At 39.3% G+C, this 144,179-nt stretch overlaps 1 protein-coding gene, 1 non-coding gene and 1 pseudogene across 2 annotated transcripts; 1 reads left to right on the top strand and 2 right to left on the bottom strand.

Moving 5' to 3' along the window:
* Window positions 1-17,974: 17,974 nt before the first annotated feature.
* Window positions 17,975-19,875, bottom strand: LOC132525382 (PHD finger protein 20-like; annotated as a pseudogene).
* Window positions 19,876-34,381: 14,506 nt separating this feature from the next.
* Window positions 34,382-34,454, bottom strand: TRNAW-CCA (transfer RNA tryptophan (anticodon CCA)). Its single transcript has one exon. It is a non-coding gene; the product is annotated as a tRNA-Trp (tRNA).
* A 10,349-nt stretch (window positions 34,455-44,803) lies between these two features.
* On the top strand, window positions 44,804-94,061 carry SLC35F2 (solute carrier family 35 member F2). The gene is made up of 8 exons (XM_060160323.1): window positions 44,804-45,087; window positions 73,877-74,052; window positions 76,234-76,361; window positions 86,466-86,625; window positions 87,490-87,646; window positions 88,193-88,245; window positions 89,288-89,442; window positions 93,067-94,061. The coding sequence occupies exons 1-8, from the start codon at window positions 44,804-44,806 to the stop codon at window positions 93,250-93,252; spliced, it is 1,299 nt and encodes a 432-aa protein (XP_060016306.1). The 3' UTR covers window positions 93,253-94,061.
* The last annotated feature ends 50,118 nt before the right edge of the window (window positions 94,062-144,179 follow it).

Here is a 144,179-nt window from a genome sequence, read left to right as displayed (position 1 = left end):
CCATTCTGAGGGTTGTCTTTTGGTCTTGTTTATGGTTTCCTTTGCTGTGCAAAAGCTTTGAAGTTTCATTAGGTCCCATTTGTTTATTTTTATTTCCATTACTCTAGGAGGTGGATCAGAAAGGATCTTCCTGTGATTTATGTCACAGAGTGTTCTGCCTGTGTTTTCCTCTAAGAGTTTGATAGTTTCTAGCCTTACATTTAGGTCTTTAATCCATTTTGAGCTTATTTTTTTTGTATGGTGTTAAGGAGTGATCTAATCTCATACATTTACATGTATCTGTCCAGTTTTCCCAGCACCACTTATTGAAGAGGCTGTCCTTTCTCCACTGTACATCCCTGCCACCTTTATCAAAGATAAGGTGTCCATATGTGCGTGGGTTTATCTCTGGGCTTTCTATCCTGTTCCATTGATCTATCTTTCTGTTATTGTGCCAGTACTATACTGTCTTGATTACTGTAGCTTTGTAGAATAGTCTGAAGTCAGGGAGTCTGATTCCTCCAGCTTTGTTTTTCGTTCTCAAGATTGCTTTGGCTATTCAGGGTCTTTTGTGTTTCCATACAAATTGCGAAATTTTTTTATTCTAGTTCTGTGAAAAATGCCAGTGATAGTTTGATAGGGATTGCTTTGAATCTATAGATTGCTTTGGGTAGTAGAGTCATTTTCACAATGTTGATTCTTCTAATCCAAGAACATGGTATATCTCTCCATCTATTTGTATTATCTTTAATTTCTTTCATCAGTGTCTTATAATTTTCTGCATACAGGTCTTTTGTCTCCTTAGGTAGGTTTATTCCTAGATATTTTATTCTATTTGTTGTGATGGTAAATGGGAGTGTTTTCTTGATTTCACTTTCAGATTTTTCATCATTAGTATATAGGAAAGCCAGAGATTTCCGTGCATTAATTTTGTATCCTGCTACTTTACCAAATTCATTGATTAGCTCTAGTAGTTTTCTGGTAGCATCTTTAGGATTCTCTATGTATAGTATCCTGTCATCTGCAAACAGTGACAGCTTTACTTCTTTTCTGATTTGGATTCCTTTTACTTCCTTTTCTTCTGTGATTGCTGTGGCTAAAACTTTCAAAACTATGTTGAATAAGAGTGGTGAGAGTGGGCAACCTTGTCTTGCTCCTGATCTTAGTGGAAATGCTTTCAGTTTTTCACCATTGAGGATGATGTTGGCTGTGGGCTTGTCATATATGGCCTTTATTATGTTGAGGAAAGTTCCCTCTATGCCTACTTTCTGCAGGGTTTTTATCATAAATGGTGTTGAATTTTGTCAAAAGCTTTCTCTGCATCTATTGAGAGGATCATATGGTTTTTCTCCTTCAATTTGTTAATATGGTTTATCACATTGACAGATTTCCGTATATTGAAGAATCCTTGCATTCCTGGAATAAACCCCACTTGATCATGGTGTATGATCCTTTTAATGTGCTGTTGGATTCTGTTTGCTAGTATTTTGTTGAGGATTTTTGCATCTATGTTCATCAGTGATATTGGCCTGTAGTTTTCTTTCTTTGTGACATCCTTGTCTGGTTTTGGTATCAAGGTGATAGTGGCCTCATAGAAGGAGTTTGGTAGTGTTCCTCCCTCTGCTATATTTTGGAAGAGTTTGAGAAGGATAGGTGTTAGCTATTCTCTAAATATTTGATAGAATTCGCCTGTGAAGCCATCTGGTCCTGGGCTTTTGTTTTTTGGAAGATTTTTAATCACAGTTTCAATTTCAGTGCTTGTGATTGGTCTGTTCATATTTTCTATTTCTTCCTGATTCAGTCTTGGTAGGTTGTGCATTTCTAAGAATTTGTCCATTTCTTCCAGATTGTCCATTTTATTGGCATAGAGTTGCTTGTAGTAATCTCTCATGATCCTTTTTATTTCTGCAGTGTCAGTTGTTACCTCTCCTTTTTCATTTCTAATTCTATTGATTTGAGTCTTCTCCCTTTTTTTCTTGATGAGTCTGGCTAGTGGTTTATCTATTTTGTTTATCTTCTCAAAGAACCAGCTTTTAGTTTTATTGATCTTTGCTATTGTTTCCTTCATTTCTTTTTCATTTATTTCTGATCTGATTTTTATGATTTCTTTCCTTCTGCTAGCTTTGGATTTTTTTTGTTCTTCTTTCTCCAATTGCTTGAGGTGCAAGGTTAGGTTGTTTATTCGAGATGTTTCCTGCTCCTTAAGGTGGGTTTGTATTGCTATATACTTCCCCCTTAGAATGGCTTTTGCTGCATTCCATAGGTTTTGGGTCGTTGTGTTTCCATTGTCATTTGTTTCTATGTATTTTTTAATTTCCTCTTTGATTTCTTCAGTGATCACTTCATTATTAAGTAGTGTATTGTTTAGCCTCCATGTGTTTGTATTTTTTACGGATCTTTTCCTGTAATTGATATGTAGTCTCATAGCGTTGTGGTCAGAAAAGATACTTGATACAATTTCGATTTTCTTAAATTTACCAAGGCTTGATTTTTGACCCAAGTTATGATCTATTCTGGAGAATGTTCCATGAGCACTTGAGAAAAATGTGTATTCTGTTGTTTTTGGATAGAGTGTCCTATAAATATCAATTAAGTCCATCTTGTTTAATGTATCATTTAAAGCTTGTGTTTCCTTATTTATTTTCATTTTGGATGATCTGTCCATGGGTGAAAGCGGGGTGTTAAGGTCCCCTACTATGAATGTGTTACTGTCGATTTCCCCTTTTATGGCTGTTAGTATTTGCCTTATGTATTGATGTGCTCCTATGTTGGGTGCATAAATATTTACAATTGTTATATCTTCTTCTTGGATCGATCCCTTGATCATTATGTAGTGTCCTTCTTTGACTCTTTTAATAGTCCTTATTTTAAAGTCTATTTTGTCTGATATGAGAATCGCTACTCCAGCTTTCTTTTGCTTTCCATTTGCATGGAATATCCTTTTCCACCCCCTTACTTTCAGTCTGTATGTGTCTCTAGGTCTGAAGTGGGTCTCTTGTAGACACCATATATAAGGGTCTTGTTTTTGTATCCATTCAGCCAGCCTGTGTCTTTTGGTGGGAGCATTTAGTCCATTTACATTTAAGGTAATTATCGATATATATGTTCCTATTCCCATTTTCTAAATTGTTTTGGGTTCGTTATTATAGGTCTTTTCCTTCTCTTGTGTTTCTTGTCTAGAGAAGTTCCTTTAGCAGTTGTTGTAAAGCTGGTTTGGTGGTGCTGAACTCTCTCAGCTTTTGCTTGTCTGTAAAGGTTTTAATTTCTCCATCAAATCTGAATGAGATCCTTGCTGGGTAGAGTAGTCTTGGTTGCAGGTTTTTCTCCTTCATCACTTTCAGTATGTCCTACCACTCCCTTCTGGCTTGTAGGGTTTCTGCTGAGAGATCAGCTGTTAACCTTATGGGGATTCCCTTGTGTGTTATTTGTTGTTTTTCCCTTGCTGCTTTTAATATGCTTTCTTTGTATTTAATTTTTGACAGTTTGATTAATATGTGTCTTGGCATATTTCTCCTTGGATTTATCCTGTATGGGACTCTCTGTGCATCTTGGACTTGATTAACTATTTCCTTTCCCATATCAGGGAAGTTTTCAACTATAATCTCTTCAAATATTTTCTCAGTCCCTTCTTTTTCTCTTCTTCTTCTGGAACCCCTATAATTCGAATGTTGGTGTTTTTAATGTTGTCCCAGAGGTCTCTGAGACTGTCCTCAGTTCTTTTCATTCTTTTTTCTTTATTCTGCTCTGCAGTAGTTATTTCCACTATTTTATCTTCCAGGTCACTTATCTGTTCTTCTGCCTCAGTTATTCTGTTATTGATCCCATCTAGAGTACTTTTAATTTCATTTATTGTGTTGTTCATCATTGCTTGTTTCATCTTTATTTCTTCTAGGTCCTTGTTAACTGTTTCTTGCATTTTGTCCATGCTATTTCCAAGATTTTTGATCATCCTTACTATCATTATTCTGAATTCTTTTACAGGTAGACTGGCTATTTCCTCTTCATTTGTTAGGTCTGGTGCATTTTTATCTTGCTCCTTTATCTGCTGTGTGTTTTTCTGTCTTCTCATTTTGCTTATCTTACTGTGTTTGGGGTCTCCTTTTTGCAGGCTGCAGGTTCGTAGTTCTCACTGTTTTTGATGTCTGTCTCCAGTGGGTAAAGTTGGTTCAGTGAGTTGTGTAGGCTTCCTGGTGGAGGGGACTAGTGCCTGTGTTGTGGTGGATGAGGCTGGATCTTGTCTCTCTAGTGGGCAGGTTCACGTCTGGTGGTGTGTTTGGGGATGTCTGTGGCCTTATTAAGATTTTAGGCAGCCTCTCTGCTAATGGGTGGGGTTGTGTTCCTGTATTGCTAGTTGTTTGGCATAGGTTGTCCAGGACTGTAGCTTGCTGGTCGTTGAGAGAAGCTGGGTGCTGGTGTTAAGATGGAGGTCTCTGGGAGATTTTTGCCATTTGATATTATGTGGAGCTGGGAGGTCTCTTGTTGACCAGTGTCCTGAAGTTGGCTCTCCTACCTCAGAGGCAGAGTCCTGACTGCTGGCTGGAGCACCAAGAGGCTTTCATCCATACGGCTCAGAATAAAAGGGAGAAACAGTAGAGAGAATTAGTAGAAGTATGAAGAAAGAAAGAAAGAAAGAAAGAAAGAAAGAAAGAAAGAAAGAAAGAAAGAAAGAAAGAAAGAAAGAAAGAAGCAAAGAAGGAAAGAAGGCAAGAAGGAAAGAAAGGAGGGAGGGAGGGAGGAAGGAAGGAAGGAAGGAGGGAAGGAAGGAAAAAAAAGACAGAAAGAAGATACAGTAAAATAAAATAAAGTATAATAAAGTGATTGAATTGAAAAATAATTTTTTAGAAAAATAAAAAGGGACGGATAGAACCTTAGGACAAATGTTGGAAGCAAAGCTATACAGACAAAATCTTACACAGAAACATACACATACACCCTCACAAAAAGAGGTAAAGGGGAAAAAATCATAAATCTTGCTCTCTGAGACCACCTCCTCAATTTGGGATGATTCATTGTCTAAAGGAAGGAAGGAAGGAAAGAAAGAAAGAAAGAAAGAAGGAAAGAAAGAAAGAAAGAAAGAAAGAAAGAAAAAGAAAGAAAGAAAGAAGGAAGGAAGGAAGGAAGGAAAGAAAGAAAGAAAGAAAGAAAGAAAGAGAAAGAAAGAAAGAAAGAAAGAAAGAAAGAAAGAAAGAAAGAAAGAAAGAAAGAACGATGTTTTATTCTTATAAGGACATCAGTGTCCAGTTTCTAGCTTTGCTGGTAGCAAGAGACAAGGCATGGAACACCTGGCACGCATGGAGTGAGCTCAGAATCACCATTTGTGGCAGCAGTGACTTCCTGATCTGTGAATTGGAGCTTCTACATTGTGTTTTAGACACAGCCTCTGATTCTCCACCTTCCTGCCTGTTGCAGAGGCTGAAACTCCTCGGGTGGGCTAGTTTTGTGATTCTGTTCTATCTAGAAATCATCTCTGGAGAGTAGACTAGAGTCAGCTTCTCCAGGCATTCCAAAGGGTTTTTTGTAAGCACCTAATTCCCTGGTTTATATTGTTTTATGTTTAAAATAGTTCCTCGTTGCTGTTTTCTGCAACTGGACCCTGACTGAAAAAATTAGAATGAGACATATCTCTGTGCTGTGTCACCTCAGGATTTATTACCAGATGAAGCTTCTGGATCAGTAGAGCTGAGGGTCTGGACCTGAAGTACTCTTGCCCCACCACAGTGATGTCATTCTGTGGCTCCCTTTATGATTTGTGTTCTCTACTAAAACAAAAGCTCTTTTCAAGAATGTTTAGGTCTAGAGGCATATAAAAGATATCTTTCAGAAACCTCATTTTACTTTATGCATTTTTTTCTGTTAATTTCTTATTTATTTAATTTTAAATTAGGTATAAATTTAAGTGCATATAAAAGTGTAGTCCAATGGATTTTTACATATATATATATATCATAACCACTACCCAGATCAAGATACAAAACATTTTTAGTACCCCAGAAGTTTCCTTCAAGTTCTCTCCTAGTTTATATCCCCCCATAGCATATTAGTTTTCTAGAGCTGCCATAACAGATTACCACAAATTAGGTGGCTTAAAAAATAGAAATTTATTCTTTCTCTGTTCTAGAGGCTCTTAAGGAGAATCTGTTCTATGTCTCTCTCCTAGCTTCTGCTGGTTTCCAGCAATCCTTGAAGGTCTTTGTCCTACAGCTGTATCACTCCAATCTCTGCCTTCCTCATCACATGGCATTCTTTCTCTTTGTCTCTATGTCTCTGTGTCCAAATTTCCCACTTCTTATAAGGACATCATTCACTGAATTAGGGTCCACCCTAATCCAGTATGATCTCATCCTACTTGATTACATCTTTAAAGACCCCATTTCCAAATAAGGTCACATTCACAGGTGCTGGAGTTAAGACTTCAACATATCTTTTTAGGGGACACAATTCAACCCATAACACCAAAAGTAACCACTATTAAGATTCCAATCCTAAAAGGTTCGTTTCAGTTTTTTGAACTTCTTGAAATTAATATAAATGGAAGCATACAGTAATTCTGGCTTTTTTTCACTTAATATACATCTGTAAGATTCATCCCATGTTATTTCATGTATCAGTACTTTGGTTTTTTTAATTGATGCACTATAGTATTCCATTGTAGAAATTTATCTCCTCTATTATTGATGGACATTTATGTGTTTTCCAGTTTGGGGTGATGAAATAAAATTTGTATTTTATGACAAGAGAATAAAAAAGTTAAACAATATTTTTTCTCTGCCTTTTGGGGCCTTCTCCCTCCTCTTTGCTGTGTATTGTGCATTGCATTAACTAGACTTTCTTAGGAGATAACCTTCCTTCTTTTTCTTCAGTAGTTAAAAAAATCTTTTTAAATACTTTTTGGAGGTATAGTTGATGTACAATATTATATAAGTTTTGATGCACAACATAGTGATTCACATTTTTAAAATTTATACTCCATTTATAGTTATTATAAAGTATAGGCTATATTCACTGTGCTGTACAATATATCCTTATACCTTATTTGTTTTATACATAGGAGTTTGTACCTCTTAATCCCCTACCCCTATCTTGCTCCTCCCCCACTTCCTTCTTCCTGCTGGTAACCACTGTTTTTTTTTTTAAAGTCTTTATTGAATTTGTTACAATATTGCTTCTGTTTTATGTTTTGTTTTTTTGACCACGAGGCATGTGGGATCTTAGCTCTCTGACCAGAGATTGAACACTCACCCCCTGCATTGGAAGGGGAAGTCTTAATCACTGGACCACCAGGGAAGTCCCTTTTTAAAAACTATTCACTAGTTTATTGTATTCTTTAGATTCCACATATAAGTGGTATCATGCAGTGATATTTGTGGTATAAGTCTTTCTCTATCTGACTTATTTCACTTAGTATGATACCCTTCAAGTCCATCCATGTTGTTACAAATGGCAAAATTTTGTTCTTTTTAATGGCTGAGTAGTATTCCATTGTATATATATACCACATCTTTTTTATCCATTCATCTGTTGATGGACACTTAGGTTGCTTCCATACCTTGGCAATTGTAAATAATGCTGCAATGAACATTGGGATGCATATATCTTTTTGATTTGTTTTTATTTTTTGGATAGATACCCTGTAGTGGAATTGGTGGGTCATATGATAGTTTGATTTTAAGTTTTTTGAGAAACCTCCATATTGTTTTCCCTAGTGGCTGCACCAATTTACTTTCCCACCAACACTGTACTAGGGTTCCATTTTCTTGCCAGCATTTCTTATTTGTGTTCTTTTCAATGATAGCCATTCTAACAGATGTGAGGTGATATCTGAGGTGGTTTTAATTTGCATTTCTCAGTTAATGAGGTTGAACATATTTTCATGTGCCTGCTGGCCATCTGTACATCTTCTTTGGAAAAAAGTCTATCAGGTCTTCTGCTCATTTTTAAATTGGGCTGTTTGGGTTTTTTTTTTGATGTTGAGTTGTATGAGCTGTTTATATATTTTGGATATTAACTCCTTATTGGTCACATCATTTGCAAATGTTTTCTCCCATTCAGTATGTTGTCCTTTTGTTTTGTCAGCGGTTTCCTTTGCTGTGCAAAAAGCTTTTAAGTTTAATTAGGTCCCTTTTGTTTATTTTTGCTTTTATTTCCTTTGTTTTAGGGAACAGATCCAAAAAAAATATTGCTACGATTTATGTCAAAGAGTGTCCTGCCTATGTTTTCCTCTAGTAGTTTTATAGTATCAGGTCTTACATTTAGGTCTTTAATCCATTTTGAGTTTATTTTTGTATATAGTGTTAGAGAATGTTCTAATTTCATACTTTTACATGTAGCTGTCCAATTTTCCCAGCACCATTTATTGAAGAGACAGTCTTTTCTCCATTGTATATTCTTACTTCCTTTGTCATAGATTAATTGACTATAAGTATTTGTGTTTATTTCTGGCTTTCTGTTCTGTTTGATTGATCTATGTGTCTGCTTTTGTGCCAATACCATACTGTTTTGATTACTGAATCTTTGTAGTCTGTATAGTCTAAAGTCAGGGAGTGTGATTCCTCCAGCTCTGTTCTTTCTCAAGATTGATACCCTTCCTTCTTAATCTTGTAAGGGGTCATGATGACCCAATACTTGAGATCTGGATCATGTAAACTGTCAATACATCATTTGTTGTATAACCTTTTTTCTCAAAAACTTATATAACTGTGCTTTGACCTCTGAGGAGAGACAGTCCTCAGAGCTTTCTGAAAGACTGTCTCTGGGGTTATAATTGTCAGGTTGACTTGAATAAAATTTTCCATTTGTTTCTTAGTTTGGCTGTTGATTAATTTTTGCCACCATTAGCATTGTGTAGCTGGCAGAATATCAGAGATACCCACCAGAGGATACCTGGAGTCTTCCCCAAACTAGCACTCAGTACCAGCACAGGCCCATTGAAACCCAATGGTTTCTTGGTACACATCAGGTGTTCTGATGAATTCTCCTGATATCTGGATCTCATTACTTTTAAGTGATGATCCAAAAAATTTTTATTAGAGCTGTTTTCACTTAAGACTTGGAGTCTTAAGGGGCACAGGTGCATTTCCTAAGCAGGGACTTAGGGGGATCTGGGCAGGAGGCCCAGGGAAATATAGGTGGCAGATTTTTTTGTGAAATTTGGTTTAAATTGAAAAAAATAACTAAGTTGACATGTGGTTTGAATAGAACTTTTGCTAGTGAAGTGAGAGACTGAATATTCAGCTCTGATGAACAAGGGACATTTGCTCCTTCTAGCTACAGGATGCCCTTAGGCAACTAAGGACCTAGTGGATTTTCTGATGATTATTCCTTGTGATGTGTAGCTGTCCTACAGAAGAACCCCACTACAACCATTAAGTAAATACTGATTTTCTTTTTCTTCTTCTTCTTTTTTCTTTTTTTCATATTTTTTGGCCGTGCTGTGTGGCAAGTGGGATCTTAATTCCCTGACCAGGGATCAAACCTGTGCCACCTGCAGTGGAAGTGTGGTGTCTTAACCACTGGACCGCCAGGGAAGTCCCAAATACTGCTTTTCTGAGGATGCCTGAGATAAGGACTGATCATCCAGTCCTCTGGGCACCCACAGCGGTTTCAGACTATGAGAGGGAGAAACTGAGACACATAAAAGAATCAAACTGACTTAAGGCTAACTCCTTGGGGAGCTAGAATCAGAAGCAGCACACTACCCTGATCTCAGAAAGTTGTTCAGATCATATTTCATATCTGAATTAGACTACAAATAATGGGAAATTGTGCCTCAAAGCCAAACAGTCTGGGCTTCCCTGGTGGCGCAGTGGTTGAGAATGTGCCTGATAGTGCAGGGGACACAGGTTCGAGCCCTGGTCTGGGAAGATCCCACATGCCGCGGAGCAACTAGGCCCGTGAGCCACAACTACTGAGCCTGCGCGTCTGGAGCCTGTGCTCCGCAACAAGAGAGGCCGAGATAGTGAAGAGGCCCGCTCACTGCGATGAAGAGTGGCCCCTTCTTGCCGCAACTAGAGAAAGCCCTCGCACAGAAACGAAGACCCAACACAGCCAAAAAAAAAAAATATATATATATATATATATATAAAAATAAATTAAAAAAAAAAAAGCCAAACAGTCCACTGATGGACAGACACCTATGGGGATACCAGCTGTTTATGTATGCTTGCAAGTGCCTACTTAATTGGGAATTAAAGGTAATCCTGCCTTGAAATAGTCAAGGTGGGGCTTTTTGTGGCATTCCCAAACTGATTTTTGTGTGCACAATTAAAGCAGAAGGTTAAGTTCTTACCATGTCAGTCAATCTCCTGGATCTCTGCCTGCATTGTCTACTGGAAACAAGAGTGGTAAGAGTTCTTTTTCTCTTTTCTAAAATTAGATTAACAGGAAAAAATATTTGTAAGGCTAGCTTCTTGAACTCTTTGACTTGGAAAGACATCTAAATTGTTAAAATTTAGAGAGCTCTCAAGTTAAACTATTGTACCTATTTTAATTTGTATGCAGAAGCCCCCAAAGGCTTCAAAATTCCAGAATAGCTTCATTGAAGGATTTATTGTAGCAGGCTAATGAAGGATTAATAATATAAAAGATACCTAAAACAAACAAAAAGCTTTAAGACTGACATAACTCCTGCTCCACTCTATCCTCCTTTACTTGAGTACTCATTCTAGTGATCCTCTCTGAGTTGCCCTTCCACTCTGAAGAGACTTTCAAACAGTTACCTTTAGAAATGAGACCACCTGAAGCTGTAAGCTAGCTTCTTCAGATCAAAGGCCATAGGTAAAGAATAGTTAAAGTATTTCTTAAACCCAGGGAGGATCCTCAAAAATTTTTGTAATTGGATTACCAAGATAGGAAGATACTGGTCTGACTTAACTCCTAACCACACCTGAAATTCAGAGCCTGATAGGATTTTTTTTTTTTGGCCTCCCCTAGGCTAAATGAGTGGGGAAAAAAAATTTCAGTGTAGGTGGATGGGTATGTTGGTCCTTTGATGTCACTGAGGTGGCCACCTGATTCTTTGAGGAATTAAAAACAGTTGCCTTGGTTCTACAAATCTAGTCTTTACAGGACAAGAGGGGTGGCTCCAGAAACAATCCAAAGCCCAACAATCCTTTTACCACTCCCCAAACCTCCCCTATTTATCTTAAGAGGCTTATAAGTATTGAAAAATAAATCTGGCCTTAAGAGAACAAAAGTTCTTCCTAGGAGGAACTTGCATTTCTCTCCCTATGCCTTTGAAATGCAAATGTTCTACCTGGTCTTCTCCAGGAACTCTCATCTAGGTCATCTTTTTAAAATGCAAATTTCAGGAAAGTAACTCTCATCAAAAGAAAAAATAAAAGGGAGAAAATGTGGGACTTCCTGGCATGTGCAGTTGTTAAGAATCCACCTGCCAATGCAGGGGACACAGGTTTGATCCCTGGTCTGGGAAGATCCCACCTTCTGCGGAGCAACTAAGCCCATGCACCACAACTACTGAGCCTATGCTCTAGAGCCTGCGGGCCACAACTACTGAGCCTGTGTGCTGCAACTACTGAAGCCCGCACCCCTAGAGCCTGTGCTCTGCAACAAGAGAAGCCACCGTAATGAGAAGCCCGAGCACTGCAACGAAGAGTGGCCCCCGCTTGCCACAACTAGAGAAAAGCCTGCGCGCAGCAACGAAGACCCAACGCAAAAAAAAAAGAAAAAAAAGGTGGGGGGAAGGTAATTTGGACTAGGACAAATCTTAAGTGTCTTCTCCATAAATATTAGTAAAAAATGGTTTAGCCATCTAAACAGGTGACTTTGATTTGTTCCATCTGCCAGAAACCCAATTTGAACTCAACCTACTTGTAACTAATGGATTTTGTATTATTGTACCTGATTCATGGCTGAAGTTTTGCAATGGGAACTATAGTGTCAGTGTGTGTGTGTGTGTGTGTGTGTGTGTGTGTGTGTGTGTGTGTGTGTAGTATTGTCAAAATTAATTTGTAAAAGAACTCTATTTAATTGATCTTAAAGGAAATTAAGCATTTATATAAATACTCAGAAATACAAAAGAAATTAACCCAAATGAATTTCAGGATCATATGATCTAGGATTAAGTTTTATTGAATGAAAACAACTTTAAGTTTGTTGGTTTAATTAATACAGACATGTCTTTAGAGTCATCAAAAGTATAATATTTGTATAATATTATACAGTATAATATATAATAATATAATAAATTATAATATTTTATTGTACCTAGTTTTACTAGAAGTGAAAGAAGATCTTATTATTCCTGGCACAAAATTTGTTATTAAGAAAAATAACTTGATATGATGAAACTTTTAAGTAAATTAAATGTAAATGAGATAAGACATTTTAGGTGAACACTTTGGGAATAATTATGTTTTAGGACTGTCTACTTAAAATAGTTTCTCCAGATTTTTGGTAAGTTGAAACTGCTAAATTAAGTTAAATGATGAGAATTCATTGGATATCCAGATCATTTCCAAATAGGATACTGGAACATTAATTGCTAAGCAAGACTAAGTTTACCTGCTTTTGCTTACTAGAGAAAAACTAAAGATGTTTGTGTTCATTGGACACGTCTTGTACCCCACTGAAGAAAGAAATTATGTTACAGAATATGTTCATAGGTTTGCCAGTCAAGAAATGCTGGTATGACAGTTTATAATTATTTGCTTCTCAGTTTTCACTAGAAAATTAAACTTAAAACCTCAGTTGTTTTTTTTTGTTGTTGTTTTTTGTTTTTTGCTGTATGTGGGCCTCTCACTGTTGTGGCCTCTCCCGTTGCGGAGCACTGGCTCTGGACGTGCAGGCTCAGCCATGGCTCACGGGCCTAGCCACTCTGTGGCATGTGGGATCTTCCCGGACCGGGGCACGAACCCGTGTCCCCTGCATCGGCAGGCGGACTCTCAACCACTGCGCCACCAGAGAAGCCCAAAACCTCAGTTTTAAGGTTAAGAATTCTAATTAAAACATGTAATTAAAACTATTAAAATTAATAAGTAAAACATCTTTGTATGCAAGGAAAAAGAAGGTATAAGGAACAGAAATGCATTTTTTCAAGGGAAAATAAAGTAATTTTGTCCTAAATCTGGTTATTTCTAAATGGGAAAGAAAATAAGGGCCAAATTTATATGGATATACAAAGTTGTTCTACAAAGTTCTAGGTTTATGAGAAAAAAAAAAGAAACTTTAAAAAGGAATCCTATGTGTGGTCAGGACTAAGATTAGAATAAATTTAATTGAGTAAATAAAATTTAATATTAAAGGGAAAGTGGTATAAAGCCTGAATTTGGTTTTCTCTCTGTTAAGAGGACAAAGTTTTCTTAGAGTATTAATCTGCTTTTGATAACAGATTGTAAAATTTCTTTAGCTTCTAAGTAATCTGTTTTAACTTTCTGTATTTGTTTTGAAATCTTTTATTGTCACTTTGGTTAAGTGAATATTGTTCCACAGTTATCTATCATCTTATTCAACCAAGTGTTCTGAAACTTTTTTGATATTTTTGACAAACTTCCCCAAAATCAAATTCTAACTGAAGTTCATTTGACCTCTAGCTAACTTCAAGGTTTTTCCAAAGACTCCTGGAACACCTCAAGAGAATTGGGTTTTTTCTTCTTATCAAAGAAAGATAAACCTTATTTGGTACATTAAATTACATGGTAAGCATTGTCAAGTGTGTGGTGATAAACCTTCTTAAGATATGGGTAAATTTCATTAATATAGATGTTCTAGAAATTATATAAAATTTCTAAAAGTTGAATAAGTCCTGGTAAAATGCTACTGATTCTAGTTATTATCTTAAAATATTGTATGCCACAGCAATTACCAAGTTTCTTTGTCAACTGCATTGTAATCAGAAAGTCTTTTGTCATTCACAGACAGTTACTGCTTTACTTTGATGCTTTTGCAAAAAATGTTTCATCTTTAAGAAGATTCATAGAAAGGACGTTTTGACAAGTACAGGTTTCTGATAACTTTCAGATCATACCACTGAACTGGGTAAGAAATTAAAGAATTCTAGTAGAAAATCTGATGGATTCATGAAGCTGTTAACAAAGGATAAAAATCAAGGACTAGTCACATAAAACTGAGTGAACTGATAAATATGGTTATAATTTTTTCGTTTTGTCTGAAATATGACATTTTAATATGTGTTTTCCAGATATAAGGAAACCATTCCCCTCAAGCTATTATGACTTACAGCAATTTGGTAAATTATATCTTTGTAAGTAGAACTGAAACATTTATCTTTTCTTTCTACCTGATTCCTTCAGAAATTGGAAACTCTTAGGTTTCTGGGAACAGCAGCCTTATCAGATGAATAAAAAATGCTACCTCCTAGCAGCTGCAGGAATCTTAAGATATTTTGGGGACCTCAAGCAGAGGAATCCACCAAAATCTATAGATTTCACAGGTGGAATCTGATGGCAAGCCCTTGGTGTGGCTTTCCTGGTCTTGAGAGACTTTTTTTTTTTAACACCTTTATTGGAGTATAATTGCTTTACAATGGTGTGTTAGTTTCTGCTTTACAACAAAATGAATCAGTTATATATATACATATGTTCCCATATGTCTTCCCTCTTGCATCTCTCTCCCTCCCACCCTCCCTATCCCACCCCTCCAGGCGGTCACAAAGCACCGAGCTGATCTCCCGTGCTATGCGGCTGCTTCCCACTAGCTATCTACCTTACGTTTTGTAGTGTATATATGTCCATGCCTCTCTCTCGCTTTGTCACAGCTTACCCTTCCCCCTCCCCATATCTTCAAGTCCATTCTCTAGTAGGTCTGTGTCTTTATTCCTGTTTTACCCCTAGGTTCTTCATGACATTTTTAAAAATTAAATTCCATATATGTGTTAGCATACAGTATTTGTCTCTCTCTTTCTTTAAAACTGCAATTTGAGATTCCTTATAAAAAGGTCCAGCACAGCCAATTTTTTTTATTATATTGAAGTATAGTTGATTTACAGTGTCATGTTTAATTTCTGCCATATAGCAAAGTGACTCAGTTATACACACACACACACACACACACACACGCACACACATATATTTATTTTCATATTCTTTTCCTTTTTGGTTTATCACAGGATATTGAATATAGTTCCCTGTGCTATACAGCAGGACCTTGTTGTTTATCCATCCTATATATAATAGTTTACAGCTGCTAATCCCAAACTCCCAATCCTTTCTCTCCTCTTCCCCTTGGCAACCACAGGTCTGTTCTCTATATCTGTGAATCTTCTTTTTGTTTGTTTTGTTTTGTACATATGTTCATTTGTGTCATATTTTAGATTCCACATATAAATGATATCATGCGTTATTTGTCTTTCTCTTTCTGACTTACTTCGCTTAGTATGATAATCTCTAGGTCCATCTATGTTGCTGCAAATGGCATTATTTCATTCTTTTTTATGGCTGAGTAATATTCCATTGTATGTATATATATATATATATATATATATATATATATATATACACCACATTTTCTTTATCCATTAATCTGTTGATGGACATTTAGGTTGTTTCCATGTCTTGGCTATTGTGAATAGTGCTGCTATGAACATAGGGGTGCATGTATCTTTTTTTTTCTTTCTTTTGTCAAGGTAATTTTTTTTTTTTTGCGGTACGCGGGCCTCTCACTGTTGTGGCCTCTCCCGTTGCAGAGCACAGGCTCCGGATGCGCAGGCTCAGCGGCCATGGCTCACGGGCCCAGCCGCTCTGCGGCATGTGGGATCTTCCTGGACCGGGGCACGAACCTGTGTCCCCTGCATCGGCAGGCGAACTCTCAACCACTGCGTCACCAGGGAAGCCCAAGGCAATTTTTTTAATAGGTGGATAGTTTTTCTCAAAAGAAAACTTAGGTAGTGTACATATTTCTAAATGGTAACATTAGTTAACAGTAATATTTGCAAATAACAGTTTCCAGTGCTCCAGCCTGGGGTTAATTCAACTTGACCCAGGAATTGGGGATGGAGCCCCTCAACATAGCTTTAAATTAGGGAAGCACACGGGGGTTATCAGAACTTGGAGTCACCCCCTGCTTCCCTAAGGACAAAGGTCACAATGAGTGAAATGGGATTATTTCCTTTACAAAAAGCATACAGTAAACTCAATAATGGCCACTTGGCAAAATTAGGGTAACTCAGTTTCTTCTTTCATCTTGAAAAAGACATGAGATTGACTCCCTTAAAGTTACAGCTTCCCCAGAAGTTATGCTCAAATGTGTTTTCAGGAAAGAAAAATCAGTAATCTAATAAGTCACCGTACCTCACAGTTGTGGCTACAGAAAATCATCCTGTTTCTTCCCCTTTCAGACAAGCTTCACACAGTTCTTATAATGTGGCCGTCTGATAAATTATGCTAAACATAGATGCCATGCATACTCCTTGAGCGTTTCTTCCCACACCAGAAACACCAATATTAGCAATGGGAAACAACCTCTTACAGAGGAATTGTGTCAGCTTTATTACAGATGTCATAGCCACATGTATTCCCTCTGATGGATGAGCTACAGCAGGTTAACTTGTCCTAAATTCATTTTATATCAAATGGTGAGTTAAATTACTAGACAAAGCATACCCTGAAACAGATCTTGGTACAGAGGGCTTTGTGACCGCAATGACCTGTACCTTAAAGCCTAACCATCCCAAAGGTCACCGGAGATACTCGCATTGCTTATTGAGATATTGGCTACTTCACGTTTACATAGTAAATATTTGCAGCATATAACATTACAGATTCATAAACCCATAATTAACTTGTGAGTGTTAATGGATAGATGTGCTTTGATTTTTGCCTTTAGTGATAGGAAAACTAAATGGTAAAACGGGGCACTCCTCAAAGCATGGAACATTTTCTTTAACTTTGCCTAGTAAGGAAAAACAAAACAATTACATGTGGAACCGTAATCTGGAAGAGTAACAAATATTGTCTCAAAAGGTACAAACTGTACCTGGACCTTAAGCAGCATAATCACCTTGATCTCACAAAATAATACGAACAGGAAATTTAAAGTGTTAAAGTATATTAAAACAATTCTGAAAATGCCAACTACTGAACATATACCCTTCGGGGAAGGAGAAAAGCGGCAGCAGATGTAGAATCTGGTTTGTTTACAACAATACAAAGTAAGGTAATTCCCCAAACCACATTCTTTGTAACAAATATTTACAGTGAGAGTTCAAATTTGGGGGAACCATTTGTTGGACATTAAATAGAACTGGTAAGCTGTCAAGAAGTGGGTAGAAAGTGCTGTCCTTTGGGTTCCAGACCCTGCCTGCTTCAGTTTGGAATTCCTCCTAGATTCTTATTACAGTGAGATTCTATTTCTTCCACGGGCTGTATGGATTCTGCTACAAAAGACACAACCCAGCCAATTCTGGGGTGAAAGCATACAAAACTTGTCCCCGGTACCATGAAGTCATGCAACAGAGGTGGTGAGAAAGTGAAGAGTTCTAAGAAGGCAGGGTGGCCAAGGCCTCTGCTCCTTCCCAACCTCCACAGAATGGTGAAGTCACGACTTTCCCACGAAGCTGGAAAAATGAAAATGATGCCTGCTGCCTAAATCCATGCCAGGCAGAAAACCAGAAGGCTTGGCATGTGCCCCAACCTGACAGAAAAGTCAATTAAATAAGCTGCAAGTTGAATTTACAACTGTTTCCGACTAAACATTTTTGGCTCTCATTCCATTTATCATCAGTGGCACGATTTCAAGTGAAGTTTGTGCAAAAAGACTCACTCTCCATTCAACAACGTGCACAGAAGAAGGGAATTCCAAGAGTCTATTTGCTATCTTCTTGGTAGGCTTCAAGATCAGAGTGCCCTCCCTTCCAGCAGCCAAAACGGCCTCTTTGTCCAAGTCCATCACACCCCTGCCCAGATCCCTGAAGTCAGTCAGTGTCACGTGCATTTGGCATGCTAGGTTTATTTATTTAAATACGTGAAGCTCCTCCTGCAGGTGCCCCAGGATTGTTCCCCCATTAGTGTGGGGGTGCCCAGTTTCATGTTGAGCAACAGAGTGCGATCTGTTGCACCTTGCCCAGGTCCATCAGCAGCTGCTTGATGCAATGCTTGAGCTGCGGAAGGCTGGCCAGAGGCTCCGGGGGCTCCAGCTCCCCAGTGTAGTCCAGCCAGCTCTCCAACACGTCCAGCTCCTTCTCAATGGAGTCCATCCTATGCGTAACTTCATCCTGAAGAGACTCCACATGCGTCAGCAGGTTAAACTGCCACTGGTGCTGGGAGCTCAGCAACCCCTCTCCGCCTCTGTCCAGCAGCTTCCGAGCGGGGTCTTCCTCAGGTAGGACCTTTCTGGAGACATATTCCCTCACCTTTGGGGAGCTGGGTTTGGGGTCACTGTCCCCTCTGCTCCTGTCTTGTTCTAGAGGCCAGCGCAGGCACGGAGAGTGGGAATCGTCACCATTCTCGTGGAGGGGGTTGACTGCATCGTCAAGGGCAGAGCACCGGGTCTCCACCACCAGCTTCTGTTCCACAGCAGGGTAGTAGGTGCGGGGCTTCTGCAAGGGCAGGGGCAGAGGCTTCTCCACCGCCTCGTTCAAAGTTCTATAGCTTGGGGCTTCCTCCCTGCTCTTGGCTTCAGTGACATGGATGTGTTTGGAATGAGATCTCCCCTCCGCCAGATGCTGTTTCCAAGGCTGACACCACAGCTGCAGATCAGGATGTTCCCGGCTTCTTCTTCTTCAGACTCCTTGGTACCGGATGATGTGTTTTGCAAAGCATCAGTAGTAACCGTATTAACCAAATCTGATACAACCAAGTCAGGATCTAGGATCTCGTGGGTCCCATTAGTGGACAGCCTGGAGGACCGTCTCCTTGATAGGTCTTTGTCAGTGTTTTCCGAGTAGTTTTTTTACTTTTCCTGGGATGAATTTTTGTCAAGCCGAGGACGTTTTAATGGGACTTCACTTCTTTTTGATATCTTCCGTCTTCTCAATTCCAATGTTATTGGTTGCAAAGTTTGAGAGTTTGAATCCACAGCAGTAGGAGCTATGGAAGGGAGTCTGCCTCGCTTTCTTTTTGGCTCTCTCAAGTTTTCTTGTGGACTCTTCACAATGTCATTTTCAGGTTTCTTATCCACTTGAGCATCTCCAGAATACTCTCTGTCATTTTCTGAAATGTTCTCCTTATCTTCCTTCTTGTTCTTGAGAAGGCTCCTCTGACACCTTCCCCTTTTCAGAACAGATTAACTTTCCTTCTTTATCAGGTTGTTTGGGTCTCTTTTCTGTCTTTAAGGCTTTGTCCTCTTTGTCTTTCTTCACATTGGCTGTGGCTTTTCTCTGCTCTTTAAACTTCTGTCTTTTATCAGGAGATGATGAAAGACTTTTTATGTTCTGTTTCTTTAGGCCTAGCATTACCCACAATATTCTGATCTTTCGAAAAAGCTTTGACATGAATATGTTTGACAGTCTGAACTACTCCATCATAAAATTTCACAGTGTAGGTACCTGTGCTGTACAGTATATCCTTGTAGTTTTTTCTTCTATGAGTTTGACTTGATTTTCCCCATATTAAGTGAGATCAGTCACCATTTTAATAAAAATTGTCCATCCTTGTTAACAGCAGTGATTTTGGCTGGGTAAAAACGACAATCAGACCAGCAAGCAAGGACCTGCTCATTTATTTGAAATTCAGATGATCTTTCCTCTTCATGTAAGCTTGCTTTCCTCAGCTGTATTTTCTCTAAAGGGCGTAAATAAGGACTTTCCCAGCAGAACCATTCATCAGAATGATGGTTCCAACGCTTGAAATGGATGAGTACTTTTCCTTCTTCATAATCAATATCTTCTATGTGAGCTGGATACCAGTTTTTTAATTGGTCCCAGGCTTCCAACTGGCCTCCCACTTCAAAGCTGATTCCTCGTCTGTTAGGTGGATGCTTTGTCATTTTCAGTCATCAATGGAGGCTGCCTTTATTCTACTCACAGCCCCGCTCCGGCTGCTCCGCTCCGGGTCCAACCGACTGAAGGACTCTGCGTGCTGCACACCACGTGACCCTGGGGACGCGGCCAGGCAATCCCCCGCCCCACCCCCCACATGCACCATCGACTGCACCGAGTGACGCAGCGCCTCAGTTGCCCCGCCCTCGGCCCCGCCCCACCCGCGCATGTATCTTTTTGAATTATAGTTTTGTCTGGGTATATGCCCAGGAGTGGAATTGCTGGATCATATGGCAACTTTATTTTTAGTTTCTTGAGGAACCTCTATACTAATTTCCATAGTGGCTGCACCAATTTACATTGCCACCAACAGTGTAAGAAGGTTTCCTTTTCTCCACACTCTTTCCTGCATTTCTTATTTGTAGACTTTTTAATGATGGCCATTCTGACTGGTGTGAGGTGGTACCTCATTGTTGCTTTGATTTACATTTCTCTAATAATTAGTGATGGTGAGTGTCTTTTCATGCAGTGCAGCCAATATAAAAGGGCCTGTAGGATCAACTTATGTAAATAATCAGACCAAGTTTATTGAAGTCAGGAATATTTTTCAAACAAATTAGTCTTTTTTTTTTTTTGCGATATGCGGGCCTCCCACCGCCGCGGCCTCTCCCATTGCGGAGCACAGGCTCCGGACGCACAGGCCCAGCGGCCATAGCCCACGGGCCCAGCCGCTCCACGGCACGCGGGATCTTCCCGGACCGGGGCACGAACCCGCGTCCCCCGCATCCCAACCACTGCGCCACCAGGGAAACCCCTAAAGATTTTAACAAATGTACTTTCATTTACTTATTTATTTATTTATGGCTGTGTTGGGTCTTCGTTGCTGCACGCGTGTTTTCCCTAGTTGCGGCGAGCGAGGGCTACTATTTGTAGTGCACGGGCTTCTCATAGTGGTGGCTTCTGTTGTTGCAGAGCATGGGCTCTAGGCATGGGGGCTTCAGTAGTTGTGGCGCATGGGCTCAGTAGTTGTGGCTCGTGGGCTCTAGAGATCATAGGCTCAGTAGTTGTGGTGCACGGGCTTAGTTGCTCTGCGGTTCATGGGATCTTCCCAGACCAGGGCTTGAACCTACGTCCTCTGCATTGGCAGGTGGATTCTTAACCACTGTGCCATCAGGGAAGTCCACAAATTAGTCTTAATTTGGCCATATTTGGTAGAAATTAGGGTATTTTAGAGATAAAAAAGTGAACGTTTCAGTGGACATTAAGTTCTACTGTTGCTGTCTTTGAGGTTTCTTGTATTTACTGCCTAAGACTCACTTCCCAGTTGGCTCCTTGTTACTACGTTACATTGTTGTAAAGTTTAATTGAATTATTAAAAGGATAGTCTAAGTTTGTTTCTAAAGCTTATCACAGCAATCTATCTTTGGATGAATATCAGATGCCTCGTGACCTGCAGATAGGAGATTATGCAAACTGGAAAACATATCAGATAAAGAACTCTGTACAGACATTGGAAGGAGCCATATCAGGTCTCCTTTCCTGAACTGCAGCTCCTTTTTCTGACACCCAACTTCCACTAACTAAGACCAACACTACCAGACCAGGACGTCTGAAATAGACAGCTGACACAAGATCCCAGATCAGGCCTGTACACTAATTACTTTGATAATTGCTCACACTTTTGCTTATGAACCAAATGTATTTCTTCCTTGGAAGAAATCATAGGTGAGTTTCAAAAATCAATCCAGTTGCTGGGTTTGTGGCCAATTGCCTACATCCAGCACCCTGTGTTCCCAGGTAGTCTCCCATACAGGTACTAATCAGGCACGATTCTGTTTGGCCTCCAAGATCAGATGAGATGGGCCACATACAGTACTCCTGGGTTACTGGTTACTTGTGGATTTCTCTTCTTCAAGGCTCTAATTGGATTGCCCCTACAGATTTTATTTTAGAAGAAAGAAACTCTAGTACTCTGTAAGATACTGCTGCCACCAGTATCACTAAGTGAGACCCTCTTACCTGGCCAGTTAATGGCACATGTTCTGAACCTGGCCATAAATACTCCTTTTCACTAGATGTTAAATATTGGATGGCTCTTAACAGGACCCAGGACTTATGGAACAAATTTTGGCCTTGGCTGTCCCCAGGTTGGTTAGGAAGATGAACAATTGGTTCCCCTTGGTCTCAAGGTCACCTAGGGGTAGGCCTCCAATCTGACTTTAATGCAAGTGCACTGGGTTTGATCAGTTTTCCAATGCTATGATCATTTGGCCATGATATATTTTTCCTTCACTTGGAAGAGAAGATATTATTACTCACATAGAAGCTTTAACAAAATGTACTCAGCCAGCTTTGAATGATAGTAATCAAGTTATCAGCTTGCTCAGTTTGGAAGTTTCCATGATGAAAAAGTGATCCTACAGAATCACATGGCCCTTGATATTCTATTTCCCAAGGGGAAACTTGTGCTATAATCCATGCTGAATGTTGGGTTTTATACCTGATATATCTTCTGATGTAACTCATCTTATGCCACATATGAAGAATCAATTTCCACTCTAAATGATCCTCTTCCCAGTTTAGGTGAAATACTAGAAAATTGGTTTGGTTTAGGAGGATCTTGGCTTAAACCTTTATTAGTGACATTGTTACTCTTATTGGCAATTTTGATTATTGTTTGTGTAACTTATAAAGTTATAGATTCTTGCCTTACACACTGTATATCACCTACTCCTACCAAGACACTATCTAAACAACTTGAAACTATTGATCACATCTGTAGTACTCTATACATCAGTGAACATGCACAATGCACATGCAAGGTAAAATTAGCATAAGTCCTATTGGACAACTTGGAATTGACTGCTAGTCCTTGCCAAACATCTTATTGGTACAATCCCCTGAAAGAAAAGAAAGCACTGGGCTATTAAGACCTGACAGTGAGGAACATGATGGACGCAGGGCAGGTAATCAACCATCGTGGCATCAAGGGACCAAATATTTGGTCTCTTACTGCTTTCTTTCAAAAGATTAATGATCAAAAGGGGGAAATTGATGAAATAAAATCCATATTTTATGGCAAGACAAGAAAATTTAAACATATTTTCTCTGGCCATTTGGGCCTCTGCCCTCCCCTTTAGTGTGTATTGTACATCTGCATTAACTAGACCTCCTTAGGAGATAATATGCCTTCTTAATCTTGTAAAAGGTCATGATGATCCACTATTTGATAACTCCTTAGGATATAACCTTCATTTTCAATCTTGTAAGAGGGTCATGATGACCCACTATTCACCTTGTATGTGCTGATCTGGATTGTGTAAACTGTCAGTATGTCATTTGACATATAACTGTTTGTCTCAAAAACATATGTAACTGTGCTTTGACCTCTAAGGGTAGAACAGTCCTCAGAGCTTTCTGAAAGACTGTCTCCTGGATTATAATCCTCTAGTTGGCTTGAATAAAATTTCCCATTTCTTTCTTAGAGTGACTATTGATTAATTTTTGTCAACACGGATTACTAGAATCTGTTTTTACCCACAGAACATTTTTGACTCCAAATATGTGGATTTTCCACATTAACAATCAATTCTCCCACTCTCCAGACACCATCTGGGTGTTCTGTAGCTCAATTCAACACTGACACTAACTATATGGAGTGAGCACAGACTTCACAGGTTAAGGGATCAGTCCCACAAGAAACTTTCCACTTCAGAGGCCAATTGCAAGTCTGGGCCTCGCATACTTCTGCATAGTCAGCTACAAAGTCAGGGGATTCCCATGACCCCTCCTTATGTGTGATAGTTTACCAGAAGGGCTCACAGGACTCAGGAAAATAGTTTATTTACTATTATCAATTTATTATAAAGTATATATTATATGTATTATAAAGGATATAATAAATAAAATTTATTAGAAAAGGATAAAGGATTATCAACAACAGCCAAGTGGAGGAGATGCATAGGACAAGATGTGGGAGGTGGGTGGGTGGGCACAGAGCTTCCATTCTCTGTCTGGGTGCACCACCCTCCCAGCACTCCTTGTTTTCCCCAAACTGGAAACTCTGTGAACCTCACTGTTTAGTGTTTTTATGAAGGTTCCATTATGTAGGCATGGTTGATTCATTCACTGGCCATTCATGATTAACTAAACTTCCAGCTTCTTTCTTCTCCCCAGAGGTCAGGGGTGGGGCTTAAAGTTCCAACTGTCTAGCCACATGGCTGGTTTCTCTGGCAATAAGACTGTATCTTCTGAGAGTCATCACATTAGCATAAACTCAGATATGGTTGAAAGGGGCTTATTATGAATGACAAAAATGTTCCTCTTACCCCTATCACTCAGGAAATTCCAAGCCTTTTAGGAACTCTGTGACAGGAACTGGGGATGAAGAACAAATATGTATTTCTTATTATATCACAATAACACAGAGGTATTATTAAGATGCTATGAACATTTTTGTATATGTCATTGATGGAAATATGTATTAATTTTCTCATGGGTATACACTTGTCAGTGGGATATTAGGGTCATGTGGTATGCATATGTTCAGCTTTAGCTGGTATACAGTTTTCTAAAGTGGTCATACTATTTATATTACCACCAGGAGTGTATGAGAGTTCTAGTAGTTATATAGCCTCATCAATATTTGGCATTGTCATTTTAAGAATTTAGAAGTTCTGTTGGGTGTATAGTGGTGAAACTGTGCAACTCAGCTTGGGACTTGAATGCACACACTTGGACTCGAACCCAGCCAAAACCCAGATTGGTACATGAACCCACGGTCTTTTTTTTTTTTTTTTTTTTTTTAACATCTTTATTGGGGTATAATTGCTTTACAATGGTGTGTTAGTTTCTGCTTTATAACAAAGTGAATCAGTTATACATAAATATATGTTCCCATATCTCTTCCCTCTTGCGTCTCCCTCCCTCCCACCCTCCCTATCCCACCCCTCCAGGCTGTCACAAAGCACCAAGCCAATATCTCTGTGCCATGCGGCTGCTTCCAACTAGCTATCTACCTTACTACGTTTGTTAGTGTGTATATGTCCATGACTCTCTCTCGCCCTGTCACAGCTCACCCTTCCCCCTCCCCATAACCTCAAGTCCGTTCTCTAGGAGGTCTGCGTCTTTATTCCTGCCTTACCCCACCCACGGTCTTTTAATTGAGATCACACACCTGGTCTCAGAACATAATGAAGCTCAGGTTCTTGATGTCTCATTGCAGAAAGAATTCAGTGAGAGACAGAGTGGTAAGTAAGAAGTGGATTTATTTAGAGAGAAACACTCTCCACAGACAGAATGTGGGCCATCTCAGAAGGCAAGAGGTTCCGAAATATGGGGTGGTTAATTTTTATTGGCTGGGTAATTTCATAGGCTAATGAGCATGAGGATTATTCCAAGTATTTTGGGGAAAGGGTGAGATTTCCAGGAACTGAGTCACAGCCCACTTTTTGATCTTTGATGGTCGGCTTTGGAACTGTCATGGCACTGGTGGGTGTGACACTTCTTAGCTTATGCTAATATATTACAATGAAGCATATAATTAAGCTCAAGGTCCACTGAAAGTCAAATCTTTGCCATCTTGGACCTAGTTGGTTCTAACCAGTTTTTGTCATGTCCTATGGCTATGTCATTCTTTTAAAGGTTGTGCCCTGCCCCCTTCCTTTCTGTGTCATTGGAATGTCATTGCATTTCCTTGATGACTAGTAATGGTGAGTATCTTATAGTTATTGGCCATTTGGATATCCTATTTTGTGAAGTGCCTGTAAAAATATTTTGCCCACTTTTTATTTGGTTTGTCTTTTTCTTCTTGATTTGTAGGAATTTTTTTTATGTATTGTGGATTTGAGTCTTTTGTCAGATATGTATTATAAATATCTTCTCCCAGTCTGTCGCTACTTTTTTTTCTTAAATTATTTTAATGATTCAAAACTTTTATATTATAGATTAAATAAATGCAGAATTACATTTCAGGCATGTTGTCAGTTAGATACTGTGAATGACCCTCCAAACTAAACAAATAAAACATAAAGAATACGACGTCATTTAAAATCCATTGCTAACTGATTTGTTAGGTAGCTAGTCAGACATGAATGGGTCTCCACCCCATCCTGGATGGGGTCATCTTTCCCTCCCCCACCTAATTATACAGGTAATTAGAGAATGCCCAGAGATCTTCCCTCTTCTAGTCAAGGACCACCACTAAGTTTCCAGTCTTATCAGGACCAAGCAAAATAAAACCACCCCCACAGGTTGGCACAGGTGCACCAAGACCTAAAACGTGACTCAAAGTAACCCGGGGTTCATTATGCTGTATTTGGAATAAATTGGCATTGCATTTTTTGCCTCCCCTTCTCCCCCATGGGTTTTTCTTGGGTGCTTATGGATATGTGCCTGCACACTAGGAGAAAACTTATATAACCTAAAGCTGTCAATCGACTTCTCAGTCAAATGACACAGGACACAGTGAGGGACCACCACTCTAAACAGCCCAACCCTACACCCATTGCGGGGCTGCTTCTGGTTTCCAGACAGCTCACTCTCATTTCTTTCTTGGGAGTGTACTTTTGCTTTGCTTAATAAAACTCTTGCTACTTAAAGCACTATTCACAATAGCCAAAATGTGGAAACAACCTAAATGTCCACCGACAGATGAATGGATAATGAAGATGTATATATATATACAATGGAATACTACTCAGTCATAAAAAAGAATGAAATAATGCCATTTGCAGCAACATGGATGTGCCTAGAGATTATCATACTAAGGGAAGTAAGTGAGAAAGAGAAAGACAAATACCATATGATATCACTTATATGTAGAATCTAAATTATGGCACAAATAAACCTATCTACAAAAGAGAAACAGACTCACAGACATAAAGAACAGACTTGTGGTTGCCAAGGGGGAGAGGGGTGGGGGAGGGAAATACTGGGAGTTTGGAATTAGCACATGAAAATTTATATAGGATAGATAAACAACAAGCTCCTACTGTATAGCACAGGGAACTATATTCAATATCCTGTGATAAACCATAATGGAAAAGAATATTAAAAAAAGAATGCTTATAGGTGTATAACTGAGTCACTTTGCTGTAAAGCAGAGATTGACACAACACTGTAAATCAACTATACTTCAATTAAATTTTTTAAAAATCCATTGCTGAGCTAGTAGGAAAGTAGCAACTCTGCAGAGAACTCCAAATGAAGTGAACTCAGATATCCTGTGAACTAATAATGTGCTAAAGCCAGTTTTTGCCCTGAAGGTTTCTGCTAACTCTTAAAGAATGTGAGCTTCTGCTTTGAAGACTTCTTTGTGCTACTTCTTTAAGTGTAAAAGTTAAAGTTCAGGGCATGCTTAAGGTGAGGGTCTCTGAAAGGAAAATCAAAATGGAGTCAGTATTGCTAAGAGTGTCTCTAAAATGGAACCAGGAAGCCATTAAGGAAGTGGACTTATGCACTGCTCATCTCAGTTTGGATGGAATCTGACATTTTGACCTGATGAAGTCATCCAGAGCACCTGCCAGAAACTCAAGATACTTATTGGACCCTTACACTAATATAACTTGTAATAGTTTACCTATTTATCAGACCCCTACTCTAAAACAGCTCCTGAGTTCTTAAGGACAAATATTTTCTAGCTTGCATCAGAGTCAATCACAGTTCTTGTCAGGCAACTTTTAACAACACTGTTGCTTTTTATCTTTTTTTTTTTTTTTTGACTATGCGGGTTTGTGGGATTTCCGTTTCCCGACCAGGGTTCGATCACATGCCCCCTGCAGTGGAAGCTCAGAGCCCTAACCACTGGACCACCAGGGAATTCCCATGGCTTTTTATCTTTTTAAGCTTCTCTTTCTCTTCCTTGGAGCAGTAATTCAGGGTTACCTGAATTTGTGTCTCTCAAATTGCAATTCTTCTTTATTTTAAAATATTTATTTATTTATTTGGTTGCTCTGGGTCTTAGTTGTGGCACATGGGCTCCTTAGCTGTGACATGTGAACTCTTAGTTGTGGCATGCATCTGGGCGGATCTAGTTCCCCGCCCAGAGATTGAACCTGGGACCCCTGCATTGGGAGCACAATGTCTTAACTACTGCACCACCTGGGAAGTCCTTCAAATTGCAATTCTTTTTTTTGTTTGTTTGGTTTTATTCTGGGGATTTTTTTTTTTTATTCAACAGAAAGTCACAAAAATTATAATCATCCTCATCAGTTCACTCAGTCCCATGTAATTCATTTTTTTTCATCTTGATCTTTTGTTAGCACTTTTATGAATTCATCAGTTTTCCATTAGAGTTCTGAAAATGGTTACTCATTCAGTTCAGCAGTATAGTCAGTTACCAGAAATCTGTACTTGTCAGAGTCTTTTCCATGCAAATTGCAATTCTTAAGACCCCAAATAACGCTTTTTTTTAAAGATTTTTTTGATGTGGACCATTTTTAAAGTCTTTATTGAATTTGTTACAATATTGTTTATGTTTTAGTTTTTTTGGCCACAAGGCATGTGGGATCTTAGCTCTCTGACCAGGGATCAAACCCACACCCCTTGCATTGGTAGGCAAAGTCTTCACCACTGGACTGCCAGGGAAGTCACTAAACTCTTCTTATTTTTGTTGACAGGACCCAGTCATAAACCTTCTGAGTAAAGCTGGAGGCTCAGAGATCTATATTTGAAGCGTAAATGTGAATAAAAAAATAAATCTCATTATGCAGAAGAGATCAGCAAAGAGAGTTGCCTGTTTGAAACTTGGTGGAGATGAAAAATAGCATTCAAAGATTCATAACACAAGCTAGCCAATATGAGTTTTGCAATTTGAATTCATGCTACCTGTGTGTGACTCAAAAAACCTCTAGTGTGGAATTTAATTTAAAATGGTCCTAGTCTGGTAGCTCCCCCAGGTAGAAGTAACTCATCTTCGAGGGAATTCAGCTCTAATCTAGATATCAAAATATTCACAGATAGGGACTTCCCTGGTGGTGCAGTGGATAAGACTCCGTGCTCCCAATGCAGGGAGCCTGGGTTTGATATCTGGTCAGGGAACTAGATCTCACATGCATGCCGCAACTAAGAGTTCACATGTCACAACTAAGGAGCCGGCTAGTCACAACTAAGGAGCCCACCTGCTGCAACTAAGAGCCAGTGCAACCAAATAAATAAATATTTTTAAAAATTCACAGATAATATTCTGAAGACTAGAACAGTTTAAAAGAAATCAGGCACCATTAATGAGAAATAATAGAAGCAATGAACAGCAGGCATTCACCTATAAAATTCCAGCTTTGGGGATTTTAAGGCAGAATGTAAAATAACTTTATTTAATGTGTTTTTAAAAAATGAGGGAAGCTTGAATATATGAGGAGGAAACAAATCGATTTGCATAATAACCTCTAGAAATAATTGATATGAAAATCTCAAAATTGGTTTAAACCACAATCACATGCAATTAAAAAGAGAATTAACATTCTTGAGGATAGATTTGAAGTAATTATCCAGAATAACTTCAGAGACAAGGATATGGAAAATATGAAAGAAATGAAGAGATTTGGAGGAGAGAATAAGAAAGTCTGATCTACATTTAGAAGGAGTTTCTGAAGAAGATAATAAATAGGGAAAGGGCAATATCCAAAGAGATAATGCAGAAAAAAATTAATTATTAAAAAGTATTTTCAGGTCCAGGAACCCCAACAAAGCCAAACAAATCCCAAGCAAAATAATCTACATCTAGATATATCATAATGAAATGCACAACCCCAGGGAAAAAGAAAAGGTAGTAAAAAGTAACAAGAAAAAAATCAGATCATCTACAAAGAAAAGGTAAATTAGATGGTTGGCTGGCTCTCAATTGCAACAGTGAAGACAGGAAAATATATTCAAAGTGGTGAGAGAAAATATTAGTCAATTTAAACTTCCATACCCATCAAAACTATCTTCAAAACAAAGAGGGTAAAATAAAGTTATTTTCAGACAAGCAATAATAGAGAGATTTTACCATCAAAGCCACCCTCTAAAGGAAGTTCTAAAGATATAACTCAAGTAGAAAGAAAATAAATTCTTTTTTTTTTTTTTTTTTTTGCGGTACGCGGGCCTGTCACTGTTGTGGCCTCTCCCGCTGCGGAGCACAGGCTCCGGACGCGCAGGCTCAGCGGCCATGGCCCATGGGCCCAGCCGCTCCGCGGCATGTGGAATCCTCCCAGACCAGGGCACGAGCCTGCATCCCCCGCATCAGCAGGCGGACTCTCAACCACTGTGCCACCAGGGAAGCCCAAGAAAATAAATTCTTGATGGAAGATCTGGCCACATAATTTTGGTGTCTCAGTGAAGGATTCTGAAAATGCAGAGCTCCTTGTTAAAAAATTAAGGATTTCAAGATGGTAACAGCAGAACATGAAATCAAGCATGGGGCCCTTCTGAGCAGTGGGCCCTATGTGACTGCACATGTCACAGACCCATAAATATGATGCTAATCAATAAGTCTGTGAAACAATAATAAATTTATCTATTTGTGAGGGAGAAAAAGCAAGCTAGAATTAAATTACTAGACAATATCATAAAAATTGGAGGAGTTATTAGAGTACTCTAATTTTCTTGTATTGTTTGGGAAGAGGATAAAAACTGATTAATTTTAAACTTTGTTAACTTTGCATGTTAGAATAGCTAGGACAACCATAAAAGAATAAGTGTAGAGTATATAACTTCCAAATAAGTAAAGGAGAAAAAACATAGCCAATCCAAAAGAAGGCAAGAAAGAGGAAAAAAAAGTGTCTCATGACACTTTGAGACAAGTTGAAACCAAATAATAATTTGGTCTGAATAAATCCAAATATTCTGGTAATCACTCTATATGTAAATAGACTAAATTCCAATGAAATGACAAAGATTGTCAGATTGAAAGACAAAACAAAATCCAGCTATATGTTATTTCAAGAGATGTATAAACGTCATTATTATGCAGACATATTGAAAAGCAAAAAATGGAAAAAAAATGCCAGGCCAATACTAACCAAAAGGAAGCTGGAGAGACTATATTAGTATCAGGAAAAACTGACTTTAATATAAAAAGTTATTACTATAGATAAAGAGTACCATGTCATAATGATAAAATATTTAACTCACTAGAGATATATAACAATTTAAAATTACTACGTACCTGGTAACAAAAATTAAAAACATCCAAAGTAAAGATTGGCAAATCTACAAGGAGAAACTGATAAAGCTCCCATTATAGAGGGATTGTTTAACGCACTGGTTCAAATTTTAGTATACATACATCAGAAACCATGGAAGCCTTGTTAGAACACAGATTGCTGGGCCCACCTCTAGAGTTCCTGATTCAGTAGGCTGAGGGTAAAGTTTGAGAATTTCCACTTCTAAAAAGTTATCAAGTGCTGCTGATGTTTCTGGTTTAGGAACCACATTTTGAAAGTCACTGGTTTAACAAATGTTTCAATAATTGATAGATCAAACAGACAAAAAATCAGTAGGAGATGCAATATTTGAAGAGCACCATTAATGTTTGATCTAATAGACATTAGAATATTAGAGAATACACATTATTTTAAACACACGTGAAATATTTATGAAAACTGACTATGTAGTAGGTCTTAAAGCTAGTCTTGGCAAATTTCAAAGTTTTGGTAACCTATAGGCTACATAATCATTAATTAAGCAATTAAATTAAGACTCAATTACAGAAAAATAACTTAAAAATAGCTTATTATGCTTGGAAATCAAGGAATGTTTTAACTCATAGAAGAAATAGAAGAAATCATAATGGAAGCTGGAAAACACTTAGAATTGAACGATAGCAAAAATATCATCAACTTGTGAGATTCAGCTCAAAATTAATGGGCTTAGCATACAACTTAAGAAGTCAGGGATATAGAAGAATAAACCCAAAAAATGTAGAAGGAAAAAACAATATAGATTGGAACAAAAGTTAATGAAATAGAAAATAAATATAAAACAGGGAGGCTTTAAAAACATTTCCCTGAGGAAGGAACCCCTGAGCTGAGTTTTGAAGTATAAGAAGGCACTAGCTAGCCTAAGCAGATATCGAGGGTTATTCTAGACAAAGGGAAAGCATGTGCAAAGGCATAGCCATGCAAAACGGCATGGCATGTTTCATGAACTTCAAGTAACCTGGTATGGCTAAAGGAATGGGTGCTGAGAATCAGTGCAGGAGAGTGAAGAAAGAAAAAGGTTGTGAGAGGGGAATTGAGATTAATACATTAAAATTTGTAGAAGATATGTATGAAGAGATTTAAAAAACTTTCTGGAGGGGGGTACCTGAATGCTCTATGGTTTAACCTCTTTGTTGAGCTCTAACATGATTATCAAGGCACTTATGGGGCTGTTCCTACTAGAAGGGCAAGACTCGCTTTGTGGGCAGGGGAACACTAAGTTAAATAAACAAGACAATTTTAGCTAATTTCTGAATTAGTTTGCTTGGTTTGCCATAACAAGGTACCACACTAGGTGGCTTAAATAACAGAAATTTATTTTTTCACAGTTCTGGAGGCTGGAAGTACAAATTCAAGGTGTCAGCAGGGTTGGTTTCTTCTGAAGCCTTCTCCTTGGCTTGCAGATGGCCATCTTCTCCCTGTATCCTCACATTGTCTTCCTTCTTAAAAGGTCACCAGTCATATTGGATTAGGGCCTACCCTAATTACTTTGTTTTATTATCTTTGAAAGATCTTATCTCCAAATATAGTCACATTCTGAGGTACTAAGCATTAGGACTTCCACCATATGAATTTTGGTGGGACACAATTCAGCCCCAAACACTCTCCACTCTGCCCACCCCCAAATTCATGTCCTCACATGCAAAATATATTTGCCCTATCCCACCAGCTTCAAAAGTCTTAACCCATTCCAGCATCAACTCTAAGTCCAAAAATCTCATCTAGATATTATCTTAATAATGTATGGGTGAGATTTGGGGTATGACTCATCCTGAGGCAAAATTCCTCTCTAGTTGTGAACCTGTAAAACTGAACAAGTGTAGAGAGGGTGGGAGGGAGACACAAGAGGGAGGAGATATGGGGATGTATGTATATGTATAGCTGATTCACTTTGTTTTACAGCAGAAGCTAACACACCATTGCAAAGCAATTATACTCCAATGTTAAAAAGATGTTAAAAAAAAAAACCAAACTGAACAAGTGGTGGGCAGGCATAGGACAGACATTCTCCATTCCAAAAGGAATAAACTGGAGAGAAAAAAGGCATCACAAGTAAGTCCCAGCAAATCAAAAACTAGCAGGGGAAAATTTCATTATACTTTAAGGCTTGAGAATAATCCTCTTTGGCTTGATGCTTTGTTCTTTAGGCCAGCCAGGGTGGCCCTGCCTTCCTGGTTTACCAGGGTGATGGCCCTGCCTTCTTGGTCCTGTTTGACTTTAACATATAAATTTGGAGGGAACACAATTCAGCCCATAAAAAATTTCTATGGTAAAAATATAATCAATCAATTTGATAGAGAGAGACTGGGAGACAATGGATTAATTTATGTCAGGGAAGTCTTGTCTGAATATGTGACATTGGACCTGAGACTATGCTGAGTATGCTCAGCATATGCTCAGCATATGCTCCAGTAATCTGGAGGCAGATTTTTCCAGGCAGAGGAAATAAGACAGGCTTGGAATTTGAGAAATAGAAAGAAGAGTACCATGTGCAAGTTGAAGAGACAGGCAGGAGTATTGTAAACCAGAGTGAGGAGCCTAAACTTTATTCTAAATATAACAGGCAGCATTGGAGGCTTGTAAGCAGGAGAGTGGCCTTATTTCATAGGCATTTTGGCATTAACTGTACAGAAGCAAGAATAGAATATGTAAGAAGATATGGGAGTCTACTGCAGTGGTCTAGACTAGAGATTTTAGTGGTTTGGCCTTCAGTGATGGACATAGAGAAAAGTTAGTGAATTTAAGATATATTTTGGAAATGGAAAAAGACTGGCTATTGGATTGAATGGGGAGGATAAGAGAAAAGGAGGATTCTTAGCTTGAGAACTGATTGAGGTTCTCTATACTGGGATGGGAGTGAATGGGAAAAGAGTAGGAAATGGGGAAACAAAGAGTTTTGTTTGGGCCACTTTTGAGATGCCTTTAAGATTTCCTCATGGAAATGTCAAGTAAGCAGTTAGATATATGAATCTGGAGCTCTGGGGACACCAGTATTGGAGTTAAAAATTTGGGAGTTGTCAGCCTACGGATGGTATTTAAAACCATGTAACTAAACAATAAGGTATAGTTATGGTTAATTACATACTTTAAATTTCTTCAGATGATTTTTTGGTTCCCTTATTTAAAAAAAATTTTTTTTTGTTCAACCCCACGTCTGTTTCCTTTTCACTGATGCTTAACTAATTATTTCAGAGGTTGGACTATCTCAGGAAAAAAGATTCAGACAATAGTAGTGGCAATAGTATATATTTAGTAGACCCTACAAACAAGATCTTTTACTTAAAAATTTTTTTTTTAATATTTTGGCCTTGCTGTGCGGCCTGTGGGATCTTAGTTCCCTGACCAGGGATCGAACCTAGGCCCCCTGCATTGGAAGCATGGAATCTTAACCACTGGACCACCAGGGAAGTCCCAAGATCTTTTAAAATAAGGGTTTTCTCCCAGCTTTACAGAGATATAATTAACAAAGAAGTTTGTATGAGTAAAGCATACAATGCGATGATTTGATATATGTATATATTCTGAAACGACTGCCACATTAAGGTTAGTTAACACATCCATCACCTCACATAGTTACCATTTTTTGTGTGTGGTGAGAACATTTAAGATCTACTCTCTTAGCAGATTTTAAGTTTACAATAAAGTATTGGTAACTTGTCACCTTGCTGTACATTATATCCCCAGAACTTATTCATCTTATAACTGAAAGTTTGTACTCTTTGACCAACATCTCCCCATTTCCCCCAGCACCTGGTAACAACCATTCTACTCTGTTTCTATGAGTTAGTTCAACTTTTTTAGATTCCACATAGTGGAATTATTTTAAGACCATGCAAAGTTTGTCTTTCTCTGTCTGACTTACTTCAGTTATCATAATGCCCTTGAATTTCATTCATGTTGTTGCAAATGGCAATATTTCTTTTTATGGCTGAATAATATTCCATTGTATTAAAATAAGGCTTTTAAAATATGGGCTTTGAGATGAACTTAAATACAGATTACACTTGGAAAGTTCCCATTTACTTTTCATAAAAATGACTTCAGGAATTAGGGGGATCAAGATGGCATAGTAGGAGGTCATGGAGCTCACCTCCCCCCTACAAACACAGCAAAAATACATCTACATGTGTAACAATTCTCATGGAAAACTAACTGGAAAAACTGACAGAACTCCTATACAACAAAAGCTGCAGGAAAGATTGCCACATAATTGGATAGGATGAAAAAAAGGCATCAGGTTGGACCTGAGCCCCTGGGAGGGATCTGTAAGGAAGAGAATGTCCACACAGGGGGACCCTCATTCTGGGAAGTGAGCAGGTCAACCCACAATCTGAGCATCCCAGTCCTAGGGTCTTGCCTGCAAGGCCTCTTGCCTGCTGGGAAATCTGCTGAGACAGACAGAAGGGCTGGAGAAGCCTGGTTTTTATTTGTGAGGAGTGCACACATGCTGGCTTGTTAACAATCAGGGCAGAAAGAACATTGCACTGGCAGCTGCTGCTTCGCTGCACTTATCAATTCCAAGGCACAACACTCTGGCCCTGCTCACTCCACACCACAGCCTGGCAAAAGATCTGGGCAAAGATTTTGTCTAGCTATGTGGAGACATACTAGGGCACCTGAGGTGTGATCCAGGTGAACCTTGGAGCCCATTGTCAGCGTGTGCACAAGGTGGGGAGGGGCTGCCCTGAACATCTTCAGTGTATGCACAGGGCAGTACCACAAGAGGGCACAGTGGCTAAGCTCTGCATCTTGGGCAGACAAGCCATGGCCAGGAGTACTCAATGGTTTGTTTTCCAGTGAGGGCACTTAGGCCCTGCCCACTCCATACCACAGCTTACACTAGATCTGGAGCAGACAAGTCCTGGGAGAAGTCTGCTGCAGAGGCAGCCCAGATCTCGGGGCAGCAGAGCCACCTTAATTCCTGCAGTCACAATGCCCTGACCCCCTGTGCCCTGTGTAGTCACAATGCTACTCCAAACCACAGCCTTGCACTAGATCTGGGATGAACACAAGAGAAAAAGAAATGCAACATTGGGCTGCTTCTGAGTGGAACCACAGATGCTACACAGGTGGCACATAGGTCCTCTGTGATCATATGGGCTTCACTTCCTTCAGCAATCACATCCTTTGTGGCAGGCCTTGCACTCAAGGGCAATGGAGCCTGATAGAACCTGAGCCTCAGGGCTTCTACTCCAAAAACTGGGGAGCAGAACTTGCCCTTGACAGGGCTGTGATAGCAACAGAGCAGAGAGGAAGCCCTGCCTCATTCCTGCACAAGGTTTAAATCCCCTAACACCAACCACACCCATTCTGCACGGCATCCATAACAAAACCAGCCCTCACACAAAAAATACTGGACACACACAGTCTACATAGGGATGGCCCCACATAAAAACACCCCTTCAAGACCAGAGTAGATAACTTGTTCTCTTAAATTCAGAGACAGAAAAAGTTAAGTAAAATGAAAAGGCAGAGGAACTACTCCCAATTAAAAGAATAAGAGAAATCTCCTGAAAAAACAATGAATGAAACAGACCTCACCAGTCTACTAGACCCTGAGTTCAAAAATGAGGTAATAAAAATTCTAAATGAATTTAAAAGATTTTCAATGGAAATGCAGATCACTTTAACAAGGAATTAGAAACCAAAAAAATGAACCAATCAAAAACAGACAATTCAATTGTCATGATAAAAACCAATAGAGAAGCAATAAGTAGCAGACTAGATGACACTGGAGAACTAACAAGTGATCTGGAAGACAGAATAATGGAAATCACCCAATCCAAACAGTACACAGAAAGACAAATTAAAAAAAAAAAAGAAGAAAGTAACATACAAGATCTATGGGATAATATAAAGCATTCCAACCTACGCATAATAGGGGTTTCAGAAGGAAAAGAGAGAGAGAAGGGGATTGAAAATGTATTTGAAGAAATTATAGCTGAAAACTTCCCAAACTTAAAGAAGAAGGAAACAGATATCTAGGTATAGGAAGCACAGAGGGCCCCAAAACAGATGTACCTAAACAGACTCACACTAAGACATATCATGATTAAAATGTCAAAAGTTAAAGATAAAGAGGATTATAAAGGCAGCAAGAGAAAAACAAAGAGTCAGTTAAAAGGGAATCCCCATAAGGCTATCAGCTGATTCCTCTGCAGGAACTTTATAGGCCAGGAGGGAGTGGCATTATATATTTAAAGTCCTGAAAGAGAAAAATCTGCAACCTACGGTACTCTACCCAGCAAGATTATCATTTAGAATAGAAGGAGAAAGAAATAATTTCTCAGAGAAGCAAAAACTAAAAGAATTCAGCAATACTTAACCTACCCCAAAAGAAATATTGAAGGGTCTTCTCTAAATAGAAAAGAAGCAAGAGTCTACGGGAAAGGGGAAATCACAATAGGAAAGGCAAACATATAAAAGGTTGAAAATCACTTAAATAAGCCAGAACATAGATTAAAAAACAACTTTAAAAATTGTAAAATGACTTTTAACTACAATTAATAGTAAAAACATAAGCATGAAGGTTTAAAATAGGACATCAAAGTCACAAAATGTGGGAGAAAGGAGGATAAAAATGTAGATCATTTAGACTGTGTTTTAACTTGAATGACTATCAGTTTAAAGAAAATAGATATAGTTATGGGTCAACATACTTGAACTCCATGGTAAGCACAAATAGAAAACATACAATACATTCACAAAAAACAAAAAGGAAAGAACTCAAGCATACTACAAAAGAAAATCATCAAACCACAAAAGGAAAAACAACAAGGAGAACAACAAAAGAGAACTACAAAGACAACTGGAAAACAAGGATTAAAATGGCAATAAGTACATACCTATCAATAATTACTTTAAATGTCAATGGACTAAATGCTCCAATCAAAAGACACAGAGTGGCAGATTAGATAATAAAACAAGAAACTATGATATGCTGACTACAAGAGACTCACTTCAGGGTGAAAGACACAAACTAAAAGTAAGGGGATGGAAAAAGATATTTCATGCAAATGGAAATGGCAAGAGAGTGAGGGTAGCAATAAACATATCAGACAAAATAGACTTTAAAACCAAGGCCATAAAAAAGACAAAGAAGAGCATTATCTAACGATAAAGAGATCAATACAAGAAGAGGATATTACACTCATTAACATATATGCACCCAATATAGGAGCACCTAACTATACAAAGCAAATACTAACAGACATACAGGAAGAAATTGACCATAATACAATAATAGTAAGAGACATTAACACCTTACTGACATCAATGGAGAGATCATAAGGCAACAGAGATCCTAAATGGCACAATTGACCAGTTGGACTTAATTTATATCTACAAGATCCTACATCCAAAAAAAACCAAAACCAAAAACAAAAACAAAACCAAAATACAGATTCTTTTCAAGTATGCATGGAACCTTCTCTAGGATAGAGCACATACTAGGTCACAAAACAAATCTCAACAAATTTAAAAGGATAGAAATTATTTCAAGCATTTTCTCTGAACATAACTGTATGAAACTAGAAATTAACACAGAAAGAAAACTGGGAATAGAATAAACACATGGATAGTGAACAACATGCTACTACAAATGGGTCAATGATGAAATCAAAGAAGAAATCAGAAAATACCTTGAGACAAATGAAAATGAAAACACAACCTTATAAAATTTATGGGAGGCAACAAAAGCAATTCTAAGAGAGAAGTTCATAGTGATACAGGCCTTCCTGAAGAAACAAGGAAAATCTCAAATAAACAACCTAACTTACCACCTAAAAGAATTAGAAAAAGAAAAAACAAAAGCCAAAAGCCCATAGTCATCAGAAAGAAGGAAATAATAAAGATCAGAGAGAAAATAAATAAAATAGAAATTAAAAAGCAATAGAAAATATCAGTAAAAACAAGAACTGGTTATTTGAAAAGGTAAATGAAATCAACAAACCTCTAGCTAAGCTCACCAAGAAGAAAAGAGAGATGACCCCCCAAAAAAATAAAAACAAAATAAGAAATGAAAGAGGAGAAATAATAACTGATGCCACAGAAATACAAAAAATAACGAGAGAATACTATGAACAGTTATATGCCAACAAATAGGACTACCTACAAGAAATAGACAAATTTCTAGAAACATACGGCCTGCCAAAATTGAGTCAAGAAGAAACAGATAGTTTGAACAGACTGATCACTAGCAGTGAAATAGAGTCTGTAATAAAAAACTCCCTGCAAACAAAAGCCCAGGACGGGACAGCTTCACTGGGGAATTGTACCAAACGTAAAAAGAAAAACTTATACTTATCCTTCTTCAACAATTCCAAAAAATTGAAGAGGAGGGAACGCTCCCAAATTCATTCTGTGAAACCACTATCACCTTGATACCAAAACCACACAAAGACACTACAAAAAAATATAAATTACAGGTCAATATCCTTGATGAATACAGAATCCTTAACAAAATAGTAGCAAATCAAATCCAACAATACTTAAAAAGATCATACACCATGATCAATTTGGATTCACTCCAGGGATGCAAGAATAGTTTGGCATAAGCAAATCAATCAATGTGATACACCACATTAGCAAAAGGAAAGACATAAACCACAAGATTATCTCAATAGATGCAAAAAAAAAAAAAAAGCATTGGACAAAATTCAGCATCCATTCATGATAAAAACTCTCACTAAAATGGGCATAGAGGGAACATATCTCAACATAATAAAAGCCATTTATGGCAAACGCACAGCCAACATAATCCTCAATGGTGAAAAGCTGAAAGCCTTCCTGCTAAATTCAGGAACAAGACAAGGATGCCCAACTAACTACCTCTATTCAACATAGTATTAGAAGTCCTAGCCACAGCAGCCAGACAAGAAAAACAAATAAATAGTATACAGATTGGAAGGGAAGAGGTATAAATGTCACTATTTGAAGATGACATGATACTTCATATAGAGAACCCTAAAGTCTCCACACAAAAACTGTTAGAACTAATAAATAAATTCAGCAAGATAGTGGGATACTAGATTAATATACAGAACTCTGCTGCAATTCTTTACAACTAATAACAAAATATCAGAAAGAGAAAGTAAAAGAAAACAATCCTTTTTAGAATTGTGTCCAAAAACAAAAACAAAACAAAACAAAACCAAGGAATAAACTTAACCAAGGAGATGAAAGACCTATACACTGAAAACTATAAAACATTGATCATGGAAATTGAAGATGATTCAGAGGAATGGAAAGATATCCCATGCTCTTGGATTGGAAGAATTTACATTGTTAAAATGGCTATACTACTCAAAGCAATCTGCATATTTAATGCAATCCCTATCAAAATACCCAGGACAATTTTCACAGAACTGGAACAAATAATCCTAAAATTTATATGGAATCACAAAAGGGCCAGAATTGCCAAAGCAATCCTGAGGAAAAACAACAAAGTTGGAGGCATAACAGGTTCAGACTTCAGACTATATTACAAAGCTCCAGTAATCAAAACAGCATGATGTTGGAACTTCTCTGGTGGCACAGTGGTTAAGAATCCACCTGCTAATGCAGGGGACATGGGTTCAAGCCCTGGTCCAGGAAGGTTCCACATGCCATAGAGCAACTGAGCCCACATGCCACAACTACTGGAGCCAGTGTGCCTAGAGCTGTGCTCTGCAACAAGAGAAGCCACTACAATGAGAAGTCTGCACACCTTAATGAAGAGTAGCCCCCGCTCACATCAACTAGAGAAAGCCCACGCACAGCAATGAAGACCCAACACAGCCAAAAAAATAAATATATAAATAAATTAATTAATTTTTTTAAAAAACAGCATGGTATTGGCACAAAAATAGACATATAGATCAATAGAACAGAATATAGAGCCCAGAAATAAACCCATGCATCTGTGGTCAATTAATCTATGACAAAGGAGGCAAGAATATACAATAGAGAAAAGATAGCCTCTCCAACAAGTGGTGTTGGGAAAGCTGGACAGCTACATATAAATCAATGAAATTAGAACTCTCCCTCACACCATATACAAAAATAAACTCAAAATGGTTTAAAGACTTAAATATAAGACATGACACCATAAAACTTCTGGAAGAGAACATAGGCAAAACTTTCTCTGACATAATTGTAGCAATATTTTCTTAGATCAGTCTCCTAAGGCAAAACAAATAAAAGCAAAAATAAATGGGACCTAATCAAACTTAAAAGCTTTTCATAGCAAAGGAAATCAACAAGACAAAACAACCTACAGAATGGGAGAAAATATTTGCAAATGATGCGAATGATAAGGGGTTAATATCCAAAAATATGCAAACAGCTCATACATAACTCAATATCAAAAAACCCCAAACAACCCAATTAAAAAATGAGCAGGAGACCTAAATAGAAAAATTTCCAAAGACATACAGATGGCCAACAGGGACATGAAAAGATGCTCATTGTCACTAATTATTAGAGAAATGCAAATCAAAACCACAATGAGGTATCACCTCACACTGGTTAGAATGTCTATCATCACTAAGTCTACAAATAATAAATGCTGGAGAAGATTTGGAGAAAAGGGAATACTCCTACACTGTTGGTGGGAGTGTAAATTGGTGCAGCCACTATGGAAAACAATATGGAGTGTCCTTAAAAAACTAAAAATAGAGCTACCATATGATCCAGCAATTCCACTCCTGGGTATATATCTGGAAAAAATGAAAAGTCTAACTCAAAAAGATACATGCACCCCAATGTTCATAGCAGCACTATTTACAATAGCCAAGACATGGAAACAACCCAAGTGCCCATCAACAGTTGATTACTTTAAGAAGATGTGGTACACACACACACACACACACACACACACACACACTGGAATATTACTCAGCTGTAAAAAAGAATGAAATATTGCCATGTGCAGCAACATGGATGGATGGACTGATATACTCAGTGAAGTAAGCCAAACAGAGAAATACAAATACTACAAGATAACAGTTATATGTGGAATCTAAAAAATAATACAAATGAATCTAGGGAATTCCCTGGCGGTCCAGTGGTTAGGACTCCATGCTCCCACTGCAGGGGGCACAGGTTTGATCCCTAGTTGGGGAACTAAGATCCTGCAAGCCTCGTGGTGCAGCCAAAAAAGAAAAAAAAAAAAAAAGAATCTGTATACAAAACAGAAACAGACTCATAGACATAGAAAACAAACTTATGGTTACCAAAGGGGAGACGGAGGGAGAGAAAGACAAATGAGGAGTACAGGATTAACAGATACAAACTACTATACATAAAATAGATAAGCATCAAGGATTTATTGTAGAGCACAGGGAACGATATTTGATATCTTGTTATAACCTGTATTGGAATATAATCTGAAAAAATATATAACCGAGTTGCTTTGCTGTACACCTGAAACTAACACAATATTGTAAATCCACTATATTTCAAATTTTTATAAATGACTTCAGTTTATCTTAAACGTTGGTTCCAGTTTAAGGGAGTCTTAAATATTGATATCTGCTTTAGAATTTTTCTTCTTTTTGATCCTTTTCAATAAAAATGTTGAAGTTCATTACTATTATGGTATTTTTAGTATTCAAATATGCCTCTCAGGGACTTCCCTGGTGGTCCAGTGGCTAAGGATCTGCCTTCCAACGCAGGGATGCCGGTTCGATCCCTGGTTGGGGAACTAAGATCCCACATGCCACAGGGCAACCAATCCCGCGCACTGTAGAGCCCCCGCACCACAAGTAGAGAGAAGCCCGCACACTGCAACAAAAAGCCCATGCGCCACAACAAAAGATCCCGCATGGAATCTCTCCTGGTGGCGCAGTGGTTAAGAGTTCGCCTGCCAATGCTTTTTGAGAAGCATTTTCTCTTTAGAAAATACATATAACTTTGCGCATAACTTTAGAATCCACATTAGTGGTCGACTACGTTTCCTGGCCCCATTTTCCTGTGGGGGTAATATGTTGAGCCAAACATGACTTACTGAAAAATATCTAAATTGAATACTTTTCAAATTGCAAAAGTAGTATATGCCCATAGTAAAAACACAAAACAAAGATGTATAAAACAATTCTCCCTTATTCCCCTCCTCAACTCCCCCCCATTCCCACCACCCTCACAACTTAAACCTGTATCAATATCCTGGTGTGGGGCTTCCCTGGTGGCGCAGCGGTTGAGAGTCCGCCTGCCGATGCAGGGGACACGGGTTTGTGCCCCGCTCCAGGAAGATCCTACATGCCGCGGAGCGGCTGGGCCCGTGAGCCATGGCCACTGAGCCTGCGCGTCCGGAGCCTGTGCTCCGCAACGGGAGAGGCCACAACAGTGAGAGGTCCGTGTACCGCAAAAAAAAAAAAAAAAAAAAAGCCTGGTGTGTATTCTTTCACACCCTTCTTTTGCTCATATAAACACAATTGAGCATAAAGATATGCATATAGATGTATATGTTTATATAAAGATATTAAGTTACTTGGTGTTTTTTACTAAAAAGGAATCATATTATACAATTATTCTGCAACTCTGCAACTTACTTTTTTCACTTGACAGTACCTCATGACCACTTACAAGTTAGTGTATATACTACATCTGTAATTGTTTCTTATGGTTGTTGCAACAAGTCACCACCAATTTAGTAGCTTAAAACAACACAAGTCTATTCTCCTACAGTTCTGGAAGCCAGAAGTCCGAAATCAGTTTTACTGGGCTACAGTTAAGGCTTAAGTCGGCAGGGCTACTTCCTTCTCAAGGCTCTAAACTTCTACTGGCTGACTTTATTCCTTGGCTTGTGGAGACCCCTCCATCTTCAAAGCTATCCCTCCAAGCTCTGCTTCCATTATCGTATCACCTTCTCTCTTCTTAAACAATTAAAAAAAAATCATTTCATTTAAATTTTGGAGTTTCTGTAGTTGCTAAACTTGGGGTTCCTAAAGTTACATTTCATTTTTCAAAATCTATTTTCTTTCTTAGAATCTTCTCACAGCCTGCTCCCCACTCCTGCCGCCCGGACCTTGCCCGGGAAGGAGGTGGTCAGGAAAAAAACGGTCTCAACACCTTTCCTTTTGTCTTCCTGATCTCCTTTCCGGAAGTAGCAGTCTACCAGACCCACCAACGTCCTTTTTGTCAGTGAGTCAGGAACTTTTGGACCCCAGTTCCTAGTCCCTCCTTGGCCCGCAGAAGCATCGGAAGGCGTGACCCAGGCCCAGGACACCCTAGCTGAGCGCCAGGGGTTGACACTCTTCTCTAGCACCTCAGAGACAATTCTGAATATTGAAAGACAAACCAAACACACCCGTAAGGAAGGAGACACACCACAAGGACCAAGAAGACATGTTTCCGGCATCCCTTTACGGATAGGAAACATAGGATTTTACCTATGTTTTGCGAAAACAAGAAACACAGAACTAAGGCGTCTTCAGTTCTATTAGATGGGAAATATCTTTTATAAGTTAGTCAGAGGGAGGGAGACTAGGTCAAGAGAGGGGTCAGCCAGACCTTCCCAGTTAGCAAAGGTCAGGCAGTAGCTAAATCACTGCTTCTTAAGTTAGTACACGCTGGCATAACCTCGATTCACCTCATTTGCTGATTTTAAATAAGGGACCATAAGAACTTGAAATGCATATTGGGTGTCAACCAACAGTGAAGCTCGACTGCCAAGGTGGGAAAAAAAAAGCGCCCTTTCTCCTCCTGCTTCTGGCCCCCCGAGGTGCCAGGTTGCAATCTGCAAATGTATTGTCTGGCCCTAGGGGCTTGACAGTTAATGATTTGCCGCAGAAGGAGCCCGCCGGCCGCGGTGCGAGAAGGACGCGAGCGAACCCGGCAGCGCGGACTCACTGGCCGAGCCGAGCCGCCACCGGCAGCACAGGCACCGCCTCCCGTCTTCCGGGACCCGGCACGTCTAGGGGTTCCGGGCGCCGGAGACCGCGGGGCTCCCATGGAGGCCACCTCGCCGGCGGGATCCGCCCGCCCGCAGCCGCACGCGCAGGGAGCAGCGGGCGAGTCCGCCAGCCTGCTGCTCTGGATCAAGGGCAAACTCTTCACCTGGTGAGTGGAGGCCGCGCACGGCGACCGGCTGGGCGGCCGGCGCTGCTGGGAGCTCCCGGGTTCGCAAGTGGCGGCGGCAAGCACTGGGGTGCTGGTTCAGGCGGCTGAACATGTGCTGCAGGAATGTAGCTGTTTACTGGCTTTATGAAGCTCTTGGCGTCCCTCCCTTGACTCCCTCTTAGAAATCGTGGGGATGTATTTCAGAGGATTTGAGGGGAAATTCACTGTCTTGGCATTGTTAGGTCAATCCCCAGTGGCCTCCCAGCGGGGAGGGGACGAAGTCCCCAGGGATGCTGTGAAGGAGGGGTGCCCAGTCTCGGGCTTGGTAGGTGGGTGAGCTCCTCTTCCTGCCGCCGGTGCCCACATTCCCTGCTGCGGAGCCCGGCAGAGTGGGCGGGTGATCCCTCACTAACAGTTGAGTTCACCCAAGTGAGAAGTCTGTGTTGAGTTTTGTGGTGCCGCCCCGAGGAAATCCAGAGCCTGCCTCTTTCCCGGGCTGAGCGAGGCGACGTAGCCACCTTCGGGTCTGAGGTCCAGGAAAGCCTGCTTCTCTTGTCACTGTGTTACGTGGAAAATAGAGAGAAATGTGCTCAAGGGATCGGCAGAGACTCTGGGACAGGGAAAGCATTTCTGTGGTTACTGGACGACTCGCATCCTGGAAATACAGATAACTCAGGATCTAAATAATGAAAGCGAACGTTCACTGAGCATTCACTATGTCACGTACTGTGCTTAGCGATTTATATGGATACTATCATTTAATCCATACCATTTTATGAGATGGCACTGTTGTTATCCCTGCTTTGCTGATGGAGAAACAAAGAAGGCTAAGCAATTTCCCCAAGGCCATGCGATGACCTGTAAGGGGTGGCGCCTGCCAGCCCCAGTCTAAACTGGGCTTAACTACTCCTGGACGCTGGCACCCTTTTTTTTTTTTTTTTTTTAAGGTTAACAAAGTGAATTTTCCTTTAAAGGTTGTGAAAACTGTCTTAAAAAGTCATACTATATTCAAAACTAGATCAATAATGGTGTATGTATTTTTTCATGTAAATAAGTTTTAAATAGCTGTGTGTGTTTAAAGGGCCAAAAATCACCTTGTATTATCCAGCTATATACAGTATGTCTGATAAATTTAGCCATAAGTTCTCAGCTGGGAGGCAGTGTAGTGTAATGTCTAAGGGTACAGATTCTGGACTCAAATCCTGTTTTTGTGCTACTTACCAGCTAGGTGACCTTGGGCAAGTCACTTAACTTCTCTGTGCCCCACTTTTCTTACTTGTAGAATGGGGATAATAACAGTACCTACATTGTTGGGTTATTGTGGAGATTAAGTGGCTGATTACGCAGGAGTGGCAGACAGCCTTGTTCATGGTACTATGCATGGGTTAGTTTACACCCACCATCAGCCCTCCATTCCTGGGTGATAGGAAGATGTGGTGTTGCTTCAGGAGATGAGAAGCAACCCTGATGAGGAGACAGACAATATGGTGGATTAGTTGAGCAAGACATAACAAGGATTAGCAATAATTGTTTTTTTCCTAATGCTCTAATATTTTCAAAATCTGGTATGTTTTACCAGGAACATGTGATAGCTTCCTAGATAGAAGATTTCTTCTGTCTCTGAACAGACTTTCTTTGTGCCTCCCTTATGGATTTTTACTTTCTTCCCTGTGTGATAGCTATTTATGTGTATCTTGCATTCCTGATGGACGAAGTCCTTAACAGCAGAAATCAAGTCTTTTAAATTTTTGTATTTCCCACAACCCCATAAATGAATGAATGAGGGATGACTAAGGTTCTTGAGGCTTCCTTTCCATTCTGCCATACTCTCTACAGTCTTCCCTTTATTGATCTTTATTCTGAGGGTCTTGGGCTGGAGCTTTTTTTTTTTTTTGGTTGGCTGAGCTCTTTTGTTCATTAAGATTTTCAGTCCTACCTCTGGCAACCATCCAAACATGAATTCTTATTTGCAGTTTCTCCTTGTCTAACCCAGCAATCAGAAAAATGCAGTTTACCTGATATCCAGGACTTCTTATATTCAGTATTTTAAACTCTCAGTATTAAAACTCATCCCCTAAATTTGAGTTTAGCTCCATGAATCCCTAACCGTTATGGGATGGAGAGAGGTTGGTAAGTAGATGTGTTATCACTATATGGATAGGATATAAAGGAATAGTTTGTGACCACACAACTGGTTTCTACTCGTTTTACCAAAAGGGGCAATAATACCTCTTTTGGCAACTGGGTACTAAATAACAGAGGAAAAGTTTAGGACCTTGAGCTGGTTCTGTTTTCATTATGAGAGGGATATAGTCTAGGTAACACCAACTCCTGATATGCCTGCCTCAGTAGTAGACAGATAACTTTTTCCCTATGATTAAGAATATCAGGTCACTCGTTCAATAAAAATTTATTGAGGACCCACTACATGCCAGGCATTCATGATAATGAGCACTCTATGTTTCCAAGTAGATTCTGCTTGTAATTTCAGCTTTTGTCACTTATTGCTATCAACTCAAATGACAAATACTACGATAGGAGGATATGGATTTCCAGGAATACCTGAGGATATTTATTTAATCGTATGGATACTATCTAGCAGATTATATCCTAATGTATACTCTAATTCAAATATGAAAAAATGCATGTTTATTATAATGACTATCAAATTTATATCTCTAGCAAAAATTGTTCATTATTATTTCACATATTTGTCCTTTTCCCATCAAATAGATGGTAAGCTTTTTGAGGGCATAGGTTTTATCCCATTCTTTTCGTAGTACAGTGCAGGACATGTATTCATTCATTCAGTCTTTCATTCGATAAACCTTGAGCATCTATGATGTTCTAGGTTCTAGACTAGTCTCTGTGCTATTAAGATGAATAGGATATAGTTCCTGTTCCCAGAGAACTCATGATCAAATTATGGTAAGAAGTTATGATAAAAACATCATAAAAAAAAGAAGTTATGATAAGTACTGTAGAGGTGAGCACAAAGTACAGATGGCACAAAGTAGGCCAGAGATCATGTCCACCAGCATGAGGGAGCTCGACAGAGAAGGTGATCGGGAATTTGACGCATGAATGAGTTTTCCAGGTGGACTAGGTGAGGAAGGACAGTCCAGGCTTAGAGATGCCAAAGAGTATTTTGCTCAAGGAACTGCAAATAGCTTGGTTTGAGGGGGGCACAGTCTTGAGGAGGAATGAACAATAGTATTTGGTCAGTCTACACGTGTACTCCTTGTTACTGTCTAGTAAAGGGCCTGGCCCTTTGGTTCTTCTTTTCTGTTTGGTTTCCTCATTTCAAAGGTTAAGGCACAGAAATTTGGAAGGAGTCATTTAGTGGTGTTTAACTGTACAGCCTTCATCTACTTACTCAACAAACATCTATTGAGCACTCACTGTGTGCACAACACAATCCTAAGCCGGTATGTAGCCCTCCTGAAAGGTACTGTAAATTGAAGAACTTTCTGTGGCCTTTGCAAGTGAGGGATTAGGGAGCTCTAGATCCTACCAGTCTCCAAAATATCTTCTCCCTTCCCCTTTAAATTTGCAAGATTAATTAATATCTGCCTCTTCTACTAGACTTCAGGAGGTAAGGAATCCAATCTAGTTTTGGTCACGATTGTATTCTCTGCCAAGTGTAGCGCTTACCTTGCAAATACATACACAATGAATACCAGATGTGACTATATGAATCCTTAATTCCAAATAGGAATTTTATAATAGATCACATCTCTTAAAAAATTTTTTTTTCTATTCAGCACTATATGTTTATGACCCAGTCATGTTTTGTTCCTCTACTCCATCGTTTTTCAATCTCAGCCTTATTGACATTTTGGGTCAAATAATTCTTTGCTCTGGGGGCTGGCCTGTACATTGTGGGATGTAGCAGTATCCCTGGCCTCTACCCTCTAGATGCTACTATAGCACTCTCTCCACCTCCTTACCTCTGAGTTGTGATAATCAAAAATCTTTCCAGACATTGTCAGATGTTTCTTGGGGGACAAAATGACCCTGGTTGAGAATCACTGATCTAGCCTGTTGTTTCTAACTATCTGTGGTTCCATGGTCCTTCAGTGATGGACACTCAGATAGTTTCCAACTCCCAGCCACAAACAACACTGATGAGCATTCTCATACATGTCCCCTTGTGTACTGGGGAAGAGTCAATGGCCAGGCCTGGCCAAGTCCCTCCAGGTGGCTTTAGGTAGAAGGGAGGGGATGAATCCCAGAATGGAGAATCCTTGGGCATTACAAAACCACTGTTGATTGCTTTTGTTTGGCACCCCTCCATCAGGCTGTTCTGTGACCATGGCTTTATCACCAGCTGCTCTGGAAGAAGGAGGAGGCAGTCTCTCTAGGTTGTAACCCATTAGCCCTAGGAGCTTGGAGGGAGGTGGGTGGAGGAATGGCTCCTGGCTAGAAAGCCTGAACCTTTTTAACTTCTCAACACTGCAGGAAGTTGTTAAAGGGATAGGCAGTAATGCAATGTAGGGGAGAGGTAAGGGTTGACATTAAAAGCCTTCCACTTGGCCTCTGGCTGTTCTGTGCCCCGGGTATAGTCCTGTCCCTCCCCCAGACCAGTTCTAGGAATAACCTTTGGGTTATTCCTGCTTATCTCTGCTCCTTTCTTCAGGTTGATTTGGAGGAATATGAGATGGCTGCCAGTGCTTATTTCCCATCTTGACAGCATTTCCAGAATATTTCTGGAGTCCACCTTCCCCTCCAATCCTTATTATCACTACTTCAGTTTAGGCCTTTATCATTACTTGGACTTTTGTCGTAGCTTCCATCCATGCCTCCACCTACCCTAAATCATCTTATTTCACAGGAACCACAGTAATGTCAAATAAAATTAAAGGGTACCAATAGCTGCCATCAAATGAGAATTTACCACCTATCAAGGTATCCTACTAACATTTCATCAGTCCTTATATAAAAAGTTTTTTTAGTCCCTTTATAGCATAGAAGTAACTTGCCTGAGGGCACATGGTTAGTGAGAGGCAGAGTTGAAATAGTTTCATTTGATTCCAAACCAGACTGTTTTACAGTACTGTCTCAGAAATCTCACTGCATCATGTTCAGGCTGAAACCTTTTGGCTTCCTCCCATCACCTGCATCAGTGGTTTGCAAATTGAGGGAGCTCTTGGGGTTCCCTGGAGACTCCTCTGGGTCCATTATGGGGGCAAGTTAGGAAACAGACGCTGGTGGCTCCTGGGCTGGCCTCTGGCCCCCACCAGTCTGTTGCTTTGCCTGGTTTATAGTTGGGCTTCTGTGCAAGATGTTTGAAGAAAGGGTTCTGCAGCTAAAACAAGACTGAGAGCCACTGGTTACTGGATGGAGCTCAAGCTGTGGCTGTTGCTACTGCTTCTGGCTGTTGTTCCCCTCCTCCCTCCTTCATTTTCTTCTTTACCTGAACACAATTATTATATTTTTAGTGGTTTTTATTATGGTAAAATATATACAACATAAAATTTACCATTTTAAGCATTTTAAGTGACATTAAGTATATTCACAATGTTGTGCAACCATCACCGCTCTCCATTTCCAGAATTTGTTTATTATTCCAAACAGAAACTCTGAACCTGTGTAAACACTAACTCTGCATCCCCCTCTCCCCTCAGCCCCTGGTAACCACCATTCTACTTTCTGTCTCTACAAATTTGACTATTCTAGATCTCTTATATAAGTGGAATCATGCAATATTTGTCCTTTTGTGAGAACTCAAGGTTCTTGACGCCCCCTATCACTGGCCCACTTCCCTCTCCAAGTTTATCTCCCAGAACATCCATCTCTCATGTGGCGGCCCAGCAATAATGGCATGCCTCTGAGTCCCTTGCTGTCTGCATCTTTACACCTGTACCTCCCTTCTTGAATGCCTTCCTATCTGACCTCATGGCTGCTTAAAGACTCTTTGTAGACAGAATCAAGTCAGGCAGTCTTCTTCCCTGGCTCCTTGCTGTACTCTGTTGGATGCCCTTCCTCTATGCCCTTCAGTTACCTGTTTCCTAACTCGTTACATTTACCATATTATGACAAAAAAGGTAATTTTCACTAGCCATAGCTGTGGAAGAAGCGAACTGGCTCTCAAGGTAACTGCTTGTGTATATAAGTTTTGGTAAGTTTGTTAAAAAGTTATAAAGCTTCCTTATATTATTATTTACTGAGGAACATCAGAGAAAATGAATCATTTCATGCAGGTGAATTTTACAGAAAACTTATGACCCACTCTTTTAAAGTATTAAAATTTACTTTTAAACCCAATTAAAATGACACTGTTTATGTAATGGATTACTCACTTCTGTTAATTAATTTATTCATAATTTTGGGCAGCAGTTCTTCAACATTTAATTGGTTTGTATCAAACAACTTTCTAGGGTAGGCCAACCCATTGAATTACTTAGTGGGTCCATTTGCAACTAATCCTGGAGATTTTACCAAGGGAAAAAAACCCATTATTTAGAAGTCTTCATGGTATATTTAAAACAGATATATGAGCCTACTTGCCTTTTAATAAACAAAGTGCATTCAACATATCACCTTTTCTTCATGATTCAGGATCATCATTATGATGATTTTCTTTTTTTTGCGGAACGCGGGCCTCTCACTGTTGTGGCCTCTCCCGTTGCGGAGCACAGGCTCCGGACACGCAGGCTCAGCGGCCATGGCTCACGGGCCTAGCCGCTCTGCAGCATGTGGGATCTTCCCAAACCGGGGCATGAACCTGTGTCCCCTGCATCAGCAGGCGGACTTGCAACCACTGCGCCACCAGGGAAGCCCCATTATGATGATTATGATGATTAAAATTATTATTCTGAGTGGTTGTAATATAATCAGAGGTTAATTTTTTGTCTTATTTTTTTCTGACTTCTTTCTGACAGTTTTCACACATGATTTTTTTCTGTATTACTGAGCATATCTCTGAAAGTCTGCATTCTTACTAAATTATGACTTCTAACCTGTTAACGCTGTAGAAACCAGGTAACCCAGTTTCTTAGAATTGCTCGTAGTGAAAGTATAAATAGGCCCTGTATAAAGATTTAAATGGTTTTTATTTTAATAAATTATAAAAACTTTAAGTCCACAAATTTTGGGACATTTTTTTGGATGGTTACAGGAGTCTATGTTAATTAAAGTCATCAGATAAGTAATATGTCACAAAAACTTGGTTATTTATGCTAATGATGCAGAGAAAGATTCCATGAGAAACCACCTTTGAGTCCCAAACTTCTTTCTAGTCATTTCTTGGAAACCAGAGTATTTAAGGAACGTTTTAACTCAGTTTTTTTCAGTCCAACAAATCCTACTGAGAGCTTGAGGCTAGTATTATTGAGAGCTTGAAGCTTAGAGCTTCCCGGAGCAGTACTGAACAAAAGAGTTTAGGAGAATATTTCTTAAGCTTTTCACTGTGGTATCAAGCCAGAGATAAAAAAAATAATAAAAGCTAATCTTTGTTGAGTCAAGTTTACTTAGTATACCTAGAGCAACTTCACTATTCCAGCACCTCTTGTGGATTAACTCATGTAATCCTTACAATAATACTCTGCAGTAAGTATTATACTATCATTGCCAGCCTACTGAACACATTTGGAAGCTGAGGCACTGAGAGGTTAAATCGTATTCCCTAACAGGATTAGTCACACAGTAGTAAGGAAAGCAACCAGGTTTCATCTCCTCCATCAAGTCAGTCTGGCCACAGAGCCTGTGCTACTAACCAGTGTGGTGACCCTGCCTCCTATGAGCTGGGCAATAAACAGAAAAAAAAGGACTTGGAAAATTTACCCCCTAGGGTTTTTGCTCTGGGTTATTTGTATCGCCTTGGGGTGCCAGAGAGTATATAAAGTCACACGATAAATATAATGCTCTTTCTGGGGCATCATTTAATTTATTTTTTAGATTTCAGTTGCACAGAAGTGGATTAATCATAATCCCTGGCTCATGACACCCTTTCGTTGTTGGCCCATGAATAAGTTAATTTTTTTGTGTGCAGTAAGTTCCTGTATACCTACAACCAGCCTTAAAGGTAATTTTAATCTACCTATTAGTCATCTCCTCCTTCATATCCCTTCTTCCCCAACCAAAGATAATCACCATCCTGAATCCTCCTTTCACCATTTCCTTGCTCTCATTTTGATATAGTTTGGTACCTCTATGTATTTCTATATATAATCTGTTGGGATTTTTTTACCCATTGCTAACTTTCATCCATATTGTTACCTTATGCTGCAACACACTCCCTTTTGCTTCATATAATGTTCTTTCCTGTGAGTATACCACACTTTATTTACTCATTCTTTTGATGGGCATTTGGGCTTTTTTCTGTTTTTTGCAATAGTGAACAGTGAGCATTCTTCTACATGGCTCCTATTGATCACTTGTAAGAGCTTCTTTTATACACACACATGCACATATACATACATCTAGGAGGGGAATTACTGGATTATAGGGTATGTGATTGTTCAACTTTATAAAATAATGCCAAACTTTTTCCAAAGTGGTTGTATCAATTTACACTCCCACTAGCTGAGTATGAGAGGTCCTGTGAAACAAATAACCTTTCTAACACTTGATATTATCAGACTTTAAAATTTTTGACAGTCAGATGAATGTAAAAGAGTATCTCTTAATTTGCATATCCCTGATCACTAATGAAGCTGGGTCTCTGTGTATGTTTATTGGCCTTATTTGTTTCCACTTTTGAGAAATACTCATATTACCTGTGAAATACCCATATTTTGCTATTACTTTTATATTAAATAGTGTCTCTATACACAATGCAATTTATATAGATTTTAAAGATACCACCAGAGAGTTGAAAACATTGGGGCTTGTATCAGGTTCCCCACTAATGCTCATTTACTTCTCCTCGCCTGATAGTGGGGGTTCAGTTGAAAAGGCTGAGAGTAGTTGAGAGTTGGGAGGTGTAAATTAGGAGCAAATGAGTCAGATTAAGGAGGGGAATGAGTTTTTCTGGTTTGAGGCCTGTGGAGTGTTGAAAGACTCACATGACTCACAGGAAATCTCCCTTACACCTCCATTTGCCTCCCAGGCCCAGTCCTCAGGAACTTTCTAATTCAGGTTTAGACTCCTGTTTTCTTTTGGTGCCTGGCTGGTGTTTAAATAGTGTATTAGTTTGATTGTTAGCAGAGAAATCCAGCTCACCACTGTTGTAGGTAAAATAGAGGGTTTATGACTTCACAGAGTTCAAGGAGGGTAAAAGTGCCAAACCACAGAGAGCAGAGAAGCAGCTGGAGGCAGGAACCCAAACCACAGTGGGATTCTCTGCCTGTCTCTTTATTTGTGCTTTGCTTTCACTGTTGATTTCATTCTTCTAACTGCAGACCAGATGATTATCTTCACTTGAGAATTACATTTTACAGTTTAAACCACACAAAACAGAAAAAAACCCCAAACCCTCAAGTTTTGAAGTCTGTATTTTTGTTTGATAATCCACAAGGGATGTACATTTAGATTTTCCAATGGTTAAAAAAAAAAAAAAACTTCTTCAAACTTCCTATTCAGCCTCAGCCTCAATGGGCAGGCAGTATTAGCAATTAAAAATTTTATGGGTCGTGGCTTCTTGGCTGCCCATTGAGAACAGGGTTAGTCTGTTTTCTTCCATGCATTTGCCAGACTGGGCTGGGTAGAGAGAGGGCTGTACATCTGTCACAGGGTCATAAACTCTAGTCATCTAGACTCTTGAAACAGCAGCACACTCATTACCCAATACTAATCCCATCCTTGAATCTACCCTTCCCCCATCCCTGAGCCCAAATTGTCAGCCCTCCTGGAGCTCCTGTTCCTAGCCTTTGGAGGGTGTTCACATTGGTGCCCCTCTTAGAATTCTCACACAGGAGACTGGGGAGAGGGAGAATCCTGGAGGTAGAGGCCATATCCTCTACATGTTGCCCACAGTTTAGTGCTGCCCCCTCCCCTCTTGTAGGCTGTAGGACTCAAGTTTCTCTGACCTGTGTCCAAAGAGAATAGGTGAGTTGAATATGTGTTTCAGACTTTCTTATTTCAGCCAATCAAAAATTGGAGGACAGAGGGAGGATATCATAAATAGATTTTATGTCATCTTATTTTCATTAGAACACCCCTTATTAAAATAATTAATTGTAGAACATATAATCAAATGAGTGTGTTAATGCCCATTGTTAGAGATGCAAGGTAATTTGTATCAGTTGGTCTCCCTGTATGGTATTATAATCCTCAATATTGTATATTTTATTTTTGTTCTTATCAGGGAGGCAGTGTGTAGCATGAGAAAATACAAACTGAACAGCTAAAACTCAGTTTCTCACCTATTCAATTGTACTTGTAATCCCTTTCTTACAAAAGTTTTTGTGAGATTTAAATGAAACAACATATATAAGCACTTAGTATGGCACCTGACACACAGTTATTTTTATTAAGCCACCTCACTTTTGTTAGGATAATAATAAAGGATTTTTGAGTTCATAATAAATGCAAGTAGTATCCCAACTGTCCTCAGTTTCAGTTACACATGGTCAACTGAGGTCTGAAAATATTAAATGGAAATTCCAATAATAGACAATTCATAAGTTCTAAATTTCGTGCTGCTCTGAGTAGCATGATGAAATCCTGTGCCGTCTGCTCCATCCCACCTGGGACTTGAATCATCCCTTTGTCCTGCATGTCCTGCCCATTTGTCACTTGTAGCATCTTGGTTATCAGATTGACTGTTCTTGTGTTCAAGTCACCATTACTTTACTTAAAAATGACCCCCAAATGAAAGAGTAGTGATATTGGCAATTTGGATATACCACAGAGAAGCCATAAAGTGTTTTCTTTAATTGAAAAGGTGAAAGTTCTCTACTTAATAAGGAAAAAAATTGTCAGCTGAGGTTGCTAAGATATATGGTAAGAACAAATCTTCTAGATGTGAAGTTGTGAAGAAGGAAAAAGAAATGTGTGCTAGTGTTGCTGCAGCACCTTAAACTGCAAAAGCTACAGCCGCAGTGTGTAATAAATGCTCAGTTAAGATGGAAAAGGCATTAAATTTGTACCATAAGATATTCTGAGAAGGATCACATTCACATAACTTTTATAACAGTATATTGTTGTGATTGCTCTATTCTATTAGTTACTGTTGTTAACTTCATTTATAAATTAAACTTTATCGTAGGTATGTAGGTATAGGAAAAAACATAGCATATATAGGGTTTAGTACTATCCACGTTTTTGGGCTTCCACTGGGGTTCTTGGAATGTATCCCTCATGGATAAAGGGGAGGGGGCTACTGTACTTCCAATATAACAATGATTATGAGCCACACTGCTTGGGTTGCTCTCCAGGTTCTACCACTTACTAGCTGTGTGATATTGGGCAAGTTGCTTAATGTCTTGTGCCTCAGTTTCTTTATCTATAAAGAGCTATAAAAGTAGTACCTACCTGGGACTTCCCTGGTGGTCCAGTGGTTAAGACTCCATGCTTCCACTGCAGGGGGCACGGGTTGGATCCCTGGTTGGGCAACTAAGATCCCACATGCTGCATGGCGTGGACAGAAAAAAAAAAAATAGTACCTACCTTTAGGATTATTGGGAGGATTAAATGCATTAGGATTATGAAATTGTGAAATTGTTAGAACAGTGCTTTGTACATAATGTGCACTCAACAAGTGTCAGATATTGTTATTACTACTGTAAACAATAACAGTGGTAACAGTAATAATAGTAATGGTAACAATAGTAACAACAACAATAATAACAGTACTAGATATTGTGTGGATATGTATATAAGGGGGAGGCACAAAAATATCCGTGACAGTTTCTGCATTTATAATCTAGTAAAACAAATACAACAGGCATATAAAACACTACAGACAGGATGTAGAAAATGGGAAGGAAGGTTACAATGCAAATGCCGTAGGAGTTGAGAGGACATGATTCTGGAACTGGGCACCCTTCTTACTATCTTTCTTCCCACAATTATTTGATTTTCTTAGCATAGAGGAATGGAAAGAATACAGGCTTTAGAATCTTGTTTGGATTTTAATCTAGTGTTACTATCTGTTTGTCATATCAACTTGGTTAAAAAACTTTGAACTTTTGCAAAATTTTGCCTACATTTTAGGTTTGTATGAAAATCCAGTAAGATAATATATGTAAAAGCTCAATACAGTGACTGACACTTGTCTCCCTTTTATTGTATAGACAGTGAGTATTAATGTTTCCCTTGTATTCTTGACTACCTAGGAATCATGCAGGACATAATATGTAAGGAAATCACTGGATTTCCAATTTTTACTTTTGTTGGTTTGAATAAATCTAGTTTAGTAGATTCTGTCTTGATGGCATGGTTTCATTTTTTTCCCAGCAAATGATGAAAGTGTTTTAATCCAGGATGGCTCCTGATCAACTTTGTCTGAAGTTACTTAATAGGCTTTTTACTTGATGTGATTATCTTGTTACTAAGGCCATTCATTGAGATTAATGTAAATAGTTAAATAATATTATGATTCAAGTATGATTTTAAGTGTCATATGCAACTAAGTTGACTTGGTGTATTAGTTTTCTAGTGCTGTCATAACAAATTACCACAAATTTAGTAACTGAAAACAACACAGATTTATTATCTTACAGTTCCTTAGGGCAGAAATCTGACACAGGTCTCACTGGGCTAAACGCAAGGTGTCAGCAGGGTTTTGTTCTTTTCTGGAGGCTCTAGGGAGAGTGGATTTCTTTTCCTTTTTCAGTTTCTAGAGGATACCTGCATTCCTTGGCCTTTGGCCCCTTCCCCATCTTCAAAGCCAGCCACTTTGCATCTCTCTGACTTTTCTTCTGTAGTCATACCTTCCTCAACCACAGATGGGAAAGATTCTTCCTTTTAAGGACTCATCTCAATGTACTTAACAATAATCACATCTGCAAAGTCCCTTTTGCCATGTAAAAGGAAAAAAACTTCTGACAACAAATGTCAGGGTGGGGGTGCGTGGTTTTCTCACATCAACCGATTCTTCAACTCTCCAGACACAAATTGGGTGTCCTACAATTTAGTTTGACACTATTTGGAGCTAGTGCAGATGACGCAGGTTAAAGACTCAGTCCCAAAAGATTGCCCCCATCCCCCAACCTCCCATTTCAGACACCACTCACAAGTCCCAGGTTGTCACCTTGTACTTCTGACCAACCAGCTATAAATCAGAGGTTCCCATAACCTCCTTCTCGGGTTTGATAATTTGCTAGAGTGGTTCACAGGACTCAAGAAAAGTTTACTTGTTAGATTACCAGTTTATTATAAAAAGATACAACTCAGGAACAGTAAGATAGAAGAAATGCATAGGGCAAGCTATGGAGGAGGGGGCATGGAGCTTCCATGCCCTCTCCAGGTACATCACCCTCCCAGCACCCCAGTGTGTTCACCGGCCTGGAAGATCTCTGAAAACCTTGGTTAGGGATTTTATGAATGCTTCGTTATGTAGGCACGAGTGATTAACTCATTGATCATTAGTGATTAACTCAGCCTCCAGCCCCTCTCCCCTCCCTGGGGGTGGAGCTGAAAGTTCCAGCCCTCTAATCACTGGCTGGTTCCCTTGGCAGCCAGTCCTCCATCCTTAGGGGCTTTCTTAAAGTCATATTATTAACATAAACTCTGGTGTGGTTGAAGAGGGCCTGTTATGAATAACAAAAGATGATTCTTTCACCTTTATCACTCTGCAGCTATTTCAGGAATTGGGGACAAACAAACAAACAAAAAAAGGTGCTTTTCACTCTTATCATTTAGAAAATTACAAGGGTTTTAAGATCTGGCCAGAAAACAAGACTAAAATATGTATTTCTTATATCATAATATCACACTATGTAAGGTGAACTATTCACAGGTTCCAGGGTACTAGGACATGGACAGTTTTGGGGAGACATCATTCTGCCTACTACATTTGGTGATAGAGTCTAAAATTAGTTCCAATAAAAAAAAACAGCTTTAGAGCACAAATACCACCTGGATGCTGGTAAAAATGTAAACAATAATTCATAAAATGTCAAGGAAACCTTTTTTAAACCTTTTCTCAGCTCATCTAACCCACACCTTCTGCACATGGTCAGTGTTTGAAATAACCAACCAAGAATTGGTACTCTTTTCAGGTTGTACCACAGGTTTGAAAGAGATTTGGTAGCTGCTAATTTCTTTGGATGAGCTGCATCTCTAGGCTCCAGGCATGCTGGAGAATTCACAATACCATTCTCTCCGCTGAGACCCTATAAGCGGATAGGGTAGGGGGTCCCTGGAGAAAGAGAACCAGGCATGGCTTTCTTGACATTAGAGAAAGACCTAAGCCATTTTGTGATCTAAGCCTGGACACAATGCCCTTGAACAGGTCTCAGTAATTAGTGATCTTAAGGGAACAAAAAAACAAATGAGTTCTTAGGCAAGAGAAGTAACAGTAGCAAAGAATAAATCAGTTATAAAGGCTCTCAGTTCTGTTTCAATGGTAAAGATAGCCTGAAGCACATTCTTGGGCTGTTTTACAGAATTGAGCCCCCCAACCCCACCCCCTGCCTAGTGCAGCTGGAACCTAAGGAATGATGATGTTGAGCTTTTCTGACCCACGAGATTTCGGTCAACTAAAGCTTGGACTCTGTCAACCTTTGTCCCAATTCTATGCTGAATTCTTCTCTGCTCAAGCCCCTTCATGAATATGCATATACCCTCAGCTTCAGACTTCCCCAATTTTGCTGTTGGGGAGACACTGCTTTGGGAAAGATACCTGTTGTTCTTACTTGCTGCAAGTAATAAATCCTTCCTTCTCCCACTCTTTGGCTTGGCAGTGTCTTTTAGCTCAAAACCCACTAAGAAGTGAACCCAGTTTTCGGGTAACAGAACAGCAGTTTCTATTCCCTTTCTGTTAACCTGAGCAACTTGACTTCATTCTTTGTGTCAGATGAAATATTACTTCATGAGGAAAGCCTTGCATGAAATCTCAAATTAGGTTAGGTCCCATCCCAATTGTTTCTTTACTGTTTTTCTTCACTGCTGTGTTGTGAATTTCATGAAGGCAGGCTCTCTATTATTTTTCTATATTCCCAGAGCCTGACATACTGTCAGGAAGTAAAAAAATATTTGCTGAATTGAAAAGGATACCATTAAGAAGATGGTAATAAAGGTCACCATGGGTTATTGCAATTGCCTGCCTTGTGGACTATTTCCACTAAGCAGTTTCTAGGTAGGAGTGGTGTACTACTGCAAAGGCTACCCCTCTTCTGAAAAAAGACACAGTTATTAACTTGATTTGATCATCCCTGAGATCATCTCCCTTGAACAAGCTGCAGCTTTCTACTCCACAGGTGCAGTTACCTTCAAATATCTCAAATGCTTTTCTCTCTCCACACTTCTCTATTTAAGTGAGGATGAGTGTGTGTGTGTGTTTCTGCTTAACTCTGATTTTCTAGAGGGCTTGATATTGGTAGCCTTCTCTTTTATTGGCTGTGGGATGATACTGTGATGATGAAAGTTGCCAGGTATTGCAGAAGGTTATATACTTCAGTAGTGTGCATAGTATTTATTAAATTGCTTGGTGTGTGTTAGGATATATTTGTATACAAAATTCCAAGTAAAATGTAAAATAATCATAATTCTATGATAACTGATTTAATTCTATGCAAACCCAGTCTGCAGTTATTATGGAATATTTTATCTATTATAAAAATATGGGGAAATATAATATTGAAGACATATTCAATGATCACATAAGAAGTCAGGCATTTATATAGAGAGATGGCACCAACCTGTATTTTTGCAGCCTCATCCATTGTCATCAAACATTTGGTTATAGGAAAAAAAGAAGAGATTAATCCTCTACTTTGAAGTTATTTTAACAGAATCATGTAGGAGGGAACATGGTGGGCTAGTAGAAGCACTCTACTTAGTGTTGGGGTTTTGTATTTTGTACCTAATTCTGCCACTTTTGAACAACGTCGGTTAAGTGACCCATTTCACCTCTCTCAGTCTTGGTTTCTTCGTCTGTAACTCCACAGCACTGTCAAATGGATCAAAAATCAAAGAGAGTAGAGAGAAGTTTTTGTAAATTGTGAGGCACTATAAAAAACATAAAGTTAGGTATTCTGATGGGGTCCATTTATGTGAATGTAATAAATAAATAATATTTGATGATGACGGATGCCCCATTGGCGAGTCCAGGGAGCTTTAAGTCAGCAGTTTGGAAACCTTGAATTGTCAGCTGAGAATCGCAGGTAATAAGGAGGTTGGGGGAGAAGCAAAGGTGAGCTGTGAATCAACATTAGCACAAGGATTCAAAATAGTCTTCTAATGTTATGTTCTCTTCTGGCCCCTTCACTTTACAGGTTTTCATAGAAAGAAAGGATTTTTTTTTTTTTTTTTTTTTTTTTTTGCGGTACGTGGGCCTCTCATTGTTGTAGCCTCTCCCGTTGCGGAGCACAGGCTCCCGGGCGCGCAGGCTCAGCGGCTCCGCGGCATGTGGGACGCTCGCGGACCGGGGCACGAACCCGTGTCCCCTGCATGGGCAGACGGACTCTCAACCACTGCACCACCAGGGAAGCCCCTCTCTCCTGGCATTTTTTACCTTTACAGCAATTCAGCCTGCCCGTATTGATTCACATACTGGATAAACAAAGATGAATAGGACATTGTTTCTGCCTTTTAGTAGCCTACAACCTACCTGGGGAGCTAAACACATACTAAGTAGTGTATAATGTGAGACATTTTATTAGATCAGCAATCTTTAGGGTTTTCCTCCATTATAAACCCCTTTTCATTACTTCTCTGCCAGGAATTAATGTATATTGAAACTCCTGTAAATTGCATTTGTTAAGTAATAATGAATTTATTTTTCCTTCTCTCTCTTTTAACTAATCAGACACTAAAACTTCTGATAAGCAAGAGAAAATGAGTGTTACCATGCTTAGTTGGTAACTGAAAGTAAGTAAATGTGATGTTTGGGTTTATCATGGGTAAATGTGGGGGTTCTGTTAGGCTTAAAAAATATGGAAACGTTTAAATAAAAATAGAGACTATTACCTGCTGTGATGTACTCATCACCCAATAATTATCAACTCATTTCATTTGCACTGCTCCACTTCACCCCTTCTGGATTATACTAAAGTAGATCTCAAGCATCATATAATATCATGCATAAATATTTCAGTATTGATCTCTGCAAGATAAGGGCTTAAGAAACGTAGTCATAGTACCATTATTCCCCCTAAAAATTAACAATAGTTCCTTACTATCATATATCTTGTCCATGTTCAGATTTCCCCAATTATAGCTTAATTTTAAAAATAGTGTTTTTAAACCAAGATGCACATAAGGCCCATGCATTTCAACGGGTTGTTATATCTACATCTTTTTCTTCTATACGTTTCCTCTTCCTCTTGGCTCTTTTTTGTTGTTGTTGTCTTTTTCTTTTCTTGGCTCTTTTTTTTCTTGCAGTTTATTTTTGAAGAAACAGTTCATTTGTCATGGAGAGTTTTCCACACTCTCAGTTTTGCTGATTGTATCTTTCTGGTGGATGTACAGTATTTCCTTCTCAGAATACTGTTTTTAAATGCAAAAAATAAAATATATAGGATTATAGTGGAAACACATTACATCTGTTTAGGTATTAAACTATTAAAACATATTATGATGTTAATATATGTGCTTCTTTTCTTTAAAAAAAAACACGTTAAATAACAAGATCTCACAATGGGTCTTTACCATGATTTTGGAGTAGTGATGATATTTTGAAATTTCAGCAACAGTTGTCATATGATATGAAAATATCTGTGAATTCTTTGGCAGCAAAGTCATAGGTACTGCTAATACTTCTACAGTTTGTTACCCACGTTCACAATAGAAGGGAACGTATTGTGATGTATTTTTTTCCCATCCAAGTTCATGTATTTCCCAGAATATTTTCATGGACCTGATCAGTGGACCCCTGTTAAAAACCCTGTGGTCCTACATTTTTGGCAAGACTATTTCATAAATATTGTGTATTATCTTCAGGAGATGCATAACGTTTGCTTGTCTTTATTGTTGTTGTTGTTATATTAGGAGCTATCAAGTTTTATTGCCTAGATTATTATTTTATTAGGGGTTGTAAAATGATATTCTATTTCTGTCATTCCATTTTTATTTATTATATAAGTATTTCTACAAACTCCCTGTCATTAACTCATTACCCTGAGGTATAATTTGTATAGGAAGGGAGGGATTGCCCTTTGAGTTAATTCTAACTTTTAATAAAGTTCAGAACCATAGGGTTTTTAATATAACCTCTTCAGTCTTACATCTTCATCTCCTTTTTCCTGTACCCAAAATCAATACATTAATATCATTTCTTGTTTGCTTTATTCCACAGTATGCACACAGTCTCAAAATAATATCAACACTACCTCTAAAAAGTTTAAGATATTTTACAGTTCTTATTGTTTCTATGGTATATTCTATTAGGAATGTACTGTCAAATTAGTGTGTTTTAAAGTCGCTTGAAATAATTCCTTTCTATTTGGTTTTGCCACCAACTTAAGACATCCTTAAGTTCATTTAAAATTTTGTTTTTAATTTTATATGTAGCTTTTAAAAAATTTAATTTTTGTTTTATAATTATGTAAAATACATGGCTCCTAAGACAAATCTATAAAACAAGGCATATTCAGACATAATGTACCTCTTACTTTCTCTCTTTCCTGACCTATAGGTAACTGTAAAAAGTTACCTGTTTTCATTTAAAAATACTAACAAATATAGGTAAATGTTTGCATTCCATACCCATTTTCCTCCTCATTTGGTTCTTTTTTTAGTATCTCCTGGCCGTCATTTTATAGAGTGTATAGAGATATTTACTTTGCTTTTTATAGCTGCACGGTATTCCTTTGTGTTTATTAAGCTAGTCCCCTGAGACAGGAAGGCGGCAGGGCACAACCTTTAAAAGAATGACAGCCATTGAGGACACGACGTAAACCGTTTAGAACGAACTGGGTCCAAGATGGTGGGTGATTGACTTCCACTAGACCTTGAACCTCAGTATATGTTCATTGCAATACATCAGCAAGCTAAATGACACACCCACAGGCGCCATGACAGTTACGAGGCCGACCATAAAAGGCAAAAAAGTGGGCAGTGGCCCAATTCATGGAAATCCCCACCTCTTCCCCAAAATAGTTGGAATAATCCTCCCACTCATTAGCCTATGAAATTATGCACCCCTATAAAAACTGACAACTGCATACCCTAGTGCCTGTCATCTTCTGAGGTGGTCCACACTCTGTCTATGGAGGGTGTATCTCCCTGAATAAACCTTCTGTCACTTTACTATGGCTCCATAGATGTCTTTTAGCTTTGATACTAAATCTCGCCTTTAGATGATAATGTACAACCTAGCAGCACGGATTTGAGACATAAAGTGAACAAAAATGTGTGATTTGCATTCAAACAATGCATTGTATCAGTCATTTGACACTTTTTTTTTTCTTCAAATAATTCAGTGGTTTGTCATCTTCATTGTGTATTAGATGCATCTAGGGGACTTTTAAAGTAGACTGATATTTGGATGCCACCTCCTAAGAATGTGATTCAACTCGTTTAGGCTGATGTCTTAGTTCTGGTGTTGTTTTAAAGCTCCCAATGATTTTTAAATGTACCCCCAGGTAAAGGACTATCAATGTAACCTGACATTCCAAATGAAGAAGAGCTGAATAAATGAATCAGTCCTGTCATTGTGTCTTGTGTATATTTTATGTAAAGCTAGTGTTTGAATTAGGCAAAAATCCTTCATTCCTGAATCTTCCTGGAAATTGTTCACCTTTCTGGTCTATGATCAAGTGTCTCATTCTTTGTGAACGTTTTCCAGGCAGTCTTGACTTTTCCTTACCCTGGCCACGCATACAACTCTGTTTTGACACTTTCCCATTTTATTGTGGTTCTGTGTTGTGAGGTCTGTTTCCTCGACTAGACAGAAAGCTCCTTAGCATGTTCAACAATGGCAAATATCCTTGAAGCACTTATTCTGTGCCAGGCACTGTGTTACTCATGGAGAATATAATGTCCCTGTCCTCCTGGAGCTTAGAGTCCTGGAGGAAGAAGAACCACAAGCAGCATGGTAGGTGCTAGGATAGAGGGATATGGTATTTTTTCAGGGCACACAGCAAGAGCCTGCTGACCTGTTCTGGAGAGAAGTGGGCCTGGGACCATGAAATACATGGGCCTTCTAAATTCCCTGTGCTTATTAGCACATATTAGGCACCCAAGAAACTTTAGTAAGTACATGACTGAAGAGTTTACTGACTGATTAAATGAATAAAAGAAGTTATAGTTTCATTGGAAAGCATGTGCATGAGTATGTGTTTTGAAATGGAAGGGATGTTAAAATACGTACTTTAGCTTTTCTGGAAGAAAGAAGGGGGGAAATAAAATGCCTTAAAGTCTTTTCTTCTTTTATTCCTTAAATTCATACAATATATCCAGATAGTAATGTGGTCAGAAGTGATGTTATTTAGTTTATTTTCTACGTGTTTTCCCACCCCTACCCCTGATGATCCATGACTTGTTTGCCCTGCTTTCTTGTGTCCCGGCTCCCACAGCATGAAGCTGCCTTGGAAAATATGTCTTGGAGTTGGATCATATCCTGCCATTGAAGTTCACTTCAGTGGAGGTTCCGTTTGAAAAACAGTGGCAGGATATGTCCTATGGTTAGATGCATGTTGCTTCTGTCAGCTTCCCTTAGAGAGTAACAGGTTTTATTAAGGTGTAGAGAGAGTCCCTTTGTTTAATTCAGAATTCATATGCATTAGGACCTTGTGAAATCCAAATGCTTAAATAGGAAGCCATAAGTAACAAAAATTGTTTTGAGGCCTATGGTATCTCTACGAGTCTGAGTGGTTTTCTCTTCTTTCGCCCTTGTTCAGCCTCCACCCCCTTCAGTTTCTCTTTCTTTCTGTCTTTCTAACTTGCTCTCATTCTTGCTCTCTTCCTCTTCCATTATAGATGAGGTCATTATGATTTGGAGCCAAGAGAAGTGCATTCCTGTAACTTTAAATCTCCATACTCAATTTATGACTTTTTTTTTTAGAAGATGGTTATACTTTATAGTTGGAGGACAGCTTGCTTAATTGTGCTATTTTTTAATGTAAATGTGAGCTTATTAGAGGAATTTTCTCAATTTGTGAACAGGGCTTACTGCTTCCACATTTCTTATTCTCACATATTTCACATTTATTATTGCTTTTGAGCCCATTATGTTCTGCAAAGAATGTTCTGAATTTGATAAAGTTATCAGCCCCTTGATTAGCTTTTTAGTGTTCTGTACTTTGGACATCCAATGCCCTCCTGACATACGGAGAAACAGTGTTAATACTGGTAGCAGGGAAATTAGGCTAGACCCTTTGTTTCCTGACTGCAAGGTGAGGTGCAGGGATCCTTTGAAGAAGGTGTTTCCTAATATAAGCTCTGTTATAAAATCTTGGAGAAGTGAAGGAGGGTAAAGAGATGAATGTAGGGAAAGGTGAGTGAGGACAAAGAGGTACAGGAGGTAAGAAGATATCAGCCGTGAGAGATGACCTCACTTACTATCCTAAGACCATGTTGTATAGCGGGCACAGCAGATGTTCAGTGGTCAGACAATTTGTGCACAGACTCTGCTCCTGAGATGATCTTAGGGAAGACACACCCCTCTTCTGGGCCACAGTTTCCTCAACTTAAAAAAGTGGGCATTAGCAACAAAATCTAGCAATTCTGAGACTTTGTTCCATGGAAGAGAGGAGGAGAAGTTTAAAGAAATGAGGTCATTAAACAATGAAATACCAGAAAATTGGAACCATTTCCTTGGCCAGGTACCCTTCCACACATGATTCCAGAGGGAAGTATGTGGTTGGGGACAATGACACAAAGTGAATGCACTTTTTCACTCTTTGGCTTTGGCCTATACTTCTGTAGGTTCCCAGTACACTATACAGGACCCAGTGGTGAATTTCTTATGCCTAGGATAGGGCAGCATAACATCCAGAATTGATGCAAACTATGCCTCCTTCAGGAAGAAATGAGCATAAGAGAAAGAGGTAGCAACCCACAGATCTAGTTTGCCTCATCAGCCTGTGACAGGTAGAACATCCCTAGAAAGAACACTGCTCTGGGGCTTCTCTGGTGGTGCAGTGGTTAAGAATCCACCTGCCAGTGCAGGGGACACGGGCTGGAGCCCTGGTTGGGGAAGATCCCACATGCCGCGGGGCAACTAAGCCCGTGCGCCACAACTACTGAGCCTGTGCTCTAGAGCCTGCAAACCACAACTACTGAAGCCTGCATGCCTAGAGTCCATGATCCACAACAAGAGAAGCCACGGCAATGAGAAGCTCGCGCACTGCAATGAAGACGCAACGCAGCCAAAAATAAATACATATATAAATAAATTTTTAAAACAAGAATACTACTCTGTGGGAGCAAGTCCTTAACCTCTTGCTCACCTGGGTGAAAATTTCCTTCAGTAGCCTAATAAAATGTCTTTGGGTCTGGCCATTTCCTGATATAATTTCTGCCTGTTGAAGGGTGAAGTTGCTTCATTTCCTTCCTTTTGAAAGTAACAGAGTAAACTGGAGTGATATAACCCTTTGAAGAGCATTTTAGCAAAACAAGTAAAGTTGAAGACATGCCCTAAAACCAATGATTCTACTCTTAAATATATCTCCAGAGCAAATGATTTCTTTAAACTTCATGACACAAATAGAAACTTCATGACACAAATAGAAACTCATGACACAAATAGAAACTCATGACACAAATAAAAACTCATTATAGGGCTTCCCTGGTGGCGCAGTGGTTGAGAGTCTGCCTGCCGATGCAGGGGACACGGGTTCGTGCCCCGGTCCGGGAAGATCCCACATGCCGCGGAGCGGCTAGGCCCGTGAGCCATGGCCGCGGAGCCTGCGCGTCCGGAGCCTGTGCTCCGCAACGGGAGAGGCCACAACAGTGAGAGGCCCGCGTACCACAAAAAAAAAAAAAAAAAAAAAAAAAAAAAAAAAAAAACTCATTATAGTTGTAGAGTACTCTGAGTTCACTGCTTCCAGCAGATGTCTAGATGGTACCCATCAGGCCATCCTGAGTGTGGAGGAGATTATATGTTAGCACATAGTTTGCTAAAACCCAGAAAAAGTCTTAGATATGTATGTCAGGAGACATACATATGAATGTTTGTAGAGGCATTGTTTATAAGTGCAAATAGAAACTTCATGACACAAATAGAAACTCATTATATTTGTAGAGTACTCTGAGTTCACTGCTTCCAGCAGATGTCTAGATGGTACCCATCAGGCCATCCTGAGTGTGGAGGAGATTATATGTTAGCACATAGTTTGCTAAAACCCAGAAAAAGTCTTAGATATATATGTCAGGGGACACACATATGAATGTTTGTAGAGGCATTGTTTATAAGTGCAAAAATAAATTGGAATACAACCTAATAATAAGGGAATGGATAAATAAAGTGTGATATAATCACATAGTGGAGTACTATACAGTAGTGGAAAGGAATGAACTAGAACTAACATCAATATAGAGGACTCTCTTGAACAATGTTTATCAAAAAAGCAAGTTGCAAAAGTATACATTTAGTATGATGCTGTTTATATAAAAAATTAAAACAGACAAAACAATTGTATACATTGCATAAGGATACTTCTGTAAATATGAAAATATATGGAAATGCATTGAATGTTAAATACCAAGTTCTAGAAAGTACTTATCTCAGGAGGGCTAAGAGATTGGGGAGAACACAAGGGGGATATGTTGATTTTGGCAATATTTGTGGAGAGAGAGAGTAGAGCAGGAAGAGCAGTTAGGAGAAATTTGCTGCAGTTCAAACTGTAGAGCGCTTCCTCCTTGAAATGCCACTTACTCTTGCTTCCAGAGTGTTTTTCCTTGTTTTCTCCCTGCGTCTCTCTGGCCATGCCCCTTCATCCCCATCTCTAATTCCTCTTCCTCCTCTGCCCCTTAAATGTTGCTGTTTCCCAGATTGATTTTTTAAAATAATTTTATATATTTATTTTAAAATTTATTGGCTGCATTGGGTCTTCGTTGCTGTATGTGGGCTTTCTCTAGTTGTGGTGAGCGGGGGCTACTCATCATTGCGGTGGGGCTTCTCACTGCAGTGGCTTCTCTTGTTGTGGAGCACGGGCTCTAGGCACATGGGCTCCAGTAGTTGTGGCACACGAGCTCAGTAGTTGCTCTGCAGCATGTGGATCTTCCCAGACCAGGACTTGAACCAGTGTCCCCTGCATTGGTAGGAGGATTCTTAACCACTGAGCCACCAGGGAAGTCCCCCAGGAAGTTTCTTTTTTACCCTCTTTTCTTTTCAATTTTTAGGTATATGTTTTAGTGACCTCATTTATATCCCAACTTCGATTACCACTTTTATGATCATGATTCCCAAATTTATTTCTCCAATCCAGTCCTTTTTCCCAGCTCCAAACTGTCTACTGGACATTTCTTCTTGACTGTCTCATAATTAAACAAAATCCAGCATGTCCAAAATGGAGTTAATCTCTTTTCCAAATGTGCCTTTTCCTTTTGTCTTTGGGATCTTGATTAATTACATTGTTATCTACACAGGTGTCTGATCCAGAAAACTGGGTATTATATTAGGTAGATCTGTCTCTGTCAATTTTCCTCTTTAATTGGCTTCCATGGCAGGAATTAAGGGTTAGGTTTTGGTGTTCTGTGTTATGACATAATGTGCTATGACATATTTAGGGACCCAGGAATGCTCAATTCCTACCTTGCTAATCTCTTTACTCTCTCCTATTCAGAAGATTTCAATGAGCTTACCACCAGCAAAATAAGATACCAACTTTAGAACCTATTTTAGATCTCTTCTTGATCTCGATTCTATTGACTTTTCCATCATCTGCTGCTCTTGTTTTTCTCTTACACTCTGGGTTATAGCTACACCAACCCACTTGAAATCCCTGAACGTGCCATATTGTTTTAGAACTCTGTGCCTTTGTACCTGCTATTCCTTCTGCTTGAGATACCTTTCCTTACTGTGCCTGTCTAGTGAACCCCTGAGGTTCTTGTTAAGTAGCCCATTTTTGTACTTGTCTGTCTGTGCCCTAATTACTAGTTTATATGCCTACTTATCCCCAGTGGTCTCTGAGCCTCTGAGGCACAGAGAGTGCCTATCCAGTTTTGTATCTTCATGGCCTGGCACATGGTAGATGCTCTATAAGTATATATTTAGGGTTGACTTACCCAGCAAATTTCCCCTTTTTCTTTTTGCCTGTGTTAGGATTGTTTGAGATTAGTTGCAAATTACTGAAGCAAATATTCCAAAGAAAAAATACATTGTAAACTCTTAGAACAGATATTCTCTGTCTTCTGCAATTTGGGTATTTTCTATTTTGCTTAGAGCAACTCTGGAAGGAAGTATTTATGTAGAGAACATTTAAATAAAAGTTGCAGTATTCTCAATCCTGGTCCCTGAACCTTCCAGGAACTATATGTCTTCATCATCTCTTTTAATTTCTTTTAAGTTTCTTTCAAGTTTTCACCCATATTGCCTTCTGCTCATCTCCCAAACTTGTTTAAGTTTCCCTGCTTCTTTAACAAGATAATAATTAAACAAACAAACAAACAAGCAAAAACCCTGTCCTCAACACTGCTGCTAATAAGCAGAATACTTCAAACTCTTTCCCCATCGCTGTTCTCCTTTTCATCATTAAAAAGAAAAAAAGAGCTATTTATGTTTGGTGCATTAATTTGCTCATATTCTACTCACTCAGCCCACTAGAATCTGACTTTAGTCATTACCACTAACAAAATGCTTTCCTTCCAAGCCATCTAGCAGCATCCAGCTTAACAGTCCAACTGTGTCTATTTAGCCATGATGACATCTTTTCTCTCTGCAGTTTTTGACACTGTAGTATTGATGAGCTCATCCTTCTTGAAATGTTTTTCTACTCTTAGTTTCTGTATCATGGCACTCATAATTTCTTGTCTTTCTCTGACTATTGAACTTCATTGGATAAGTGTGGAAGTGTCTTATATTTGAGGTAACCATATATTTGGGCATATGTGGTAATTTCTTTATCCATTTACATTCACTTGACAAATATTTATTTATTAAGTGACAACAAAGTGCCAGCACTGGATATGTAGTGGAGAGTAAAACAGATATGGTCTTTCTGAAGTCCAGAGTTTCAACCTTGTATTTGTTATCTGTTGCTACTGTGTAACAAATTACCTCAAATTTAGTGGCTTAAAACAATACACATCTGTTATCATAGTTTTTATGGATTAGGCATCTGGGCATGGCTTAGCTCTGCCCTCTGCTTCAGGGTCTCTCATAAGGCTGCAGTCATGGTGTCGGCCAGGGCTAGAGTCTCATCTGAAGTCATGACTGGGGAGGGAATCTGCTTCCAAGCTCATGTTGATTTTGGCAAGATTTATTTCCTTGGAGACTGTTGGACTCAGGGTCTCAGTTCCTTGCTGGTTGTTGACCAGAGGCCACCCTTAGTTCCTTTCCATGTGGGCCTGTCTATATATAGCAGCTTGTTTGATCCGAGCCAGCAAGGAAGAGAATCAATAGAGTTGGGTAGCAAGATGGAAGTTATAACCTCAGGTAGTGTATCCATGGAAGTGGTATCCTGGTGTTTTTTTTTTTAATTGAAGTATAGTTGATGTACAATATTATATAAGTTACAGGTGTACAATATAGTGATTCACAATTTTTAAAGATTATACTCTATTTATAGTTATTATAAAGTATTGGCTATATTCCCTGTGTTGTATAGTATGGTATCCCATTAATTTTCTTGTATTCTATTGGTTAGAATCAAGTAAAAGATCCAACCCATGTTAAAGTGGAAGAGATTACACAGAGTAAAACTACCCAGAAACAGAGATTCACTGGTGGCCATCTTAGAGTCTGCCTGTCACAAACCTCTTAATGTTTTTCTCTTAGACCTTCCAGCCACCTCAATTTCTATTGTTCTCAAATTAAGCTCAGTACTCTCCCCTTGCCCAAACCTGCTTCTCATCCTGTATTCTGTGTCTTGGTCAGCAGCCTTATATCTATCCAGTCATCTAGTCCAGAAACCCAGAGATCATTTTCAATACCTCCTCCAGAGATTTAATGGATCACTAGGCTCTGTGAGTCTTTCACATCATTCTCTACTTAACATTCACATTTATGTGGCTTTAGTTCAGTCATGGATCATTATATTAACCTTCTAACCTTCAGTAGTCCTTCTCATAGTAACCAGAGTTACCTTTTTTTTTTTTTTTTTGCGGTACACGGGCCTCTCACTTTTGTGGCCTCTCCCGTTGTGGAGCACAGGCTCCGGATGCGCAGGCTCAGCGGCCATGGCTCACGGGCCCAGCCGCTCCGCGGCATGTGGGATCCTACCGGACCGGGGCACGAACCCATGTCCCCTGCATCGGCAGGCGGACTCCCAACCACTGCGCCACCAGGGAAGCCCCAGAGCTACCTTTTTACAGTCTGGCCTCTACTTACTTTTCCAGGCTTCTTGCCCTCCACTCTTTGCAATTGACCTTATGCCTTAGGCATAGGCCACTCGATATTTCCTGAACCCACCATTGAATGTTTGTGCCTCTACATTTGGTCCTACAGTTACTTCTTCCTGGGTTCCCTTCTCCCTACTTCTTCCTCTAGATATCTCTTATATACATACTTCCAGACCTAACTGAAAAATCACTTCTTCCATAAAACTTTTCTCCCTGCCTGCTAACTCCCTCACTCAGAATTAACCAATAGTACCTGTGTGCTCTCTCAGCCCCTTAATCACACCACTGTTACTGTTGTAACAGTGTACACTGTTGTTGTGTAGTTTGCTTTCTGCAGTTTCGTAGTTGGCTGTTAAGGTACTTATCTTTTAAAATGCCAAAGGGTAGGGTCTAGATCTTATTCTTCTCTGGATCCAAAGTGCCAGCCTCTGGAACAGTGATTCACAATCTTGGCTGCATTTGGAATTACTTGGGGACCTTTGAACTCCACCGAGGTCTGGACCCACCCCCCGAGGCGACGATATGATTGGTCTCAGGTGCAGCCCGGGATATTAGCATTTTTAAAAGCTCCATGATTCTAACATGTAGGTAACATTGAAAGCCTCTGCTTCTAGTTGAAGGAACCAAGTCTCTGGGAGAATGAGAGGATGAGAAAATGTTAAACAATGAATAGGAAGACTTTAAAACTAGAGTTAAAGTTGAGCTTTAAAAAATCATACACACAGGGCTTCCCTGGTGGCGCAGTGGTTGAGAGTCCGCCTGCCGATGCAGGGGACACGGGTTCGTGCCCCGGTCCGGGAAGATCCCACATGCCGCGGAGTGGCTAGGCCCGTGAGCCATGGCCGCTGAGCCTGCGCGTCCGGAGCCTGTGCTTCGCAACGGGAGAGGCCACAACAGTGAGAGCCCCGCGTACTGAAAAAAAAAAAAAAAAAAAAATCATACACACATAATTCAAATAAAATATGACATAGCAAAGTAATCAAAATGATCTCTAAATAAATCATCAGTGAACTGGGGGAATATGTATTTTTGTAGTAATGAGGGGAAAATTAGAAATGTAAAAGAGAATAAAACTGTAGTCTCTCAAAATCCAACGCTTTAATTTTTGTGCATATGAAGTAAGCGATAAAATGAAATAAAGAACCACCTGGAATTATTAGCATTTTCCTTTTGGTTTAGCCCTAAAGTGTGTGTGTGTGTGTGTGTGTGTGTGTGTGTGTGTGTGTGTGTGTGTGTGTGTGTGAAAGATATAACTTACTTGCCAGTTCCTCTGATTTCCTCCTTTGTTTTCTAGGAATATTTTGAAAACAATTGCCCTGGGTCAGATGTTGTCCTTGTGTATATGTGGGACAGCCATCACCAGCCAGTATTTGGCAGAAAGATACAAAGTGAATACCCCCATGCTTCAGAGCTTTATCAACTATTGCTTGCTGTTTCTAATTTATACAGTGATGCTGGCATTTCAATCAGGTATGTCAAATGTTGGAATTACCTTTTCAACAAATTATCTTCATAAAAATTTTTGGCTCTTGACATTCAAAAAATAAAATATGGGGCAAAATCAAGAACAGGAAACTACTGCTGTTTTTATTAAAGTTATTAGAAAAGTATGACACCTTTGAATTCTATGAAATTGGTGACTAGAGATTTGTGTATAATTCTCTGAAATTGTTGATTAAAATAAGTAGCACCAAACTGTAACGTAGGAGTTGTCTAAAAAAAAAAAGTGTAGGGCTTCCCTGGTGGCGCAGTGGTTGAGAGTCCGCCTGCCGATGCAGGGGACACGGGTTCGTGCCCGGGTCCGGGAAGATCCCACATAACGCGGAGCGGCTGGGCCCGTGAGCCATGGCCGCTGAGCCTGCGCGTCCGGAGCCTGTGCTCCGCAACGGGAGAGGCCACAACAGTGAGAGGTCTGCGTACCGCAAAAAAAAAAAAAAAAAAAAAAAAAAAAAAAAAGTGTAAATGCCATTACAAATTAGGTCTTCTATTTTTCCCCCCATGGTTGATAAATTTAAAAGACAGTATTAGAAACACTTAAAAAGTCAAGAACCTCACTGTCCAAAATATGTATTTCCAGCTAAGTGGAGAATGCTAAATGGACCACCAATTGCATGTATTGATAGATCAAGTCTATGTTGTGAGAGAAACAAAACAAGGAATTGGCAAGGAATTAACATCTTATCACTGGCTGGTTAAGTTGTTTTAGAATCATTGTAGAATTATCATTTCTAGCTAACTATTTATAAATGGGAAAAACTAGGCTAACATTATTGCGCCAGGTATCATTTTAATTGCTTAACTCATTGAAGCCTCCTAACAAATCAAGTGAGTATTATTATTATCTCCACATTATAGATGAGTAATCTGAGGCATGTGGTACTTAGATAACTTGCTGTAAATCATGCAGGTGGAGGCAGATTTCAACCTAGGCAGCCTGCCCCAGAGCCCATGCACTCACCACCATGCTGTATTAGGGGCTTCTTGTCATGATAAGAGCCATCCTTCCCACAAAAGAAGAACATGGTACTATAAAATAAATTAAATAAGATTGAATTCAAGAGTGTAAAGACAATGGGTAACCCAGACTGATAGGTAGGGTGCAATACTCCCATTTTCATCACATTTAAGGCAAATAATAAAATCACCAGTGTGCTATTTGCTAATCGTCTTTTAATATGAACCTTAATACATAATGGTATTTCTATGTGTCAGGATAAATAACTTATTTTGAAAGAAATGGAAACCAGCTGTGGGAAGGGGTAAAGAGATATCTTAAGGGGAAATCTTCAAATTTGGCAAGAACTTTAGGAGTTGGAAATAGAACTGGTACATGGTTAATAGCCCCAGACTTTTCTCCTCTATGTAAGCATTGGCCTTTAGGAAGTCAGTGTGATTCATAAGTATATCAGTGTAGTCCTTCTAAGGGATGGTTATTAGGTGCGTTCCATGCCATCTTATCTTGGGGAAGACAAACTGTGTTTTCAGGATGTTCCTGCTGATTGGGATTTCATGATAATTATTTGGCTACGAGTCTCACTACCTTTATTTCCTTGCAGGTTATCTTACCCATAAAGCCTTCTTGTATATGTGCCAACTCTATATCTCCTTGTGATGCTAGATTCTACAAAGAAATGAATCACAGTTAACTTGAATAAATAGAATTTAGGGGATAAAAGGTGTTTCTTCAGTGGGGCCACTAAATCTTTTTTCCATACTTACCACTGGCTTAATTTTCTCTTGAAAGCACATCTTTTCCAAAAGAATGACCACATGCAGAGTTTTCTTTGAAGAAGCTCATGAACAGAGGTTAAATAACCAATGAATTCATAAGCAAACATTTCATTTCCTAGGGATCTGGATGTTATATTTCTGTTGCAGTAGGAAAGGGAATTTAACCACTTTTTTCTTATTTCCTTTCTCTTTGGTGTTTTCATTGAACACTTGGTCTATGATGACACCTTAGCTTGGGCCTCATACTAGAAAAAAATCTGACTGCTGAGCTGTTGCAGGAGTTTGGGTTATGAGTAATGGAAATTAGGAGGGTCCACATTCAAAATACATAGTAAACCCTTGCTTTGACTCTTTATCTCTAAATTAACATGCAAGGAATCATTTTAAGTACATGTACTAATCTAGATTTCTTTCAACCAGGTAGTGATAACCTTTTAAACATCTTGAAAAAGAAATGGTGGAAGTACATCCTGCTTGGACTAGCAGATGTAGAAGCTAATTACCTGATTGTCAGAGCATACCAGTACACAACTCTAACCAGTGTCCAGGTAAGGAGTCCTCTTACCAGTTTGGGTTTTATAGCTTTAAGAGAAGAATCTGAGCTCATATGTGCTCACCTAATTTTATTAAGAACCTGTTCATTTGAAGAAAACCTAAACACAGGTGGATGCTATCTGTTTTCCAGTGGAGCATATATGCTAATGAGTAAGGCTTCCTGGAATTACTGAAAATGTGTACAAGTTAATCAGTTCCCAAACTGCTAATGCTACAGCAGAATAGAACAGTTGCTATGAAAATAAACATAAATATTTAGTTGGCAATGGATGCTGTGATGTTGGCAAGAGTTCTGTTTTATGTGTTGCTTAAACATGGCATATAAAGTGGATATTACCATTGTGCTACAGAAAAGTTGGAGGTTTGCAAGTAAAGTGGATATTCAAGACAAAGGAACAATTAGAAGGAACCTATTAGACATCTTGGTTAGAGATGGTAGCCAAAAGTAAAACTTATATCTCTATTCCTTTTCTAGGTTTATTCTCACTGGATTGAAAGAAAAATGTTTCTACATAGCAGTACTTTTCAACCTGGTGGAGCTGAGGAAGATTGTTTAAGTTGTCTTAATGTTAGGGAGTTTACTGGTGGCCTAGTGGTTAGGATTATGGGCTTTCGCTGCTGTAGCCTGGTTCCATCCCTGGTTGAGGAACTGAGATCCCACAAGCCGTGTCATGCAGCCAAAAAAAAAGAAAAGAGTTGTCTTAATGTTGGCAAACTGTGTGATGTATCATAACACTGACTCCCCATTGCTAACAACAAAATATCTTATAAATGGAGATGAAAGTAAGATAGATTCCAATACCAGGTTTTTGCGGTACGCGGGCCTCTCATTGCTGTGGCCTCTCCCCCTGCGGAGCACAGGCTCCGGACATGCAGGCTCAGCGGCCATGGCTCACGGGTCCAGCCGCTCTGCAGCATGTGGGATCCTCCTGGACCGGGGCACGAACCCATGTCCCCTGCATCGGCAGGCGAACTCTCCACCACTGTGCCACCAGGGAAACTCCTGAATTTAAGACTTTTGATGCATCACTTTTTTTTTGTTTTGGCTGCACAGCATGACTTGCGGTACCTTAGTTCCCCGACCATGGAGAGATTGAACCTGCACCCTCAGCAGTGTAAGCACGGAGTCTTAACCACTGGACTACCAAGGAATTCCTGATGCATCACTTTTTTATATAAAACAGATATGGTCTTATCTTCAAATATTAGGAACATGGAAAAATTTAGCTGTCCAGTTTTCCCAGCACCACTTATTGAAGAGGCTGTCTTTTCTCCATTGTATATTCTTGCCTCCTTTATCAAAGATAAGGTGACCATATGTGCGTTGGTTAATCTCTAGGCTTTCTATCCTGTTCTATTTATCTATATTTCTGGTTTTGTGCCAGTACCATACTGTCTTGATTACTGTAGCTTTGTAGTATAGTCTGAAGTCCAGGAGCCTGATTCCTCCAGATCTGTTTTTCGTTCTCAAGATTGCTTTGGCTATTTCGGGTCTTTTGTATTTCCATACAAATTGTGAAATTTTTTGTCCTAGTTCTATGAAAAATGCCAGTGGTAGTTTGATAGGGATTGCATTGAATCTGTAGATTGCTTTGGGTAGTAGAGTCATTTTCACGATGTTGATTCTTCCAATCCAAGAACATGGTATATCTCTCCATCTATTTGTATCACCTTTAATTTCTTTCATCAGTGTCTTATAATTTTCTGCATACAGCTCTTTTGTCTCCTTAGGTAGGTTTATTCCTAGATATTTTATTCTTTTTTATGCAATGGTAAATGGGAGTGTTTTCTTAATTTCACTTTCAGATTTTTCATCATTAGTGTATAAGAATGCCAGAGATTCCTGTGCATTAATTTTGTATCCTGCTACTTTACCAAATTCATTGATTAGCTCTAGTAGTTTTCAGGTAGCATCTTTAGGATTCTCTGTGTATAGTATCCTGTCATCTGCAAACAGTGACAGCTTCACTTCTTCTTTTCCGATTTGGATTCCTTTTATTTCTTTTTCTTCTCTGATTGCTGTGGCTATAACTTCCAAAACTATGTTGAATAAGAGTGGTGAGAGTGGGCAACCTTGTCTTGTTCCTGATCTTAGTGGAAATGCTTTCAGTTTTTCACCATTGAGGACGATTTTGGCTGTGGGTTTGTCATATATGGCCTTTATTATGTTGAGGAAAGTTCCCTCTATGCCTACTTCCTGCAGCGTTTTTATCATAAATGGGTGTTGAATTTTGTCGAAAGCTTTCTCTGCATCTATTGAGATGATATAGTTTTTCTCCTTCAATTTGTTAATATGGTGTATCACGTTGATTGATTTGCGTATATTGAAGAATCCTTGCATTCCTGGAATAAACCCCACTTGAACATGGTGTATGATCCTTTTAATGTGCTGTTGGATTCTGTTTGCTAGTATTTTGTTGAGGATTTTTGCATCTATGTTCATCAGTGATATTGGCCTGTAGTTTTCTTTCTTTGTGACATCTTTGTCTGGTTTTGGTATCAGGGTGATGGTGGCCTCGTAGAATGAGTTTGAGAGTGTTCCTCCCTCTGCTATATTTTGGAAGAGTTTGAGAAGGATAGGTGTTAGCTCTTCTCTAAATGTTTGATAGAATTTGCCTGTGAAGCCATCTGGTCCTGGGCTTTTGTTTTTTGGAAGATTTTTAATCACAGTTTCAATTTCAGTGCTTGTGATTGGTCTGTTCATATTTTCTATTTCTTCCTGGTTCAGTCTCGGCAGGTTGTGCATTTCTATGAATTTGTCCATTTCTTCCAGGTTGTCCATTTTATTGGCATAGAGTTGCTTGTAGTAATCTCTCATGATCCTTTGTATTTCTGCGGTGTCATTTGTTACTTCTCCTTTTTCATTTCCAATTCTATTGATTTGAGTCTTCTCCCTTTTTTTCTTGATGAGTCTGGCTAATGGTTTATCAATTTTGTTTAACTTCTCAAAGAACCAGCTTTTAGTTTTATTGATCTTTGCTATTGTTTCCTTCATTTCTTTTTCATTTATTTCTGATCTGATCTTTATGATTTCTTTCCTTCTTCTAACTTTGGGGATTTTTTGTTCTTCTTTCTCTAATTCCTTTAGGTGCAAGGTTAGGTTGTTTATTTGAGATGTTTCCTGTTTCTTAAGGTAGGATTGTATTGCTATAAACTTCCCTCTTAGAACTGCTTTTGCTGCATCCCATAGGTTTTGGGTCGTTGTGTTTTCATTGTCATTTGTTTCTAGGTATTTTTCGATTTCTTCTTTGATTTCTTCAGTGATCACTTCGTTATTAAGTAGTGTATTGTTTAGCCTCCATGTATTTGTATTTTTTACAGATCTTTTCCTGTAATTGATATCTAGTCTCATAGTGTTGTGGTTGGAAAAGATACTTGATACGATTTCGATTTTCCTAAATTTACCAAGGCAAGATTTGTGACCCAAGATATAATCTATCCTGGAGAATGTTCCATGAGCACTTGAGAAAAAGGTGTATTCTGTTGTTTTTGGATGGAATGTCCTATAAATATTAATTAAGTCCATCTTGTTTAATGTATCATTTATAGCTTGTGTTTCCGTATTTATTTTCATTTTGGATGATCTGTCCATTGGTGAAAGTGGGGTGTTAAAGTCCCCTACTATGATTCTGTTACCGTCGATTTCCCCTTTTATGGCTGCTAGTATTTGCCTTATGTATTGAGGTGCTCCTATATTGGGTGCATAAATATTTACAATTGTTATATCTTCTTCTTGGATCGATCCCTTGATCATTATGTAGTGTTCTTCTTTGTCTCTTCTAATAGTCCCTATTTTAAAGTCTATTTTGTCTGATATGAGAATCGCTACTCCAGCTTTCTTTTGGTTTCCATTTGCATGGAATATCTTTTTCCATCCCCTCACTTTCAGTCTGTATGTGTCCCTAGGTCTGAAGTGGGTCTCTTGTAGACAGCATATATACGGTTCTTGTTTTTGTATCCATTCAGCCAGTCTGTGTCTTTTGGTGGGAGCATTTAATCCATTTACATTTAAGGTAATTACCAATATGTATGTTCCTATTCCCATTTTCTTAATTCTTGGGTTGATTATTGTAGGTCTTTGATTATTGTAGGTCTTTTTGTTCTCTTGTGTTTCTTGCCTATAGAAGTTCCTTTAGCAGTTGTTGTAAAGCTGGTTTGGTGGTGCTGAACTCTCTCAGCTTTTGCTTGTCTGTAAAGGTTTTAATTTCTCCATCAAATCTGAATGAGATCCTTGCTGGGTAGAGTAATCTTGGTTGTAGCTTTTTCTCCTTTATCACTTTAAATATGTCCTGCCACTCCCTTCCTGCTCACAGAGTTTCTGCTGAAATATCAGCTGTTAACCTTATGGGGATTCCCTTGTGTGTTATTTGTTGCTTTTCTCTTGCTGCTTTTAATATGTTTTCTTTGTATTTAATTTTTGATAGTTTGATTAATATGTGTCTTGGCATGTTCTTCCTTGGATTTATCCTGTATGGGACTCTCTGTGCTTCCTGGACTTGATTATTTCCTTTCCCATATTAGGGAAATTTTCAACTATAATCTCTTCAAATATTTTCTCAGTCCCTTTCTTTTACTCTTCTTCTTCTGGGACCCCTATAATTCGAATGTTGGTTCATTTAATGTTGTCCCAGAGGTCTCTGAGACTGTCTGCAGTTCTTTTCATTCTTTTTTCTTTATTCTGCTCTGCAGTAGTTATTTTCACTATTTTATCTTCCAGTTCACTTATCCGTTCTGCCTCAGTTATTCTGCTATTGATCCCTTCTAGAGTATTTTTAATTTCATTTATTGTGTTGTTCATCATTGCTTGTTTCCTCTTTAGTTCTTCTAGGCCCTTGTTAAATGTTTCTTGCATTTTCTCTAGTCTATTTCCAAGATTTTAGGATCATCTTTACTATCATTATTCTGAATTCTTTTTCAGGTGGACTGCCTATTTCCTCTTCATTTGTTAGGTCTGGTGGGTTTTTACCTTGCTCCTTCATCTGCTGTGTGTTTTTCTGTCTTTTCATTTTGCTTATCTTACTGTGTTTGGGGTCTCCTTTTTGCAGGCTGCTGGTTCGTAGTTCCCGTTGTTTTTGGTGTCTGTCCCCAGTGGCTAAGTTTGGTTCAGTGGGTTGTGTAGGTTTCCTGGTGGAGGGGACTGGTGCCTGTGTTCTGGTGGATGAGGTTGGATCTTGTCTTTCTGGTGGGCAGGTCCACGTCTGGTGGTGTATTTTGGGGTGTCTGTGGCCTTATTATGATTTTAGGCAGCCTCTCTGCTAATGGATGGGGCTGTGTTCCTGTCTTGCTAGTTGTTTGGCATAGGGTGTCCAGCACTGTAGCTTGCTGGTCATTGAGTGAAGCTGGGTGTTGGTGTTGAGATGGAGATCTCTGGGAGATTTTCGCTGTTTGATATTACGTGGAGCTGGGAGATCTCTTGTGGACCAGTGTCCTGAACTTGGCTCTCCCACCTCAGAGGCACAGCCCTGATGCCTGGCTGGAGCACCAAGAGCCTGTCCTCCACACAGCTCAGAATAAAAGGGAGAAAAAATAGAAAGAAAGAAAGAAAGAGGATAAAAGAAAGTAAGATAAAATAAAATAAAGTTACTAAAATAAAAAATTATTAAGAAAAAAAAATTTTAAGTAAAAAAAAAAAGAGAAAAGAAAAAAAACAAAAACGGACGGACAGAACCCTAGGACATATGGTGAAAGCAAAGCTATACAGACAAAATCTCACACAGAAGCATACACATACACACTCACCAAAAGAGGAAAAGGGGAAAAAATAATATATCTTGCTCCCAAAGTCCACCTCCTCAATTTGGGATGATTCGTTGTCTATTCAGGTATTCCACAGATGCACGGTTCATCAAGTTGATTGTGGAGCTTTAATCCGCTGCTTCTGAGGCTGCTGGGTGAAATTTCCCTTTCTCTTCTTTGTTTGCACAGCTCCCGGGGTTCAGCTTTGGATTTGGCCCCTCCTCTGCATGTAGGTCGCCTCAGGGCATCTGTTTTTTCACTTAGACAGGACGGGGTTAAAGGAGCCGCTGATTTGGGGGCTCTGGCTCACTCAGGCCGGGCAGAGGGAGGGGTACAGATGCGGGGCGAGCCTGCGGCAGCACAGGCCAGCATAACGTTGCACCCGTCTGAGGCGCGCCGTGTGTTCTCCCGGGGAAGTTGTCCCTGGATCACGGGACCCTGGCAGTGGCAGGCTACACAGTCTACCCAGAAGGGAGGTGTGGATAGTGACCTGTGCTCGCACACAGGCTTCTTGGTGGCGGCAGCAGCAGCCTTAGCTTCTTATGCCCGACTCTGGGGTCCGCGCTGATAGACGCGGCTCGCGCCCATCTCTGGAGCTCCTTTAAGCAGCCCTCTTAATCCCCTCTCCTTGCGCACCAGGAAACAAAGAGGGAAGAAAAAGTCTCTTGCCTCTCCGGCAGCTCCAGACTTTTTCCCGGACTCCCTCCTGGCTAGCTGTGGCGCAGTAGTCTCCTTCAGGCTGTGTTCACGCCGACAACCCCAGTCCTCTCCCTGCTATCCAACCGAAGCCCAAGCCTCAGCTCCCAGCCCCCGCCCGCCCCGGTGGGTGAGCAGACAAGCCTCTCGGGCTGGTGAGTGTTGGTCGGCACCGATCCTCTGTGCGGTAGTCTCTGCGCTTTGCCCTCTGCAGCCCTGTTGCTGCACTCTCCTCCGTGGCTCTGAAGCTTCCCCCTCCGCCACCCGCAGTCTCCACCCACGAAGGGGCTTCTAGTGCGTGGAAACCTTTCCTCCATCACAGCTCCCTCCCTCTGGTGCAGGTCCCGTCCCTATTCTTTTGTCTCTGTTTTTACTTTTTTCTTTTGCCCTACCCAGGTACGTGGGGAGTTTCTTGCCTTTTGGGAGGTCTGAGGTCTTCTGCCAGCCTTCAGTCAGTGTGCTATAGGAGCAGTTCCACGTGTAGATGTATTTCTGATGTATCTGTGGGGAGGAAGGTGATCTCTGCGTCTTACTCTTCCGCCATCTTCTCAAATTTCCAGAATGCCTTTTAATATTGTGCTAAGCATTTTCCTCAGCAAATCTCTTGGGTTTCGACTGGCATGGGTTAAAAAGCCAAGATAGGAAATATTTGTTAAGACAGACATAATAGGAGGCACGTGAAAAACCCAGAATTTCACAAAAATTAAAACCAGGAGTTACCTAGAAGATGCAGTTCATCACAAATAGTATTAAGTGTACTTTTAGCAATGAATAATGAGTATAAGTATATAGAAAATGGCATTTTTCTAGTCACATCTATCCTCATAATCTCACACACCGTTTAATTACTTGATTACAATTTGCAGAAACTTTGATCTCTGACTAATGACAATTAGAAGTTATGAATTGGTACAAGGTCTAAACACAGCTAAACAAAACACAGCTGGGTTATTGTGACTAAAGGTCATGCCTTAAACTAATCTCAAACAATTTCTTTCGTCTTAGCCTCTTAGAAAAACCTAAGCATTTGGTTGTCAAAAGTTATGCATTTATGGTCCTCGCAAGCCCTATTATAAAAAGCACATCTAACAACTAGAGGTGCTTGCAGCAGTAGAAAGTGCCTCTCATTGGAATTCTTCAAGCGGATTCTCTCCTTGAGTAAATCTCTGGCCTGGTTAATCTGAAAGGGTGGAAGTTATTTACTGATTGATTGATCACCATGCGTGACATGTGGGATCTTAGTTCCCTGACCAGGGATCGAACCTATGTCCCTTGCAGTGGAAGCTTGGAGTCCTAACAACTGGACCACCAGGGAATTCCCCTTGAAAAGGTGGAAGTTTAGATTGGATGGTCTTTGAAACTCCTTCTTAAGGATTCCTTCAAAGATTCTGTAATTGCAAATAGTAATGTAGTAGTTCTTGATGTGGCCATTGACATTGCTGGCCTAGGTTTCTACTCATGTCTCTTCTCACTTCACTGCCACATCTACACATTCCGTACCCACAGGCGGCTTCTCTCTCTTATGTTGCTCTATTCTTTCTAGAATGAATCCTTTTTAAAGCCCCTTCTCTAAGGCCTAATTCAATTTCACTTTCTCCTCTATACTCCACTGTATCTCTAATAAAGTCTAATTCATGTTTATATCCATGCCTTCTCCTCATTCCAGGTTCTTACTTAGTTCCTTGCTTACTGTGACTGTACAATAATTTTTAAAGATTAAATTAAATAGGGAGGCTCTTAGAGCTACAAGCATCAAACAGAAGACATCTGTCACCAAGAACACATTTTGAAAAGATCCAATGTAGATAAATGACTGAATGTGATAGATATCAGATTAGAAGTCATGGAATTTTAGAGTGGGAAGGTACCTGTGAGATCATTTAGTCTGACCTCTTGATTTCAGATTTTGACTCAAAGGGTGACTAGCTAGAGATCACACAGCTGGTCAATGGTAGGTCTGGGGCCTGAGGCCTTGGGAGCTCTTACCAAATGTAGGTGCCTCCCTTATATGGCTACTCATTGCCCACCAAAAATTGTTTAAAATAGAGCAGATTTAAGTTTGACTTTAAGACACAATTTGAGGATAGGGAGTCTCCTGTAATAGTTTTTAGAGTGACTTTTTCCACTTTTTTTGTTTAAGGAATGTAGTTTAGATTTTGTTACTTCATTATGGCTGGATTCTGTTGGTGTCTTCCAGGACAAGCTATTATCATTTGCATCGTTTAATGGTTTGTTGTTCAGGCAGGCTCAATAAAGCACTTAAGAGATTGGAGTTCTAAAAAAAAAAAAAAGAGAGAGAGAGAGATTGGAGCTCTGCAGCTGGAATAAATAACACAAGGCAAGGTGCCCATTCCTATACTTAACATTGCAGTGAAAGGCAATCAGTAAACAACTGTGGACAGGATCAAACGGGCTGTTGGAGATTTAGGGGCCTGCCTTCTCCAAGACTAAACAGATACAGAGCAAATCAGGGACACGTTTAAAAAAAGAACAGGATGAGCAATCAAAAAACATCATCAGGAACATTATTAGTAAAAGGAATATATTTTATCCTTGAATGCACTTTACCAAATTTGTGACTTTAAGAATCCAGTGAATGGAATCTCTTTTTCTTTTATCTTACAAAGATTTTGGATTTACTATAATTTTGGCACTCTTAATCCCCCTGCCTTTCAGACTGGCAATATCAAGGGTGTAGCAAGTATTTTCTGGATGCAGGACCAACAGGTGATGGAGGAGTATATGATGAAGATGAGCAAGAGTATTTGCTGTGAGCAAGCATCTGTCTTATATGGTGGGGTTGGACACTTTGTCAAGGAGATGGTGTCTGTTTGCTCTCTCATAATAACCTGTACTTTTCTGTAGCTCTTAGCCCAATTGCATTTATATATTGGTTGTGTGATTCTTCTGTGTCTGTCTAGCCTTCTGTATACTCCTCTTTGTGTCTCTCTTGTTCTCCTCTATATTTCAGCTCCTCTCACAGTGTCTCCCACATATCATATACTTAAATATTTGTTGACTGACTGAATGGGCACATGTCTACTGGACTTAAAGATAAACACAGGTGGGAGTGTAGAGGTAAACTGCATAGGCTGTTGGGCAGAATTCCTGGGTTCATCAGCTGGCTCCAACACTTTTATTTATTTATGGCTGTGTTGGGTCTTTGTTGCTACACGCGGGCTTTCTCTAGTTGCAGTGAGTGGGGGCTACTCTTCGTTGCGGTGCATGTGCTTCTCATTGCGGTTGCTTCTCTTGTTGCAGAGCACGGGCTCTAGGCACGCGGGCTCAGTAGTTGTGGTGGACAGGCTTAGTTGCTCCACGGCATTGGGATCTTCCCGGACCAGGGCTCAAACCCGTGTCCCCTGCATTGGCAGGCGGATTCTTAACCACTGTGCCACCAGGAAAGTCCTCCACCACTTTTAACTATGTGAATTTGGGCAACTCATTTAACCTTTCTGTGCCTTTGTTTTCCTCCTGTGTAAAACGGAGATTGCAGTTATAATCTCATAGAATTGTTGTGAGGATTAAATGAGTTAATCCAGGTAAGGCATTTAGTACAGGGCTGGCAATAATAAATGCTCAATAAACACTGACTCCTGTTATTACTTAATCATCTTGTAGCTAATGAGAGATGTTTTAAGCCATCTGTTTCTCCTTCCATGCAGCTTTTGGATTGCTTTGGGATTCCTGTGTTGATGGCTCTCTCGTGGTTTATTCTTTATGCAAGATACAGAGTGATCCACTTCATCGCTGTGGCTGTCTGTCTGTTGGGCGTAGGAACTATGGTTGGTGCAGACATAGTAGCAGGGAGGGAAGACAATTCAGGTGAGACTGTGTTACTTGTTTCTGGTTTAGTCACAGAAAAAGTTTTGCTTATGTCCTCACTTTTATTGTGCAAAAATAAAGTAAAAGGCAGAGAACATGTCCTGATTAACTATCTTTAAAATTTTACTTTTAGATTTGCTTGCTTCTGGTACTATAACCATTTCCACAAAGCAGTCTTTATGTTTCTACCTGCCCTGAGCCCTTGCTGTGTTTTGTCACACTAAATGGTTTGTTTTGTGTCATGAGAGAGAAGTTTCTTTATATATTTGCAATAATCTTTTTTTGGCCCATACATTTGGATTAGTTACTGGAAATCCTACTGTAGATTCTTGGGTTTTGTTTTCATCAAAAAGGAGACTTTGTGTTCACTGAATGACCTCTTTTTTCAGTTACTCTGTGGATGAGAACATTTTGATATTCTTTATGTCAAGGTTCAGATAGTTGATACTGTAAAATCTAAATAAGGTCTATGATTTCACTGAATATACAAGTGACTTCAGTGTCTCCTTTGATTGAGAAAATTACCTTGCTTACCTAGCTTCCTTCCCTATAGTTTTCAATGAATTCCCATCAATAATTTCCATTAATTTCTCATGTCATAGAATCATTTTCTGAGGCCTTACATTATGGTATACACCACCATCTTCCAATCTGTTAGTCTCCTGAGGATCCAAAATAAGAAAAATGAAAGCAGAATTGTGCCAGAAAGTGAGACGAGCAAGAGTCTTTAAACTTCTAAAAATCAGGGTTTCTTCTTCTGTAAAATCTTACTTAAATAAATATGAGCCAGATAATTTCCTGGAAGCAAGCTGGAGTTTTCCCTAGTGACAAATGTATTCCTTTTTGTGGCTTATCTCCTTATAGGTAGTGATGTACTGATTGGTGACATCTTGGTCCTTCTTGGGGCTTCCCTCTATGCTGTTTCTAATGTGTGTGAAGAATACATCGTGAAGAAGCTGAGCAGACAGGAGTTTTTAGGAATGGTGGGCTTGTTTGGAACAATTATCAGTGGCATACAGCTGTAAGATTCTAAACTTATCCTTAAAAACAATATAAGCAAATATGTCATAGATGATTACTTTCCAGCTACTAATATTCATTGTTTATTTGGCCCAAATTCAAATTTGAAATCAGTAACTTGCTAAATATCTATTAGAAGATTTTTGAAACATCAAGAATTATGCCTCATTTTCTTATACATGTGTGATGCTTGATTCCTGCTTATAATGTGGTAGACTTTATATTACCAGTGAAGACTCTTTTTCAATTATTCCTAGAAAATATTAACTTCCTGTTCAAAGGGAACACATAGTGTAATGTTTTCCTCCTGTAGTTGACTACTGTAGAGTGCTTCTAAGGGAGTCAAACATGTGTTTATGGACTCCTCTGGGTTTTATTCTTTGTCATTTTAATTAAAGATAGTTATTTTTATACGCTAAGAAAAATTCAAAAGTCAACATAATTAATCACCTTGGTGAAGTACTTAAAGCTTGAAGCAATTTAATTGCTTATAAAATAGTAAAAATTAGTATAAAGATCTCTCTGTGACCTCTTGTTTTAATCACAGATTGATTGTGGAATATAAGGATATTGCCAGCATTCACTGGGACTGGAAAATTGGTATGTACATACATAATAATCCTTGTTAGTCTTTCCCCTGACACACATCAAGAAATAAATACTTCATTTTAGTAATACTATTAAACATTTTTATATAAAATCACAGAGTAATTTAGTACACAGAGAACTATAGTGGTTTACATTGAGTTTTCTCTGAGAACTTGTAAACAAACCCCCCCATAAAAGTTAATCCTTAATCTTTACCTTCAGGAATAGCCTTTCTTTACTAGGAATTCTGAACAAGACTGACCTTTGGTCACACTAACTTTCAACTAGATCTGTATCTCGAGTCCTCAGACTTCTTGTAAAGGTTGTCTGCTTGATGTAATTTGTGAAGTATTAACCTGAATAATCTGATGGTGTGTAATCACCACCACGTTCCATTGCTACTCTCATCTGATAGGAAAGATTTGAACCTTATTTAATGATGCGTGGAAAGAAATTAAGTACTACATGAAGTGTCATTGAAATTCATTTACCATGCTTGGATGATTTCATTCAAGTAAATAACTTAGATTGCCTGTGTGTGTGTGTGTGTGTGTGTGTTGAGTGAGGTTGGAGAAGTGGTTGTGAAGCAGAGATAACTGCTATAAGTAGTTGCTGACCCACATGACTAGCTCTTATGAGATGAACAAAAGATAATGGGCCTAACGACTATCTTTGATACCCTAAAAATACTTTATTTTGATTCAACCACACAAATCATGTCCAACCATGATGTCTTTTATCATTGGCATCTCTCTGCCCTGGGCAGGTAGATAACATGGGGTGATAAGAACTGTTGACTTACACCATAAGCAAGATTCTATGGCCTCGATCATTTAACACTCTGTTGAATTTTTTAAGTTCTTCATCATATCTTGTTGTTATTTTTTCTGAGAGCTTTGTATGTCTCATTTGCAATACTTGCTGTTAACAAGGGGCTTTGTGGATAGTATGTTAAAGGATCAGGGAATTTTATATATCAGTCAAGCTTTAAAAGCACAGCACCTTTAACTTTTGGTTTCTTCCTATAACATTAGATATTCCATTTTTTTCACAGCCCTGCTGTTTGTAGCATTTGCCCTATGTATGTTTTGCCTGTACAGCTTCATGCCACTGGTGATTAAAGTCACTAGTGCCACTTCTGTCAACCTGGGCATCCTGACAGCTGACCTCTACAGTCTTTTCTTTGGACTCTTTCTGTTTGGCTATAAGGTGAGCAAATAGATCTTGTTCAAATCAGAACACTTTTTTGGTTTAAAAGAAGTAATGGGTTTCTTTAAGATTTTAGATCCCAAAATGAAACCTTCTCACCTTCTTGGCAAGAATTTCTTCGGACACTCTCACTCCAGGCAAATAGCATGTTAGTGTTATTATAAGAGTCTTGCTTTGAGAACTACTGCCTTAGAAATCCATCTTTCCGGGCCTTCCCTGGTGGCGCAGTGGTTAAGAATCCGCCTGCCAATGCGGGGGACACGGGTTTGAGCCCTGGTCCAGGAAGATCTCATATGCCGCGGAGCAACTAAGCCCATGTGCCACAACTACTGAGCCCGTGAGCCACAACTACTGAAGCCCGTGCACCTAGAGCCCGTGCTCCGCAACAAGAGAAGCCACTGCAATGAGAAGCCTGCGCGCCACAATGAAGAGTAACCCCCGCTTGCTGCACCTAGAGAAAGCCTGCGTGCAGCAACGAAAACCCAAAACAGCCAAAAATAAATAAATAAATAAATAAATTTATTTATTTATTTATTTATTTTTCTTTTTGCGGTACGTACGCGGGCCTCTCACCGCTGTGGCCTCTCCCGCTGCGGAGCACAGGCTCCGGACGCGCAGGCCCAGCGGCCATGGCCCACGGGCCCAGCCACTCCGCAGCATGTGGGATCCTCCCAGACCGGGGCACGAACCCGTGTCCCCTGCATCGGCAGGCGGACTCCCAACCACTGCGCCACCAGGGAAGCCCAATAAATTTATTTTTTAAAAAAAGAAAGAAATCCATCTTTCCATAGTATAAAGCTTGTTGACTTGGCTGCTATTACAGTCATTTGAACAAATAGTTAGAATGTCGGCTGTTGCTTGATAATTTTGGTTTTAGCTGGGGATAGCGACTATATTTCTTTATCCGTGTAAAATTTTGTATCTGGGTGGAAATTGCTTGGCACTGATTTACACTGTTCCCAGGAATTGGCCAGGAACTCACAATGCCTAGTTCAGTGTGTTCTCAGAAATTTCTGCTTAAGAAGCATAAACCATTTTTGCTTTTACATGTCACAGGAACCAGCTGTTATCTTCACAAACTTGCTGGTTAAGGTATTCCTGAACTAAGACTGAAGAAGTATTTATAGCTTTTTGGTGGCATCATTAAAAAGTAACAAATGTCAAAGTGAATCAGGGAAGTGATCCTGACAGCCCTAGATTTTTTTTTTTATGATAGCAATCATTAAGGGGTACAAAGTGGGCCTTAAAAGTGAGTTAAAAAAAAAAAAGTGAGTTAGCTGTTCTGTGGTGCTGTTCTTGCATTTCACATGGCCACCACTAGGGGACCATGGTGTTTTTATTCTGCAGTTCAAGGCCAGTTGATGGCTACCCATACCCAGAGAAAGCTTGAGAGCTCTGCAGTATAACATGTGGCCCCGCTTACCTGTGCTTTTTTTTTTTTAACTAAACATATTGAGGTAGCTTTAGTAGTTTAACTTTTACTTTTCCCTCATTAGTAAAATAATGTCCAAGGAGGAAGTAAGGTTAAAGAAATAAAAGCTTCAAAGTGAAAGTACACTTGTCGCTACCTATTATAAGCTCCCTTAATGTACATATTTGCTTTTTAACTGTATTAACTTTAATGAGAAAAAGCCTTCTTGTGTTGTCATTTTTTTGGCCACATGACTTACACTATTATTCTCAAAAGTGGAACATGCGAACTATAAGTTCCTTGCAGTTCTTTTGCTTTATGTTTCTTTGTCCCTGCATGTCTAGCAGCTCACTCATAACTCATATCAGATTTTATTCTTTTTGGTCAAAGGCTGTTTCAAGACTTGTAGAGCAAAGAGGAGGTCTGCTGTTATCTTCAGAGTAAATTACAGAGGTGGGAAATCATTCAGAGCATAAAGACGATATCTAGGATCTTAGAAGAAATTTTTAAAGACAGCATCATAAGTTCAATATGTCACTAATTAAAAAAAATTATAGTATCTAAAATAACTTCGGCTCTGATATTTTAAAACACAGTTGAAAAAGACATTAAACAATTTCTGTATTCATTGGTGTCAGACTCTGCCTCCTCTGGATTGATCTTGAGTAAATACTCACTGAACAGTTTAGCCACAAGAAATTTCCTGTATAGATCCAGACACAAAGGGTAAAATTTTAAAAACAGCCTCTGATTCAGGAGACTTATTATCTCACTCCCTCAGAGTCTCTCTCTTCTAATAAAGGTGCCTCCATTTAATCATGTGCCTTCTTAAGAGGAACAAGATACTTTTTTCTTATAAACATTTAAAACCACCAAACCAAACAGGACATGTTTTGAATAAGTTACTTAGGTTTTCCCACAGGTAACAGTGAACATTCTATTGGAGAGCATGATTGACCTTCATGATACTGACTTTAAAAGTTTAGGGTACTCTAAATAGCTTTAACTCCCTTTAATCTTTTCTGAATCATTTTCCCCCCCAAAAAACATTTATTCAATACCAGCTATGTGCTGGGTGCTGTGCTGAGATTGGATCCAAGAATGAAACCTGTGGAGGAAATTAGTTTGGCTGCTGCTCCGGTTGACATTATCACTGGCTTTGCATCATCACTGAATCCAGTGGAGGCCTTCCAGCTTTGGGGAGGGCTGTAGGTATTCCATTCCTTAAAAAGTTCTAACGGTTTAAGGTTAAGAACTAATTGAGCATCTATGAAACATTAACATGTTGAAGCCAATGGTGACCCGTAGAAGCCCACACCTGGAGATGACTATAATCTACTTAATACTCATTTCAAAACCCATTTCATTTTTTCCTTCTACCTTTGGGAGTATGTCTTTTTTAAAAAAAATTAATTTATTTTATTCATTTATTTTTGGCTGCATTGGATCTTCGTTGCTGCGTGCAGGCTGTTCTCTAGTTGCAGCCAGTGGGGGCTACTCTTCATTGCGGTGTGTGGGCTTCTCATTGCAGTGGCTTCTCTTGTTGCGAAGCACAGGCTCTAGGAGCGTGGGCTTCAGTAGTTGTAGTATGCGAGCTCAGTAGTTGTGGCTCACGGGCTCTACAGTGCAGGCTCAGTAGTTGTGGCACACGGGTGTAGTTGCTCTGTGGCATGTGGGATCCTCCTGGACCAGGGCTCGAACCCATGTCCCCTGCCTTGGCAGGCGGATTCCCAACCACTGCACCACCAGGGAAGCCTGGGAGTGTGTCTTACTTTTTCTTCTCTCTCATCTTCTTTCTCTTCTCCTTCTCCAAACCATTCTGTTTTCTTATTGTTTCACACCAGTGTTGTAAGCTGTGCCTAGGGTCTGAATCTGGGTCTCTCATGGTACCATGCTAAATTTTTAGTCTCTCCACTAAGTAAGTGGGACTAGTTGTGAGGTGGGATGCAGCTGGGTTATCACAGAGAAAGGCAAAAGTCCATTTCCTAAAGATCCAAGAATCCAGTTGGCTGACGTGGTGGGTGATATGGGCAGAGCTCACACATTCACCAGTACACACACACAGAACGGTTTTGGTCATTAGCATCTCCTTGGGCAACTTTCAGAAAAAAAAATTATGAGAAGGTAACCCTCAAAGCTCTGTTGACAAAAGGCAGCAGCAAAGATGTGTATGTGAGGGAGCACTGTCCACATAGCCTATTATTTCCTCCTAGTTTTCAGGACTCTACATCCTGTCTTTCACCGTCATCATGGTGGGGTTCATTCTGTACTGCTCCACTCCAACACGCACTGCAGAGCCATTTGAAAGCAGCATGCCACCAGTTACCAGCATTGGAATCGACAACCTGGGACTGAAGCTTGAGGAGAACCTCCAGGAGGCCCACTCTGCAGTCTTGTAGCTGGAGAAGAAGGCACACACGTACACCTGGGGTTTCCTGGGAAGCTGGAAGCTGTCACCTGGATAAAGCAGAGCCTACTGCCTTGGGATACTTGGAAAATTATCAGACTCAGAGTGAATACTCTGTAGCGTTGGGTTGGATCCAGTGTTTAGATTTTACAAAGGAATACAAAATAATGTATCAAAAGTAGAAATTCCAAAATAGGGCAGAAGCCAAGGCCAGAATTGTGTTTCTGTGTGTTTGAGGGCCAATACCTATTAGTGTCAGGGAGACAAGGAGTGGGGCCCACACTGGGGTCTTAGAGGTACAAGTAGGAAAGCAGGATTGGATAGATACCTGGGTGTGAGCCAGCCTCAGGACACAGCCTGAAAGCAGGCTGTCCAGGCTGGGCTAGGTAGTCAGGAGGAGGGGCAGCCCAGGTTGGTTTTGGAGTAGGTTTCCTCATTTGGAGGCATCTGAGTTTTGTCCTGCTGAGGCAGTTATTGTCCTTGTACAAGCCTCGTGGCCTTTAGGCCACTAGATGAGGTCTGGTGACTGATTGCACATGTTGGGAACATGGGTGGGCAGTACTTGAGAAATCCTGAGATACAACTGTGAGTACCATAGAAGCCGTAGAGTACAGTAAACCTAGGAACCTTCTCCCAATTGTTATTATGCTACTTCTTAGCAAATAATGTGCCATGAGATTTTTATGATACTTCTTCAATACAGAGTGTTAATATGTAGCATCATTATGATATCAACTACTAGTATGCCACTTTACAAAAACTCTGTATGTAAACTTTTTTAGTAAAAATATAATAAAGAAATCGAGGGTAAGTGTTCATATTATTAAAAGATTTTGATTTCATGGAAATATATTTACTGTGTGGTTTTTTTGATTACCTAATTCCCCTTGTGGATTTTAAATGACTTAATATATTCAAGCTTTCCTCATATCCAACTTTTCAGAATCATGTCTTCTTAAGGTGAAGCAAACCTATCTATTTGGGGCTCTGCCAGAATGGAGGGGAAATCAGAGTAAGCTCCCAGATCATTTTCTGGAATAAACATTTAAAAATGTTTAATGGGTTTTTAAAAAAACCTTTTTGAGTGAAATAACCTTTCATTTCCTGCAGCCAATTAAAACTGATATTTGGTTTTCACTCCTTACCATTAACAACTGTCAGTGAGTGGAAAAAGATTATGTTAAAATGTTTGGCCTTTTGGGGAAGACTTCCAGTTTGATTAATACACTGATTATTTCTTAAAATATCTTGCTTAATAATAAACCGGTATATATAGGGATAGTGGTGAAGTAGAGAATCTCAGGTGACAATATCCCACATGTCTGTCGAGGCTAAGCTCAAATGTCATCTCTACTATGAAGCCTTTTTTAGGCCATCTGGGCTGGGTCCCCCACCTCCTCTAGGTTCCCAGGGCCCTTGCTTGTTCACATCTTCCTCGTAGCACTTATTGAATTGAGGTGTTGCTGTTTACCTGCCTCTCCTCACCACGGGTTGAGCTCTTCCAGGTCAACAGCCTTTTATCATCTTTCTAGTCCTTTGGTCATCTTACTTCTTGAGTGATTATTAAATGAACTTTGTCTTTGGTCTCAGTTCGGAACATTTAAGGGGAGATTGATCTAAAGTAAGGCCTTTTATGCAGATACATGTCTGTAGGGAGTAAGTTATCCTACCCTACTCTCTTTCTACCCATCACCCTTAATCCTGGTGTTTCCCCTTGCTTGCTCCCTTTGGAAAGGGGCAGAGGAGTTCCAATCTGGGCATCCCAAATTAAAACTCAGAATAGTGTTCCAAAGAAGCAATTCTATGAATGACATTCAGCAACTGAGTAATAGTACTGCAAGGCTGTGCAAGGTTTAAGGAAGTTGTGAAGACTGTCAGTTTAACCAGCCTGCATAATACCACTTTCATGGAAGATGTGTCTTCAAAAATCTGGCTTACACACGAGCTTCTTATTTATTTATTTATTTATGGCTGCATTGGGTCTTCGTTGCTGCGCGCGGGCTTTCCTCTAGTTGCAGCGAGCAGGGGCCACTCTTCTTTGCGGTGCGCAGGCTTCTCACTGCGGTGGCTTCTCTTGTTGAGGAGCGTGGGCTCTAGGTGCGTGGGCTTCAGTAGTTGTGATGCACGGGCTCAGTAGTTGTGGCTCGCGGGCTCTAGAGCGCAGCCTCAGTAGTTATGGCGCACAGGCTTAGTTGCTCCGTGGAATGTGGGTTCCCAGACCAGGGCTTGAACCCGTGCCCCCTGCATTGGCAGATGGATCCTTAACAAGTGACCACCAGGGAAGCCCGACACACAAGCTTTTGAAACACAACACGTTCTTAAGTTGAAAACCTCCTATAAATTCTTTCTCAGCCTATTAGAGCAATATCGATTTTTCTATATTTTTTGTAGATATTCGTGCCATTAAAAAAAATATCCTGCTGAATAATATAATAGAGTTGCTAGGTCATTCCCTAGTGTTGTATAGGGGTAATAACTTGTGCAATTGGACTGTGGTAACACTGTAAGAAGAGAGGGCTTTGCTGGCGCCATTTTCGTTATTTGCGTTTTGAATCTAGGTTCTCTTTTGTGGATGAGTAGTTAACATTTCTCACCTTTCTGATACCAATGTCTCACAGAGAATTGGTATGTAAGATCAGTATTGCCAGCAGGTGGCGCTTTAACAATTATAAAAAAGACCTGTGACATAATCTTTCATTTTGTAGTGCCTCCATAACGTTCTGTTAAATCAAAGTGTTTTGTTTTAAAAGAGGGTATTATGATGACTGTCCTCAGCAGCGATTGCCTTTGATTAACAGTTGAAGAATGCAGGTGTCAGAAAAGTTGAAATATCCTTTGCAGGTCACATAGTTTGGTGGCTAAAGTGAATACAGGATCCAGGATTCCCTTCAGTTTAGTTGGCAGCCTGAAGTTCCCACTGCTTCATGAAACTGAGTTCTGAGGGGGCCGTAGTCCCTGTGGAATGTACCTCCAGTGAGTGGAACTGGGAAGATTTTCCATAAAAACTAGCTTGATGGTGCAGTTTTCTCTGCGGCTCTGGAGCCTGCCCTTTTAAGAAGCTGTAGACATGCATCTCTGTGAGGTGTTCTGTATGCCTAGTCACGATTCTCTTTTCTGTCGTTATTATGGTAATGTACCATTTTCATCCACATTTAATCACTTAGTATCTGGATATATCCTCAGCCCTCAAAAGATACCAATAAATCAGGGAAATTCAGCAAATAGCCACTTAGCTTATTAAAAGGCAAGAGATTTATGAGGAAATTAGGTAATGCTGAACATGCAGTTCTTCAATAGTATTTTTATAAAGAGTGTTTTGAGAAGTCTGTCTATGTATATGTGGAATATCGAGAGGAGTAAAGCCTCTTTAGGATAGCAAAATTTTACCTGTAGGATTTAATGTCCCAAAGTTTCTTCCCCCAATGCTTTCTTCATACACTTTGTTCCTGGTTTAAATATTGCCCTCTTTAGCAATCTTAAAGTGCAGACACTTCTGGAGAAGAAAATTGGAAAGGGGAGAGAAATGATATGAATAAAAAACATGGGCCATTTGAACAATTATTGGCTCCAACTTACCATAACAAGCATTCAGATGGTGCCATATAATCATCACTCAATGAGCTATTCTTCACAGCCTGCCCAGTGGGGAGGCCAGACTCTATATACCAGGTGAGATGTAGAGGACTTGCAGTGCTAGTAGCCGGAGCTTGGAGTCCCACTTTCCTTGACCTCAGATGTTGCCTTCTTTCTGCTTGGTGACAGTGCTTTTCCACTTTTCCCTGAGTGTTTCACATTCTTTCAGATTCATATTCTGACTTTGGTCTTGTGGTCCCATGTGGGACCTTATCCACCTTGGTCTTCATAAAAAGTCCAGTGCAGGTACCTTTACATGATGGGACACACACAGACACACACACCACCATCACCACCATCACCAACTCCTATGTAGACCACTCCCCCCGACATCTTATTTTTCCAGAAATTGCAGTTGTTGATAAGATTGGTTGCAGCAGTTTCAGGGAATCTGCCCTCACCCCTGACACACATCCAGAGGCATTTCTATAGAACTTCAGTTTCCTGGTCCAGCTGTTGGATTAAGTGTACAGGCATACCCCATTTTATTGTACTTTGCTTTATTGTGTTTTGCTGATATCACGGTTTTTTACAAATTGAAGGTTTGCGGCAACCCTGTATTGAGCAAGTATATTAGCACCATTTTTTCCAACAGCAATTGCTTACTTCATGTTTCTGTGTCACATTTTGGTAATTCTCACAATATTTCAAATTTTTTGTTATTATATATTTGTCATGGTGATCTGTGATCAGTGATCTTTGGTATTACTGTTGTAATTGTTTCAGGCGCCATGAACTGTGCCCATATAAGATAGTGAATTTAATTGATAAATGTTGTGAGTATTCTGACTATTCCACCAACCAGCCATTCTTCTGTCTCTCTCCCTCAGCCTCACTATTACCTGAGACACAATAATATTGAAATTTGGTCTATTAATAACCCTACAGTGGCCTCTAAGTGTTCAAGTGAAAGGAAGAGTCACATGTCTCTCACTTTAAATCAAAAGCTAGAAATGATTAAGCTTAGTGAGGAAGGCATGTTGAAAGCTGAAAAAACTAGGCTTCTTGAGCCAAACAGCCAAGTCGTGACTGCAGAGGAAAAGTTCTTGAAGGAAATTATGTGCTACTCCAGTGAACACATGAATGATAAAAAAGCGTAACAGCCTTATTGCTGATATGCCGAAGATTTTGATGGCCTGGATAGAAGATCAAACCAGTCACAACATTCCCCTAAACCAAAGACCAATCCAGAGCAAGGCCCTAACTCTCTTCAATTCTGTGAAGGCTGATACAGGTTAGGAAGCTGCAGCAGAAAAGCTTGCAGTTGACAGAGGTTGGTTCACGAGGTTTAAGACAAGAAGCCAGCTCCATAACATGAAAGTGCAAGGTGACTCAGTAAATGCTGATGTAGAAGCTGCAGCAAGTTATCCAAAAGATTAGCTAAGATAATTCATGAATGTGGCTCCTCTAAACAACAAATTTTCAATGTAGATGAAAGAGCCTTCTGCTGGAAGAAGATGCCATCTAGGACTTTCAATAGCTAGAGAAGAGAAATCATTGCCTGGCTTCAAAGCTTCAAAGGACAGGCTGACTCTCTTATTAGGGGTCTTTTTGAAACAAGTTCTACTGTGGGTAAAATGCTATCAAACAGCATTGCATGCTACAGAGAAATCATTCATGAAAGTAAGAGTAAAGTGATGCAGCAAACTTCATTGTTGCCTTATATTAAGAAATTGCCATGGCCGCCCCAAACTTTAGCAACCACCACCCTGATCAGTTGGCAACCATTAACATTGAGGCAAGACCCTCCACCAGCAAACAGATTATGACTTGCTGAAGCCTCTGATGATGCTTAGCACTTTTTAGCAATAAAGTATTTTAAAATTAAGCTATATACATTGTTTTCTTAGACACGATACTATTGCACACTTAACTGACTACAAGTAACTTTTATATGCACTGGGAAACCAGAAAAAATTGTGTGACTCGCTTTATTGTGATATTTGCTCTATTGCAGAGGACTGGAATCAAATCCGTAATATCTCCAAGATATGCCTGTATATAGTGACTACTTGGATACAGTTGGTATACAAAATTTATTTGGTCTCCCATCAATTTAGAGCATTCAATAGGAGGGGGATGGTCAAGTCTTAATATCTGATCTGATAACTAAAGTGTGAGACATGCCAGAGCAGGGGGATTTGGCTTAGTTGAGAGCTAAATTTGGCAGGTAAGCACAGTCCTGAGAACTCTTTGGTCATGATGTAGAAACATGGTTCAAGTCCACATCTCCTTGTGGAGAGCAGTGCAGAAGGAATCTAGGCTAGGCCAAAGGACACTGTCTGGGAGATCTATTTGCAGAGAGCAGGGAACTCTCAAATTGCCTGGAGTTCAGTGACCACATGCTAATCCTTTAGAGGAAGGCTGGCTAGATTATGGGAGGACACTCACATAGATCTCCCAAACAGGGAGGCAGGGGGCAGGGAGAAGAAACTGGGGAAAGTGTGAGTCCTAGGTCCCTGGTACTAGGATGAGTTCAAGAAAAGTAACTGGGGGCATCAAAGACAGACAACTCAATTTGGCCCTCAAATAGGCCTGTGGCCTTAGAATGTTCTTTAACCTTCTAACATGTACATTTCTCCAGTTGACTATCCTACCATTAAGCTCAGTAAATTGAACTGAAGCACATCATGGTTTCTATCCCCTTCACTTCATCATCTGCCTCACCTTTTAACATAGCAGGTGGAGAAATGTCCCTTTTAGAAGGTTAAAGAACATTCTAAGGCCACAGGCCTATTTGGGGACCAATTTATAACAATTAAAAACAATACCTTTCCATTTGGTTATCCTCTTAATTTTCTTCCCTCGTTACTAATTTTGCTGTTTCAACAGTGATAGATAATGCAGTTGGGAATAATTCATGTGTTTTCAACTGAGTGGGACAAGAGAGGAAGGGCTACGAGCGCTCCGAGAAGGGAGAGAACCCTGTGGACTCCATCTACTAGGAGGAGGAGATGGACTTGAGCTGAAGCTTGGACAAAGTGTTAAGTACAAAAAGAAGAAGTAGAAGAAGGACTTGCCCCTAATATAATTAAATAATTATTATTTAGGTGCATGGAGAATTATGAGCTTTAAGCATTGACACTCAAGAACAACCATTTGACAGTACTTGATTTGGTAGCATTCAAGCCTGCCAGAGAGTGTTTTTAGACCTTAGGAATTTGAAAATAAGTTCTGAGCTTCAGTGTTTGGCTGCTTCCCAGACACAGGCCTGCTACCCAGGGAACTATTAGAAATGCCAGCCAGAATAATGTGCTGCTATATTAAACCCTGAGAGAGATGGAGTTCTTCATCTACAGCTTAAAAAAAACATTAACCAAAAAGCAACCAAACCAAAAAACTCCTGGGTGAATTGGAGTTCACAAATAGATTGGCAAACCTGACCAGAGAGCTCTTCTGGAGGAAACCATCAGCCTTGGGATCACAAAGCAGCTGGCATAGTGATTGTGAGCACAGCTGGGTACAATCCTGGCTCTTCCTATTGCTGAGTGAGCCTCAGGCAAGTGATTTCATTTGTGTGTCTCTGTTTTCTCATCTGAAAATGTGAAGATTAGGTGAGAGAATGCACGTCAAGTGTTGAGCACATGAGGTACTGCCCCTCTGGCAATGTTTGGGGCCCACTGTCCTCTGAGGGGGCCAGTTCTGCCTACCTGGGCTTGCAGTCACTCTCTTCATACACTTCCGCTATTTCAAGTTTCATAATCTCGCTACCTTCTTTGTTATCTTAAGACACCCAGCTGTTTCTGCAGTTGACAGTGAAGGAGGAAGATCTAAAAATAAAGGAAGTGCAAAGTAACTTGTCATTATTAATGTCACAAATATAAACTGCTCCATAAAATGGGGGCACAGTTACGTCTCATTTATTTTACTAATGAATTATTCTAGAACTCATAATCCTATTAGTAAGAAGTTCTTTTTTTAGGGGCTCTCCCCATTCCCTGAATTACCTGAAAACACAGGGGCTTCAGCAATTCCAAATGGTTGAGGGGTGCTTTCATTCAACTTTTGTACCAGGTAGGCTGGAGTGCTTATCCTGCATTTCTGTTCCAGATTGTCCTGATGGTAGATCCTTTGCAATGTGGCACTTCATGCACTCCATCAACCAACTTTTCTTTTGTCAAATTGTTTATCATTGATAATTTACTCTAAACGCCATGATTTTAGCAATTGACCCTCAGTTTGTTTTTTGATTTTGGAGGAGTCGAAAGCCCTCCAAGTCCATATTCAATGATCTCCAGACCGACATGCGAATGGAAAATATCGCCAGGTATAGGGAGTATTCTTCTATTACTATATCTCCTACCAATACAGCAAATGATTCACCTATCAAATGTATAGCACAAGCAACTGCATTCCTCCATTCAGAATGTCCTACTGTATTTCTGTTACTTCCCTACCTTCAAGAAGGCTAAGGACCAGTTCAAGAAGTTTTCTTGTAAGTATCTGACCTCAGGTACAACTGTTCAAGTGACATATGTACCAGGTCTCCCCCATTACTTACATACTTCCCTACTGTGCTAACTAAAATGTGGGGTGCTACTACCTGGGGCCTTTTGAGATAACAGAGATTGTCAGTCCGGTGGCCTTCCATTAACAAGAATGCTTACTACAGCTTTAATCATAATAGCAAAATGTTGGAAACAATTGATCCATCAAAAGGAGAAAGGATTTATAAATTTTGGTATATTTGCAAATGTACTACCACTCAGAAATAAAAAAGTACACACTGATGATAAATGTAATAACATGAATACAAAATATTATATGAGTGAAAGAAGTCAGTAACAAAAGAGTACATAATGTATGATTCCATTTATATGAAGTTCAAAAGCTAATTTATGGGAATAGAAATTGGAATGGTGGCTGCCTCAAGGCAGCACAAGGGTTTTTGGAAGGGGCATGAAGGAACTTTCTAGGATAATGGAAATATTCTACATCTTGCCAGGGAGTATTGATTACCTGGTTATCTAATAGTCTTTTTTTTTTTAACATCTTTACTGGAGTATAATTGCTTTACAATGGTGTGTTAGTTTCTGCTTTATAACAAAGTGAATCAGCTATACATATACATACATCCCCATATCCCCTCCCTCTTGCGTATCCCTCCCACCATCCCTATCCCAACCCTGTAGGTGGTCACAAAGCACTGAGCTGATCTCCCTGTGCTATGTGGCTGCTTCCCCCTAGCTATATATTTTACATTTAGTAGTATATATAAGTCCATGCCACTCTCTCACTTCGTCCCAGCTTTCCCTTCCCCCTCCCCAAGTCCTCAAGTCCATTGTCTACGTCTGCGTCTTTATTCCTGTCCTGCCCCTAGGTTCGTCAAAAGGATTGTTTTTGTTTTAGATTCCATATATATGTGTTAGCATATGGTATTTGTTTTTCTCTTTCTGACTTACTTCACTCTGTATGACAGACTCTAGGTCCATCCACCTCACTGCAAATAACTCAATTTCGTTTCCTTTTATGGCTGAGTAATATTCCATTGTATATATGTGCCACATCTTCTTTATCCATTAATCTGTGATGGACACTTAGGTTGCTTCCATGTCCTGGATATTGTAAATAGAGCTGCAATGAACATTGTGGTACATGACTCTTTTTGAATTAATGGTTTTCTCAGGGTATATGCCCAGTAGTGGGATTGCTGTGTCGTATGGTAGTTCTATTTGTAGTTTTTTTTTTTTTAACATCTTTATTGGAGTATAATTGCTTTACAATGGTATGTTAGTTTCAGCTTCACAACAAAATGAATCAGTTATATATATACATATATTCCCATATCTCTTCCCGCTTGCGTCTCCCTCCCTCCCATATTTGTAGTTTTTTAAGTAACCTCCATACTGTTCTCCATAGTGGCTGTACCAATTTACATTCCCAGCAACAGTGCAAGAGGGTTCCCCTTTCTCCACATCCTCTCCAGCATTTATTGTTTGTAGATTTTTTGATGATGGCCATTCTGACTGGTGTGAGGTGGTACCTTATTGTAGTTTTGATTTGTATTTCTCTAATGATTAATGATGTTGAGCATTCTTTCATGTGTTTGTTGGCAATCTGTATATCTTCTTTGGAGAAATGTTTATTTAGGTCTTCTGCCCATTTTTGGATTGGGTTGTTTGTTTTTTTGTTATTGAGCTGCATGAGCTGCTTGTAAATTTTGGAGATTAATCCTTTGTCAGTTGCTTCATTTGTATATATTTTCTCCCATTCTGAGGGCTGTCTCTTCATCTTGTTTATGATTTCCTTTGCTGTGCAAAAGCTTTTAAATTTCATTAGGTCCAATTTGTTTATTTTTGTTTTCATTTCTCTAGGAGGTGGGTCAAAAAGCATCTTGCTGTGATTTATGTCATAGAGTGTTCTACCTATGTTTTCCTCTAAAAGTTTTATAGTGTCTGGCCTTACATTTCGGTCTTTAATCCATTTTGAGTTTATTTTTGTGTATGGTGTTAGGGAGTTTTCTAATTTCATTCCTTTGCATGTAGCTGCCCAGTTTTCCCAACAACACTTATTGAAGAGGCTGTCTTTTCTCCATTGTATATTCTTGCCTCCTTTGTCAAAGATAAGGTGACCATATGTGCGTTGGTTAATCTCTGGGCTTTCTATCCTGTTCCATTGATCTATATTTCTGGTTTTGTGCCAGTACCATACTGTCTTGATTACTGTAGCTTTGTAGTATAGTCTGAAGTCCAGGAGCCTGATTCCTCCAGATCTGTTTTTCGTTCTCAAGATTGCTTTGGCTATTTCGGGTCTTTTGTGTTTCCATACAAATTGTGAGATTTTTTGTTCTTGTTCTGTGAAAAATGCCATTGGTAGTTTGATAGGGATTGCATTGAATCTGTAAATTGCTTTGGGTACTAGAGTCATTTTCACAATGTTGATTCTTCCAATCCAAGAATATGGTATATCTCTCCACCTGTTTGTATCATCTTTAATTTCTTTCATCAGTGCCTTACAGTTTTCTGCATACAAGTCTTTTGTCTCCTTATGTAGGTTTATTCCGATGTATTTTATTCTTTTTGTTGCAGTGGTAAATGGGAGTGTTTCCTTAATTTCTCTTTCAGATTTTTCATCATTAGTGTATAAGTATGCAAGAGATTTCTGTGCACTAATTTTGCATCCTGCTACTTTACCAAATTTTTAGGATGCAAACAGTGACAGTTTTACTTCTTCTTTTCTGATTTGGATTCCTTTTATTTCTTTTTCTTCTCTGATTGCCATGGTTAAACTTTCAAAACTATGTTGAATAATAGTGGTGAGAGTGGGCAACCTTGTCTTCTTCCCGATCTTAGAGGAAATGGTTCCAGTTTTTCACCATTGAGAACAACGTTGGCTGTGGGTTTGTTATATATAGCCTTTATCATGTTGAGGTAGGTTCCCTCTATGACTACTTTCTGGAGAGTTTTTACCATAAATCGGTGTTGAATTTTGTCAAAAGCTTTTTCTGCATCTATTGAGATTATCATATAGTTTTTATCCTTCAACTTGTTAATATGGTGTATGACATCGATTGATTTGCTTATATATTGAAGAATCCTTGCATTCCTGGGATAAACCCCACTTGATCATGGTGTATGATCCTTTTAATGTGCTGTTGGATTCTGCTTGCTAGTATTTTGTTGAGGATTTTTGCATCTATGTTCATCAGTGATATTGGCCCGTAGTTTTCTTTCTTTGTGACATCTTTGTCTGGTTTTGGTATCATGGTGATGGAGGCCTTGTAGAATGAGTTTGGGAGTGTTCCTCCCTCTGCTATGTTTTGGAAAAGTTTGAGAAGGATAGGTGTTAGCTCTTCTCTAAATGTTTGATAGAATTCGCCTGTGAAACCATCTGGTCCTGGGCTTTTGTTTGTTGGAAGATTTTTAATCACAGTTTCAATTTCAGCGCTTGTGATTGGTCTGTTCATATTTTCTATTTCTTCCTGGTTCAGTCTTGGCAGGTTGTGCATTTCTAAGAATTTGTCCATTTCTTCCAGGTTGTCCATTTTATTGGCATATAGTTGCCTGTAGTAATCTCTCATGATCCTTTTTATTTCTGCAGTGTCAGTTGTTACTTCTCCTTTTTCATTTCTAATTCTATTGATTTGAGTCTACTCCCTTTTTTTCTTGATGAGTCTGACTAATGGTTTATCAATTTTGTTTAACTTCTCAAAGAACCAGCTTTTAGTTTTATTGATCTTTGCTATTGTTTCCTTCATTTCTTTTTCATTTATGTCTGATCTGGTCTTTATGATTTCTTTCCTTCTGCTAACTTTGGGGTTTGTTTTCTTCTTTTCTTCTAATTGCCTAAGGTGTAATGTTAGGTTGTTTATTTGAGATTTTTCTTGTTTCTTGAGGTAGGATTGTATTGCTATAAACTTCCCCCTTAGAACTGCTTTTGCTGCACCCCACCGGTTTTGGGTCTCTGTGTTTTCTTTGTCATTTGTTTCTAGGTATTTTTTGATTTCCTCTTTGATTTCTTCAGTGATCTCTTGGTAATTTAGTAGTGTATTGTTAGCCTCCATGTGTTTGGTTCTTTTACAGTTTTTTTCTTGTAGTTGATACCTAGTGTCATATTGTTGTGGTCAAAAAAGATGCTTGATATGATTTCACTTTTCTTAAATTTACTGAGGCTTGATTTGTGACCCAAGATATGAACTATCCTGGAGAATGTTCCATCAGCACTAGAGAAGAGAGTGTATTCTGTTGGTTTTGGATGGAATGTCCTATGAATATCAATTATGTCCATCTTGTCAAATGTGTCATTTAAAGCTTGTGTTTCCTTATTTATTTTCATTTTTGATGATCTGTCCTTTGGTGAAAGTGGGGTGTTAAAGTCCTCTAATATGATTGTGTTACTGTGCATTTCCCCTTTTATGGCTATTAGCATTTGCCTTATGTATTGAGGTACTCCTATGTTGCATGCATAAATACTTACAATTGTTATATCTTCTTCTTGGATTGATCTCTTGATCATTATGTAGTGTCCTTCTTTGTCTCTTGTAATAGTCTTTGTTTTAAAGTCTATTTTTTCTGATATGAGAATTGCTACTCCAGCTTTCTTTTGGTTTCCATTTGCATGGAATATCTTTTTCCCCTCCCTTCACTTTGTCTGTATGTGTCCCTAGGTCTGAAGTGGGTCTCTTGTAGACACCATATATATGGGTCTTGTTTTTATTTTTATTATTTTTTTTTGTGATACACGGGCCTCTCCCTGCTGTGGCCTCTCCCGTTGTGGAGCACAGGCTCCGGACGTGCAGGCTCAGCGGCCATGGCTCACGGGCCCAGCCACTCCGCGGCACGTGGTATCTTCCCGGACCAGGGCATGAACCTGTGTCCCCTGAGTCCATCGGCAGGTGGACTTTCAACCACTGTGCCACCAGGGAAGCCCCGGGTCTTGTTTTTGTAGCTATTCAGCCAGTCTATGTCTTTTGGTTGGAGCATTTAATCCATTTACATTTAAGGTAGTTATCGATATGTATGTTCCTATTCCCATTTTCTTAGTTGTTTTGGGTTTGTTATTGTAGGTCTTTCCCTTCTCTTGTGTTTCCTGCCTACAGAAGTTCCTTTAGCATTTGTTGTAAAGCTGGTTTGGTGGTGCTGAATTCTCTCAGCTTTTGCTTCTGTAAAGGTTTTAATTTCTCTGTCAAATCTGAATGAGATCTTCGCTGGGTAGAGTAATCTTGGTTGTAGGTTTTTCCCTTACATCACTTTAAATATGTCCTGCCACTCCCTTCTGGCTTGCAGAGTTACTGCTGAAAGATCAGCTGTTAACCTTTTGGAGATTCCCTTGTGTGTTATTTGTTGTTTTTCCCTTGCTGCTTTTAATATTTTTTTTTGTATTTAATTTTTGATAGTTTGATTAATATGTGTCTTGGCATGTTTCTCCTTGGATTTATCCTGTGTGGGACTCTCTGTGCTACCTGGACTTGATTGACTATTTCCTTTCCCATACTAGGGAAGTTTTCAACTATAATCTCTTAAAATATTTTCTCAGTACATTTCTTTTTCTGGGAACCCGATAATTCGAATGTTTGTGTGTTTAATGTTGTCCCAGAAGGTCTCTGAGACTGTCCTCAATTCTTTTCATTCTTTTTTCTTTATTCTGCTCTGTGGTAGTTATTTCCACTATTTTATCTTCCAGGTCACTTATCCGGTCTTCTACCTCAGTTATTCTGCTATTGATTCCTTCTAGAGAATTTTTAATTTCATTTACTGTGTTGTTCATCATTTTTTGTTTGCTCTTTAGTTCTTCTAAGTCCTTATTAAGCATTTCTTGTGTTTTCTGCATTCTATTTCCAAGATTTTGGATTATCTTTACTATCATTACTTTGAATTCTTTTTCAGGTAGACTGTCTATTTCCTCTTTGTTAGGTCTGGTGGGTTTTTACCTTGCTCCATCATCTGCTGTGTTTTTCTGTCTTCTCATTTTGCTTAACTCACTGTGTTTGAGGTCTCCTTTTCACAGTCTGCAGGTTCATAGTTCCTGTTGTTTTTGGTGTCTGCCCCTGGTGGATAAGTGTTGTTCATTGAGTTGTGTAGCTTCCTGGTGGAGGGGACTAGTGCCTGTGGTCTGGTGGGTGGGGCTGGATCTTGTCTTTCTGGTGGGCAGGATCACATCGGGTGTGTGTTTTGGGGTCTCTGTGACCTTATTATGATTTTAGGCAGCCTCTCTGCTAATGGGTGGTGATGTGTTCCTGTCTTGCTAGTTGTTTGGCATAGGGTGTCCAGCACTGTAGCTTGCTGGTCGTTGAGTGGAGCTGGGTCTTAGCATTGAGATGGAGATCTCTGGGAGAGTTTTTGCTGTTTGATATTATGTGGAGCCAGGAGGTCTCTGGTGGATCAATGTCCTGAACTTGGCTCTCCCACCTCAGAGGCACAGGGCTGACACCCAACTGGAGCACCAAGACCGAAAAAAAGAAAGAAACAAGGAAAGAAGGAAAGAAAGAAACAAAGAAAGAAAGAAGGAGAGAGAGAGGGAGGGAGAGAAAGAAAGAAAATAAAGTTATTAAAATAAAAATTATTAAAAATATAAATATTAAAAAGTAATAAAAAAAGAAAAGAAAGAAAAGAGCAACCAAACCAAAAAACAAATCCACCAATGATAACAAGCACTAAAAACTATACTAAAAAAAACAAAAACAGACAGAACCCTTGGACAAATACAGACAAAATCACACAAAGAAACATATACATACACACTCACAAATAGCGAAAAAGGAAAAATATATATAAAGAAGAAAAAGGAAGAGAACAACCAAATCAATAAACAAATCTACCAATGATAATAAACTCTAAATACTAAACTAATATAAACCTAAAACCAAAACAAATTAGATGCAGAAAGCAAACCCCAAGTTTACAGTTGCTCCCAAAGTCCACTGCCTCACTTTTGGGATGATTCATTCTCTATTTTGGTATGCCACAGATGCAGGGTACATCAAGTTGATTGTGGTGATTTAATCCGTTGCTCCTGAGACTGCTGGGAGAAATTTCCCTTTCTCTTCTTTGTTCGCACAGCTCCTGGGGTTCAGCTTTGGATTTGGCCCCACCTCTGCATGTAGGTCACCTGAGGGCATCTTTTCCCACCCAGACAGGATGGGGTTAAAGGAGAAGCTGATTAGGGGGCTCTGGCTCACTCAGGCCGGGGAGAGGGAGGGGTATGGAATGTGGAGCAAGCCTGCAGGGGCAGAAACCAATGCAATATTGCAATAGCCTGAGGCATGCTGTGTGTTCTTCTGGGAAAGTTGTCTCTGGATCCTGGGACCCTGGCAGTGGCAGGCTATACAGGCTCCTGGAGGGGGAGGTGTGGATAGTGACCTGTGCTTGCACACAGCCTTCTTGGTGGCTGCAGCAGCAGCCTTAGCGTTTCATGCCCGTCTCTGGTGTCTGTGCTGATAGCCACAGCTTGTGACCATCTCTGAAGCTTGTTTAGGTGGTGGTCTGAAGCCATTCTCCTTGTGCACCCTGAAACAATGGTCTCTTACCTCTTAGGCAGTTCTGACGTTTTCCCGGACTCCCTCCCGGCTAGCTGTGGCACACTAGCCCCCTGAAGGCTGTGTTCACGCAGCCAACCCCAGTCCTCTCCCTGGGATCTGAACTCCGAAGCCTGAGCCTCAGCTCTCAGCTCCCACCCACCCCAGCAGGTGAGCAGACAAGCCTCTCAGGCTGGTGAGTGCTGGTCAGCACTGATCCTCTGTGCGGGAATCTCTCCACTTTGCCCTCTGCACCCCTGTTGCTGCGCTCTCCTCCATGGCTCTGAAACTTCCTCACCACCACCCCACCTGCCCCCCGTATCCACCAGTGAAGGGGTTTTCTAGTGTGTGGAGACTTTTCCTCCTTCACAGCTCCCTCCCAGAGGGGCAGATCCCAACCCTATTATTTTGTCTCTGTTTTTTCTTTTGCCCTACCCAGGTACGTGGGGAGTTTTTTGCTTTTTGGGAAGTCTGAGGTTTTCTGTCAGCATTCAGTAGGTGTTCTGTAGGAGTTGTTCCACATGTAGATGTTTTCCTGATGTATTTGTGGGGAGGAAGGTGATCTCCACATCTTACTCCTCCACCATCTCGAAGGTCTCTCTCCAATAGTCTTTTTATGGCCATTGATTCCTTCTATTTAAATCTATCTCATCTTGCATTGCTCCTATTCTATATGACCCACCTGGGTTCTACCTTCCACCTTCCAGCTGTGACCTGTCTTGGTACTTCTCAGAAGGGGAAATCGTAGTGGGTTGTGAAGGAAGTGCTGCATAACAAGGATGACACAGACAGTTCCCTGTGGACCCTGGTATGGTGGTAAACAGCATACAGTCCAGAAGTGTGGGTGTGGGATAGGACTTTCCAATCTTAGAATTCTCCTAGAGGGTTAAGAGCCTCCTGCCAAACAAGTAAGGAAATTTTTGTCTGCTTTTTGTGAGAGGAGAACTTGACACTCCAAATAGCAGCCTCCTTCAAGGACTTATTATTAACTTAATGAAGACAAACTGATATAGGTATAAATTTTTTTAATTATAATTTTAAATAAGTAAAAATCCTAAAGGTCAGTAATGGCCTCACAAAGATGTCCAAGTCCTAATTCTTGGAACCCGTGAATATGTGACCTTACATAGTAAAAGAAACTTTACAGATGTGATCAAGTTAAGGATCTTGAGATGGAGAGAATGTCCTGGTTTATTGGGTGGGTCCAGTGTAATCACAGGGCCTCCTTATAAGTGAGAGAGGGAAGCAGGAGAGTCAGAGAAGGAGACATGACAATGAAAACAGTATCAGAGTGATACAACATGAAAAAGACTTGACTGGCCATTGCTGACTTTGAAGATGGTGGGGCACCATGAAACAAGGAAGGTGGGTAGATTCTAGAAACTGGAAAAAGCCAAGAAAACTAGAGACTCCACAAAGGAATACAGCCCTGCCCATACCTTAATTTTAGTTCAGTGAGGACCATTTCAGCTTTCTGATCTCCAGAACCATATGACAGTAAGTTTGTGTTGTTTTAAGTCCCCAGGTTTGTGGTAGTTTGATACACAGCACTAGAAAACATACAGCAACCATTTGTGGTTAATATACACTTGCATCCAGGGGTCAAGTGGTATAGGGGTACAAGAGGGCTGAGTGTCAGGCATCCTGGTTCTATTCTTATCAACTAGCTGAGTGACCATGGACAATTATTCTGTTCAGGTCTCTGCGCCCTGATCCTCTTCTGTAAAATGGGGATGATGGCAGCCTCATCTTTAAATTATTTATCTGAAATATGTGTTGATCAGTATCCTGAGCCCAGAGAAGAATCAGATTGAGGGAAGGGCCTGGGTTTTGTAGTTACTCAGACCTGTGTTCAAATCCCAGCTCTCTTATTTACTGGCTTAAATCGTAGGCAAGTTACTTAACCTCTTTGAGCCTTTTCTTCATCTGCAAAATGAGAAGGATAATCATGCCTATAACCCCATGGGATTAAACTGTCAACACATCTTAAGCTCTTAGAACAAGTCCTGGCATATAGCAAGTGCTCAGCACACTATTTGTTGTGTTTATTATCTCTGTGACCTTAGGTAAAGTTATCATATAAAGAAGGGCTTTTATTTACTTAGAATGTGGTTGTACTCTAAAAAATATGTACTTCGTAGATTTCTATGAGGATTAAAGAATGGTGCCTGAGGGACTTCCCTGGTGTTGCAGTGGTTAAGACTCTGTGCTCCCGGTGCAGGGGGCCTGTGTTCAATCCCTGGTCTGGGAACTAGATTCCACATGCATGCGGCAACTAAGAGTTTGCCTGCAACGACTAAGGAACCCATGTGCCGCAACTAAGGAGTCTGCCTACCACAAATAAGACCCAGCGCAACCAAATAAATAAATAAATATTTAAAAAAAAAAGAATGGTGCCTGACAGTAAGTATTCAAAAAAACAAAATAAAAAACCTCCCTTTTGGATAATGTGAGGGAATTCCTTAGAAACTTGGAATGGAATTGTGCGGTGGTTCAGTATTCAGGTTTTGGAGAAACACCTGGATTTGAATCTCAAATATATATTTTTTAAGGGCGTATGCGTTTTTTTTTCTTTGTTTTAAAGATGTTGGGGGTAGGAGTTTTATTAATTAATTAATTAATTATTGCTGTGTTGGGTCTTCATTTCTGTGTGAGGGCTTTCTCTAGTTGTGGCAAGTGAGGGCCACTCTTCATCGCGGTGCATGGGCCTCTCACTATCGCGGCCTCTCTTGCTGTGGAGCACAGGCTCCAGACACGCAGGCTCAGTAGTTGTGGCTTACGGGCCTAGTTGCTCCATGGCATGTGGGATCCTCCCAGACCAGGGCTCGAACCCGTGTCCCCTGCATTAGCAGGCAGATTCTCAACCACTGTGCCACCAGGGAAGCCCTGAATCTCATATATTTTTTGTGACTTTGGGTAAGTTACTTAATCTCTCTGAGCCTCAGCACTCTCACCTTAGTAGTTTCACCTTCAGGATTAAGATTCAGAATGCGAAAAACTCAGCATGGTGCCTAACACATAGTAAACACTTATTAAAAGGTAGAAGGATGTTATCTGACTTTAGAGGTATACTTTCAGATCAAAAGTATGAAATGTGTGTAGTTGATGCTCAGTAAATTTCTGTTGAATTTATTTAACTCCAGAAAATAACATTTTTTGGGTGGATTTTCATCCTGAGGCTCATTTGGTCTTTTAAAATAAGTTTTCCTCTTATTAACACAGATGATTTATTACTGTTATGGAAAACTGACAGAGTAAAGATAAGGAAATCACAAAAAATTTCCTCACAGCCTACCAACCAGAGATACCATCAATAACTTGGAGAATATTTTTCTAGATTTTTATGCATATGGATATATAATTAAACTTTGCACACATATATACACACAGATCTAACATGTATGGAACTATATAGTACATAGCTATATAGTACAATTTAAATTTTCTTTTTTTTCATTCAGCAAGGTGTCATAGACATCTTTCTAAGGCAGAGAATATTAACCTTCCTAAGGATTGAATAGTGTTTCCTTCAATGGATAACCTGAGGCCTGGTAAATCAGATAACTGGACACTAGGTGGCTGTGTTGAAATGAAAATTTTGGAAAATAAACACTGATGGTACGCAGGAACAAGCAGGAACAAAAGGCGTACGGGACTTCGTTCAGCTGAATCCTGTTCCTGACATCCTGATAATGAATAACTGGTGAAAGGACATTAATCTGATTAAGACTATTACTTTGGCGGCTCCATATTCCCCCAGCTTGGGCTGCAGACATCAAGCTTCTAAGATTTGTAAGACTGCATTCTGATTTCTTTTACCGTCCATCTGTGAAACTGAAAATCTTCTCTACTTGCTATTTCTTTCACACTCTCTCCCCAACCCCGCTACCAGACACGACAGATGGATTGACACTCTTGCCGCCTCCCACCCCAAAAAGCAACCCTGATTCTTGCTCCATGACGGTTAGGCAGGAACTGGCTCCCTCTCTGGCCCAGGGCACTCTGGATGGTGCTTCACTTTGAGATTCCAAGTCTCCGAGATCTTGATCCAACTCTCCTGGGAATTTTTATTCCCCATAGCAACTGTGTCCACAGGGAGATAACAGATCAACCCAGACCTTCAGAATTCCAGCCTTCCTTGGATTTCTTTTGTTTTATTTTTTCTTTGTTTTTTTGCAGATACTTTCTACTTCTGATCCCAACACATAACCCCCACCCAGACACACACATACACACACACATGTATTTGTGCAGAATGCTCTATTGGGAAGTGTGCAAGAAGCAAGTCTGGAGTTTCAGCTCTGCTAATAACTGACCTTGTGGTCTTTGTTAAATCCCTTACCTCCCTTACCCTATTTGTTCATCTCAGTTTTGTTGAATATGAGTAATAACAACAGCTGGCTCCACTCTGGGCTATTAAATATGTAGACCATATGTTTTCTTAGGGCCTTCCCAGCCTCACCCATAAAAAAATAAGAAAAAATATTCTGAAAGAATTTGATAATTTCTATTAAAAAAATAGCTGTCATAGGAAAAATCAGAACGTTATGAATTTCTTTATATTTATTTTGTGATTTAGTTTGTTTTTATCTTACACCACACTGACTTCTCAAACCACTCCATAGTAGAGGCTCCTACAAGCTTAGTACCATCAAAATTCTCTGTGATTCAGGGCACAAGGGTATTTTCCAAGTCAGAGCCCTAACTACACGGTCTATTATAGCACTGAGTCATGGACAAAATTTCATCTTACGGGAAGTAGCACAAGGGGAAGATAAGTGGGTTTTTTCACACAGACTCTATGAAGAGCCACAAGTGACACTTGCTCTGGAAGCTAACCCTTTTGGTTTTAGCTGGAGAAAATGTCTGTCTTAATTTCAGCGCCTGAAGAGGGAGAGCTTGAGGAGATGTTTTGGGAAGGGACATTATTGAAGCATTAAGTGCAATCAAGCTTGCTACCTGGGCACAAGCAACCAAAAAGAGTGTTAACTAGTGACCCAAATAAAACATTGTCAATTTGATAACATTTGAGTCAATTTAATTCAATTCAATATATTTTGATTCAATTAACAGCTTTTGAGTCCCTACTGTAGCTAGAGTATGTGAAAGATGAAGAAATGAATTTGACTTCATCCCCACCATAAGGAGGTATAATCTAGAATAGACAAACATATACACAATTGTCTTCTCTACTGTACTCCAGTAAGCCCAGGGATTTGTATATCTTGTTCATCACCCTTTATCGCATTCCTGGAACATGGAGGAGCTCATTATTTTGGGGGGATGAATAAACATATAATCCATGCAAGGCAGAATGTGACAACTGCTATCAAAGAGTGATGTTGGAATGCAGAGGGGCAAGCGGTAATGCCAATTAAAAGGAAAAAGGGAGAGAGCTGAGGGAAAGAAATATCTGAGCAGAGCTTTGAGGGATGGGTGGAATTTTGATGTGGGGGAAGGAGGGTGATAGAGATTGATCTCTTGTCTAAGAGGAAACATGATGAGCACAGGCAAGGAAGTAGAGAGAGACAATGGGAAGACAAACTTCAAAACAAAACAAAAGGAAGCACATATAGGCCTCCTGTGGCAGGCACAGCTTTAAGCACTTTAAAAGCATCGACTCATTTAATTCACAATAACCCTATGAGATACATGCTATAATTATCCTCATCTAACAGATGAGGGAACTGAGGCACAGAGAGGTCGAGTAATGTTCAAGGTCACACAACCACTAAGAGACAGAGCCAGCATTCAAACCCAAGCAATTAGTCTCCAGAGATTGTGTTAACCAGTTGTGGTGAATTGCAGGAGTGGGTGCAGATTGCTTTTCTGCGTCCAAGGCCTTGGACTGTGACTTCATGGTTCTTCCCATCATGAGGTGGAGTCTACTTCTCTACCCCTTGAGTTTGGACTGATTTTATGACTTGCTTCGGTCAATCACATGCAACAGAAGAAACACTGTACCAGTTCCAAGCCTAGACCACACATGCTTCTGCTCTCACTATAAGAACCTTTCTTGCCGCCAAGTGAATAAGCCGGAGTTAGCCTGCTGGTTGATGAGAAACATGTGTCCCAGTGTTTTGTTCTCTCTCTCTCTCTCTCTCTCTCTTACTTGCTGGCCCAGACAAACATGTCTGTGTTTTCTAGGACAGGCCCATGCTGTTCCACAGAGCTGCTGGGTCTGGCAGTACCTTTTTAATTCCCAGCAGTTTAATTCCCCATACTCCTTATTCTAGTCAATTCCCAGAACCACCCAGCTGAGCCCAGCCCAAATTGCCAACCCACAAAATCATGAGCTAAATAAATTGTGGTTTGTTAAAAGCAAGACAACAGGCCCCAAATGGAGTCACTTATGTTAAGCCTCACGTCACCAACTGAGACATATTTTCAGCTCTTCCAGAAATAGAATCTTAAACCAGTTAATCAGGAATTGCCTGATCCCCTAAAGGAAAGTGACATCACCATAACCAATATGTTTTTTGCCTAGTATAACTACCTTGTTCCTGCTTCCTTCTGAATAAAGAAGTCTTTCATTTTGTACAGCTTCTCAGAGCTGCCTGATTCATGAATCACTGAATACAGCCAGTAAGATCTTTTAAATTTATTCAGTTGAATTTTTTTTTAACAGGTTGTCTTAAACCCCTAAGATTTGGGATAGTTTGTTAAGCAGCAAAGGCTAACACTATGCTGCTTCTAAATTACTCTCTATTTACTTTGTACAACACATTTTACAGAAGACTTGGCATGTTATTTTACATGAGATGGGACAAAGAAATCAGAGATTGTAGAGAGTTGATTTGCTCATGATCAAATTGCTAGTAGATGGAAGAAACAGGATTATAAGGTATAAAGTTTCAAAAATCAAAGGTCAAATGAGACTTCAACTAGTGCTGATAAGGAACAAAAGCTACTTTTGGTTCTAGACATGATAGTGAATTAACAGGACTGTTGGCTCTTTTTCTAACTGACATGATAGTGAATTAACAGGACTGTTGGCTCTTTTTCTAACTGAACCATAGTCATATCACAGAAATGAGAGAAAAGCACTAGGATTTGAAGTACTGGAGCAAAATCCATGAGAAGTCCATGAGAAACACTTGGGGGAATACAAAGTGATTATGACCTGGTATGGGAAGGAAAGCTCAACATGGGGTAGAAGACCAGGCTCCAGTAAGACAGGGGAGGGAAATTTTGAGTTATGCTCTTTTATCCATTGCCCACAGTGGATCACTGACGGCTCTGTTGTAATGTAGAACAAAAATGTAGCAGCTCTAGTCCAGGACTTGAAGAGTCAGCAGGGTGATTGGCCTTAGTGTGGAGCAGATGACAATGATGCAGTCAGATTATTGAGCATCTGTTTGTTCCCTACTCCCTCCCATCTCCTCCTAAAAGAACAAACAACACCATTTTTCTCTACTATTATACTCGTGCTGCTTTACTTATGACCCTATCTACCCTAGAGTTAACATCAGATCCTACAAGTTAAAGGGCTTAGTCCCTCAAGACTTTCCTCATCCCCCTTCAGATGCCAATCACAAGCCCCAGATTGTCACCTGTACTTTTGACTGACCAGCTATGAATTAGGGGTTCCTTCAACAGTGGCAGCCTTCTCAGGTTCAATAATTTGTTAGAATGGCTCACAGAACTCAAGAAAAGAGTTTATGTACTGGATTACTGGTTTGTTATACAAGGATACAACTGTCAGATGGAAGAGGTGCATGAGGCAAGGTTTTGTAGGAAGAGACATGGAGATTTCATTGCCTACTCAGGGTGGCCTTCCCAGCACTTCGACGTGTTCTCCAACCCAAAAGCTCTCTGAACTTTGGTTATAGTTTTGGGGGAGGCTTCATTATGTAGTCATGAATGATTAAATCATTTACCATTGGTGAATGAACTTAGTCTCCATACCATCTCCCTTCCCTAGAGGTCAAGGGATGGGGCTGAATCCCTCTAATCACTGGTTGGTTCTTCTGATAACCAGCCCCCATCCTCCAAGAGTCATCACATTAAGATAAACTCAGAGGTGGCTGAAAGGGGCTTGTTATGAATAACAAAACACATTCCTTTCACTTTTATCACTCTTCTTGTTTAGGAAATTCCAAGAATTTTAAGAGCTTTGTGCCAAGTAGGATGAAGACCAAATATGTATTTCTTATTATAAATCACGATATCACACCTCCAGGATTGGACAATTACAATGCAGAGAGAAAAAATATCTTTTGGGGAGATTTTTGAGAGATTTATGTAGCCTCTCCAACAACCTAGAGGTTAGCTCAGGGTCACCTGGTGAAGGTACAAAAAGTGGAATACCTTCTTCCCCCAACTCCCCAGGGTTAGTACAAACAAGAGTCTGGGCCACAGCTCCTCACTTTGGGTATATCACCAGGGGAAAATGAACTCAGAGGCAAAAATATCGAGATAATGGGAGTCCAGTCTGTTTGAGAGAAAGAATACCACCCAAATGACCTTTGCTAGAGGAAACAGAATTGATGTAAAACATGGACTAAGGCTTTATTTATTTAATTTTTGGCAGTGCCTCGCGGCTTGTGGGATCTTAGTTCCCTGACAAGAAACTGAACCTGGGCCATGGTAGTGAAAGCGCCTAGTCCTAACCACTGAACCTCCAGGGAACTGGAGTAAGGCTTTTAATTTAAGCTTAATAGATCTCTTCAAAGAAATAGAAGATGATATTGGTAATATTGAGCAGGGACAGAAAGCAACCAAGAAGACCCAAGTAGATATCCCGGTGTTAAAGAGAAAAACCACAGGCCCCAAATGGCACCACTTGTTTTAAAGCCTAGATTTAATACCTGACCTAATTGCAGTTTCAACCTTCACCAGGAATGTAATCTTAACCAACCAGTCTGGAATTTTCTGGTCAGCACCAATGAAGTAATCTGCTACATGGGTCCTCTCCATCCCCCAGAGGGAGACGAGGCATCTGCAGGGTAAAACCCTTGCCAAATTCCCTCCCCACAAAAAAGAAAATGTCCTGGCCTAAAAATAATCCTTTCTTTTCTTTTGCTAATAGGTCCCTTGCCCCACCCTTCTTCCTACAAAAACCTTCCATTTGTACAACTACTTCTAGTTGCTAGTGCCCTTTTAGTTGCTAGATGGGATGCTGCCTAAATTCATGAATCGCTTAATTAGATCTTCAGATTTACTCTGTTGAATTTTGCTTTTTAATATTGAGTATGAAAATATAATAGCTGAAAACTGGGTTCAGTAGATATGGCACTAGCCAGAATGAATACAGACAATAATTACTGAGCTGGGATGTCAGGTCAAGAAATTCTCCTAGAAGCGTAGAGTTAAGGCTCTGGCTCTACTCTAGGTTGTACCAAATCCCGGAGTGTTTGGTTGAAATAAATTTCTAGGCCCAAAATAGTGTCGTTCCTGCCCAGGGTGGCGAATACACATCAGCAAATTGAAACTTAGGTAACTTTCACATCCCTGTAAATGCACCAGTCGACCAGAAGCCCAGTCTAGTCAGCCAATCCCCAAATGCCAAGCCATCTTTGGGCTCTATTCTTATTTCCTTGTTCTTTATTCATTTTCTATTTTTATTTGTCTTGCTCCTTATTCTTTATCCTATAAAATCTTCCTGCCTCCTACTCTATTTCGTAGTTCTCTGGACTTTTGGGAATGAAGACTGCCCACTTTCTGAAGTTTCAAAGTTTGTATCACCTAAATTGTCTTCTTTAATCATTTTTAACAATTTATAGGAGCAAATTCTCTCTCTCATTTGTATCTATCTCCTCTCTATTCCTTAGATAAAAGAAACAGAGTGTTTCTATATACTCTGTTCTGAACCTTATTATTTCATTCAACAATATATCTCAGAGATTATTCCATACCAAAATAAGAGGTCTTCCTCATTTCCTTTTATAGTTGTATACTGTATAAAATTGTGTGGGTGTGCTATCGTTTATCCAAATAGTTCCTTATTGATAGATATTTGGATTATTTCCAGGCTTTCACTGCAACGAATAGCCTTGTTCACTACTGTGTTTTAACATAAAAGTGCTAAAACAAGAAAAAGGCACAAGAGACATAAGGACTGAAAAGAAAGAGATAAAACCAATCTATCTGATGAAATAAAATCCATATTTTATGGCAAGACAAGAAAAATTTAAATAAAACTTTTCTCTGCTTTTTTGGGCCTCCTTCCTCCCCTTTAGTGTGTATTGTATATCTGCATTAACCAGACCTCCTTAGGAGATAACATTTCTTCTTAAGCTTATAAGGGTCACTTTGTATGTGCAGATATGAATTGTATAAACTGTCAATAATTTTGATGTATAACCTTTTGTCGCAAATATGTATATAACTGTAATTTGACCTCTAATGGGCAGAGCAGTCCTCAGAGATTTCTGAAAGACTGTCTCTCAGTTTATAATCAGGTTGGTTCAAATAAAATTTTCCATTTCTTTCTTAGATTGACTACTGATTAATTTTTTGGTTGGCCTCTTCAACATGGAAATATATTAGAACTAATAATATTTGACAAAATTATTGGTTACAAGGTCAACTTATAAAAAAATCAACACTGTTTCTCCAGGCCAGTAATAACAAACTTGAAAATAATGTAGAATATAAGATTCTGTTGACAATAGCAGTAACATTTGCACAAAAGCATGCGTAATTAAAATAAGTGAGTACAGACTGAAATAGAAGCTTTGAATTAGATATTCATGCAGAAATAGATATATCTTAAACATGGTCTTGAAGTGGTAGAAGAAACAGATTGAAATTATATTAAAAGTACATAAACATACAACACCACAAATTTCATGAGGATATATGCCTAGTTCAGAATATTATATAAAATACATTATAGTTAGTGACTTTGTGGGGTCAGAAATGAAGGCAAAAAGTAAAGACATTAAATAGAGGGCTTCCCTGGTGGCACAGTGGTTGAGAGTCCGCCTGCCAATGCAGGGGGCACGGGTTCGTGCCCCGGTCCGGGAAGATCCCACATGCCGCGGAGCGGCTAGGCCCGTGAGCCATGGCCGCTGAGCCTGCGCATCTGGAGGCTGTGCTCCGCAACGGGAGAGGCCACAGCAGTGAGAGGCCCGCGTACCGCAAAAAAAAAAAAAAAAAAAGAGATTAAATAGAGCAAGAGAGGTGTTTTGCCTGGACTGATGATGATAATGTGTTAAGAATTAGGATTATATTTAATTTAACTCTTCACCTAAGGTCAAACCAAACCAAACCAAACCAAACCTCATAAATAGACATCCCTGCAAATCCACAGGGATGAAGCTCATGTTATACTGGGCAAGTGAAGATTACAAAAATGGATCATTAGAAATCACATGGCATGTTGAGAAGCCCTATGACAGATTTTCCAAGCATGTAATTACTCTGTTGAGATAAATTCAACAATTTGTTAAATCAGGGTCTCCGTGCCTTAACTGAAATGGCAGATGTGGTACCATGAGATCTTGCTTCCTCATGAGATATGATCATAAGAAACGACTGGATTTTTTCACATGGGATCTGGTTAGCAAAATGTAGGGGTTTTCCATTATCGTGTGGTGACTGTCACTCCCCAGGATTTAAAGTGGGAAGCAACTGTCTGTGATGTTGAGTCACAAAGATTCATGAGTAGAGTATTTCTGCCTGGTGGAATATTCCACACAAATACCACCTCTTGTTGATGGAATTCACATCAGGGCCCCTCTGCCTGATGGTGTTTAGAATGTGCACAGTCCTAAAGAAGATTGAATTTCAATTGGCTTAATCCATTGGACTAAAATAATGAGCTCTAGCCACTGTGGTCAAAACAAGGTATCCAAGGGAACTGTGTTCCTTTGACTCATAATATATTATTTTTAGAAGGATCCTATTAAATGGTCATCCTGTCCAGTTCTCCATCTGATGCTTGACACTACTTGGCAAGATTCCATTAATTAGTCATTTAATTATGACTGAACATTCTTGTCTGGAAAACTCATTAAGCAGCAACAGGGATTGCATTACATTTTTCATATATTAATATATTTATTAACTCAACAAATATTAATTGAACACCAACTATGTGCTAAACATTGGCACAAGGTTGAACAAGACAGACAAATTTCCTACTCCATGGGTCTTACTATCAAGTTAGAGAGAGGAATTAACATATAGATAAAGAAGAATATGCCACTGAATAATAAATATATGATGAAAATAAAACAGGTTGGTGTAATAAAGAATGATGGGGCAAGTAGTGGGATGGCTATGGTAAGTGGAGCAGAATGGAAATGAGGCCAAAATCTTGGCTCTCTGTGCACCAATGCCAAACAGAAATATGGAGTCAGAGTTATGGAGGAGAAAGAAAGAGTGGCTTTATTTCTTTGCCAGGCAAAGAGGGAACGCAAGTAGTCTAGCGCCTCAAGAACTCTGCCCCCCTCCCTGGAGAATAGGGAGAGGTTTTATAGTTGGGGCTTGTGGTCAGGGGTAAGTGAAAAGGATCAAGGCAGTGACAGTCTTGCATCCTTCTTTCTTCTGCAAAGTTTCAAAAGGGTAGAGTTGCTGACAAGATTAGGGTGTGTGCAGGGTCTCAGGTGGTGGGTCTCCTAATCTTGATGAGCTTCTCTTGTCCCTTTAATCTTGCCTCAGGTGGTTTCCTCGCTGCTGCTCCTCCCTTCATTAGCAACTGTTTGAATCTGCCCTTTGGAACTCAGGGAAGGTCATGGAGGCTGGAGTCTTGCCTACAAGAAATGGGGGACAAAAAGGCCTCCATGCCCAGGAGCCCCACAGGGCTCTGCTCAGTTTCACTCTCCCCTTTTCTTTGATACTCCTCAATCTTGAGGAGAACATATGTTGGATGAGAAAGGGAACAATCGTTTTGGATAGAGATGTTAATCATAAACTCAGCAGAAGAACTTGGTTTTAGGGGGGTTTAATCCCTACTTCGGTTTTCTCTTTCCCCAAATCTGTCAGGGAACAGGGCGACAACTGCTCTAACTACTTCCTGCTGAGATGGGGCATAGTCCTGCCTAAATTTTGGGGAATAGATACCGAATTAGAAACATTTGAGCTCCAAGTCCTGGATCCGAGTCTTACATGATTAAGATTTCAATCCCTTGTTCTGCCACTTTGGTGCAATAGATCCAGTTAGAGGTAAGAGAAGTGTCAACTTTAGTAGACAGAATAGATTTCATTTTCTTAGGAATTTAGGAGAATAAGTCTGAAGCCAGTTGTTTCCAAATCATTCCCTGTATGGGGAAAATCCATCAAGGCAATCCTGAAGACATGGAAATAGGAAGTTGACCACATATCTAGCAGTTAGAATTATTGAAAGAATCAGTGTATGAATAAAGTATGAGAAAGGATAAGAAAACAGAACTTTCATTCTGCTTGTCAGAACAAATACTTAAAGTTTCCCAAAGGGTGAGATGTCTGCTTCCCAGGAGTCTGATTGCTGACTGTAGGCAGGCTTGGCTGGTCAGCACCTGGTCTTCTGCTTTGAGGGCATGCAAGGGAGCTTTCAGGTGAGGGGGAGACCTGTGGAACACAAACTCATGCATAGCGATTAACAATTGACCAATCTGTTGAACAAGAGCTTGCCATAACTGGCAAGACCTTGTCCCATTTTAGATGAGTTTTTTTGCATAGCTTTGTGAGAGTTTTCTTAATAATGTCCTTAAGAAGGGTTTTTGTAACTTCCAATGCTTTTTCCAGTTCTGGCTGGAAAGGCCTCTATTCAACCTTGATCAGTTGAAGAGAATGGGGGAATTTTAAAATCTTTGTGGAGTCTGATATAGTTCAGAAAATTCAAGTTTGCAAAAAAATTGGAATGAATGCATTTGAAATCACATCCACAGTGGTCATCTAGTTTTACCATGGTTACTCCACTTTGACTTTCAAATGCAGTCCCCTCCTCAATGTTAAAGCAGATGTCACTGTTAATGATTTCACTGCTTTTCTAGATATGAGAAGATACTAGAATTTTGGATCATAAAATCTCCTGAAAACATTAACTATCTAAAGTCCTGTTGTGCCAGGTTTTCTCAGAGCACAGAATGCCTCATTCCTGATCTCCACCCTGAATTCCTTTCAGGGGGTGTTGAAGGTCAGTGACCACAGTGGACATTGACTTAATCCTTGCAGAGGCAGATGGCAAGTGCCAATTTTCAGGTGGCAGGGCCCCTTCAAGGTCATAAATTTGACCGTGGTTTGGGAGGCATTTCATGACCATTTCATCCCACAGTGCTAGAAATGCTCATTTCCAGGTTTGGTGAAGATTTCACTGACAGGCCACTCGATGTGCTATTATTGGACTAAGCCTTTCTTGCAGCAAAAGTCTCTGGACCACCTGCCTTACTAATCTCTTATGGTCCAGGAAAATATTCCCTCTTCTTGCTTCTTCCCATATGTAGAGTTACACTATTACAATCATTGATCTCATATGGAACTACAGATCATTTCATCAGAGGCTCAGTCACACATTTGGTAATGTAAGAAACAACAATTTTGTAAAACAGACAAACTGCAAATAACATAGTAAAGTCATAAGTAAGAGTTAAGCCAAGAACTTCCATTAGGCCCAGTATATCCCAGGTCATCTGACTTAGTCTGTTCTGCACCAATCCTTATCTCTAAGGGAAATTATGTATTGGCACTGTCCATAAGGCACCCAGCTTAATATCCTAATGTTACTAGACTGATTATCCTTAGTATGATTTAATAGTTCCCAACATAGAGGTGACTTTAAACTTAAATTACCATAGTTAGCTGTTAACTACATAAATCCATCCCATACTTGTAGGAAGTTTATTCTTTGGCTGAAATTTTGCTTGTTGCTCTGAACTTGAGTAGTAGAGGAAAATTCATATTTATGGCCAGAGTCAGAGCAGGCGTTATTAACTTGCTAGGTGAGGGGATTCCACCTAGTAATATCAATAGTGGCCTGAACATGACTATAATTTTTCTTTAAAAATAAATTTCCTATGAGCCAACCAATTAGAGCCTTGGAGTGGAGAAATGACTATAATTTTTCTTTAAAAATAAATTTCCTATGAGCCAACCAATTAGAGCCTTGGAGTGGAGAAATCCACCAAGGTAACCCAGAATTACTAGACACAGGTAATTGGTCACAAATCCAACAATTGGATTAGATTTTTTAAAAAAAAATTAGCATAGGATTGTGCCCATGATAGGAAAACATTTGATTCATATGCAAGGGTCCAAGAAGTCAAGAAAACATTGTAAATGATCATACAAGTCAGGTCCAGCATCTTGGGTAAGCTATCTACTTCTGATGTTGTCTTCTTTTCGTCCTGGTATGAGTGTAGTTTCTCCTTTGTTTGAGCATTGTTTTAAGATGATTTTGAGGTCAGCCACCCTCTCTAGAGGCCAGTCTGGTGCAGGGGCCCTTTGTGAGTGAAAATTAATCCTACGGGCAATTCCCTTCAGTTTTACTATGCATGAGCTAGTTAAGAGTACCTGATATGGGTCCTTCCATCTGGATTGGGGATAGTCCTTTAAATTATGTCTTTTCCAGTATGCATAATCCCTGGTTGCTGGTTGTGGGGCATCTGATCTTCATGCAAAGACAGATTACTAAGAAGAGCTTCAGAGACAAACAGTGTCCTTTTAATAATTAAACTTTACATTAATATAACATAACAGCAAGGAACTATCTGGGAGGGAGACTTAGTAAGTACAGACCTCCATTAACAAAGGTGGAATTTAATATTCACTGAAACATAATCTTTTTCTCTCTAAAATTACCCTCTTTTCTACCAAATGTAACCAAATTAAGACTAATTTGTTTGCAAAATAAGTCTGGTATCAATAAATTTGGCCTGATGATTTATATAACTGTAATTGATTATATAGACTTTTTACTTACTGAACTTTTATAAGGAGTCTCTGACTGGATTTTTAAAAGACTTCTCAGGGCTAGGAAAGTCACGCCAAGGGCTTATCACAGATTTCACCTAACAGATCTAGGTGAATTCCTTCCTTTTCAAGGTTCCCAAAATACCTTGAGATTTCTGCACCTGTTAGTGAGGTAGCCTTCCTAATTTATCTGATAAAGCTGTTGGGAACCTAAGAGTTTCCAATATCTGGAGGGAGCAGATAGAGAGAAAAGATAAAGTTTTCAATTTTGTTTACGAAGGTAAAATTTACCAAATTACTATAAGTCATAATTAGTTTGAAGGGAAGGTTTTCCTTGCACCTGGAAAACACAGATTCAAACTAGTAATTTTTCAGATAGAAGCTATAAAAATTATAACCATATTCACCAGTTCACTCAGTTCTATGTAACTAATCCTTTTTGTTAACAGCTTTATGAAGCCATCAGGTTTTTCATTAATATTCTTCAATTTCTTACCCAGTTCAGCATTATGGTCTGAAAGTCAAAAACTTGTATTTATCCAAAAGTCTTTTCTCTAAATCTTCTTGAAGAGAAAGCGTTTTTGCAAAGGCATCAGAATAAAACCATAAGTGTATAATGACAAAAGACTTAAGAAGGCATGTTTAAAATATGATTACAATACAATTGACAAAGTAACTTGGTTACTACTGTGACATACAACACTTTAAGATTGAATTATGACTGATAATATTTTACCAGGACATGTCAGATCTTTAGGAATTCCATATAATTTCTAAAATATATATATTAGTAGACATTTACCATACAATAAACCCAAAGATTTATTACTCATTTGACAATACTTCCCCTGTACTTTTAACATACCAAATGAACCTAATTAGTTTAATATCTCTCTTTGGGATGTTTCAGGGACCCTTTGAAGCATCCCAAAGTTAGCTAGAGGTCAAAGGACTTTATTTTGATTTAGGAAGTTTTGTCCAAAAAAAAAAGTCAAAAAGGGTTTAGAACACTCAACCAGATAGGATCACAGGTCACTGTGAAACAATAGCTATTCACTTAGCCAAAGTAACAAAAGATTTCAAAGGCAAATACAGAACAGATCACTTAAGGGATAATGAAATTTGAAATCTGTTATCAAAGGCAGTTCAACATATTAAGAAATCTTGTCCTCTTAAGAGAGAAAAACCAAATTCAACTTTTGTACCCACTTATTTTATTTTTTTATTTTTGCTGTACGCGGGCCTCTCACTGTTGTGGCCTCTCCCGTCGCGGAGCACAGGCTCTGGACGCGCAGGCTCAGCGGCCATGGCTCACGGGCCCAGCCGCACCGCGGTATGTGGGATCCTCCCGGACTGGGACACGAACCCGTGTCCCCCGCATCGGCAGGCGGACTCTCAACCACTGCACCACCAGGGAAGCACTGTACCCACTTATTTTTAAAATTCATATTACTCAATTAAATTTATTTTAATTTTAGTCAATCCTGACCATGCGCAAAACTCTTTTCTTGGGGTCCACTTTCCACAAATCTTTTTATCATTTCTGTATCCATCACTTTATTTCCCATTCAGAAACAGCCAGCTATAAGTCAGACCTGCTTCTTTTTCCCTTAATAAAATGCAATTCCATTCCTCATGGCTTCTTTACTGAAAACATACATCCTACTTTCCTACTCTATACTGAAATGCTTCCTTTATTATTTCTATTAGCTTTAATTACATGTTTAAATTAGAATCCTTAGCTCTTAAAACCGTAATTTCTTGTGAAAACTAAGAAGTAAGCAATTATAAACTGTCCTTTACATTAGCATTCTGTAGACTGGTGAACATAAATACCAGTGATATTTTCTAAAAACATTTGCTTTCTTTAGAGAACGTGGCACCAAACATCATTAATAGTCCTAAATACCTTTTGTTTCTCTGTAAAAGGAAGCCAATGTTCAGTAATTAATGTTTCAGTATCTTATTTTATTTGGGAATGAGCTAGCTATTCAATAAGCTTCCATCACTTAATTTAGCACAGCTCTAGAATTTTAAGTTACCAGAATCTGGAGAGACTATTTTAGTCCTAAAGCATATTTATTCTTAATAGAGTTTATCTAAAAGCTCTTATCTCATTTGCATTTTCTTTTCTTAAAAGTTTCCTCACATGGAGTTACTTTCCTTGCTGACAAATTTGCAACAGATATAATAAGGTCTTATTTAACTTATAGTAAACCTAGGTGCAATGAAAGTATTATAAGATATGTCTATATAAATTAGATCAACAGACTTAAACATTATTACCATGTACTAATTTAATACTAATATTTCCCAGTTCACGTGAACCTGAAATTCATTTAGCTTAATTTCTCTTCTATTTAGAATTGTTTGATTTGTAAGTGCTTATTTTTCTTTAAGCCAATTAGAGTGCTTTACAAATTAACCTCAGCAGTAATATCCAAAGACAAAGACACATACTGAGGCAGACACAACGAAAGATCTCATAGCTTCATTTTCCAAACTTAGTCATGAATCAGATATCACAATATAAAACTCACTAGTTTATAAATAACAGTTGGAATAAGAAAAAAAATTTTAAAGGCTTCTCCCCGCACCCCCCTCCTTTTTCTTCTCAGTCTCAGGAATTGGAAATCATCTAGATTAGATAAGTGTTCCTGAGAGCCATGGTCTCAAGGCACAGGGAGAGAAAAGTAAGTTCTCCAAGTAGGACTTGTTCCCTCAGGGTCAGAATTCTGAAAAAAAGTATTTTAACAAGCTACTTTTCTCTAATTGTACATGCAAAAAGAACTGATTTTGCAATTTCCAAAAAAAGGTTTTATCTTAACCAATTTTCGCCAGAGTCTAAAGAATATTGTGGCCACACTGTCAAAAATCCTTTCTTTCTCCATGGTCATAGTTTCATAGCTAAAATTTAGACCACCTAGTGCTTAAATTGGCCCTGATAACAGGGGCAGACTGGCTGATAAAATGTTGTCCCAGCAGGGATAGTCCCTCTGGGGAGATGGTGTCTTAGTTTGATCAGAAGTATCTGAAGGAGTACGGAAACTTGCAGGAGTAGAGGGGAAACTTGGTTTCCCTTTAAGAGTTGGGAAAAGTTAGAAGGAGATAATTTAGAATGTCAGGAGCTAATTGTAAGAGACCCATTTTCAGGCCATTTTTCTTTTTGTCACTGAATCATAGCTATAGGTCAACCAGTCATTCAAAATTTTTCCCAAGGGACTCTCAGGTGGAACTTTAGAGGAAGTGCTTCCCATTCTAGCTTAAGCAATTAGTAACAGATGTCTGTGCACTCCAACCAAACCAAACCAAACCTCACCAGCCGGAAGCCACACTCAAAACAAAAGGCAAAGAGAAGCCCAGAAATCAAAAGCCAAATGGCAAAAATGCCCCAAACATGACTTCCCAGTCCCACTAGACCTGTGACCTTTGTCCAAATTGACACCTTACACACAGAATTTCCCTTCACAGGGATAATTCTCCAAATTGGAACTGAAGTTCCCCAAACGGACAAAGTCAAAAAATCCCGGTGTGCACTCCGTGGGACTTAACCAAATTGCTGGCAGGTGTGTCACAATGTACCAAATGCCCTCTTTCTGATCCTTCAAGAGTTAATGCCTTCTCGGAGTAGAAGCCTGGGCTGATGTGGGAAAGGGAAAAGGAAGGTGTCCTCAAGGCAAAGAAAGCCTCAGCAGCTGCTAGGGCAACCTCTCCCCCATTCTCCACTGCAGCCTTGGAATTCCACAACCGAGAAGGCAAGCTGGGTGTGATAGGGGAGCGGCCCTATGGCAGGGGAACCCTGGCAGTCTGACCTCAGAGAAATCCTCCAACCCTCTGCTCTTCCTGAGGAGGTTGGTGTGGGGAGAAATCCCTGAGGGTCCGATCAAGCCAAGGGGCCCTATGAGGCTGCCTGCCTATGAGTCTATCCCAGACAAGCCCTGAAAATTTGATGCCAAAATCTTGGCTCTCTGTGCACCGATGCCAGACAGAAATATGGAGGCAGTTATGGAGGAGAAAGAAAGAGTGGCTTTATTTCTTTGCCAGGCAAAGAGGGAACCCAGTAGGCTAGCGCCTCAAGAACTGTGCCCCCCCGTCCCTGGGGAATAAGGAGAGGTCTTATGGTTGGGACTTGTGGTCAGGGGTAAGTGAAAAGGATCAAGGCAGTGACAGTCTTGCATTCTTCTTTCTTCTGCAAAATTTCAAAAGGGTAGGGTTGCTGACAAGATCAGGGTCTCCGGTAGTGGGTCTCCTAATCTTGATGAGCTTCTCTTGTCCCTTTAATCTTGCCTCAGGTGGTTTCCTCACTGCTCCTCCCTTCATTAGCAACTGTTTGAATCTGCCCTTTGGAACTCAGGGAAGGTCATGGAGGCTGGAGTCTTGCCTACAAGAAATGGGGGACAAAAAGGCCTCCATGCCCAGGAGCCTCACAGGGCCCCTCTTGGTTTCAGAAAGACCTCTCTGAAAAGATAACATTTAAACTAAAATCTGAAGAGCAAGAAGGAGTCAGTCATAGGAAGTTTTAGGAGAAAAGCATTAAAGACTGAGGCAATGACTGGTGCAGGGACTCAATGGCCAGAAGAAGAAAATCTTGTGTGTTGAAGGAAGAAAAAGACCTTGTCTTGAGGGGCATATATTTGCTAGTCATTTGTTTTTTCCATTTTGTGAATCAGATTATTTATTTATGTTACTTACCTTAAAAAATGGATGTCTTTTCCTATATGTTTTCAGGTGTTCCTGGTATAACCTAGAAATTAATTCCTTATTGGTTTTATATGTTGCAAACATTTTCTAATCTGTCACCATACCACTGCACGGTATGGTATGCTTTGTTGAACAGAAATCCTTTATTTGATATAGTCAAATCTCATCAACTTTACTCCTTATGGTTTTTGCTTTCTAGCTCTTTTTTTAATTTTTTGGCAGTGTTGGGTCTTTGTTGCTGCACATGGACTTTCTCTAGTTCTGGTGAGTGGGGGCCACTCTTTGTTGCAATGTGCGGGCTTCTCATTGCGGTGGCTTCTCTTTTTGCAGAGTATGGACTCTAGGCACGCGGGCTTCAGTAGTTGTGGTGCGTGGGCTCAGTAGTTGTGGCTCACAGGCTCTAGAGCTCAGACTCAGTAGTTGTGGCACACGGGCTTAGTTGCTCTGTGGCATGTGGGATCTTTTTGGACTAGGGATGGAACCCGTGTCCCCTGCATTGGCAGGCAGATTCTTAACCACTGCACCACCAGGGAAGTCCCTGCTTTCTAGTTCTTGTTTAAAAAATCCTTCACTAAGTTTGTAAAATATTTTGTTAATTTTTCTCTTATTTGCTTTACGGATTTACCTTTCACATATGTAACACATTCTGGAATTTACATTAATAATGTGAAATGTAGATCCCCGTTAAATTTTTTTGCATATCATAAGCCTGTTGGGGAGGGAGAAATTTTCCCCTCTACCCTTCTTGAGTTCTTGTGGCTGGACTAATAATAAAATTGACACAATACAGATTAATAGGAGAAAAAGAAACACATTTTAATTGATGCACATGGAGGTGCTATAGAAATGGGACCTAAGAAGTGGCCAAAGCAGGCAGCTTTTATACTTTATAGGCAAAGAAACAATAAGTTTGTGAGGAATTGCCAGGAGAAAGAAACTTAGGTTTTGGGTGCCCAATCAGTGAAGAATCTAAACAGAGTTTGGGCTTGCAGTAGTAAACTAGAGAAGTAACAAGTTTGTTTATATAGGCTTCTTGGCCCTAATTCCCTGTCTTTGGTGATTATGGTGTCCTTCTACCTCCGGCAGCTGGGAGTGCACCTGTTACATGAAAGATTTATCTCCTGCTTTTAGGGAAACAGAAAGGAGGGTCAGAGTGTCCCTCTTGTGTTGACCATTTAAGTAACTTTAATTCAAAATAATCAATATGCCATTGAGGCACATTTCGGGGCAGCCTACTCTGGACGGCAACAAGCCACATTTTCAACATCCACCTTTCCCTGAAACTTGGTGATACCACTGCTACTATAAACAAAGATCTGGGCATTAGGGATGTTTAGTGTTACAGGCATGTTTTAGAAATCATGAGTTCATGCTTATAACAATTCAGCACCACAGGGATCTTCCTCTCTTTCCCCCATCTGTAATTGTACCTCTTTTCTTACACAGTGAGAACTCTGGCTTCCTCAAACATACTAACATTTACTCTCTTACTCAATCTTACAATAAATATAAGATTCAGAATTCTTGCATCCATATCCCTATGAAAAACAAACCTACTAAAAATAGAGTTTGAAATCTGCTTTCCATGTTCTCTCATTCATTTGAAATGCAATTGAGTTCACTTGTTTCTGTTCACATCTGGTTTTAGGTCTCCCCAGTTTTTGTTGATTTAATTTCATTATTTGAATATGTAGAAGATTAGCATCAGAGAAGCATCAGTCCCCTTCCTATCCATTCCTCCTCATTTCTCTCCACTCTTTGTATGTCCCCAACTTACAACCTTTCCATTTAAGACTTTTTGATGGTGTGAAATCAGTATGCATTCAGTAGAAACTATACTTCAAATTTTGAATTTTGATCTTTTTCCAGGTAGTGATATGCAGTATGAACTCTCGTGATTCTGGGCAGTGACAGTGAGCTGCAGCTCACAGTCAGCCCTGTGATCACAAGGGGAAACAACTGATACACTTAACAATTATCGTTTTTCACTTTCAGTACAGTATTCAATAAATTATATGAGATATTCAAACTTTATGAATATCATTTTGTGTTAGATGATTTTGCCAAACTGTAGGCTAATGTAAGTGTTCTGAGCATGTTTAAAGTAGGTGAGGCTAAGCTATGTTGTTTGGTAGGTTAGGTGTGTTAACTGCAATTTATGATGGGATAATTGTGATGTAAATCAAGGAAGATCTGTAATCAATTTCATTGTTTTTTGGTTATTTTTCCTGTATTTCTTTTTGCAAACAATTGTGTTTTTTTTTAATCTCCCTCTTCTAACACAAAAGGTAGCATAATATGCATACTCTTTAGTGTTTTGCTTTTTTCACTTAATAATATTTCCTGGAAATCATTCCTTTTTAACTCTGCCATTTATTCAATGCTAAAATTATTGTATGTATTATACTTACTATGTTTCTTTACTATTTGAAAACATTTCTTTTGGTATTTGGGAAAATTTGTATTATTAGTTGTAATAGTTATTTTTGTTTCTTTTTTGAAATTGACATATAACATATTAGATTCAAGTGTACAACATAATGATTCAATATTTATAAATATTATGAAATGATCACCATAATAAGTCTAGTTAATATTCATCATCACAAAGTTACAATTTTTTTCTTCTGATGAGAACTTTTAAGATTTACTCTTTTAGCAACTTTCAAATATTCAATACAGTATTATTAACTAGAGTCACCATGATGTACATTACACCCCATGACTTATTTATTTTACAAATGGAAGTTTGTACATTTTGACCTGCTTCACCCATTTTGCCCACCCTTCATCCCCTGCCTCTGGCAACCAACAGTCTGTTTTCTCTGTAATATGAGTTTGTTTGTTTTAAGATTCCACACATGAGTGAGATAATATTTGTCTTTCTTTGTCTGACTTGTTTCACTTAGCATATTGTCATTAAGGTCCATCCATGTTGCTGCAAATGGCAACATTTCCTTCCTTTTTTATGAACAAGTAGTATTCCATTGCATGTATATACCATATCTTCTTTATCCATTCATCCATTGATGGACACTTAGGTTATTTCCATGTCTTGACTGTTGCAAATAACGCTGCAGTGAACATGGGTGTGCATGTAATGGTTATCCTTTTCTTTTTTTAATTTTATTTATTTGGCTACGTTAGGTCTTAGTTGCGGCAGGTGGGATCTTTTTTGCAGCATGCGAGATTTTTCATTGTGGTGTGTGGGCTCTTCGTTGCAGTGCATGAGCTTTTCTCTAGTTGTGGCACGCGGGCTCTGGAGTGTGAGGGCTTTGTTGCTCCATGGCATGTGGGATCCTAGCTCCCTGACCAGGGATCGAACCCACATCCCCTGCATTGGAAGGCAGATTCTTAACCACTGGACCACACAGGGAAGTTCCTATCTTCGTTTTAAAATATTTTCTAGTACACTTAGTTCCTCTTTTTAAAACTAATAATATACTTTCAATTTAAAATGGTATCTTTTTTTCTCAGAGTCAAAATCTTTCTATTTTCCCTTTTATCTCATCTCCTCCCATTACCTTGGTTGCCTTGTTTCTATTTTGTTCACATACTATTCTTCTATCCATTTCTTTTTTTTTTTCTTCTATCCATTTCTTAACCCTTGTTTTATTCTTAACTCTACAATGAAATATATTAAATACTCATCATCAGTCCTTTTGCTGATGTATTCTCTCTTGGTTGAAACTTCTCCCTCGTATTACTTTGGAAGGGTTTGTGTGCTCTTGAAGGACAGCGTGATTATGTATAAAATCCTTGGTTCTGCTAGTCTTCCCATCCAACCTATTAACTGGTTCCTTCAGTCTCCCACAAGACTGAGGATTTGCTGGACCATCCTGATTGCAAATATTCTGTCCCATCATCAAACCTGTGTCAGATCACAAGTTCTCCTTTTGTGGTCAATATATGGTCACCAAACCTTTAAGCCTAGTGTTTTATACAAGAATTAGTGATAATAAAGTTTCATGACAAGGCTTTTGGCTTGAGATGGCGGGAGAGAAACAGAATAGCCAGACCTTATCATACATAAACCTTGTGTGGAAGCTTAATTTAGACAGGGTTCCCAGAATATAAATAGCTAAGACACTAACTGGGGAATGCCTCTGGGCTAAGGCTACTGTGAAAAGAAAAAAAGCTTTCATAGTTTAAAACAAAAATGTTTCAGGGCTTACTTCCCTTGAAATAGCTGACAGTATATTCCTAGCCCCTTTCCAGAATTTTCTCAGACAAAAGGTCATTCATCTGTAATCTCTTCAAAGCCTTGAGATTTTGAAGGAAGCTCGAGTATCAAGGCTGAAAGGGATCTTAGAAGTAATCTAATCTACCTTTTCTTCCTTTAACAGACGAGGAAACTGGGAGCGTTGTCTGGAGTGGAAGGAAAAGTATTTGAAACTTACATGTGAAATTTCAGGCTTATTAAAATGCTTTGAAAAATACATTTGATGCAGAAATGAACAAAGAATTATAAAATATTTTTAAGTTTTGGATTCAGATTTAAAAAAAATTTTTAAGAAGAAAAAAATCACAATAAAACTGAAGTCCCTATGTTACCTCTCTTATCTTATTCCTTTTCTTTCCTAAAGGAAACCATTATCATGAATTTGGTATTTATTCAGTCCATACTTTTACACTTTTGCTTATACATATGTACTCAATATTATGTAATTATTTTAATTTATAGAAATGTTAGCATAGTATATAATATTCTGAAATTTGCTTTTTAAAAATTTTGAGGGCACAGAATTATTCAGTGAACATCCTTGTACATACATCTGTGAGTATAGCAAATAAACCCCCATCATTCCAGTGTCTGCATGGCTACTGGGGAATGAGTCACTCAGCACAAGTGTTCTTGTAATTGGGACATGCTGTGATAATTAGCAGCGGTCAGTCCACCTCAGGTGTCAGGACACTTTTGCCTTCTGGAAGGAGTTTTGGATAAGGAGTCAAGTCTACTGCTGTCTCTGTTCCTGACCATGTGACTTTGGTAGAGGAACTGAGGTGTGATGGAATGAGCACTGGATATGACACCAGGAGACTTTGCTTTCAGCTGTACCACTAATTCCACTTGAATCTCAGTTTCCTGATATGTTAAAAGAATGATGCTGCTTCACAGGGCTATTGGGCTCAAACTGGATAGGGGTGAAAATGCTTTGTAAGATAAGAGATAAAAGCAGAATATTGCTATTACTAACTTCTATAGGTCTCAGTTTTCATATTTGTAGAATAAGAGGGATAGAACTAGGTATTGAAAGCCCTTTTCCCATCTAAACTAGCCTGTTATTCTGTGACTGGGGATAAAGACAGATCTCCCAAATGAGAAGGGTAGCAGGTGACCACCGTTGCAACAAAAAATATTACAAAGCAAATGAGATAATACGGTATCCCTTCCTTTCTCCCTTCATCACTTCTTCCATTCCTCCCTTCATTTCTTTCATCTGTTTCTTCCTTTCTCTCTTCTTTCCTTTCTTATTTTTCTCTGTTCCTTTCTCCTTTCTTCCATTCCCCAAACTTGCTATACTTCCTGAAGCATTGATTTCCACCCTTCCTAGCTAACTTCTATTTATTCTTCAGGTATTCTTTGTTTTTCTGGGAAGCTTCCTCTTGTAGGCTTTTCCTGATCTCTCAAATTTTGAGCGTGATGCCCTTCCCGTGTTCTCCCATAACACACTCATGACCTTCATCATTGCACTTATCACCCTGATACGAATTGTCTTCAACCATTAATAGAATGTAAGCCTGGGGGCATGGAAGGTCCATGTCTTGTTCACTGCTTTATCCCCAGAGCCCATTCTAGTGCCTGGAACATAGTAGGCGCTCCAATTCTGTTGAATGAATGAATAAATAAATATTCAGGCACGGTGCTAGGCAGCATAGATACAAAGATAAATAAGACAAAGCTTTAAGCTCTCAAGGAATTAGAAGTCTTGTAGGGGGGGTAGATAGGCAATCAAATAACTGCAGTTCTGCATATAAGAACAAGCAACAGAAATCTGTTCAAAATGCAAATGCGTATAGAGAAAAGAGTTTGATTGGGTCAAACAAAGTTGTACAAGAGATAGGTAAACTGGATGTTAAGGATGAGCAGGAATGTATCAATCTGAGAAAAGCAAAGGACATGCCAGACAGAGCATCAGCATATTTATTCAACAAGTATTTATTGAGCCCTTACTATGTGCCAAGCACTCTTGTAGGTATGGAGGGTATAACAGGCACATCGGAAAACATGCCCCCTGGAAATCCTTTCCCACCCCCTGCAGAGGTCTCCTTTCTGTCTGACCCATGCCATCCTGTGTCTCTGCAGCTCTCATGCAAATGTAGGTATTTACTGCATATGAAATCTTACAGGGAAATTGCTTTTCTTTGATCCAAGACAACAAAGTCTTGGCTGTTTTTGTGCTGAGGAGGGTGTGAGGATTTATATTTCTCAGTGTTTTGATCAAAGCTGTTACATGAGAACACCCTGGAAATGTAATCTCAGTTCTCCAAGGCACCGATTGGGCCTCACCATCTGTCTCAGGCCACAATCTGACTGAGGACTATCTTTGGCTGCACACCCTTGCATGGGTGAAATATTAACACAAGCATATGCCAAATAGAATAACAAAGTAAGAAAAAATGTAAATGAAATAAAGCCTAGAAGAAGTTTCATAAATCAAAGCACGCCATTACACAGAGCTTTTATGGAAACAATCAGTAAAAAGAAATACAGGGTTACATGGGGTGAAAGATAAACCATTAAGGAGGTTGTTTCATGATGAAACTGGAATTTCCATTTGCAGCAGGGTTTGGACCTATTTATACAGAGAGCTAGAAAGGAAATTATCTTCTTTATTGTCAAAAAGTGTTGTACTAATTTACCAGAGTAATTCAACTTGATATAGACAAGCCCTCTTGTCCAGGTGATTGACTGTATGGGCAGCCATAAGGTTCATAATTTGAGAGGGAAAGAGGGGGGTGGGGGAGGTAGGTCATGAATCAATTTTACTATTTAAAAACATTTATCTACATTTAAAAACACTTTGTTGCGGCTTCCCTGGTAGCGCAGTGGTTGAGAGTCCACCTGCCAATGCAGGGGACACGGGTTCGTGCCCCGGTCCGGGAAGACCCCACATGCCATGGAGCGGCTGGGCCAGTGAGCCATGGCCGCTGAGCCTGCGCGTCCGGAGCCTGTGCTCTGCAACAGGAGAGGCCACAACAGTGAGAGGCCCGCGTGCTGCAAAAATAAAAACAAACAAACAAACAAAAAAAACGCATTGTTGATTTTAGTTTTTTAAGTTGTATATGCAATAGTGTAGAGTGACTAAAAGCTTTACAACACACAACAGCAGTCCTGCACCCTAGTTCTTCCCCTGGAGGCAATGATCTTCCCCTTTTGCTGATTCATTTTATGTTTACTTATTTTAAAATAATGTGTTTGTATTATTCCTTGAGTTTTCAAATCTTAAGCATTATATTGACTTCTTACTGTGGTAGAAAGAACTTACTTCTCTTCACTACTCTCCCCCCATGTCCCAATAGAGTTATATTTTAATTTTATTTAGCTTAATATTCAGTACACTAGGGTTATGAGAATGCCATTTATAGTTGAGTCATGTAATAAACTTTGACTACTTTTCATTTTCTGCACAATAGTGAAATTTTTCTTGGGGATAAAACTTGTCATTTTTTTGTTTGCTTGCTTTTCTAAAACTTACCATTTATTAAACCCCAAACTTTGATTCTCTAAAACTCCCTTCAAGATGTTCAGATGCATCAAGTTTCCTAGTGGTTTGCATTTTCCTGAAGGCATCTCTCATGGCCATCTGACACACTCCAGGGTGAACTGATTGTCCTTCATTCCAGGTACACAGGTGTCACTTTGAGCTGTCCATTCATGACTATCTTGGTATTTCCTTAGCCTCTCCTGTTTTTTTGGATCCCATGTCTTTTTTTTTTATGGATAACCCCCTCATTTTGGTGGAGTACATTATCTGGGGCTGAATTTATGGGAGGTAAATTGCTTGAAACCGAGCATGTCTGAAAACATCTTTCTTTTCTTTTTTTTTTTTTTTTTTGGCAGCACCAGGCAGCTTGTGGGATCTTGGTTCCCCAACCAGGGATTGAACCTGGGCCCTCAGCAGTGAAAGCGTGGAGTCCTAACGACTGGACTGCCAGAGAATTCCCCTGAAAACATCTTTATTTTACCTTTTCACTTGATTGATAGTTGACTGGGGATAGAATTCTGAGTTGTATATAGTTTTTCTTCAGAATTTTGAAGTAATTGGAAAACTTCTATCTTCCAATATTGCTGATGAGAAGATGGAAACCAATCCAATTTCTTCTTTGAATATTTTCTCCTCCCAGTACAATTTCTGTTTCCTTCAGATTGCATTTCTTCTGTTTGTATTGGACTTTAACTTCCACATTTTCTGATAATCTTTAAATATGTAGGACTAAAAACTGCTAAGACTCTCTGAGTACATGACTGAAGCTTGTTGACTGTGCACTTCTATGTAAGGTGAGCTGTTAGGGACCTTTCACTGGGGGAATTCCAATGTCAGTATCCTTTCTCCTTGGGCTACTCAGATTCCTCAGAGAAGGCTCTTCCAATCTTTTGCCCAGAGCTTCATGTGAAGATTCCACTCTTCTGGAACCTGAGGAGGGGAAGAGGGCTGGGGTGGGAGATGGGTTCACCATCCAGATATATGTTTATTTAAATCCACCCTTTCAGTAGGATACTTCTGTTTTTAATTGTGCCTGAGGTTTCCCAGTCCAGAGACTCTCTCCAGGGAATGAAACTGCAGTCTGCTCAGGTGGGGGAAGAGCAGTTGTTGGCTGTGTCAAGGTTGGAGGGGGGGAGGGATCTTGGGACCTAGCAATTTCTTGAAAAGCTCTGAACTAGTTATCTTTATTTCAACCACCCCTCTCTTCATCCCCACTGCCACCAATCTGTACAGTATAAATCAGACTGACTCTTGGCTTTCCCTACTACCAGTTTAGGATTCATTTTTTTTAGTTTTGCTAAATCGGTTACAGCTGTCCTTTTTCAGTACAGCTTCCAAAATTTACTTGCTGCTTTCTCCTCCTTTATTCTCACGGTCCTTATGGCTTTATGCCTTAAACAAACCTCTCTTCATTTTAGTAGGGTTTTGAGAGGGAGCAAAATTATATGCATATGTTCAATCTTTCTGTCTTAACCCAGAAGCCCAGAAAAATTTTAAAGTGAGGTAAAGATATGCTATTTATATTACTGTATCTTGAACATCAACTGAAGCCAGGAAATTAGTAAGCAGGTAGCACAAGGGTTCAGAACTTACACCCTGGAATCAAACATGAGATTGAACCTGTGTCTGTTACTTGCTTGGTTTTTGACCTTTTGACATTTACCTAACCTCTCTCAGCCTCAGTCTTTTTCATCTGTATGATAGAGATGATAATATAACTAATTTATGAGATTAAAGTACATATACATATATGATATGCTTCTTACATTGTCTAAATTCTAGAACTTAACAAGCACTCATTAACTTGAAGGTAACTTGGGTGCTCATGAAAAGACAGTCAGCAAAGAGAAACCACAGTAAATGACTTCATGACCTTCTGACTATGTTATTGAACACCCATTACATACCAGATTCTGTGTTAGGCACTAGGTTTATTATGGAAAATAGAATGAATGTTAAGGCTAGTCTTTGAGGAGTTTAGAGTCTGGTAGGGGAGAAAAACAATAAATAAGCACAAGTAAATATAGAATTAAAATTCGTAGTCAGTGCTGTAAAGGGAAAGAACAGAATGCTATGAAAGAGAATAACAAGGGGGAATTACTTTGGATTAGTCTGCTGGGAAAAGCTCTTAATGACTGAGAATACTGCTTATGCCATATCCAGACTAGTGTCAAAGTGGATCAGTAAAATGCACATGCATTTAAACTATTCAAAGTAAATTAATAATAACCTGTAACATGTAGGTCAAAGGGATTAGAGATATGACTTTGCTGTCAAGTTATTTAACTTCTCTTTACCTTAATTTCCTCATCTATGGAAGATTAGACACAATAATCTCTCAACTCATAGCTTCTACAATTCTATGTGAATTTAGGACAGAAAATATAAGAATATAAGAACGTTTTAAATAAGGTTATATATAAAGAGAATAGACTTTTTTCCATTTAGTCCTCACAATATGGTTTTATTATTGAATTTAATTTTTTTCTTAGTAAAACATAAAAATTGTTTATAAATGATTAAAGCAAGAAATAAAAAATTCCCTCCTGATCAACCCCTCCACAGAGACTCCACAGATGACTACTGCTTATTCAGATCTTCTCCTGTAACATGCCTCTGTTCATTTGTTCTGAGTATGTGATATTATGCTCTCAGTTATGAAAAACAAAATATTAAGAGTGGTTAATGTTGCTATTTTCTTTCTTAAAAATAAATAAATTTATTTATTTATAGCCGTGTTGGGTCTTTTTTGCTGTGCACAGGCTTTCCTCTAGTTGCAGAGAGTGGGGGTTACTCTTCTTTGCAGTGTGCGGGCTTCTCATTACAGTGGCTTCTCTTGTTGCAGAGCATGGGCTCAAGGCACATGGGCTTCAGTAGTTGTGGCATGCGGGCTCAGTAGTTGTGGTGCACAGGCCTAGTTGCTCCACAGCATGTGAGATCTTCCTGGACCAGGGCTCGAACCCATGTCCCCTGCATTGGCAGGCAGATTCTTAACAACTGTGCTACCAGGGAAGTCCCAATGTTGCTATTTTCTACTTAATTTTTTCCTCCTATCATTTCTCTCTTTTCCCACAATATGCATGTATTACTTTTATAATCAGAAAAGTTAATTTTATTTAAATAAAATAATGCTAGTTGTAATGAATAATAAAAATATTTTATCTCTGTTTTATTCTTAAAGAGAGAAGAGAGCTATGCATTTCATTAAAAGTTTGGGTGGAAATAGTTCTGGCTAGTAATTATATTTTGCTGCAACCAAACTCCTTGTGAAGATTTATTCTATAAGTAGTTAAAAAAATATCACAGCCAGACCATATAACCATGTTATATACTCATGAAAGGAAGTACTGGCCTTTATCAGCAAGATCTTCCTTTCTGTGATAAGTTCAGGGGCAGGCTTCATTGAAAATAGAAATTTCTCTAACGTCTTTTAATAATTAGTACAGATGAAGATTTATCAGCTTTAGAAAAGTGATGGTAGATTGAATATTTTGTATTATCTCCTTTCTTGTCTAATGTTTTTTTTCTGTTTATCTTAGTTTTACTTTGTTTTTATTATTTTCTAGGAATTATAAGAAGGTCAGTAGGAAATATATATATATATATATATATATATATATATATGTATACTCCCATTGAATGATTCGTCTGGCATTCCATCATTATATTATATCAGGACTCTTCTAACTCTGAGAAGTTCAGGTAGAGTTTCATTATGTATTATAATATTATTGATGAAAATTTAAGGGAATGAGGATGTTCCATGAGATGTTAAATGAGAATTTAATTAAATAGCAAACAGAGTAATAAAACAGCAAGATGCATTAAGAAGTGGGAAAAAAGCAAAACTAAATAACACTAGGAACAAAAAGACCTAGAAACAATGACAATAATTCAACCAGAAACAAGAAAAAATTCTGGAATTATTTTTAACTTTGTTAGGTATGATAATGATGTGGTGGCTGTGAAAAAAAAACCCAGTGTTATCAATTAAACATGCATATGAAATGATCACGATTTCCAGGATTTCCATTAAAATATTCTAGAAGAAATAAGGAAAGAAAAAGGAGAGAAAATAAGGGAAAGTGAGGAAGATAATAATAAATATAACAAGATTGGCAAAATATAACTGTTAAAACTTAGGGTTTGTTATATTATTTCTTCTACTTTTTTAAAAAAAGTTCTAAAGGGGGGTTGCATAACAATAGATCAGAGAGAAATTGAAAAAATCTAGGAGAATACAATGATAAGTGATACTAATAAAATTATAAACAGATTATGGACAATTTTCTATTAATATAATAAATTGCCAGAATTGATTTAAGAAGAAATAGAAAGCATATTAAGTAGGATCTATAACCATGAAAAATCATGAAATCAGTAGTCAGATATTTCACCTGACACTCCAGAAAGTTCACCAGGCCCATAGAGTTTAATGGACCAGTTGTTGCAAACTTAACAAGAAGAAAGGTATCTATTTTACACGAACTGTTTCAGAGAAGAAAAAGGGAAACCTACTTATTCAGGCTAGCGTAATTGGGATGCTAAATCTAAAAAGGTTAATTACAAAACTAGGATTATACATCAAAATCATAGCAGCTGTTTTTTAATATAAATTTGTTTATTTATTTTTGGCTGCCTTGGGTCTTCATTGCTGCACATGGGCTTTCTCTGCTTGTGGTGAGCGGGGCCTACTCTTTGTTGTTGTGTGCAGGCTTCTCATTGCAGTGGCTTCTTTTGTTGCAGAGCACAGGCTCTAGGCATGCGGGCTTCAGTAGTTGTGGCTTGCGGCCTCCAACTTACAAAAAATACATTTAAGCAGAAAAATGAGAAAATACAGAAATAAAGGAAAACATTCAAGCAAAACAAAATAATAATAGTTTAGCCATTAAACAAAGTCAAGGACCTTTAGTTCCTCCTCAAGGGCTATAGATAATATCCTGAGCTATCTCCTTTGAGCTGCTTTGCAGATACTGAAACCCCCACCAGGTGGAAGAAATTAACTGTATGCTGACCACAAGCATGTAGACCGCAGAGCAGCTGTAACTAGAAGGTTGATGATGTTGACTCCCCAACCAATCAGATTAAGATCTCAGCCTGTCCACACCATGATGGTTTGACTGGCTTCTGACCCAGATTCCAAAGACCATACAAGGGCAGAAAAGAGGTGGCACTCCAGGTCCAGGTAGAACCCCACGTATTCCCAGAAAACCAATGCATATGCCTCCCTTTCTTGCCTTAATCATCCCCCGAGTGTGAAGTTGATTTGTGAACTAAGTTCCCACTTCTCCATTGTCTGACAGTTGAACAAAGCTTGTGCTGCTTTCATGTCAGCTTCAACTAAACCCAAACAGTAAAAGAATTTTCCCTGCCAAGGCAGAGGCCTCGGCTGGAACAGGGCCCAATTGGGGGTCCAAATAACCTAATTGAGTAACAAAAGATATTAAGATTTGTTACTTTTGTGTGGTAGGAACATTTAAGTTATTTTTACATTTCTAAATTTTTAAGTTTTCTCCAAAAAAATCTGCAACAAATTACATCGTTTGTTCCTCAACTTCAACAGCAGAGAAAATCATCCCTTTAAGCATATCATGTGCCAACCTAATGGTCAGACTTGGTCAGTGGTAGGAAGCCTAGAATATACTATTCTTAGATCAAGAAATCCTCAGTAGTTCAAGTTACTACACGTCTTGTAAACATCACTATGGTCTCTCATGTAAGTTGGTGAAAAATTACAGCATTTTTTTAAGCATCTTTTTTTTTCAACATCTTTATTGGAGTATAATTGCTTTACAATGTTGTGTTTGTTTCTGCTGTAAAACAAAGTGAATCAGCTATATGTATACATATATCCCCATATCCCTTCCCTCTTGTGCATCTCTCCCACCCTTCCTCTCCCACCCCTCTAGATGGTCACAAAGCATTGAGCTGATCTCCCTGTGCTATGCTGCTTCTTCCCACTAGCTATCTATTTTACATCTGGTAGTATATATAAGTCCATGCCACTCTCTCACTTCATCCCAGCTTACCCTTCCCCCTCCCCATGTCCTCAAGTTCGTTCTCTACGTCTGCGTCTTTATTCCTGTCCTGCCGCTAGTTCTTCAGAACCTTTTTTTTTTTTTAGATTCCATATATATGTGTTAGCATATGGTATTTGTTTTTCTCTTTCTGACTTACTTCACTGTATGACAGACTCTAGGTCTAACCACCTGACTACAAATAACTCAATTTCATTTCTTTTTATGGCTGAGTAATATTCCATTGTATATATGTGCCACATCTTCTTTATCCATTCATCTGTTGATGGACACTTAGGTTGGTTCCATGTCCTGGCTATTGTAAATAGAGCTGCAATGAACATTTTGGTACATGACTCTTTTTTAATTATGATTTTCTCAGGTTATATGCCCAGTAGTAGGATTGCTGGGCCATATGGTAGTTCTATTTTTAGTTTTTTAAGGAACCTCCATACTGTTCTCCATGGTGGCTGTATCAATTTACATTCCCACCAACAGTGCAAGAGGGTTCCCTTTTCTCCACACCCTCTCCAGCATTTATTGTTTCTAGATTTTTTTGATGATGGCCATTCTGACTGGTATGAGATGATATCTTGTAGTTTTGATTTGCATTTCTCTAATGATTAATGATGTTGAGCATTCTATCATGTGTCTGTTGGCAATCAGTATATCTTCTTTGGAAAAGTGTCTCTTTAGGTCTTCTGCCCATTTTGGATTGTGTTGTTTGTTTTTTTGATATTGAGCTGCATGAGTTGCTTGTATGTTTTGGTGATTAATCCTCTGTCAGTTGATTCATTTGCAAATATTTTCTCCCATTCTGAGGGCTGTCTTTTCATCTTGTTTATGGTTTCCTTTGCTGGGCAAAAGCTTTTAAGTTTCATTAGGTCCATTTGTTTAATTTTGTTCTTATATCCATTTCTCTAGGAGGTGGGTCAAAAGGATCTTGCTGTGATTTATGTCATAGAGTGTTCTACCTATGTTTTCCTCTAAGAGTTTTTTAGTGTCTGGCCTTACATTTAGGTCTTTAATCCATTTTGAGTTTATTTTTGTGTATGGTGTTAGGGAATGT

The sequence above is a fragment of the Lagenorhynchus albirostris genome, chromosome 9 (assembly GCF_949774975.1).
Source record: "Lagenorhynchus albirostris chromosome 9, mLagAlb1.1, whole genome shotgun sequence".
In the NCBI taxonomy this organism is placed as follows: Eukaryota; Metazoa; Chordata; class Mammalia; order Artiodactyla; family Delphinidae; genus Lagenorhynchus; species Lagenorhynchus albirostris.
The sequence above is the reverse complement of the archived record's forward strand: the minus strand, read 5'-3'. Positions and strand labels throughout refer to the sequence as shown.

Excerpts from the sequence above, each read along its gene's own strand:
- SLC35F2 (XM_060160323.1), top strand. The coding sequence starts at position 44,804 with ATGATTTGCCGCAGAAGGAGCCCGCCGGCCGCGGTGCGAGAAGGACGC. Across the intron at positions 86,626-87,489 it reads AGGGAGGGAAGACAATTCAG|GTAGTGATGTACTGATTGGT; the intron begins GTGAGACTGTGT and ends ATCTCCTTATAG. Across the intron at positions 87,647-88,192 it reads ATTATCAGTGGCATACAGCT|ATTGATTGTGGAATATAAGG; the intron begins GTAAGATTCTAA and ends TTTTAATCACAG.